Genomic DNA, 144179 nt, shown 5'->3' on the forward strand with positions numbered 1-144179 from the left:
TAATACTAGCTTAATATACCCATTCTTCGCTTGGGGGCTGTATTTGGAAGTCAACACCTGTGGAAGTATCACAATTCATTTCAGCGACCGCGAAAACTGTGGATTTGACACTAGTATCAATCAATATGGGCTATTTATACATGTCTCGGTATTCCTCACTATCTGACACCCGGCCCGCATACAGTGGTAGCTGAATTTGCAAGTCATCGCTGATGGAAGTGTCACAATTGATCTCAGCGACCGTGAAAACTATGGATTTGACTCTAATGTCGATCAATTTGGATTACTTTTACTACATGTCTAGCTAAACGCCCCCCTGAGACCCCCCTGGCTACAATTTTGACAAAAACGCTTTGCCTTAGACTGGAACCTGGACCAAGGTATCCGTGACCAAAATTTGGTAACTCTCGGTCAACTTGTCTGGTCCCCAGGTCGGTCCCAGTAAACGTCCCCTCCGAGACCCCTCTGGTTCGAAATTTAAAAATAAACGCTTCGTCTTGATCTGGGGCCTGGACCAAGGTACCCGTGACCAAATTTTGGGAACTCTCGGTCCACTCGTCTGGTCCCCAGGTCACACACAAACAGACAGACAAAGACACAAAAAAAAAACTCTTTATTTTATTTATATTACATAAGATATACTATGTAAAAAAATCTCGTATCACAATATGTGATGTACAACAAATGTTTCATTATATATTACCCGTAGCTCTTGATATGCTGCAACATATTAAAGCGTCAAAATAGTTGGGCAAGCGAATAGTCCAGAAGTTACGTAACCCTATTGCGTTCATGGGAACAAAAACAATAATTATAACTATGCTAAATTACTATAGACTGCTATCAACTGCTCATTCAGAAAATTTATGAAGTTCACTTTATCGCAATAGTTTTATACAAACTAGATTTAAACTACGGATAATAGTTTTATACAAACTAGATAATCAATTATTATTATTATCATTATATTTGCAGTACAACCAAATACAACAACATGAACTATTAGTTCTAATTAACTGAATTGAGCTGAAAATTAAATCTTGATCTTTAAAGATTAACTATTAATTTTATGCGTTCTGTACCTTTCTGAAGGAATAAAAGCTGGAATTGGTTTCAAGGCTGTTTCTGAGTGAATACTTTCTTCAAAATAATATTAAAAATTATAGAAAATTTTCGAGACATTCGAGTCGAGTCGAGATTTTTAAGAGCCGTCTCGACTCGACTCGTGTCTCGACTCGAAAATTCGAGTCGAGAAATACGTTTGTCTCGACTCGTCTCGAATTTTACAAAGTGTGTCTCGACTCGAATCTCGACTCGAATTCGAGTCGAGTCGAGTCGAGATTCGAGACATGTCTCGACTCGAGCGCATCCCTATCGACACTGGCGAACTTCAAATGCACGAAGCATCCTGGATCCCTGAAAAAGAGGTCAATGTTAGTTCTTTAGATCCTGTTCCACCTTCATCTTCCTTGTCAGTATTTCCTCATTGCCATCATCTGACCGAAAAGGATAGGTGTGATCTCCTTGGGAAAACGACAGTATGCAGTTTTGAAGAATTAGGATGTTAATTAAGCAATCTTATGGGGTTAAAATATGATTACCATCCTACTATTTTCTAATACGTACCTGTATTTGATTTATTGGCGAAAAACACTACAAATATATTCAGAATAAAAGCATTTTGTAATAAAAGTTCTCCCATTAAAAATAATGTTTTATTATAATAGCTCCCAAAATAAGCAAGATTGGTGAAAAACAAAAATACAAAGGTGTTATGTAACGAACGGGGGAGGGGTTCAGCCTTGCGTTACGAAGTGTGACAAGGGGAAGGGAGGGGGTAAAAATTGGTCAAAAATAGCGTTATGTAATATGTGGACGGTCCCTTAAGACTAAACATTGTGTGTATTGATAGGTAGCCAAGCAGGCCCGTAGCCAGCCCAAAAATATGAGGGGGCGGTAGAAGTTAGGGGGGTGATCCAACCATATGATAATTCATCACTATATTATAGTAGTTCATTTGCAAGCCTACCGTGAACAATTTAGGGGGACAGTAAAACTTTAGAGGAGCCCGGCCCCCTAGTCCCCATGTGGGTACGGGCCTATAGCCAAGCAACTGATGAAACAAAAAAGCATCAATTGTCAGTTTTTTTAAATGACAAGTTACATTTTCTCAGCACTAATAATTGAATGCTTTCCTTATATGAAAATAAGTTTATTTTCATACTTTGTTATTTTCGGATAACAAAAAACTTTATTTCATTTAAGTATGTTGTTTCGCTTTGTAATAATCTATTACTAAAAGACAATTAGTCAAAAAATATTTTGAAAATATTTTTTGTCCCCAAAACTAGTTAAATCCATTAAAGTATAGGACTAGTAAAAGGTCCACAATCAACTGCTAATGGTAATACGTTTTAACATAGTTCAATTTCAAAACAAATAATGGGGTTAAATCTGACCCCACGATAGTACTTATGCAGTATAAAAATAACGATATTAGTGAAGAGTTAATATGAATTATGTTAATAGGAAATTAAATTAAAAATAGTTTACTCTACATAATCTAATTTAAGAAAAATAATGATAATAATAAAATAAAATAATACAATAATAAATAGATGGTAATAAAAAAGTTTTATTTTTTTACGGTAATCCTGGATTCTCTCGTGTTGAACAACATGGCTTTCCTCAATGCTGCCTCCAGAAGGGCGATAAATACGTATTAGAAAGCACTCCAGCTCACATTTTTGGTTAGCGAACCACATATAGAAAAATGTCTCAAATTTATTTTTCAGACCTGCGCCCCTCCCCATCAAAAATTCCTGGATCTGTCCCCGATATCGGTTGTTGACAATTAACTGATAATAGTCATAGCGTATCTTTTGAAATGTTTTCAAACGCTCTTTGCATAAGAAACAATTCTCCGTATTCTTTCTTTCTTTTTTCTTTTCTTTTCATTTTTTTCGTCCTTGCGCTCTTTTACTGTGCTGGAAAGGGACCCCAACTATGAGCAGTGTTTCGCCAGGGCGCTTTAAATTAATAAGTTAAAGCGCCTTGGTTTGGCACACGCTATGTAGAACAGCGAGCAGCTCTGAAGTTGAATGTTTTCAAGACCAAGGCCACCGTCGCATTTTGATAAGTACACTGTCGCGTGACACCCTTAGGCAGTAAGTATGCCACAGCAATTGCACTGTGTGTTTCCGTATTATACTGAGATATTTCGTTGGCAAGGAAAATATTTTTGGTAGGAACCAAAGACGACTGTATATAAAAACATTAAAAAGGTATACTCGGCCTGCAAGACTTACATGCCGGGCTTTACTTTGATGAATAAGGACAACCACAGTACATGTTGTGGCACGAAAGTTGTAGTCTACGTATCTGCTATGCGACGTTGCCAAGTGACGCCTAATATTTGGTGCGATCAGGAAAAGGAAAAAAATGAAATGAAATCTTTGAGTTTTACGTCCGACGGTTATGCCGGTTAGGCTAAAGGAGACGGTGATAATGAGAAATGAGTGAAAATGGTGCAATGAAGAAAGTAGGAGGAAACGGGAGAACCCCGAGAAAACCCGCGAGCACGGTGTTTGTCCACCACAAAGTCCACACGGCGCAAGCCGGGATCGAACCAGGGATCCCAAGCACCGGAGGTGAACGCTCTACTACTGAGCCACTGCGCCCCCAATCAGGAAAAGGAATCACAGACCAGTGTTGGGCAAAATCAATTGAAATCAATTGCAATTGATCAATCAATTTAAAGTAATTGCTCTGAAAATTAATTGCAATTGATTTCAATTGCTAATGATTTCAATTTGGAATTGACAATTAATTTCAATTGCAATTGAATTCAATCATAAAATTTGCAATTAAATTTTCGTCAATTGTTAATTGTTAATTGGTCACAAGGCAATTGAAACTTTTTAATTGTTAATTGTCAATTGCAAAGGGTGCAATTGAAACATTTAATTGTTAATTGCAATTGACAATTGAAACTTATTTTGTTAATTGTAATTGTTAATTGCAATTGAACTCAGCAATGAAAACTGAAGATAAGAAGATGTGTGTTTATTGTGTTGTTCACTTGTTCCTGTTTTACATATTTCAAATAAGGTACTTATAAGAAATGCTGGATAACTACCACCCCTTCGCCCCCTAGGAAGAAAGCCGTGAAACTAAGAATTTTTAAAAATATATTATGTTTATGGTTCTATCCCCCTCGAAAGAACTTTATATGCCCGTCATGCATACAATAGGAATGGGCACGAGCGAGCTCGAGCGAGTTTTCTTTAAAACTCGACTTGAATCGAAGCAGACATCTTTGAGCTCGACTCGAGAACTCGGCTCGAAACATTTCCCCCAACTCGACTCGAATTCGGATCGAGTTTCCAGTCGAGTCGAGCCAATTCGAGCTAAATCCTTTGTGTAGTTCCAAGTACTACTATCTTCAAGTATCCTACATAGACAATATAACTATCAATGATACTACTAGTACTACTATAACTCATTATTATTATAACACCGTGTACCTGTACAAACATGGAATATAGGCGGCTTTTATCTCAATACTAAAAATTAGTTGACTGTCGATCTCGGTCGTCAAGAAATCTTCAGGAGGCAAGGACATCGGTCACGAGGTTCTAGGTTTGAGTTCAGGATGAGCAAGTATTCGGACTCGAGCCGAAAATTGTTAAAAGTTATAGGACTCCAGTCAAAAATGTTCAAAATTGCTCGACCCAGGTTTAGAGTTGTCAACGACTCAAGCGGCTTGCTCACAGCTCATTCACTTATCGAGCCGAACCGAGAAGTGAGCCGAGCCAACAGATCATCCAACCGAGCCAGCTCGAGCCGATGGCTCACACAAGCCGAAGGCTCACACAAGCCGAACCGAGCTGATTGCTTACCCCAACCGAGCCGGTTCGAACCATCAGCTAATTTAAGCTGACTCGAACCCAGCCTATGGACTCGTTTCAACCGAGCCGAGTCGATGACTCGTTTCTACCGAGCCGGTTCAAGCCATTGGCTCAATTGAGCCCAGTCGATGGGTCATCCCAACCAAGCCAGCTCAAGCTGTACGCTCAGTTGAACCGAGCCGAGCCGGTTGACATCACTATCCCGGTTGGGCTTCTACTTTGGCTAAAAAATTGGACCGTGAAGTTCTCAGCCTTGATGGTAAGAACTACAAAAAAATTAAATGAAATTTTTAGTTTTACGTCCCACGGTTATGCCGGTTAGGCTAAAGAAGACGGTGATGATGGGAAATGAATGAAATAATGTAATGAAGAAAGTGGTAGGAAACGGGAGAACCCCGAGAAAACCCGCGAGTACGGTGTTTGTTCACCACAAAGTCCACACGGCGCGAGCTGGGATTGAACCAGGGACCTCAAGCACCGGAGGTGAACGCTGAGCCACCGCGCCCCCTGGTAAGAACTACAATATATACTTAGGTCTATATTGGTGCTCACCGCGTCATTAACTTGTTCCGCGACCAGCGAATTTCGAGGTACTTTGTTTTGCATCTTTTGTGCGAGTTTTGTGTCGCTTTATGCGCTTATTCCCACATTTTGTGCATCACCGGAAGTGGGTCAAAATGGGCCTACAAATATGGCGGAACAAGTTATTGCTGTTCTGCCACCAATGAATTTCGAGTTCGTTTCCTTCACATCGTTTTGTGCCGTTTTGTGCGTCTACTTCCACGTTTTGTGCGTCATGGGAAGTGGGTTAAAATGAGTCCCCGTATTTTTACGTTTTGTGCGTCACCGGAAGTGGGTCAAAATGGGCTTCCAAGATGGGACATAAATGATCAAGAGTTCCGCAACTATCGAAATTCGAAGTCGTTAATTTTACATCGCGTAACCTTTTGTGCGTCTATTTCGACGTTTTGTACGTCACTGGAAGACGGTCAAAATTTGCCTCAAAGGTGGGACGAAAATGACCCACTGCTCCGCCACTACCGAATTTCGAGGTTTTTCCTTTCGCATCGACTACTGAATTTTCGTGCCGTTTCGTTCCCCTATTTCCATGTTTTGTGCGTCACCGGAAGTGGGTCAAAATGGGCTTCCAAGATGGGACGAAAATGATCAAGAGTTTCGCCACTATCGAATTTCGAGGTCGCTAATTTCACATCGCGTACCCTTTTGTGCGCCTATTTCGACGTTTTGTGCGTCACTGGAAGACGGTCAAAATGGGCCTCGAAGGTGGGATAAAAATGACCCACTGCTCCGCTACTACCGAATTTCGTGGTCCTTCCTTTCACATCGACTAGTGAATGTTTCGTGCCCTTTTGTGCCCTTATTTCCACGTTTTGCGCGTCACCAGAAGTGTGTCAAAATGGGCGTCCAAAGTGTGACAAAAATGACCCACTGTTCCGACACTATCAAATTTCTAGATCGTTACTTTCGCATCGTTTAGTGCCTTTTTTGAAAGCTTTCTGCGCCTATTTCTCGTCTTGTGCATCACCCGAGGTGAGTTAAACGGGCCTTTAAAGTGGGAGTTAAATGGCTCATTGTTCCGCCACTATCGAATTTCGGGGTGGGTTCTTTCGCATCTTTTAGTGCCTTTTTTGTACGTTTTTCGCGTCGCCGGAAGTAGGTCAAAATGGACCTACGAATGTAAAGAAATAAGTTAATGTTGTTTCGCTACAAACAAATTTGGAGAACGTTTCCTTCACATCGTTTAATGTGTATTTTGTACCGTTCTGTTCGCCTACTTCCACGTTTTGAGCATCACCAGAAATGCGTCAAAATGGTCCATCAAGGTGTGAGGAAATAGAGCCATTGTTCCGCCACTATCCAATTTGGAGGTCGTTTCTTTCGCATCGTATAGTGCCTGCTTTGTACCGTTTTGTGCTCCTGTTTCCACTTTAGTGTGACAAAGAAAATGGGTCAAAATGGTCTACAAGTATAGCGGAATAACTTAATGCTGTTCCGTCACCATCGAATGTCGAGGTCGTTTCCTTCACATTTTTATGCATGATTTGTGTCGCTTTGTGCATCAGTGCAAGTGGGTCAAAATGGACCTTGAAAGTGGAATGAATATGTCTTTTTCTGCCATATTTGTAGGTCGTCTTTGACCCACTTTCGTTGGCGCACAAAACGTGAAAATATGCGCAGAAACGGTAAATACATGCACTAAACAATGCGCAAAAAGCGACTTCGAAATTCGATCTTGGTGAGAGAGTGGGTCATTTTTCTTCCCACATTGAATGCCCATTTTGACCCACTACCATTGATTTACAAAACGTGGACATAGGCTTACAAAACGGTAGAAAACACGCACAAGACGATGTGAAGGAAATGACCTCGAAATCGTTTCTGACGGAACAGCATTAACTTGTTCCGCCATATTTGTAGGATAACATTGAGCCATTTCCGGTGACGCAGAAAACGAGGAAATAGGCGCACAAAGCGACACAAAAATTGAAATTTAGCTTAATTACATGGAAATTTTAAGTTTATAAGCTTAATTATATGGAAAATGTTATACATTTTTCCTTTACGTTTGTCTACTTTACGTTGATTTGGGACTTCCAAATTTTATTCTTTTTTCCACTGAAAAGTATCTATAATTCAACAAGGAAATAATTATGTATTACAATTATAATAATTATCTATATAATTGAATTCATTGTAATTTGGTTCATAAAAACACTTTACCATTTCGTACTAGCTGTTATGCCCGTTCTTCGCACGGATCAGATAAAATATCAATGTAAACAAACTGAACAACGGGAGAACAATTAAGAAACATTTCTAAAATTGGACATATTTTGTGTATCCAACAACGTACATGTGTTTTCATTGGGAAGACCGATGGGGGCTGAATTTGAACGTAAACACTATCGGTGGTGTCACTATACATCTGAGCAACCCCGATGAATATGGATTCGACACAAATATTGGTCATTTACTGCTACTTTTACATGTCCCGGTGAACGCCCCCTCAGACCCCCTTGGTTCGAGTTGTGAAAAAAACCTCTTGCCCCCAACCAATACCGCGAAAACTATGAATGTGACACTAACATCTGCCATTTTCTACTACTTTTTACATATCCCGGTAAAAGCCCCTATGATCATCTGGTTCCAATTTTGAAAAAACAACTCTGGTCCGCAGCCGATGGGGGCTGTATTTGGAAGTCAACGCCTGTGGAAGTATCACCATTATTTTCAGCAACAGCGAAAACTATGGATTTGGCACTAATATCGGTAATTTTCCATTATTTTTACATGTCTCGCAATCCCCACCCCCGGTGACTCCCGGCCCGCATACAATGGTGGCTAAATTTGAAAAAAAATCGCTAATGAAAGTATCACCATTGATCTCAGCGACCGCGAAAACTACGGATTTGACATCGGTCATTGTGGATTATTTTTACTTGTCTCGTGATCCCCTTTATAATGCTTCCGTTCCTTAGCTGATGGGGGCTAAATGTAAAAGTAAACGCGGTTGTAAGTTTCACCATTGAGCCCAGCGACCCCCGAAAACTATGGATTTGACATTAATATCGGTCATTTTCAATTATTTTTACATGTCTCAGAATTCCCCCCTCTGGTGACCCAAGGCCCGCATACAACGGTGGATGAATTTGACTCATTGTTAATGGTAGTTTCACCATTGACATCAGCAACCGCGAAAACTATGGAATTGACACTAATATCGGTCATTTTGGATTACTTTTACGTTTCGGTATCCCCCTCCCCCCGTTGACTCACGGCCCGCAGCTGAATAGGGAGAATTTGGAAGTTAATGCGATCGGAGTTTCACCATTGATCTCAGCGACCGCGAAAACTATGAAATCGACACTGATATCGGTCATTTTCTAGTACTTTTACATGTCCCGATAGACGCCCCCCTGAGACCCCCTGGTTCGAATTTGTCAAAAACGCTTTGCCTTGGTGTGGGACCTGGACCAAGGTGTCTTTGATCAAAATTTGGTAACTCTCGGCCGTCAACTTGTCTGGTCCTCAGGCCGGTCCCGGTAAACGTCCCCCTGAGATCCCCTAGTTCGAAATTAGAATAAAATCTCTTCGTCTTGATCTGGGGCCCTAGACCAAGCTACCCGTCACCAAATTTCGAAAAGTTTCGGTCCACTCGTCTGGTCCCTTTTGACGCGGATACTTTTTCACTCGGACCTATTTTACGTGGGGCACTTTCGACTCGAACCCTATTGACGCGAGGCCATTTTGACTCCGGCCCTTTTGACCAGGGCTTCTTTGACGTGGGCTTTCTTGTCACCGTGTACGGGTTCTTTTGACCAGGAACCATTTTAATTTGGACCGTTTTGACTCAGGTCCTTTGGTCGCCGAGCCCTTTTAACACGAGCCCTTTAGACGCGGGGCCGTTTTTGACTCGGGCAGTTTTGTCGTGGGGCACTTTTGACTCGGGCATTTCGGTCCTCGCCCTTTTGTCCGTGCTCTTCTGACATAGAATATTCAGCAGCTGAAATGCGTGGGGGCATGGGGAAGGTATGAGTAAATAGATGATCAACGATACAGAGCGCAGTAAAATTGACTCGAACCCTTTTGTCGCCGGTCCCTTTTTACTCAGGCATTTCTGTCTTCGCCCTTTTGTCCGTGCGCTTCAGACAGAGCTATATATATATATATATATATATATATATATATATATATATATATATATATATATATATATATATTCACCAGCTAAAATGTGGGGGGCAGGGATGAGTAAATAGATGATGAACGATCAGGCGCGGAATTGTATTTACCGGGCCCTTTTGACGCGGGGCTCTTTTGACTCGACTCCTCTTAACGATGGGCCTTTTAACTTGGGTCTTTTTACGCAGGGCCGTTTTGGTGCGGAGTTTTCTTTGACCTGTTTTTTTTTGACATAAGACCCTTTCGACTCGACCACTTTTGTCGTGGGGCCTTTTTGACCGGGTCCGTCTTGACTCGGGCCTTTCCATTCTCGCCCTTTTGTCGGGCCATTCTGATATTTAACCACATAACACAGAAGCTGAAATGTGTGGGACAGGTGGCGGGTATGAGTAAATCGATTATTCAGGGCGCAGCAAAATTACTTACGCCACTGGTCATATCTCTTTCTTTCTCCTGATTTCCACTCTTGATTTCAGGATTTTTAGCCGTGGAATTGTATTTACCGGACCCTTTTGACGCGGGACCATTTTGACCAGTGCCCTTTCAAGGCGGGGTCCTTTTTGACCTAGGCTTTTTGACATAGGGCCCTTTTGACTCGTCCTCTTTACTGGTGAGGACCATTTGACCTGTGCTTTTTTGAGGCGGGGTCCTCTTTGACTCGGGTTTTTGACATATGTCCCTTTTGACTCGGGCTCTCTTCCCGCGACGATCTTTTGACCCGGTCACTTTTGACGAGGGAAACCTTTTGACGAGTTTCGACTCGGCACTTTTGTTGCGGGCCACTTTTGACATGGAATCATATATATATATATATATATATATATATATATATATATATATATATATATATATACAGGGTTTTCATAAAGTCTGGACGGATTTAATTTGCTTATAATTTTCATAAAAATGCTCATAATGAAATCAAATAAAGTACAAACGGTAGCGGAAGGATTAAATTTTTAGTTGGCAACACTGTTAGATAAGCGGCAACTCTGAACACGTTGAGAAAGGGAGAGGGAGTGCAAGGGTCAGTTTCTTATGTTCTGTGGTTCGCAATGTGTTCTGTGGTACGCAGAGCTAAAATAACCAATTCTGGTGTATCGAAAGTTCACCAAAGAGTTCTAAAAGCCGGCACCGACTGAGAGTGCAATCCGAAAGTGGCATGCTAAGTTCTTGGAGACAGGAAGCGTCTTGGACCGTCCTCGAACTGGGAGGCCGCCAACATTCCAGCGCCGCCTACGCGAATGTGTGGACATAAATGGCGCCCAGTTGGAGGTGTGGCGGTGAATGAACTGAGCTGGTGCAGACTACAGGTAAAAATTTAATCCTTCCGCTACCGTATGCACTTTATTTGATTTCAATATGAGCATATTTATGTAAATTATAAGCGAATTAAATCCGTACATACTTTATGAAAACCCTGTATGTATATATATATACTATTCTATATATATATATATATATATATATATATATATATATATATATATATATTATATATAAATATAACGCAGCAGCTGAAATGCGTGGGACAGGGGCGGGTATGAGTAAATCGATGATCCAGGACGCAGTAAAATTACTGACGCCACTTTTCATATCTCCTTTCTTCTCTCTACATTATATCTGGAGAAGAATGTTCTGACTAATAGGCTACAGTGGCGATTTTAAAAAGTAAGAGGATATACGCTATCAATGATAAATCTTATGACTTTTAATATATATAGGGCAATAAATCGAAAAACTCTATATCGGTCTTTTACCTCCCCCCCTTCCCGTTGGAAAAAACCCTGCAGGCGTTAGTGATTATCATGTTGCTTAATTACTTTATTATATTGTGCTATACATAGAATACATACTGTTTTGTTTTATTTAATAATAAGAATCTTATTTACATTTATTGCGGCCCTTGCTTGACGACAGCGAAACATATTCACGTTCAACTTAATCAGTTTCCATTCTCAAATGAGAACAGTGAGGCGAATCAAGTAATTCACTAACTCATTTAGGACTTAGAAAATTGTCCTGGGAAAATGTCACAGTAAATTCCTGAAGAGTGAAAAGCGCTAGTAGCAGTTGTTAGCAGTTATTAACTTCACATATAGGACAATAAATTGAAAAACTGAAAATACGAATCTTTTCAGAGATGACAGTTCGCTGATGCTTCAAATCTATGCCTTTACTCTCTATACTCCGTTATTTCCCTAGTCAAAATAAAAACTTCAAAATTAATCACAATTTCTTATGCAACCATCCCTTCCTCGGAGTACTGCGCTGTCACATACCTGTCACGGCGATGTAAAGGCACTTTTGGCGACGAGGAAACAACTGTTTATATGACATCCAGTTGCTAATCGCGAAGTGGAAAATGTACCGTTGTTAGTTCAAATTACCAAACAAAAGGTTTATGGTGCGTTAAACTATACCAAGAATTGTAAAAGTCCACATAAAGATGGTATCATATATTTATTTGATAAAAATATTAGAATATTGTAGGAGATATTTTCACTGTTGTACTTAATGTCATATTTAAATCTGAAAATGTAAGCAAAATGGCAATATAATTATTTTAGTTCTCGGAAAGGGACCACAATTTATATTTGTAATTTTCATCCTGTTATGCTGTTAAGTACTGATGTATAACTATTTTCAAGGTATATGAAATGCGTGTAGAAAATGTTCAATAGAAAATTTTAGGTTATAACCACACAGGCCTATAAAAAGAATGTAACATTGATTATACTATATTTTCTACGTAATTTAATGTCATGATTTATTATACTATTTGTGTTAATGAAAAAAATTATAAAACATGTTAGTTTCCAATAGTGTTTTAAGTTAATGTCCATTTCCAGCACTATAAGAGCGGACTTTAAAATACAATGCAGAACAGTAATCGAATTTTAATTAAACACCTTCCTTCCTCGACGATCAGTACTATACATTGGAATTATAACAAGAACAACGTAAATATTTGTTTGTTCATTTTCACAAAAATTCAGATTTTGCTATTTCAAGATGAGTAATAAGAAACAAATGAACCATTGTATTTCTTAAGAAATAATTGCTGAATTATTTTATTTTATTATTTAGAAGTTAGTAGCTGGTTAATTAGAGTTTAGCCTCTTTTTAAGTACTAGGCCTATTTTAAATTTTTACTCACACTCAATCCAAATCACATAAGCTTTTACCGAGAATTGAACCCTAATGCCTCGCGCTTGAGTGAATAATAATAGAATAGTGAACATACTTAACACTAGAAGGACCGGATGGGTCAAAATGACCCATCACCATATTTTAATATTCCACTGTAAACGTACTTGAAATATTAAGTGAATAATATTTTATGAATTTGTTAAGGCCAATAGCATTAACAAATTCATAAAATATTATTCACTTAGTATTTTAAGTACGTTTACAGTGGAATATTAAAATATGGTGATGGGTCATTTTGACCCATCCGGTCCTTCTAGTGTTTAATATCTTGTTATCAGTTACGGCATTTTACACTTATAGTGTATATAATATTGTTTCCTAATCGAATTTGAAAAGAAAATAATTGACAAAGGGTTATTCAAAGAAATGTTTCTGGTGTTCGGGTAGGTTAGGGTCAATAAAATTGACCTACTCCAGAATTTGAACACGCGATCACATTATTGAAAAAGTATTCACAGAAACTGCTAGGCTATTCCGCACGCTACTTAAAATAACTCTATGTAAAATTGTTCTCTGTTCCATACTAGGTTTCTAGGTTCCATCAGATACTAGTGAATTGGCGCCAATAGAAGGTCTTTTGCAACAGAGATATCAGAGGAATATACCTTAGTCTTAGAAACCATTTACCAATTCCTAGTTTTGACAATTTTCAAAATTTAAGGGTGAGCAATGTACTTTTTTTTTTTTTTTTGCACACCTTCCAAAATTTTAAAGCGGTGTATCATAGTATTTTAAAAAATGAAATGAAATCTTTAAGTTTTACGTCCCACGGTTATGCCGGTTAGGTTAAAGGAAACGGTGATGATGAGAGATTAATGAAATGGTAGAATGAAGAAAATGGGAGGAAACGGAAGAACCCCGAGAAAACCCATGAGCACGGTGTTTATCCACCACAAGGTCCACACGGCACGAGCTGGGATCGAATCAGGGACCCTAAGCACCGGAGGTGAACGCTCGACCACTGAGCCACCGCGCCCCCTATCATAGTATTCATGTCATATTCAAGAGAAGGAACCGATGCACTTATTAAATATGATCATATGTTGGAATAAAGTATCATCTTTGTGTACCGTGGGGCACTATATTCACAATTTCGCCTGTTTCTAAACAAATTTCCGTCAGAACTTAAATTCATCCTCAAAATATAGCGTTGTTTACGTATATTCTTGGCACTTCTTTTTATTATTAGAAAGACATGAATTGGATCAATCAAATTTACAGAGGCATTTGTGTTTTTATCCTAGAGAACATTTATCAATTTTTGTTTTTTGACAATTCACAAATTTAAGGAGTGGTCCTATGTAGCACTCCGAAAATTTAGGAGGGGTGTATCAATGTATATCCATGTCCTACGAAAGAGAATGAACGCCTGTACTCAACTATATAACCAAATAACGTAATAAAATCTCATCAAAGAGGATGTTTTACAAGGGAACAAGATTGATCATCTAAACTTACCATGTTTCTATATTAACATCAATTTTCTACTTTTGAAAATTTCCAAAATTTAAGAAATGATCCTATGACTCTTCCTAAATTTGAAAGGGTGAGCTGTCGCACCTATTGCCAAAATTTAGATGTAGTGACCCTATGCACCCCATGAATTAGGGACTGTAGGCCCTGTGCCACAGACTCAGGGACACAAAAGTGATACCAAGTGGGAAGATTACTCCTCCAAATGCTCCATCGTTTTCGAAAAATCAAAGGCTTTTATCATTTTACTTTATATTGAAATGCATAATATAAGGGGGAGGGGAAAGTTTGAAATTCTCGAAAAGAATAACACCATAAACGTATTCTTCTCATGTGGAGAACGGGCTTCTCAGCTACTTTAATAATAATAATAATAATAATAATAATAATAATAATAATAATAATAATAATAATAATAATAATAATAATAATAATAATAATGTAATAGTAATAGCAGTGGTAATCATTGACTATTTCAGATATTTTGAATCGCACTTATGATCTAACATTAGCCTACATAATTTCAACTTTAAAAAAAGTATATGCATATTTTTTTAAAAGTGAAAATAAGAAGTATCAACATCAGTCAATATTGTAATATTACTTGTTGCACTTGGATAGACCGAAATGTGTCTCCATTTTAACAATTTTTTACATTTTCCATCAAATATGTATGTGAACATGTTTATTATTGCCGGGGAAAAGTCATTAAATTATTAGTCAATGGGTTTTCTGTGATATATTTACAACACATAAGAAAGGAAAAGAGTAATTAGTGTGGAACTTAGTAATTGACAAACTGCAATAGAGAAAATTATGTATTTAATTGCATAATTGAAAAAATATTTATGGTCAATACCCATTCATCTCGACTTGTTTACCGTGTCTCGTACTACGGTGCAATTCGTGTATAGTTGATTTCCCTGAGACAATAGCTAAAATAACTTAAATAGAGAGAAAAATAAATCGTGACATCTTCCGAAGCAGAGAATGTGGTTTAAATTTTAGAAATAAGTATCTGGAGCCTACCGCAACATTGTTGCCATCTGGAAAGAAAATTTCGTTTATCCATCCAAGTACACTGAGAAAAATCCGTTCTCAGGACAGCGGTATATTGTTCAAATATACGGAATCCTTTTGCTTACTACAGAAATCAGTATGGAGCATACGTTATCCATATGCTACATGCGCAGTACCCTTAGATGTTACATCATGCCGTTGCAGGATGTCTCACATCTAACAATTTTCCGTATATCACATGCATATACTTATGTTACATTCCTCAACTATATGTTATATACGTTCATTTGTGTGAGATCCTGACCGCCTATATTGTTTCATACGGAAAGTACGTATAGATGGAACATTTATAGACAAAGTATTATAAGACATGCATTTTCAGTTATACGTCTGCTCTACGTTAAGTCCAAAAACCAGAGGAATTACGCATGCAACCTACCTTTTTAAGTATGCCACCTCAATTTTTTTCTCAGTGTATTATATTATTGATTACATCGTAAATAATAACCTTCTATGCATACTAACATATGTATGAATAAAATTGTTTGGTTTTCTTCCATTTTCTAAGAAGGAAATCTTACGAAAATGTAAACTAGAATGTTGAACCTAATGGATCAAGAGACCTATTCGAGCGAAAAATAACTCCCAGAATATTATTTCCTAGTGTTGCTTTGTTGCTTTGCGAGGTTGATTCGTGAAAGGAGTTAGAAGTTAGACGCTAGATTTTTCATACGATAAAAGTATATAAAAGTAAAGTGATGTCGATGAAACAGTAACCATGTGCAATTTTTAGACTTGATATTGTAATCTTGTGAAAATTACAAGGAATAAAGAATAAGGAATTCGGGAATCGGACTCCTATTTAATTGTAATTACTTGCAGAACCTATGCACATATAACTATTGACTAATTCTGTGTTGTAGAATCTTCAGAACTACCTTTCGATACTCCCAATCAATTTATGGCATATCAAATATATTGCTTTGAAATATAAATATTTACTATGTTTTTCAACGAGCTAGAGTTTCAGTGTCCGCACAATCTTAGGAGGACAATATTGTATTAAATCAGAAAATTTAATTATATTAAAAATTACTTTATATATTTACTTTCTAAGTTATATTTGTAACTATTGCTTTCATAACACCTAAGGATCCGGTTTAACAGAATTTGATAGGCTTGATGGTGCTTCGGTTAAAGGAAAATTCAGTTAATTAAGAATAAAGTTTTTTTCTGGTATACCTACAGCACTATCTATACAAATCTCAACTGGTTGGTGCCTCTTGACAGGCCTGTAGCCAGTCCAAAAATGTAGGGGGGCTGAATTTAGGGGAGGCGATCCAACCATATTATAGCTCATCACCATATAGTTCATTTGCAAGCCTACCGTGAAAATTTTAGGAGGAGTCAGCCAAAATTTAGGGGGACCTGGCCCTCCCTAGACCCCCCTGGATACGGGCCAGCCTTTACAGTACAGTACGATACCATGTGTTAAAATAGATAGAGATGGTGGAATGGTAAATACAGTTAATCCATCGAAACAATAAACTTACTCTTTGATAACTGCTAAACCAAAACAAATAGTGTACTTATTGTTGGCGTTTTTAAATAAAAGTTGGACAATAGCAAAGATTTTTTTTAGCAATTCGGTTAACCCCGTGTTCGTAGTTTGAGGGAAATTTCCAGGGAAATTTCATAGATAAATTAAAAAGGGAAAAGGGATTTTTTTTCGATAAAATGTGAAAATTCAGGGAAATTCGCGCTCCGATTGACTGACCAATATAAATGGATATTTTTTCTTTGTTCTTCACAAATAAACCAATAAAATAGCAATAGTTCGTGTATGTATGTGTGACCGTTTGAAGTACCATAATTTGCACGCATTATTGGATGAGCTTATTTGTGTGCATATTTTTTCTTGTTATAAAAGTGAAGGAAAATAAAAGCAAAAGCCAAATTAATAAACAAATGTGTTGGCAGTTCCTTTAATATACAGTAGCTAAATTATTCTTATCACATAACTTCTGTCATAGGAATTGGACATTTAATAAATTAGGGAAAATTCGATACGGAAAGGGAAATTTTGTGTCAGTCGAGGGAAATTTTCTTAAGAAACCTACGAACACTGGTTAACCCGGAAATTCGGTTAATTGGGATTCTGTCAAACGAGACTGTATTGTATACTTACGAGTCATGTTTAAAGTATCTTAACTAATAATGTTTAAAATAGGTTTGTTTTACATTAAAATTGCATATTTTTCTAAAAGGACTGCTTTTAAATAAATTTTCAGACACTAAGTTGGTAACGTTGATGACTATAATTGCTAGTGAAGCATTATATGCGCTTCAGTTATTCGTTCATATCTTTACTGCAAGAAAGTGTTGTCTGTACATATATCTACACTAGATTTACTAAACTGTAAGTATTACACCTACCTTTTCCTATAATTTGTAGTAAATAGAATGTGAACATATGGTCCAAATTTTAGTTTAAAGTGTTATTATGCGTTTAAAATAAACGTCTTTTAAATAATTGTTATATTAGTTATAAAGATAGTAACCAAAAACTTTCTATTCTTGCTTGGGTGTTATTTAGAAAAATAACAGAAGTTAAGAAAATTAAAGAAATTTGAGTATTGAAAGTGTACCTTATACACCTAAATTGATTCGATTCAATATAGCCTGGACTTTTATTAAGTTAATTTCGACATTTATTAATCCGAGTTTTCTTATATTTAATGATGATTTAATGATTTAATAATGCTTTAATTGATTGTTTATTAACATATATAATTATGCAATTATATACATTATATAACCTACGGAAAAAATAGGTAATCAAATTTTGAGAGATTTGTAAGTGTAAGAAGTAAATGTAAGAAGAATCTCTAATAAACATAAGCCGAAAAGCACGTCCTTTAATATCGGAAATGTCGTTTTAAGCATTCATAAAAGTTGTAAGCTTTCGAAAGAGAACGAAAATAGTTTTAAGAATCAATCTAATCCTAATACTATAGAATTTTATTAAATCTATTTGAAAATATATTCATGAGAAAAGCACAAACTTGATCTAAACATTTACACAATCGTGCCATCCTGCGTCTGGATGTGATTTATCGAGAAAGTACTAATGGAAATAAGTTTTAAAACAAAATTTGGACACCTTATCATTGAGTTAAAGTTGAAAACACATAATCCAATTTTGTCAAGTCAGGTTACCTGTAACTGCAATGCATTAATCCAGATATTTCTGAAAGTTCTTCGAAATATATTTTTTTTAAGTTTTTAAATGTTTTTTAAGGTGTCAAGTATAATTATAATGTTTGAGTAACAAGATGATAATAATAGGTTATGACGTAGTGAGCTCATATATGGGACGTCAGGAAAATTTACAGCTCTAAATTGAAAAATCCACAAATTACATTACCTAATATTAGGACAAGTTTACAAGAGATTGGAGACATGAAACTGAGTAGTTTCCATGTTTATTAAGCTATTTCTAACACAATATTGGGAACTATTTTACAGTATATAAACCTGAAACAGAAATCATTATATGGAATGAGATGTTTGGTTTTAATTTTTCTCTCTCATTTCTTTTCCTTGTGTGATAGTTCATTGGTAGATCTCTGGTGCATAGGATCCCTGGTTTGTTCCCTGGCGAAGTAAGTTTGTGGTAGACAACATCGTGTCCATGGATTTTCTCAAGGTACTCCTTCTCCTCCAACATTATCATTTCACCAATTTTTCCATCATCGTTACTCGCCTTAATCATCCGTCTCCCTTAGCCTAAACGACATAATCGTGGGACATCAAGATTTCAGTTCATTTTACTTCGTGTGATACAGTATGCAGTCCAACATTACACTTTCGAAATTTTGTAGAACATTTTTTGAATGATAGACATATCGTTCATTTTTTTGAAAGGTCAACGTAGAGGATCTATGCAATCATATCTGATACCCACGTTTATATTTTCTGATAACCTTCCTATTACTTGCTTTGATCATTCATATTTTGAGACGAGGCTGGGGTAGCTGTTGTTCTAACTGCCAAATTATCATGTTTTAATCCAAATTTCTTCCCAAGTGACCCTTAGGGATGGGCCCGAGTCGAGCTAAACCTCGACTCGACTCGAATTCGACAGAAGTTTCGAGTCGAGCCAAAGGTAATTTTCTCGAGTCGAGTTCCGAGCCGAGTCACTGTTTTCAGGTCGAGTTTCGAGTCGAGTCGAGTTTGATAAATGGATCGCTCGTTCAGCTCGTTTTAACTCGTTTTGAAATCAAGGTCTGATTAGACTGGAATGCAAAAGCCATGAGAAATGTAAGCAGTAATGTGGAATACTTTTAGTGTTGCTTACCACAGATGTGCATCTTGTCTCGTACTTTCAGTGCATTTTGAGGGGTACTTTTAATGTATCTCGTTTCGTCTCCGATTTTTATAACGAGACAGCCTCAAATGTAGTGAGCACCAATATAAGTATGTACTGTAGTTCTTACCATTAAGGCTGAGATCCTGCACGGTCGAATTTTTTATCCCAAGGAGAAGCCCAACCCGGATTGTGATGTCAACCGGATCGACTCGGTTCAACTGAGCGAACAGCTCGAGCCGGCTCGGTTAGGATGAACTACCGGCTCGGCTCAATTGAGCACATGTCTTGAGCCTGCTCGGTTGGGACAAGCCACTGATTCGGCTCATGTGAGCCATTGGCTCGAGCCAGCTCCGTTGAAACGAGTCCATTGGCTCTGTCCGACTCACTTCAACTGAGCCGATGGCTCGAACCGGTTCGGTTGGGGTGAGCAATTAGCTCGGTTTGGTTCGGCTCGGGTGAGCCATCGGTTCGAGCCAGTTCGGTTGGGTAAGCTGTTGGCTCGGCTCACTTCTCGATTCGGCTCGATAGTAAATGAGCTGTGCGCCCGAGCCAAGCTAAACGCGGGCCGAGCAGTTTTGAACATATTTGGCCGGCGCCCTATAACTTATTAACAATTTTGGGCTCGAGCCCGAATACGTGCTCCTAGGAAACTCAAACCCAGAACCTCGTGACCGATGTCTTTGCCTCCTGAAGACTTCTCGACGACTGAGATCGACAGTCAATTAGTTTCTAGTATTCAAATACAAACCGCCTACTTTTTATGCTTATACACGGTGTTGTTATAATAATAATAATAATAATAATAATAATAATAATAATAATAATAATAATAATAATAATAATAATAATAATAATAATAATAATAATAATAATAAAAGTTTCAGTAGTAGTATCATGGATAATTATATTGTCTATGAAGGATACTTGAAGAGAGTACTTGGTACTGCACACAGGATTTAGCTCGAATTGGCTCGACTCGACTCAAAACTCGAACCGAATTCGAGTCGAGTTGGAGGAAATTTTTCGAGCCGAGTTTTCGAGTCAATCTCAAAGATGCCTGTTTCGAGTCGAGTCGAGTTTCAAAGAAAACTCGCTCGAACTCGCTCGCGTCCATGCCTAGTGACTCCGCGTGACGTAGTCGCTAACGTTCTCACCTTTGATGCGAGCGGTCCCGGGTTCGATTCTCGATGGGGATATTAATTTCTCTGATTGAAATTATCCAAAAATTCACCATCAGATTATACCTGTCAACCATGTAAAGAGGATGATACCAGGATGGAGATAATTCTTTTCTTTTTTTCTGGTGTGCTGGCTGTACGTAACAAGAATATGAAATCTTAGTCACAACACTGATGTCATTTCACTTTTGTTTCTTCAGCCAATATTGTAGGCATCTCTTTGCATATTTCTCATAGCAGCTTTGTATGAAGGCGGGAATTAAAAGAATATTATTCATTTTCCTTTATTTCACCCTTCCCTAGTTCTTGAAAAAAATTGACGGATTTATAAAAATCGAAGTAGATACTTATTATGTGGCAGTTTCCAAATAACGACTAGTTTCCTGCTATTCTCTGGAACAACAGAAGCATGAGTCCAAAATCCTTGTACTTTTTACTAATTGGCATACTTCGACCCTGACAGGACTCCATCCATAACACATATCCCACACGAGTTACTCCTGTCCACACCTTGAAGCCATTATAGGCTTGTCAGTTTGACACCCATGTCTACCGAAGTAAGTGACCATCGCTTCATCTACACCGTAGAGTTGTTATATCAGGGCGTTTGTCAGAAAATTAAAGTTCAAAATTATAAAGAGTAGTCGTACTTTTGCAAACTTATGGATATGATCATTATCTGTTACATGAATATATGTCAAATATGTCTTTGTTTATTGCATTTACCACTACTGTTATGCTATCTTAAGTTTGTTCCAAGAATATTCTTCGGCATGATAAGTTGCGCATAGCCACTCAGATATATAAGCATTTAGTTTCATCAGCGGAGAAGATTTGTGCACGATTCTATTGACTAACATGCCTGTTAGATTCAATTACAATAGTATCAATGATGCCATGAGAAAGAGAGAAAACTAGTTCTTCAGTAGATATATCGTCTGTAATATTGGGTGCAAAATGCCATGCATAAGTATAAAGAGAGCGCAGGTATTTGTCCACGAACATGCTTCAGTTCCCTTGTTCGATAGTTTATTATTCATATCCGTAGTAATGCAATTCATATTTAGCTTAAATTTATTTAACAACCGACGCTTGAATTTAGAAGAAGCTATACAGTATAACCATTACTACATAGAGCTGTCCTTTATACACGTGTTTTCCTAAACGTCCCACATAAGGGGTAATAAGATTGTAAGCACTATAGCATTTACAGATTTACGTGATAAGAATTACCGGTATATAAAGATTCCTATTTATTTGTACATCATTAGCATAATATTTTAATTACCTCAATATATAAAAGCATTCTTTTATATTGCCTTTTGTAGACACTGTAGCGGTAATCTTGACTGCAAGGACACCACTACTTACGGAAAGGTTCGATTGTTTTCCTTTAATGCGGAATAATTGGGCAAGTAATGTTTTCAAGAGATATATTATGATTTTCCTAAACAGTAACAATTTATTGTCTAAATTTATCAACATGAAAATAAATTTAACAACAACGAAATAGAGGTGCGTACACAAATATGAACATCCAAAGCAAATTTAAACTTTCCCATTTTTCACTGGTAGTACGGAAGTTTCCAACATTCTCGTTCCACTTTCAATTAATTAGATGCAGTTTTACATATTCTAAAGATTTTAATTTAGTGATCAAAGACATACCACTCACCGAGAATTGAAGTAGTTGGCCAAAGAAGAAAAAAATAGAATAAAATTCAGGTTGAGTTATATCTCCTTGTTCACTTTACATACATACATACATACATACACACACACACACACACACACACATATATATATATATATATATATATATATATATATATATATATATATATATATATATATATATATATATATATATATATATATATATATCCGTCCATCTTACGTATAGGAGCACTATAAACCCATACTATTACGAAAATTACATTTCACTTAATTTCAATTTAACGAATAGAATTTGTATGCAGTGGTGAAAATTTTCCGATTTATAAAAACATACTCCACTTATTCCTACATCGTTGTTTAGTCGAGGCGTGAGGTGGAAAATTTTCTTCTATATTTTCCCGGAAATTTTTCCGTTCTTAACAATATCAGTGATTAAGTAACAATTCGTCAGTATTCATAAAATTGATTGAGTTCATGTATAGAAATGTTAAAAAGTGAAAGATCGTTTAAAGAGTCTGAAAATTTTCATGACTCAGGCAATTTTCAGTACGATGTAGGAACTAGTGGAACAATTTTTCGTGAATCGAAAAATTGTCTGTCCTGTACAGTGATGAAAATTTTCCGGAAAATTTTCCGATTCATAAAAATATACTCCACCTATTCCTACATCGTTGTTTAGTCGAGATGTGAGGTGGAAAATTTTCTTATATATTTTTCCACAAAATTTTCCGTTCTTAACAAATATCAGTGATCAATTAACAATTCGTCAGTATTCATAAAATTTGATTGAATTCATATATAGAAATGTTAAAAAGTGAAAGATCGTTTAAAGAATCTGAAAATTTTCATGGCTTAGACAATTTTCAGTACTATGTAGGAACAAGTGGAACAATTTTTCATGAATCGAGTGAATAATTGGAGTATGTTTTTATGAATCGGAAAATATTCAAGACCTTTAATAAATTGAAATTTTAAATAATAGAATGGGATATTTGTACTCTACGAACTCGAGGTATGTTCTCTGCAGTTTACATACACACACAAACATACACACACACACACACACATAGAGAGAGAGAGAGAGAATAGTTGAATTGAGTTGATTTTGAGTTTAACGTCCCTTTCAACAGCGAGACTATATAAAACGGTACCAACTGATTAACGTGGAATCCGAACTACATGAGCTCCCGCTGGGAATCGAAGCCAGGTTTTCCATGACAAAGGCGCGTTTGCTAACCGCTTAGCAACGAAGGAGCTCGCAGAGCAAGAGACAGAGAGAGAGAAATACTGTAAAATTTTATTTCCCAACTTGAAATAGAAAATTTCCCGGTTCCCGTAAGCTAATTGGAAAATTATAATTTGTTGCTGACTAACTTTCCTCTACTGAAATTCAATTTTGTAGGTCTATGTGCAGTAGGTATATGACTTTTTTCAAATTGAAAAGCCTGGGGTGGCAAACAATGAACATTTGGCTGCAAACCTCAAAAATGTCTTTGATTTTGTTTAATTGTAAAAAAAGCTCCCGCACCTACATTGATGCTGTTTTAGTATTAAAAGAAAATTCGTCAACTTACACAGTCTGCATTTGGCACTGAATATTCCATACAGTACATTAGTAAAATGGTTTTAAATTTGTGAATTACTGTTAATGAACTTGCTGTTGAGATATTTGTCACTTTTGCAAGTGTTGTTATGCTATTGCATCACTTCCACAGCTCGCTCGGCCACCATATTTGAGCGAGGCACTTCCAGCATAGAACGTTCTTTTACCCAGTGAGCAGAAAAACACTTTAAAGCTTTAGGACACTTTAGGTCGGAGATAGCAGCATGCAATTCATTGTATGTGTCCTCTGTATAGTGCTGAATTGAAAATAATACCTTTGTCCATCTAGTTGCGATGAAGTCGCAAGTACGTTGTAGCTTATCTCTCCATTTTGGAAGGAGAAAAAAGGCAACGATGCATAGATTGCATAGATTTGACGTGAATTCCACCTAGCATTGTTAAGGGAAGGTAGCTTCTGCCAGTTCAACTGAGGCCAATTGTTCTCCTTCCGGTAGAAATTGTATCCTTCACAAAGTTCAAATAAAAACCGGAAATCATTTCTTCATCCTGGTTTTTCACGTGGTGGTACCTTTCCTGTGCCAGAATAGTTTCTTGTAAGTCCTCATACCGAGCCAAAACATCTTCAATGAATTGATAATTGAAGCTGGATGACCGTGACTTTGTTGGGAATACGGAATCCATCCAGTGTCGCAGAACCAGGTCTAGAATATGGTGCTGACATCCTATAAACTGAGGCTCATCGAAACCCATTTGTTTAAAATGTCTCTGGAGTCTAACAACACCACCACTTTTGTGCCCTATATTCAATGTTGTGATGTCAGAAATGATCATTTTAATACTCTTCCATGCATTATACTCATCCAACAAGGCTTGCAGTAAGATATAGATGTTCTCGGTGGATGTGTTTTCACAAACCAAAACTCCAAGGCGAAGACTTCTTTCACAATTCTGCACTTGATAATCTTATCTTCCTATTCTCGTCCCATCAAAATGCAAGCAGAATTCCTGTTCACCGAAAATTTTTTTAAGCCGGTTCTTCATTGTTTCAGCTTCCTTGATCACTCGACGCAAAATCCCCGATTGTGAAGGTGTGGGTACATTTATTTTTTTCTCAGCCAAATTCTGAAGGACTTTCGCTGCTTTTCTTGTAGACAGAGACAGTTTTGACACGAGTTTGGCTGCAGATTTTGTTGCTTTATACTTATGTTTTATAGGGGGAGGCTCTTCTGAAAATTCAGAGTCACTGCTGACCTTACCTTCTTCAGTATGACTGATACTCACATGTTGCACTTGGCTTGTACACGGACCAATTGAGATACTTCGCCTTTTTGAAGGATGGATCGTTGATATAGAGGCAACTTTCTCTGTAGTGTATCTGACTCGGCCACCTGATTCAAGTTGTTTTCTATACAATTCTTTGTCTTCACTGCAAAGCCAGTTTCCTTTTTCTTTTGTAATATTGAAGACACTAGTGAGAGATTTTTTAAATACCTCATTCCTCGTTTTTCTATATTTTACGAAGAACTTTATCAGCTTGGCAACTTTAGCTGAAGTTTGCTGCATAGTAAGCAAAGGAAAACTCAGCTTCTCCCAAAGTCTACACAGTTCTTAAGAGATTATCTTTTTTCTATCCGACTGCCCTTTCAGTTCATCGCACAACCCCAAATATCTATCAACTATGTCTCTATTTGTAGACATTTTACACATTTCACTCATGTCCGTTTTCATTTCTGGTATACTGGGACGGCGTTTTCTACATATCGCTAAGTTCTGTGTCCACTTTTTTCCAGCTGATTCAACTGCTGATTTTGATCTTTTGGTTTTGAATGACATTTTAAATCTAAAAATAGAAGAGATCGCAATTAGAAAGACAATTGAGGGAAGCACATTACAAATACGTATAAAAGCAAAGATTACTAAAGTTTTATCACCGGCAAATCAACCTACTAGGCTCGTAACACCAATAAAACTGATTTACAAAAGTGTTTAATGCGCATAGTATAAATTAAAATTTGGAAAATAATTTGTATCTATGTTGCTTACTTATAACTTACAACAAAACACAATGTGTTATTTACATAGGAATCTTTGAATTTCTGCGTGCCTGATGGGTTGATGTGCAGACAAAGATCTGTACATTTTGGTTGTAAACATACGATAAATGGATTACATTATCACAATTTATATTATACCAATGTCTATTAAACCTTTTCTAGATGCCAGACTTCTTTCCATTATCATGTTTTGCGAATCAAAAATTCTTATCATATATCGTTTTTTTCAGTTACCTCGCATATAACAATAGATTAGGTGCGGGACGTTTTTCCAACCCCGAACGAAAATAACAGCGGAGAAGTAACGTATAGGCAAAAGTTCATTAAATACAACATAAGGAAAATTAAAATTTTGTAAAAAGTTAAAAAGTCATATCCCTAATGTGCAGTTAAATATAGTGGAAAATTTTCCACCTAACATCACTATACATAATATCCAAAATTGTCAGGCCTATGAAAAGTGTTTTCCACTTGTTTCTACATCGTGATGAAAATTTTCCGATCTATGAAAATTCCTCTCACTTGTTTCTACAGAGCAATAAAACTTTCCGATTCACAAAAAAGTTGTTTTACTTCATGCTTCAAAATGATGAAAACTTAACGACTCATAAAAAGTTCTTCAATTTTTTCCTATAAGGCAGAAAATATTTCGATTCATGAAAAATTGTTTAACTTGTTCCTACATAGTACTGAAAATTGTCTGAGCCATGAAAATTTTCAGATTCTTTAAACGATCTTTCACTTTTTAACATTTCTATACATGAATTCAATCAATTTTATGATTGCTGAGGAATTGTTACTTGATTACTGATATTTTTTTTAGAACGGAAAATTTTCCGGAAAAATATAGCGGAAAATTTTCCGGAAAATTCTCCGAAATGGAAAATTTTCCGCGGAAAATTTTCCACCTCACATCACTATTTGTATGCTCCTACCTCTGCTTATCTCACGTTTCATTATAATGGAAACGTTACAGCTACGAGTGCATTACACAAAATAGGTGGGATTTCAATCACTTAAAACAAACGAATATCACAACGCTTACATTGACCTAGTAAGCCAATGTTTCCATCCTGAAGTATGTATAATTAATCAGCTGATCGGAAATGTCCAAAGTTTTTCGGCTTTTTTTTACACAAGAACTTGCAGAGAAATGTCTCAAAATGGTGTTAAAGTTCAATATTGATGTATCAAAGCTTTATGCTATACTTCCCTCCTTTTGCGTACCACACAAACAACACGACCGTGTCATACAATACTTGTGCTTAAAGAGTGACAACATACTAATACTTAATAACTGGTTTTGACTATTGAAGACTTTCAAAATTTTGTGTATCCCATATGTTGGACGTTAGGAATATCTTGTGACAGTTGCCTCATATTCATTTTGTATTTAATTTTACTATGCATGTGATTAAAACAACTTTAACGAATGTCATTTTAAATTCTGTGTTAAGAAAAAGGAAAGGGAACTGAAACAGTGTTCTTTATTTTCTTTCCCTATCCAAACGTAATATGCTTTTTCTTATTCAGTATACCTGTAGTTGCGGCAAGGAATTCAAACTACCCTTCTTTTGTCCCTTAAACAATGCTCTGCCGAAACTGTTAGCCACGCGACCACACACATATATAGAAGGCCGTTCATGAACCCGAGCAAAGAAACAGAAGAGCTTTTAACATCCTTCTGTGGAAAAGGAGAAAAATAGAGAAGTCTACTCAAATTGAATAGAATCGAAGTTCAAAATAATACCTGTGAATTTTTTAGGTTCACATTTCCGTCAAGATGTCTCCACATAAAAGTTGGATAAAATTTTTGCACAGGTTTGTAAGTTGGTCCAAAGGCACGAACCAGACGGGAAGTCTCCAGATGAATTTCCATAAAAATTTTAGATACAACTTGTGAAACTTAAAGAAATCACGTACTTTGGAAAAGCGATGCTCGAGCACCGTAAATGGGCGGACACAAATAAAAAATAGAATTGAAGACGCAAAATAATTTGACGAATGGGAGAAAGGAGGAAATCAAAAATGCAGTTAGAGACGTGTCCTAAAAGATCAGCGAGAGGAGAATTCAAAATTCCAAGTCAGTAGTAGTTAGTTGGAAATAGGCATCGGAAGTGCATCGCAAGCATTCAATCATACACCAAAGCAAACTCACACTACACACTAAAATATACAACGCGTTAAGTAACACACACCATGAATAGCTAATTTAGAAAACAGCCCAGTGTACCGTGTTCAGCGGCACAAAAGTATAGACATTTATACGCAAATTTTCCGGAACTAGACCTTTAAACTTCGAAAAACATTAAATTATTTACATACATTTTTGTGTGGGTGATACATTTTCACGCACAAAAATTCAATACAACAAGTGTCAACAGACTTGTTTAACTAAAATTAATAAGGAGTAAAGAAAACAAACTTAAAAGTTGCTTGCACATCTCCAGAACGCACTTAGACTAGCCTTAAGAATACACGATTAGCTTGCATTACAATGAACACTTATTAAAATAGTCCGTGCAACACTACACTCACGATAGAAAGAGTGATGTTGCAGTGTAATAATTGAAAGTACTAGTGCAGAAAAGTGCGTTGTTGAAGAGATGGATCCACGGAAGCCCTGTTTCAATGGACAAGGACAGACCAGAGTGCGTCGCCGCTTGCAAATTAGGAGAAAGGCACAGGAAAAGTCCAATGAGAGAACCCAGGATCCAAGACATTCGTCGCCCAGACACGAAACAACCCCATAAGCAATTGTCCGCCGCACATCGTCGGGCCGATCGCTACTATGGCGGTATATAAGCGGATTTCGAGCGGGAACGAGGCGGGACATCGAGTCGGTTGAGTAACTGCAACCACTGGCGGACCGATGACGGTTTTGTCAGGGTACCCACGAACGCGGTACTGCGACGGATGTAGCCACACACAAAGGATATAGGATCCTTTGTCTGTGGATGTAGCCTTCGGACCATACGCTGATCGTGGCGGTTGTCCCTGCTTGCGGTCGTGTGGCGGGGACGGATTGGCTTTGCATTACCCACAATTCTTCACTCTTCGCGTGGTGAACGTCATTTGTTCTGGTTTTCATATGAACAGAAGAGAACTTGGTAACGTCTGCTGACCTAGGATATGAGAGCAACAGGTGGCTGCACTGTACTCATGTAACTATTGTCAGACAGTTCGTTGGCTTACAAAACTATTTTCGTGACCGGTTACAGCAGAACATGTTACATTATTTGTTACTTGGCGAAATGTCAAATATACTGCCTAAAACTTTGTTCATTGCAAACAATCAACTCCAAAATTACAACTCTCAGTGACAATTACGAGATAGTAGTTCAAATATCCTTGGAAGGTATTGCCTTCTACAGCCCACCCATCTCCGGATGGGAATGGAATTCTTGAAAAAAAAAATGTGTTAAATCTTTGTATTTTAACCATGTATTGGTATAAAGGTTTCAGCCCTTAATGCCAATACGTTTCAAAAATTGAGAGTAGATGATTAAAGGCGGCATGAAGAGAAATTTTTGGGAGCAATCCGCCATGGTTTGCGATAGATCCGATTTCGTCTTGCATATGAGGGAAATACGTAGGGGATTTCAGCGGCTGGGTATCGGCTAAGGGCGGGGGAGCAGCCCCGCCGGTGGGACGAAGGCGTAATTAGTGTAATCGAGCAGGTGGCCCGGCGGTGGCGTCCGCCAGCGGCCCGCCATTCGCACGCCGATGGGCCTACGGCGGCCCGCTGGCGGAATGCTTATGGGGAAGGAGACACGAGGACCTCTGTGTATGTGTGGTCAGCGCAGTGGAAGGAACGAAAGGTAGGACCCATTTCTTGGTGTTGAGAGGTCGATTTTCGGCATTGAGTAGAGGTGCAAGACGTTCGCTATACAGAAATATGAAAGCCGGAAATAACTGATATTTCAAAAACTTAATTTCCTCGCATCGAAAATAGGTACTTTATTTTGAACTTTAGATGTCAAAGAGTAAATATTTTACCTTAAAGTCGGCTTGTATTGAACTATAGAGACACTTTAGCGATTTCATTTACATATTATGTGATATTGGTGACCGCATCGTTCTAATTAAAGACATATTAATTCCTGTAATTTTTCTTTTTGTCAGTGATGATTCAAACTTGTGGATAAAGAAAGATAAACCAAATGTATATTAAATAACATATAGACTTTTAGTAGCTCGAATTGTGAAATGTTTGATAAAAGAAGGCAATCTAACTATTAACATTAGAATGTTTAAATTTGCATGGAGTGACAGTGCGTCATCTACTATACTGACAGGCACTTTTTGGATGTAAAATAATTAAAAACAAAGGATATATTTTCTAGAAGTGTATTCAGTGTGTTGTTTAAATTGTACAAAACAGCTATATTTACAAAGTCATTCACATAGGTATTGGTGACCTAATGAATTTACTTCAAACCGATATGCTAATAAAAGCTTACTGAATAATCTGTAGTAATGTCCCAATAAAAGCATTTAACGCATAGAGCTTAAAAGCTAAGTAGTGATTAGAAAACGCAAGTAATCTCACAAGCAATCATTTTTGTGTTAGTGGTACGGAATCCGTTGATAAGACGGAACAAATATTATATTCTGTCTCGAAGAATATGTTTCAACCAGTGTTGGGCAAAATCAATTGAAATCAATTGCAATTGATCAATCAATTGAAAGTAATTGCTCTGAAAATCAATTGCAATTGATTTCAATTGCAATTGATTTCAATTTGTAATTGACAATTAATTTCAATTGCAATTGAATTCAATCATAAAACTTGCAATTAAATTTTCGTCAATTGTTAATTGTTAATTGGTCACCAGGCAATTGAAAATTTTAATTGTTAATTGTCAATTGCAAAGGGTGCAATTGAAACATTCAATTGTTAATTGCAATTGACAATTGAAACTTGTAATTGTTAATTGTAATTGTTAATTGCAATTGAAATCAGCAACTAAAACTGAAGATAAGAAGATGTGTGTATATTGTATTGTCCACTTGTTACTGTTTTACATATTTCAAATAAGGTACTTATAAGAAATGCTGGATACCTACCATCCCTTTCCCCCCTGGGAAGAAAGCCGTGAAACTAAGTATTTTTTAAATATATTATGTTTATGGTTCTATCCCCCTCGAAAGAACTCTATGTGTCCGTCATGCATACAATAGGAATGAGCACGAGCGAGTTCGAGCGAGTTTTCTTTAAAACTCGACTCGACTCAAAGCAGACATCTTTGAGTTCGACTCGGGATCTCGGCTCGAAAAATTTCCCCCAACTCGACTCGAATTCGGATCGAGTTTCCAGTCGAGTCGAGCCAATTCGAGCTAAATCCTTTGTGTAGTTCCAAGTACTACTATCTTCAAGTATCCTACATAGACAATATAATTATCAATGATACTACTACTACTACTACTATTATTATTATAACACTGTGTACCTGTATAAACATGGAATATAGGCGGTTTGTATCGGAATACTAAAAATTAGTTAACTGTCGATCTCGGTAGTCAAGAAATCTTCAGGAGGCAAGGACATCGGTCACGAGGTTCTTGGTTTGAGTTCAGGAGGAGCAAGTATTCGGGTTCGAGCCAAAAATTGTTAGAAGTTATGGGACTCCAGCCAAACATGTTTAAAACTGCTCGACCCGGGTTTAGGGTTGTCAACGACTCAAGCGGCTCGCTCACAGCTCATTCACTTATCGAGCCGAACCGAGAAGTGAGCCGAGCCAACAGCTCATCCAACCGAGCCAGCTCGAGTCGAAGGCTCACCGAGCCGAACCGAACCGAGCTGATTGCTTACCCTAACCGAGCCGGTTCGAGCCATTGGCTCAGTTAAGCTAACTCGAACCCAGCCTATGGACTCGTTTCAACGGAGCTGGTTCGAGTCATTGGCTCCAATCGAGCCGAGTCGATAACTCGTCTTTACCGAGCCGGTTCAAGCCATTGGCTCAATTGAGCCCAGTCGATGGGTAATCCCAACCAAGCCAGCTCAAGCTGTACGCTCAGTTGAACCGAGCCGGGCCGGTTGACATCACTATTCCGGTTGGGCTTCTACTTTCGCTAAAAAATTGGACCGTGCAGTTCTCATCCTTGATGGTAAGAACTACAAAAAATGATATGAAATCTTTAGTTTTACGTCCCACGATTATGCCGCTTAGGCTAAAGGAGACGGTGATGATTGGAAATGAATGAAATGAAGAAAGTGGAAGGAAACGGGAGAACCCCAAGAAAATCCACGAGCACGGTGTTTGTCCACCACAAAGTCCAAACTGCGCGAGCTGGGATCGAACCAGGGACCTCAAGCACCGGAGGTGAACGTTCTACCACTGACCCACCGCGCCCCATGGTGAGAACTACAGTATATACTTATATTGGTGCTCACGGCGTCATTAACTTGTTCCACCACCAACGAATTTCGAGGTACTTTGTTTTGCATCTTTTGTGCGTGTTTTGTGTCGCTTTGTACGCCTATTCCCACATTTTGTGCATCACCGGAAGTGGGTCAAAATGGGCCTACAAATATGGCGGAAAAATTATTGCTCTTCCGCCACCAATGAATTTCGAGGTCGTTTCCTTCACATCGTTTTGTGCCGTTTTGTGCGCCTACTTCCGTTTTGTGCGTCACAGGAGTGGGTCAAAATGGGCTTCCAAGATGGGACGAAAATGACCAAGAGTTCCGCTACTATCGAATTTCGAGGTCGTTAATTTCACACCGCGTACCCTTTTGTGCACCTATTTCGACGTTTTGTGCGTCACTGGAAGACGGTCAAAATGGGCTTCCAAGATGGGACGAAAATGATCCACTGTTCCGCCACTATCGAATTTCGAGGTCGTTAATTTCACATCGCGTACCCTTTTGTGCGCGTATTTCGGCGTTTTGTGCGTCACTGGAAGACGGTCAAAGTGGGCCTCGAATGTGGGACGAAAATGACCCACTGCTCCTCCAGTACCAAATTTCGTGGACCTTCATTTCGCATCGACTAGTGAATGTTTCGTGCCGTTTCGTGCCCTTATTTCCACGTTTTGCGCGTCACCAGAAGTGTGTCAAAATGGGCTTCCAAAGTGTGACGAAAATGACCCACTTCTCCGTCACTACCGAATTTCGTGGTCCTTCCTTTCGCATCGACTAGTGAATGTTTCGTGCCGTTTCGTCCCCTTATTTCCATGTTTTGCGCGTCACCAGAAGTGTGTCAAAATGGGCCTCCAAAGTGTGACCAAAATGACTCACTCCTCCGCCACTACCGAATTTCGAGGTCCTTCCTTTCGCATTGACTAGTGCCTGTTTTGTTAAGTTTTCTGCCCCTATTTCCACGTTGTGTTCGTCACCAGAAGTGTGAAAGATGAGCCTCCAAGGTGTGACGAAAATGACCCACTGTTCCGACACTATCGAATTTCTAGATCGTTACTTTCGCATCGTTTAGTGCCCTTTTTTTTAAAAAAAAAAAAAAAAAAAAAGTTTTCTGCGCCTATTTCTCGTCTTGTGCATCGCCCGAGGTGAGTTAAACGGGGCTTTAAAGTGGGAGTTAAATGGCTCACTGTTCCGCCACTATCGAATTTCGGGGTTGGTTCTTTCGCATCGTTTAGTGTGTATTTTGTACCGTTCTGTTCACATACTTCCACGTTTTGAGCATCACCAAAAATGCGTCAAAATGGTCCATCAATGTGTGAGGAAATAGAGCCATTGTTCTGCCACTATCTAATTTGGAGGTCGTTTCTTTCGCATCGTATAGTGCCTGCTTTGTACTGTTTTGTGCTCCTATTTTCACTTTAGTGCGACAACGAAAATGGGTCAAAATGGCCTACAAGTATATGGGAATAACTTAATGCTGTTCCGTCACCATCGAATGTAGGGTCGTTTTCTTCACATTTTTTATGCATGACTTGTGTCGCTTTGTGCATCAGTGGGAGAGGGTCAAAATGGACCTTGAAAGTGAAATGGATATGTCTTTTTCTAACTTTACCATTTACTTCTAACAAACACTTTACCATTTCGTACTAGCTGTTATGCCCGTTCTTCGCATGGATCAGATAAAATATCAATGTAAACGAACTGAACAACGGGAGAACAATTAAGAAACATTTCTAAAATTAGATATATTTTGTGTGAATATATATCCAACAACGTACATGTGTTTTCATTGGGAAGGCCGATGGGGGCTGAATTTGAACGTATACACTATCGGGGGTGTCACTATACGTCTGAGCAACCCCAATAAATATGGATTCGACACAAATTCTACTACTTTTACATGTCCCGGTGAACCACCCCTCAGACCCCCTTAGTTCGTATTGTGAAAAAATCTCCTCTGGCCCCCACCAACCCCCAACCAATACCGCGAAAACTATGAATGTGACACTAACATCTGCCATTTTCTACTACTTTTTACATATGCCGGTAAAAGTCCCTATAATCCTCTGGTTCCAATTTTGAAAAAAACAATGCCTCTGGCCCACAGCCGATGGGGGCTGTATTTGGAAGTCAACGCCTGTGGAAGTATCACCATTCATCTCAGCGACAGCGAAAACTATGGATTTGACACTAATATCAGTCACTTTCCATTATTTTTACATGTCTCGCAATTCCCCACCCCCGGTGACTCCCGGCCCGCATACAATGGTGGCTAAATTTGAAAATCATCGCTAATGAAAGTATCACCATTGATCTCAGCCACCGCGAAAACTACGGATTTGACATCGGTGTTTGTGGATTATTTTTACATGTCTGGTGATTCCCTTTATAATGCCCCTCTTTCTTAGCTGATGGGGGCTAAATATGAAAGTAAACGCGGTCTTGAGTTTCACCATTGAGCTCAGCTATTCCGAAAACTATGGATTTGACATTAATATCGGTCATTTTCGATTATTTTTACATGTCTCGGAATTCCCCCCTCTGGTGACCCAAAGCCCGCATACAACGGTGGCTGAATTTGAAAGTCATCGCTAATGGTAGTGTCGCCATTGATATCAGCAACCGCGAAAACTATGGATTTGACACTAATATCGGTCATTTTGGATTACTTTTACGTTTCGGTATCCACCCCCCCCCCCCCGTTGACCCACGGCCCGCAGCCGAACACGGTGACTTTGGAAGTTAATGCGATCGGAGTTTCACCATGGATCTCAGCGACCGCGGAAACTATGAAATCGGCACTGATATCGTTCTACTTTTACATGTCCCAGTAAACGCCCCCCTGAGACCCCCTGGTTCGAATTTTGTTGAAAACGGTTTGCCTTGGTGTGGGACCTGGACCAAGGTATCTTTGACCAAAATTTGGTAATTCTCGGTCGGCTTTTCTGGTCCCCAGGCCGGTCCCGGTAAACGTCCCCTGGAGACCCCCTAGTAAGGAATTTAAAAAAAAAACTCTTCGTCTTGGTCTGGGGCCTAGACCAAGCTACTCGTGACCAAATTTTGAGAAGTTTCGGTCCACTCGCCTCGTCCACAGGCCGCACAAAGATAGACAGACAGACACACGAACAAACTCTATTTATATTAGAAAGGTCAGATCCGCCGTTATTGTATTAGTGCGGTGCTTTAGCGATTGATCGTAGAAATTCAAACTCCGATGAGTGATAATTTTATAGGCTTGTTTTATTACAAGTTTAAATTCTTTAGTCAGTAGAGAAGAGGGCGTGAATCATGGGTCAGAGTTGATGACAATGGGTTTTGGTGGGTCTGTGGGTCGCAGTGGGTAAGAGTGGTTTATGGCGGGTGGTGGGTCAGACTGGGTTACGGTGGGTCGTGGGTCACGACGGGTGGTGAGTCAATTGGTCGTGGCTAAAGTTTTCATTGCCCCACGCCCTCTCTGAACTACAGTGTTGAAAATTAATCAGTGAAAATCAATTGCAATTGATCAATCAATTGAAAGTAATTGCTGTGGAAATCAATTGCAATTGAATCAATTGCCAATTAATTTCAATTGCAATTGAATTACAGAATTCAATTGCAATTACTTTCCACTGCAATTACTTTCAATCAATTGATCAATTGCAATTGATTCTCCTTTTTCAATGGCCAACTGCAATTAACAATTAACCATTACTTATTTCAATTGTTAATTGCAATTAACAATTAAATTTACAGATTAATTGTTAATTGTTAATTCAATTGAAATTTGCCCAACACTGGTTTCAACTAGTGACCAGAAAGTAGACTAGGCAAAGCCGCGTTCAATGTATCATTCTGAATACAATAGAAAGATCAGAAGTCTATGCGCATAAATCACACTAATGACGACAACCTGCGACTATATACATATACTACTGTTGCAACATAAGGAAAACCATGGAAAAATAGGCACATTTGTCTAAGAGATGTCTTTGCATTGAATATGAATATTTAAGTATTAATTGTCCTCTATGTATGCATGCCTATATTATATATATGTGTGTGTGTCTTGGTATATTTCCTTATTCACCAATATGTGTGTATATACATTAGACATGGTTAAATAACAATAGTACTCTCATTGATAAATGTACGTATGATGTATTCTTGTTGTTAATGTTAATATTAAATTTCATATATGGTGTAATTATCTCCTAATCTCAGTTATGATTATAATCGATTAGAAGCCAGATATATGCTTACTTAGTTTCATTAGGTCAGTCCTTTTTTCTTTCAAAATTTCTCACTGAATCTCCAAATCAAAGTCATGACTTATGTCAACTCAATCCACGTATTCTAGATTCTTCCACTTATCTTCTAAATTTCACTCAACCTAAGTCGTATGTATTTAAATTCAGATTCCATAAAACTATGTATTCTTAAATTCATAATTTTTGGGAGATGTCACTAATCACAAAGTATCAGCTGATCAACGTTAACCATATGTTTATCATCCAATATCAAGCCAATAAGTATTGTCAAATGTAAATGTAAGATTATAAATTAACCATTTATGTAATATACAGAATTATGAAAGCTCATTATATAAGGATAAACAATCGTAAAATGTCACCTAGAACTGGTTATGAAAAACAATTCTATTACTTTGTTTATGTATATCAGATTACTTAAAACGACTCATTCAAGCAAATAGGTCAAGAAAGAAAACAAAAATGTAATTTACTTAATTTAATTTTAATGCTAAGACCATATGCCTTATTCTTCATCTTTGTCATCATAAATTACAGATTCATTGTTAATTTTTGCTATGCTTGATTTTTTAAAAACTTTTTTTCTCCTTTTACACATTAAAGGTTTTAGAATACTGTTAACCCAAATTCGTGAACTTTTTCTTTCATGAACAAGTTGTATCCCTGACCTCAAGAATAACATTTGTTTTTCAAGGATTTGTTAGGCTAAAATAATGAGGCAATACAGGAAATTTTCCAATTCAATCTACCATGGACTGTTCAATCTAAATTGGACTGATTTTCAAAACTTTCAATCGAAATTTTAAATTCAAGATATTTCTTTACTTATCGTATTATTATTATTATTATTATTATTATTATTATTATTATTATTATTATTATTATTATTATTATTATTATTATTATTATTATTATTATTATTATTATTATGATTATCCAATCTTTATGGAAAATGAAAATCAGTTTAGTTTGTCCACATAAACCGGAAATTAGAGCAAAATTCTTTTTCAGCATTGCAGCATGTGAATATATGGATACGCTACAGGAATAGAATCAATTTTCGCTTGATCTCACGTTTTAGTGGGATCTTATTTGCCTAAAGCCCTGGAATACCGTGGAGAGATAGGATTTTCAATACCGTGAAATCAGTCTTCATTTTTTAAAAGCATTTTATTTTATATTCAGAGGTTCGTAGGTTCGAAACCCAAATAGGTCACGGTACCTTTCGAAGGCCGATACTTCTATGCCAAACCTATTTTTTTAAAATGTCATATTCAGATCGGAAACAATGGTGTATCGGGTCATACATCATTTTAGTTTGAAGAGCGGAGACTTCAACGGTGGTGCACCTAATATAAATTGTGGCAGCCGGAACACGAACCTAACATCCCACTCTTTTTTTTTAACCTTTACAAGATTTGAAGCTCCGAACAGACCCCCATACTCTCTCCCTCATTTTTAAACTTTTACAAAATTCGGCGACCCGAACAGAAACTAAACTTCGTAATTTTAAACTGTTACAATCTGGGTTAAATTTGATCAAGTTTTATTTTAAATCTATTGATTTTATACTAAATGGAATTACAATATATGTAGTGAAACATTGTGTAGAATGAAAAATTTAGGAGAAAACGAAAAAACCCAGAAAATTGATGCTGTCATTAGCTCAATGGACCTTTGATGCAGAAGCTGGTGGGAGTGGACGTTGTTTGAATCTCAAGTTAACCAGTAGATTCATGTCTCGTATAATTTCAACACTGAAAAGAGTTTTAGACTTCAAAACAAACATGCAAGATCAGATTGTCTGGATTCGAACCAGGAACTCTTCTTTTCTTTACTACAGTCAAACAATCACCCATTCTGTCAGTGAGCCCCTGTTAAAGAATTGCAGACAAGAATGGAGAAGAAAATGGTAGTATCGCACTACAAATGAGAAATGGATTAATCCAAATCTACCTCGCGTATTTGCAAACTGAAGTACTGTATACTCTACTGTTGAGCCATCTTGTTTTAAGCTACCTATAGGCCTGGTGATTGTCTCACATTTGTGTCTCTCATGTTTCATGTCTCACACGGTAGCGTTTAGATTCTTAGCATCCAAAATGGGGAAAATTTAAATAAATATAAAAATAAATGTGGTGCAGTAACATTGTATCTTCAGTCTTCAATTACGAAACCATAAATGATTTTGATGTCTTAAATATGGTTGTAGAAGTACATTACCCCCTCAAAAAAAAGTGAATTCATATTTTCAGATATTGTCATATAGTCTATAGTAACGTAACATTCCTAAAGCACACTCCTTTTAAAGAAAAAACTAAAATTGTTGCAAAACCTCAATTATTTTTATTTTTTATTTTTTTTTAGAATCGTCAAACGATTTTTCAGCGTTACTTATCACTAGAGCAACCCAAAAGCATAAAAAGCATAAAAGCATAATAGCAATTTACACATATGGTTGGTACCTTGAACGTGGTTGTGGTTGTCTAAGGGTCCAGAAGAAACTAGTTTTAAAAGCATAATAAAGCATAATTTTAGATAATAAAGCATAAAGCATAATTTAAAATATATAGCATAATTCTTGGAAATTCTATTTAACTGCAAGTTTAACATATATTAATATATTTTTTTAAATATTTACAACGCAAAATCATTAAGAACATAACAATGCAACAATGAAAAGCTTATTTTTATTTCTGTGAATTTTTCGGTATAATCCTTTGATGTGGAGATAAGAAAAAAGAAAAGAAGAAAACTTTCCGCCAACAATGAATAATACACAAGAACTCCACATTATATTGTTATGTATACTTCTGGAACTTGAGCACTTTCTGTACTTTTTGTGCACCTTTGTGTATACTTTCCCTTTCTGTATATATGCACCTCTAAGGTGCACACAAGTGATAAAAAAAAACTGATTCGAGCAAAGCATATCTCTTTACAGTGCATTAAGTAGAAAGTTCATTAAATATGAAAGAAATTGCTCCATAAAATATGAATAAGTAGATCCAGATATTTAGATTATTTAATGTATAGTAAATATCCTACATTATACACGTTTAATGTAAAACAATGATTGAAATTAACAATAAAGCATAATAAAGCATAATTTGAAAAAAAAAGCCTAATTAAACCAGAAATAAAGCATAATGTGGGTTGCTCTACTTATCACGTTAGTGCTCAATACGATTGAAGTACTTAATCTAATTAATTTTAACTAAAACAAAATTGGCTTTGAGTGATATTTTATGGGTTTCATAATTTTGATGAGTTCTGAACACTTTAATCTTTCGACCAACTGCATAAAAGAATTAGTTTTATGCTTATCTTAAATTTCAGTAATTCTCCTCACTTGTTTAATGTAAATATAATATTAGATTCCAAACTTGTTATGTATAAATATCATAAGTTTTATAGAGCGGCCGTGTCCGTTTGTCGACAGAGACAGAGAGAGAGAGAGAAAGAAAGAGATGCCGACAAATTGATCATTTGTTATGATATTTTGAAAAGGTGTCGCAATACCATTCCATATCAACAGCTGCTTTTTGCTCTATACTTCATGTGGTATTGCATGTATATCAAATAAACCTATATCTTCAGGATTTCCAGTTCCGAATATCTTGAGAGTTAAAATATGAAAGTATAAAGTCTACATTTGCAAAAACAGAAAGATGTTGCAAATAATAATAATAATAATAATAATAATAATAATAATAATAATAATAATAATAATAATAATAATAATAATAATAATAATAATAATAATAATATTGTAATAAAACTAGATTTCTTTCTGTTAGAAATCGAGATCAATACAAGTGAAAATCAACTTATGAACTACAAATAGCTCGATATTTATGGGTTTGGTAAGACCGAAGTGTTAAGCTGATGTTTGTCACTTTCAAAGGACAAGAACTCTAGAACCATACTACCTCATTAGCCAAAATGGTTTCCGGCTGTAGTTCAGGATTGCCACCTGTCCCAATTTTTGGAGAAAATTTCCGCATCCCGACCCGGCTCTGCCCAAACTTTAAAATGACCCAACTTTCATATTTATTGATGAAGTTGGTAACAATTATTATTATTATTACACAGCAAAAATGGTTGTGTTAATTCAACTCAATTTTAACACAGGGCAGTGGTTCCAGCGTTACTATTACTATGCGATGTTAGTTCAACATAGATCCCGTGGTGTTGGCGTTTAACACATTAGGTGTGTTACGTCTTTGACACACAACCGGTGTTGAGCGGTGTTAAATTCTATCTGTGTTAGTATTTTCAGAGTTGATTCGCCACCATGTCAGGGTCGGTAGTGTGGAGAAAAGTGTTGACTGTTACGTGTGGCGGTGTTGCATCAACACGAAGAAAGTGACACAGTGCGTAGTGTGTTAATTATTTTGTGTTAATATTACACCATGTCAAGTATGAATATAACACAGTCCCTGTGTTACTTCAACATCATTTTCTTATCATTTCAACACACAATTTGTTTCATAATTCAAGGTCAAAGCCATATAAGCAACACTGTTTTGGTGTTAGTTCAACACTCCCTGTGTTAAAATTCAAGGTCGGACCACCAGATTAACACCGTTTGTGGTGTTAGTTCGACTCCACTTGTGTGTTACTACGACACTTATTTCGGTGTTGAAATAACTCCGTGTGTGGTTTTCATGTAACCATTTTTCTGTGTTGGAAAACCATGTGGTGTGCATGCTTACGCTTACCGAAGATTTTAATTTTAAAATAAGAATAGTAAACTACAGAACACTTCATATAGAATATATTCATAAAAATTTTTGTCGTCCCCCCCAACATTTATTGTGAAGTATTTCTGGCTGGTGCGAAACACAACCTTCACCAGCATCTTGTTCAAGAATGATAGGAAAATCGTACCTATATCCTTATAATATGTTTGCCTCTTGATCGTGATTCTACTTGTTTTCCGCCATTTTTGAAGCACAGTCTTAACTGGTGAGCTCTAGTGCAGTGTAGAAGTGACACAGTAATACGTGTTGTTTCTCGCTGTTAACATATTTCTTCAGAAACATTATGTAAAACAATTGAAAACACATCGCGCGGTTTGCTTGTTAAAATTTTGCGTATACCTGGATTTGTTTAAGTGTTTCTTTCTACTGTGTTTGTCTGTAGCTTCAATCAATAAGCCTTTACAATTAGATGCGAACATAGTTGGCAATCACTTGGCAGAGAACAACATCGAAGATTCTACACTTGTGATAATTTAACACACAGGCTGTGTGTCATTTCAACTACCGGCATTTGACACGCGATTCCAAATGGAGAGTGAGTTGTTCTAACCACCGGTTTGTGTTATATTTTAACACCATCGTGTTAACACATGGGTATGTCGTTGAAATAATACAACGATTTTTTACAGTGTATGTATGTAATTCACTGTTCAATTTTATTTATTAAATACATATTACATTACGAGCAATAAGTTTAGAAAGTTCATATTTCTTGCATGGTTAATTTGTTTTCCGTTAGGAACACACTACATGGAAGCAAAATCATGTCTTACAGCTCTGTTTTGTTTAACGACACTAATGTCTGCTGGGATCCTAGAAAAAGAAAACGACACACAGTTAGAGAAGATTGATAAATTTTTAACATTTCCGGAGGGCACTGCACTTACCGTAAGTAGATCTTTTAATTGAATTTAAACCTATACTAATCTTATTTATATAGGTGTTCGAGAAAACAAACTTGTGTACATTGAAATACTAAATACAATCGTTAGACTTCCGAATTTTATTTCTAGAAAATGAATTTTAGGTTTCAGTTTATTTTAATTACAAAAGTAAATTAATTCCATTAAATATATACTTCCGCTCGTATAGTTCGTTAATATCAGTAGTTTATCAGTTACGTACAATACGATCGAAGATAAAAAGTTTCCATAGAATCATGTTCCCGCGATTTACTAGGAAACGAACAATTTGGACAGTTATGTTCTGGCTTAATAACGACTACCAGTGAAACAAGAGACACTTTTGCCTCCATAGAAGCACACCAACATTAGTGTTTTCCACGAGATGAGAATTACATTTTCAAATTTGAGACAAGACTAGAAACATGACAGTTCTCGTCTCGTTTTCAAGACGAGACGAGACGAGAAATACCAAAAAAGTCTAATCTCGATTCTCGAAAAAAATTATGTTCGTATTTTAAATCATTAATTGCTCTGTAGACTAGATATAACACGAAAATGTTACTTTGTATTTCGAAGGTCATCGAATATAGAAGAAACAGAAGAAAAAACGAAGTAATTGTTATAATCTTTGCTTATTGCTTACGTACATATAATTTCTTTCTCCTCTCTGGTAAAATTGAATGTACTACTTAATAGGCAAATTACTGCCTGATGTAAATAGTAATTTCTTCAGTTTTGCAATACGACTGTAGTCTTACGTGTGCTACATTGTATCTCTACCATGAGTGCAGTATATGAGTTTTTGATTTTACTCCTTTTCATGGGGATACTTTCCTTCTTTTTCTTTATACCTGTCTAACGAATGTTTCTTCCATTCGAACAGGGAGTAATCTACACCCCCCTAACACCCCTCCAAATTTCTTTACACACACCCCTGGATGGAAGAGGAATACTCCCCCAAATCCAATTGTATCAATCAGTATCATATAGGTTATTTATTACATCAAGTTAAAAAAGGTTTAGCGTTTAGGAAAGAATGCAATATTCTTATTTGTTTTATTTCACTTCAAAATACGAAGCGACCTCGTTATTATGTACGGCTTCGAGAACCACATGACCTTATTGTTTCGGGCAGTGTTTCGATCAAAACAAATGGCAAAACAGATCCGCTCTTACCTACCCTCCTGGGCTCCGCTGTCGTTTCCGAGAAAAGAGATTGATGGACAGATGCAGATGACTGAAATTGGCAACGTCTTGAGCGGTCATTCACCTACCTCCTCCTCAATAAGGAAAAATGTGACAATATAGTAATTAGCCTATACCAGATTCAGTTGGTAAGTGCTACTCTGCAACAGGCTAGCAACCAGAGGGGGCTAGGGAAGGCCTGGCTCTCACTAAATTTTTCATCTCTCCTCCAGACCTCAATACAAAATGCACAATTTAGATATTTGTAAGAGAATTTTTAATGACTTGGCCCCTCCTAACATATTCATGCCCTCCCCAAAGCTCTGTGGCTGGTTTCGAGCCCGCTCTGCAAATGGTGTATCAACGGACGGACGTTAGAAGGGTGTAATCAAAACGTTTTTAGAAATGAAGAGATCGGTCGAATTAAGAATTATATATGTTTTAGACTGAGTCTAGTGTTATTCAGGAATGCATTTGGCGCCAGCTTAATTTTTTGTAAAGTATATTTTTATTCACGTAAATTCATTGAGCGGAACAGGGTTCATAGCGAGTCACTTTTTTTAAACTAAAATTTACTTTTTTTCAAGTTGGTCACTAAAAGTTACTTTTTCCAAATTTGTCACTAAAAGTTACTTTTATGAGAGGTAAAGTGACTTTTTCGTGTGATTTATGTTTTACATTGACAGTTTTCTAAGAAAAATATAAAAACAAATGGAAAAAGGCAGAAACTCGTTACTCATTACTCTTCTGAAAGCTTCAGTACTTGCTGCCATATGTGAAACAGTCAGCTTTATTCTCACTTCAGCTTTTATTCTTTCTAAAGCACAGTGGACGGTTGGTGGATGCTTAAGCTCTCAAGGTGGAGTTGAGAACTCTTGTGTCTATTCTTTCATCTATCATAATAATCTTCTAGTTTTCTCTCGTAATAGTTAACGCCCAAGTAGGGGTGGGGTGGGGATTCTGCGCCACTTCATCATTTCCAATAACAATCTAGCACACCATCAATAATAATAGCGCACCCCTAATAACAATAGCGCATCCCCCTACCTCCAAATAACTTCTAAACTACCCCTAATAATTTCTACCGCACTCCCTACTTCCCAAATAACTTCTATCACATCTCAAATAACTTCTATCTTACTCATAATAACTTCTAATGCATTCTATCACTAAATCTAGTTACAAAAATCATTAAATCTGGTTATAAAAAATCACTAAATCTAGTTACAAAAATCACTAAATCTAGTTACAAAATCACTAAATCTAGTTACAAAATCTGGTTATAACCGGTTTTGACTTTAAAAAATCACTAAATTTGGTTACAAAATCTGGTTATAACCGGTTTAGACTTCAAAAATCACTAAATCTGGTTACAAAAAATCACTAAATCTAGTTACAAAAACAAAAAAATTACTAAATCTAACAACATTTAACAAGAATGAACAATTGCGTTTTAAACTCTGATACATACTCTTTTAAATGCCGTTTGAATTATCAAAATCGGATAAAAAATAACGAATTTAGCATTTTGCCGCCTGTATTTATACAACCCAACACAACACACACACACACATTTACAATTCAGTTTCCTTCTCTCTTTCTTCTGAGTATGTAATAATAACAACACCAAAACTGTCCGTCCTGGCTGTCTGTCCAGGCTGTCTGTCCTAGGTGTCACAGCTTCTTGTCAGTCCCGCTTTTTTCGATTCACGGTCATCACTTTGAAGAAAATTCTTGATACAAAATCTGTCCGCAACTCTCTAGCTTTTATTACTCTGAAACATATTACATGCCACACCATCTATTGAGTAGGTGAGTAACTTATTGATCATAGTCACCTAGATGGTAAATATAGCTAAAACATTAATGTTCAAAAAAGAAAAAATCAGTGTATCCAACTCCATATATTTTTTCGGAACGTTCCAGGATTTTAATTTTTCAAGATATCGCTTTAAAACATATCGGGATGAATTCACCCCACTACTAATAAATATGATAATTGTTAAAAGTGAGTTGGCAACACTTAAAGTGCCACCCCCAAATAACGTTATTAATTAATTCCTCGGCTCCTAATTAACCGATTTCAAAAATTCAAACGGCAAATGAATACTAATAACATAACCAATTTTTTAAAATGCATAGATGGTTGCATAACCCAAAGGATACTTTTCCCTTTTTCAATATCTCCACAAAATTTCAACAAATCGAAAAAATAAAAATACTACCATAATTAAAATAAAATTTTAACACTTTTTTAAAGAATAACATTTTCCCGAAAATTTAAAAATAAACCCGTAAAAAATTCCCGAAATTTTGAGTTTGCTGTAACTTCATCAAATATTAACCGATTTTCAAAATTCAAACGGTAAATGGTTTCTATTTTCTTATAATTTTTTTCTAACACGTTACTGGTTGCCTATGTCTAAGGATAAAATTACAAAAACAACTTTTATGACAAAAATATAAATTTTACCTAAAACTAAACTATACATAATTACTCACTAACACCTATCAACTACACCACACATAAAAGTTAACTAAATTTTACCTAAAACTAAACTATACATAAAAGTTAATTAAATATGACCTAAAACTAAACTAAACTATACATGAAAGTTAATTAAATATGACCTAAAACTAAACTAAACTATACATAAAAGTTAATTAAATATGACCTAAAACTAAACTACACCTCACATAAAAGTTAATTAAATATGACCTAAAACTAAACTATACATAAAGGTTAATTAAATATGACCTAAAACTAAACTATACATAAAGGTTAATTAAATATGACTTTAAACTACACATAAATACATTTTAACTATATCTTATAATGCCCCCAAGCTAATGTACTTACACCACTCTAATATATATCTTTTATCATCATTCGAATCTAAAGCTAATTTATTTACAACTATGGTATACACATCATGTTTACAACTTCGAATTAGATTTATATTTTTATGTTTTCACATCATTGAATAGGGTTTGCTTATAATCATCAAATTGTAACTCTTTTGCTACTACACATTTTGTTATTCCTTTTGCTTTTTTCTCCTCTTTATTTTCAACTTTAAAGGCATACATTTTCGACCTTAACCCAATAAATTCTGTCATTATTTTACCATTGTTTTCATCCTTCATCTTTCCTAATACTTTTTTGTTTACTAATGGTATTCCATATTGATTATCCTTTCCATAATCACTTGTATCAAATAAATCAATCATTTCATTTAAGTCTTTGTAGAAGTCATCTGTCCCAATTTCATATATAAAACTATCAGTATCCGTATAACATAAGTTTATATCAATATCATATTTAGGTTTCATAATGTTGTAATGGAAGTCATACATTAATAGTTTTGATAAATCTAACACACTCATACCAACATATATAGGTTTGTTGAAGATCAATTTTTCTTTTTTCATATGTATCGCACACAAATCTTCAGTAAATATTGTTCTATAATCAAAGTTCGGTTTCGCTATTAACTTTTCCACCCTCATTGGATCACATTCTAAAGTAATTGATGGCCTCTTTCTAATGTTTTCCATTGTTTTACCAAATACACTATTATTCATTAACTTGTAAAAATCTTTCTCGAAATTATTCTTAGCTTGCGTTCTCATATTTGTATTTAGATCAATATATTCCTTTAACCAGTTTGATTGCTTGAACTCTAATACTCGGTGAATTTTCTTTAATATCATTCCAAGTGACATATATAATTTTAAATTTCTATAGTGAATAACATATCTTTCTTTATTGTAAAGCGTTGTTAATAATTTTGATTGTTTCGATCCTGGTGGGCACATATTTTCTGGAGCTAATGGTAGATCTGTATGTTTATCATGTAAGTATTCTGGATATTCTAAATCAACTTCTAATATGTAGCCAGTTTCTGAATCATCTGGAATATTCATTATGTTTATGTAAGGTTGAACCCATTTAAAGTCTTTGTAAGGCATGTATTGACTCATTGCCCATCCATATAAATTATTTGCATCTAGATAAGTTAAATACTTTGAAAGTTCATCTTTATTATAACTTTTCATATACTTATTATTTGCTTTTACATACCTCTTACTACATTGTGAAATTCCACCTCTTATACCTTTTTCAATCATTAATATTTTGTCATAGTCAGTTAACATTTCTAGTTCGATTTTAGTCACCTTTAACATTGAATCCCACGATAAACCAGGAGCAGTGAAATACCAAGCAGGATCTAAACCATATGCCTTTAAACACACATCTCTAAAATTTTCAAATACATCGGCTAATATTAATACATCTGTCCTGTTATAAAGTTCTGTATATTCACCTAGATTTTTAATATTGAATGACTTCCAAACATTTTTCGCATGCTCATAATCTTCATCACTGATGTGGGTGTTAATAAGTTTATTAAAGAACATTTCTTTTGAAGGTAGTTTTGTTTCTTCTAATCTTTCAATTGAGTCAATATAATCATATGGGTACACACCTTTTTTAATTACTAAATCTAATAAATCATTAGTGAAATACTTTGACGTTTCTCTATATTGTTCTTTTGTAAGGTTATTTGCTAGTTCTGCTAAACCCCTTGACATAAACCTAAATGAATCTAGAAATCGTAAATTAATTCCATTCTTTTTATCAACCTTCACATATTTTGAGTATGTTATATATTTTTCCTCATTATTTGCAATTAGTTTTATTTCATTCTTATCATAAGCAAGTTCTTTAACAAACAGGTGAGTATCATAACCACTTAAATTGTGAATAAATACTGGAATAAAATTAGGATTTCGATAGCTTAAGTTACAATAACTGTGAGCTGCACCTCTAAACTTTCCAGTTAAATGATCATGATATCTTACTTTTGCTTTATTTATATTTATATTTTTCAAACATTTACCTAATTCATGTTTCCATTCTTCTAATTTTTCAACCATGCTATCATTATTTTTAGCGAATTTTATTTTCTTATTTAACATATTTATTTGTTTTTCAATTGCTGGTGGTAAATCATTCAAGTTTCTCTCACATATATGACAACTATTGGAATTATTATATCTATTTTCCTCATCTTTAGTTAGGTCAATCATTTCAACTGTTTTGTTATATATTTTCTTTATTTCTATTGCTTCTTGTTTTAAATTCTCCACAAACACCTTTGCAGCATCTAAACAAATATAACTAACAGGCCTTTTATACACACCATTTGAGTATTTGATGTAATAACAGAAACTCATTGGTAAATGCTTTTGATACTTCACAGTTTTAGAACAATTATGGTCTACATCCATTTTACATAACAAGCATTCAAAATCGGCATATATCGCAAATGGTACCCTCAATGATTTATTATAATTTTGAAATTGTATTTGATTGTTATATGGTTTTGGAAGTTCTATTCTAACAGATTCATGCTCCTTACAATATAGTTCATGTTCTTGTAATTGTATCTCATTTGTAAAATGTCTTGTTAAACACCTATCACAAAAGTATAATTTTTCCTTATGCTTTGTTACTTGACTTCTTATTAATCTTGATAAATCCTTTATCCAACAAAAGTGATCATTATTTTCATCTTTTACATATAATAAATTGATGTGTTATCCTGCTTATTTTTTATGATTTGAAGTGGATATATATTATATTCATCATCATAGGTATACACGTTAATGGATATGTTACTTCTTTTTTCAAACTTTACTATATCTTTTAATTGTACAGGAAATTCAATACCCTTACAATATTTCTCTTGTAATTCATCCACAATTTCTGTATAGTTTGAAGGCCGTTGAGAATGTGATTGATGATCTATAGGTTTTAAATAACATGCAATAGAATATAAGAAACATTTATTATCTTTATTTTGAACATTAATCACTGCTTTTTTATCTTTAATTGGTTTAGGAAGGTCAATATAGGAAGAAGCTCGTAATGGTACATATTTATTTAATCTGATTTCTAAATATTTAATTTGATGTAATGACCAACCTGAACCTCTTCCTTGAAATTCCTCCATCTCTCTACATAGTTTTTGTTTAGCATTGGTTATATATTCATCTAAGTCAGTTGATTGTAATATTCTTTCATTCATAGTTTTAAAATTGCGTTCTTGTACTTCTTTATCTTTAATATAATCACAAATGAATACAAGGTTGACTTTTAATGGATGGTGCTTTAATTCTTCCTTGATTTTATTAATAACTACTTTCCCACTTATATTTAAAAACTTCACCGGATCCTTATATCCTCCTATGTTTTCAATTGTGATAGTTTGTAATCGTTTCTGTATTGCTGTTTCCTTTGTTTGTACTTTAATTGGTATTCGTTGTGGTTTGGATTCTTCAAAAACATCTTGTTTAAATGGAAATATGTTTCTAATTTGTGATCTGTTTTGTTCATCTTCATATTTTATAATACGGTCAATAAGTTCAGCCTTTCTTAATTTAGAATAACCTTTTATCCCCTTCCTTTTACAATGGTTTTTTAGTTCATCAACTTTCATTGTGTATATAACTTTCAATTCATCTGGTTCATTTTGGTATTGTTCGATTTTTTGATTAATTCACTCTTATTTAAATAACTATAGCCGCGGATTTTCTTGACTTTACATATTTGTTTTAGTTTTGTAATTGACATCTCCTTCATCTCCTCACCAGTAAAATTAACATTATTCATACTCATTTTATATGGAAAAACACTGTATCGTAATTTTATATTCACTAAATTTTTTAATTCATTTTCATAATATTTTTATACCAACATTAGCATACTTATTTTTCTAATACAGCTGTTAATGTCGACATAAAAAAAATGATACAGTGTTTTTCCATATAATAACACACCTTATATGAAAAAACACTGTATCATTTTTTATATTCACCAGATTTTTTAATTCATTTTCATAATATTTTTCATGCTTAAACAAATTAAATTACATTACAACATTTATAATATTATATTATTTTTATTTATTTAATTATTATGTAAATTATTAAACCCTAACCATTTAATAAACTCTAATTATTTAATTATTATGCAAATTATTTATTTAATTATTTATTTAATTATTATGCAAATTATTAAACCCTAACCATTTAATAAACACTTTATTACCTTTTATGAAAATATTTATAAAAGTTAAACACATTAAATTACATTACAACATTTATAATATTATATTATTTTTATTTATTTAATTATTATGCAAATTATTAAACCCGAACCATTTAATAAACTAATTATTTAATTATTATGCAAATTATTTATTTAATTATTATGCAAATTATTTATTTAATTATTATGCAAATTATTTATTTAATTATTAATGCAAATTATTAAACCCTAACCATTTAATAAACCCTAATTATTTAATTATTATGTAAATTATTAAACCCTAACCATTTAATAAACCCTAATTATTTAACAAACACTTTATTACCTTGTATGAAAATATTCATAAAAGTTAAACACATTAAATTTACACTACAACATTTTCTTTATCTATCCAACTATTATGTGAATTATCAAACCCTAACCATTTAACAAACACTTTATTACCTTTCTTTCTCAATATTTTTTCAACCAAATACTCATCCTTATATTTAGTTTTCAATAATTCTGGTTCATAAAATCTTCCTCTAACTTCTTCATTGTTTAAATCTCTAATTTTATATGTTGGTGGATTAGATGGTATAACCTCATTAATAACAAACACTTCTGCTGACCAATTTGGTGTATAACCTTTTTCAAACAAACCTTTAATTTTACTTATACGAACATAATCACCAATCTTATACTTTAACTTAACAGACTTATATTCTTTCTTATACACTTTTTTCAATATCGCATGCTCATTTTTCTTATTCACTTCTACAGGTTTCACACCAATTGTTCTATGTACTTTATTATTATATTCATCAACCAAACCTTGCAATATTTTTAACCACTTATAATTACCTTGAACAGTAAATTTTTTCCACATATTTTGTTTAAGTGTTTTGTTAAATCTTTCAACAACAGAAGCTTTTTTACCACTATATGTTGAGTAATGATTGATATTGTTTTTTCCCATCAAATCTTCAAATTCTTTATTATAAAACTCTTTACCTTGATCAGTTTGTAAATTATTAGGTTTTCTAATTTTTAACACTGATTCAAATGCTTCTGTAACATTCTTACCACTCTTATCTTTAACAGGAACAGTAAACGCATATTTTGAAAACACATCTATAATTGTTAGTAAATACTTATAACCTTTATTTAATTTTGAAACACCTTGTAACACACCACTATCCATTTCCACAAGATCAGCTTGCCATAAATCATCTATACCTTTAACAATAACACTTAACCTAGCATAATTCTTTCTAGATGGTTTATGAATTTCTTCTATAATATCTTCTCTAATACCTTCACCTTCATATAGTCAATCACGCTTTTTAATGAATTGAGATTTATTAGTACCACATACAACACATATACCTTTCTTAACATATCTTCCATTCTTTGTTTGTTCTATTCTAATGGTACCTTTCATTGCACCTGTTGATTTCATACACTTAACACAATACATCATTATTTATTATATGGAAAATTATTAAGGTTCTCTTTCTATATACATAATAACTTCCAATAATTTTCCTTCTTCCATAGCTGAATTTTTTTGTGCTTGAAACATAATTTTATCACCCTTTTTAATGTTTAATGGCAAATTTACCACTAAAGTATTGTTCAAAAATATATCTAAAAAGTATCTATCCAAAACTTAATTCCATATGCATTATTTTTCCATTGTAGAGAAACTCATAATCATTAGATAAATTAAATATTCTGAAGATTGGATTTGGAACATTTCTAGTTCTCAATCGACATAATAAATTTATAGTTTCTTTTTGCATAATTAGATTAAAAGTTTCCTTTTTCATCATTTGGAAATCTTGTTTTGTTGTAAGTGTATTTAATTGGGATGATATTTCTGACTTATATTGATTAAATTCTGAAACAGGAACTTTTGCTTTAAATAGAATAGTAACATTATTATTGGTCTTTTTAAATTCTTCCATATATTCACCTTTTAAAACCTCAATATCATCTTTCTTTATATGTGTGTCTTGTAATGATTTTAATACATCTTCAAATTTGTTTCTATCACTTTCTAATTGGTTGTTAATATCGCTTTTCACTAACTCGAGCTGGTTTAACGTAATAGCATCTTGTTGATCAATACCATTAGTTATATTAACTAATCTTTTTTGTGTAAAATCAATCCACGATCTATAATTTGTTGTGAAAATTTTATTTAGTTCAGATTTAAAATTTGTACGACTCATTAAATTTTGATGTGTCTCTCTTTTATATTTTTCAAATTCTTCATTCTTAACAACATTATCTAAATTCCTTAACTGCTCTTCACTAATATCACTTACCTTACTTTTAATATTACCAAAAATATCCATATTTATTATATAATAATTTGAGTTATTTAACAGCAAGTAAAACAGTTATACGAGCTCCACCAAAATCAATCAAATCACCATTCTCATCTTTAATTGAAACTTTGAAATTATTAAATTTATTTTGATGTATTGGGAAAAATATCTTTTCATTAGGTTCATATATAATTGGTTCTCTAAACTCTGCATTTGTTCTAAATGTTGCAATTAAGTCTGTTTCGTTGTGTGTTGTATCATTGTGTTTTAAAATCATACCTTCTGCTAAATCACAGTGAATATTTATAGTATCAAACGGATGAAACATTGGCACCTTATCTCCAACATGTTCTATCTTTTCAGTCAAGTTCTTTTCACTAAAACCTAATACAGTATTAATAGTATCTAAGGTTATATTACATTGCTGGCTAAATATTTTAACTCTATTTTTCCTTCTATCCTCAGTAAATTGAATATTTTTAAAAGGATCGTTGGTATATGGAAGGTTTGATTTAATATATTCTTCTAATTCTTGTAAACTATATTGACCAGGCTGAATTATGAGTTGTTTTGTAAATTTTGAGTTACTATTACAAAATGTTAATTTGTTGTTCTTTTCTGTAATGTTTGGAGTTAAGTATGTTGTGTAAAATCCTGCAACAGCTACTTCTAAATCGTTTTCAAATGGGTAATGCAATGACATGTTTAATACAGATGAATAACCATTTAAATTAAATACCTTCATTTATTATATAATAAATAACTAATATGGATAATTGGGATATTAAAGTAAGGTTAACAGAAGAAACGGCGAAGAGTAAGAGGAATGGAGAGTTGTTACCTGATGATATAAGATGTTTAATAGTTGGGCCTAGTGGTTGTGGTAAAACGACGTTAATGATTGATAATTTTTTGTTAGCACCTAAATGGTTAAAATATGCAAATGTTTATATATATTCTAAAAGTTTAAATCAACCTAAATATCAACACTTAATACAACTTTTTCGAGATATAGAACGTAATATTAAAGATACAGTAGCAATAATAAAAGGAAACAATGAAGAGATTATTCCATTAGATGAATGTGAGGACTATTCTGTGGTAGTATTTGATGATTTCATATTAGAAGAACAAAATCACGTTAGAGAATATTTTACTCGAGGGCGTCATAAGGGTTTGAACTGTTTCTATCTTGGACAAACATATTCTAAAGTGCCAAAACAATTAATTAGAGACAACTTAAACTTTCTTTGTATATTTAGACAGGACAATGTAAATTTAAAACATATATATGATGAATTTGTTGCATCTGATATGTCGTTTGAAAAATTACAATTATTATGTAGCAAGTGTTGGAGTGAAGAACATGGTTTCTTAACAATAGATATGACTAGGAAGGTGAATAATGGTAAATATAGAAATAAAATTAAAGAATTTCTAAAAGTGTAAACTAAACATATATGAATGCAGGTGAACGTATATATTATGTTATGTTATGTTATGTTATGTTATGTTATGTTATATTATGTTATGTTATGTTATGTTATGTTATGTTATGTTATGTTATGTTATGTTTTTATTTTTTTCTTTATATAATAAATGGATGTTAATAAAGCTCAGAAGTATATTAAGTTAAAAGAAGAACTTATTAAAAGATTTAAGGAAATTAAACAAAGTAATCGAAGTAAGTATGAAAAATTTAAAGAACAAGATCAGCCTGTTATTGATGCAATTAAAGATTTAGGGCAAGATATATCAAAAGTAGCAGAAGAAAATAAAAATCTAATTCAAGAGTTAGTTCCAGTTGTACATAAAAGTGCTAGAGTGGATTCAAGCTTATTAGAAACACCGCCTATGTATGATAGTTCTATAAATGAAAGTGATACGCCTATAACAGAAGAAATAAAACACATGAAAAAACAAATTAAATATAAAGTAGAAGGAATGGAATCTTTAGCAACAACTCATTTTGGTAATATTGCCTCAAGATATTATGCAACTAGAGATTATAAGTTTTGGAATACAATCATATGATGAAGATGGGAAAATTATACATATGATAGGAAATGCGGAAGTTAAAATTCATGGTGATGATTTAGTTATTAATAATCGACATTATACAGGAACAGAAGGTTTATGGGAATTATTGACAAAACATAATCCAACAAATTATAATGATGATGATCTAGAAAAATATAAACAAATAGTAATTGATTCTAGTGTTGCATTTCATAATAATGATCCAAGTACAAGAAAACAAAAATCTAGTAAAGGTAAAAAATATAAAGAAATTATCAAACCTATTTGGGATGAATATATAAAACCAACAACACCTTCAAAAAAGACACCAAAATCTGGAGAAGGAATAATGGTATATAACGAATTATCAAAAGAATACATATGGATGGATGATGTGAGAAAACTGATTGACCGCTTGATTGTTATTGATGGGGAAGAAAAATCTGGAAATGATAACTTTTATAATGAGAAAGTAGGTATTATGGATATGATTAATTCTAAACTTGCACAATTTATACCTAATGATCCAAAAGGTATAGGTTATTTGATTAAGATATTGAATACGCTGCCACCAAAATTTTGGAATAGTGAAAAGTATGGAAAAGGATTAGTAAATGATTTTATTAATAAACTTCCATTTGAGTTGCATATTCCAGGATTTAGATTTTGCGGGCCTGGGACTAAGTTAGAAGAAAGATTAGAAAGAGGTGATGAAGGTATTAACAAATTAGATGAGGCTTGTAAAGAACATGATATATACTATAGGGATAATAAAGGTACAGAATCAAGACATATTGCAGATAAGGAATTAGAAAATAAAGCTTGGGAAAGAGTTTTTGCTAAAGATGCTAATTTAATAACTGAAAAACTACCTGCTCTTGGAACTGCTTTAATGATGAATACAAAAGTAAGATTTGGTTTAGGTTTATAAGTAATGAAAGTAAGATTAGGTTTATAAGTATTTTTTAGATTTAGGTTTATATATGTACTTTTTATGGAATTTTTTCATAAAAAGCTTTTAATTTATATAATAAATATGCAGTTAAAAGGTTTTACATTTACGATTCCTAATCAGGAACTTAAACAATTAAATATAGATCACATTTTAACTAACAAAGAACTCAAACAAAAGGAGGCAAAACTAAGTAAAGCACAATGTATGTCTCTATGTCTTTCTATACCACAACTTAAGAAAATAAACAAAGAAATGAAGGCAAATGATAATAAAGTTCATTATGGTGGTTTTATATTTACTATTCCAACGATTTTAGCTTTAATAGGTGCTCTAGGTTCTGTTGCTGGAGGAGCAGCTGCTATTGCTAAGACTGTAGATGATGCAAAAAAGAATAAAATGGAATTAGAAGAACAAAAGCGACATAACTTAGCAATGGAAGAAAAACAAGGTGGTAAGCTTTTAAAAAACGTAAACTCCAAAACAGTAAAGAAAAAGAAGAAATTAAACCTTTAAGTAATTTAGATCTAATACAACTTGTTAAAAAACTTAAGATAAGAAACTTTAGAGGTGTATTTATGAGTGATGAATTGCCTAAACAACCAAGGAAGAATGAGTGTGGTATTGTTAATTTTGATACGTCTAAAAATATAGGAACGCATTGGATTTGTTATTGGAAAAAAGGAAATAGAAAGTATGTGTTTGATTCATTTGGAGGTAATCCACCAAAAACACTCGTAAAATATCTTGGTCATAATATAAAGTACAATAGCAGCCGTATACAACATTTTAACGAGGTAATTTGTGGACATTTATGCATTACAGTGTTAAAAATGTTTACAGATGGGTATAGCTTTTCAGAAATTATTAGTCAGGTGAATAGGAATAAGGATATTTGGAGAAGTTATATTTAAGTTTTTATGGGTTTATTTTATGGGCTTAATTCATAAAACGATTATAAATATTTTTTATAATAAATATGGATAAAATAGAATCATATGAATTACAATCCTTTAAACCTAATCAAAAAACAATTGAGAATTTAAATAAGCCAAACAGGTCTATTGAATTTGATATTGACGTGGGTGATGGCTTCATACATCCTTATTATGCTGATATTTATAAAACTTTTGAAATTAGAGATAGAGATGGTGATGGAGAATATACTACTGGTCAAAATATTAGACTTATTAATAATTTCTTCCCACATTTCTTTTCTCAAATTCAAGTTAGTAAGCATGGACAGATATTAGATATTATAGATTATCCTGGTTTAACTTTAACAGCTGTAAACACATGTACGATTTCAAAACCAGAGGCAAATCACTATGATGAATGTGGATGGGAAGGAATTACGTGGGCAAGAACAGATGAAGAAATAGTGTTTTTGCTAAGACTTTTGCCAGGATTTTGTTCAGATTTTAAAGATATTATGTGGAAAGGAGGTTTGAAATATACATTTAAAAGAAGTGGTTCTGATGATAATGCATTTGCTATTTGGAAAACAAAAAAGCAGGATGGAACATATGAGAATGATCAACCACATCCAGGTAAAATTAAGATTACAAATATGGAGTTAAGAATGCCTATTGTTAATTATGAACCTAACTATGCCACCTTGTTAAGATCTAATATGTTAAAAGAAGGTAAGATTCCTATTTCATTTAACACGTATCAATGTTTACAGAAATCAGTTAGTGGGAAGTATTTAGAATTCGATTTAACCACACAATTTAACTCAAGTGAATTTGATACGCCTAATTTTGTGATTGCCTTTTTCCAAACTGATAGAAATGATAATCAAGAAAGAGATTCAAGCTATTTTGATCATTGTAAAGTTCAGAATATACATTTTCGTAATTCTAGAAATGAATCTTTCCCATTAGAATCTTTAAACTTAGATTTTGCAAAACATAAGTATTTCAAAGTTTATGAAATGTATACGGTATATAAGCGAGCTACAATTGGAAATACTGAGATGTTTTATTATCCTAAGGAATTTTTAGAAAATAGGCCGATGTTCGTAATTAACACAAGCAAGCATAAATCAGTAACTGTAAGTGATAGAACTAATTTGAAACTGACTGTTAATTTTGAAAGCGATGTATCAGATAAAACAATTTGCTATGTTGTTATGATTGGTAAGAAAAATTTAGAGTATGATGTTGAGAAAGAAAAAATAATTGAGAAGATATAAATCAATTATATAATATGTTTATTAGATTTGTTTAGTTTGTAAGTGTTTTTATGATATTATCATAAAAACTTATTTAATAAAATGACTATTCCAGATAACATTCCACGTGAGAATTTAATTGTGTTAATTGAAGATACTATATTAAATCTTGAGAAGTTATTAATGAAAAACAAAAGAAAGTTTAAGAGAATAAAATGTTTATATTACTCTTATTACGTTATCAATTCTATTATCAGCTTCTACAGGGTTCATCAATGTATTTATTCCTGTTACAGTGTATTCAATTATTACAACTGCATTTGCTTCGGCTTCTGCTGTTATCACTGGTCTATCAACACGGTTTAATATAGCTTCAAAGAAAGAATATTATAAAAATATGGTGAATCGAATTGGGATGTTTAAAGATGAGCTTAATGTAATTAAGCTCATGAATGGCGAATTAACAGATGAAAATGTAAGAGATATTGTTAACAGAATCAATGACATACTTAACGAAATTCGAGGCTATTAGAAACTGATTTTTAAAAAGTTTTAATATAATAAATACGATGGCGAGTCATATTGAACTTTTAAATAAACTTGGAAGTCTTGAGCAAAAACAGGTTATTGGATTAAGAGAATTAGAATTAAATACAGAATATAAGATTGTGAAAATGGAAAAGATTAAAACTAAGTTTGGAAAGAGCATTTTAGTTGAATGTGAAGAGTTTAAGGTATTTCTTCCACCTAGATTTACAAAACACTTAACAGATAAAATGATTGATGAGATCGTTAAAGATGGAATAAAAATCAAATACACTGGTTTAAAAGATAACTATCCAACTGTTGAGTTCTGTATGTGAATCCAAAAAATAATAAAAATGATCAAAAATATGTTGTCAGAAGTAAAAAATGGAGTGAATAGAATGGATCCTCAAAAGAAATTTATACTTACTAATAACTTCAATGTAATTGTGAAAAATGTGCAAACCGAAGTTCAAGTTGTTTTTGATATTAACGGCTGTCTATTCAGTTTGAATTATGATCAGTGGACAGAGTTTAAGAAGTCATTGTTTCCTATAGAGAACGAGGTTAGCAGACGATTCCATTATCAGTATCCGAACTTGTAACTATTAATATACTAATTTGTAAGTATTATGTAATTATGTAGAATTTAGTTAACTTTTATGGTAAAATCATAAAAGTGTTTTGTAATTTTATTTTACTAAATTTAGTGATTTTTACAACTAGATTTAGTGATTTTTTTGTTTTTGTAACTAGATTTAGTGATAGAATGCATTAGAAGTTATTATGAGTAAGATAGAAGTTATTTGAGATGTGATAGAAGTTATTTGGGAAGTAGGGAGTGCGGTAGAAATTATTAGGGGTAGTTTAGAAGTTATTTGGAGGTAGGGGGATGCGCTATTGTTATTAGGGGTGCGCTATTATTATTGATGGTGTGCTAGATTGTTATTGGAAATGATGAAGTGGCGCAGAATCCCCACCCCACCCCTACTCGCCCATTCAAAGTTGTGTATGTTTGTGTAGTTCATCATGTTCGTCTTGTGTTATGCTTCTTGTATGTTCTTCTTAAGAGTAGGTGATGAATTTGAATATTTCACGTTTTTGAGAACTCTTAATGCTAACTTAAATATAATGTCGGGATGAAAAAATTCGGAAATAAGCCAGAACTGGTTCCACCTACTCAGAAGCTTTTTAGATCTGCTAAGTCTGCTTACCGTAACTACAAAGCATACTTTGAAAACCTAAGAAAGGATGAAGCTCAAAAAGAAGTAAAGAAGAAACAAAACAACAAACAAAGAGAGAGGTGATGGAGAAATTGACAAAGAAAAAAAGGGTCATGATGAGATTTTGGTTACTTTTTCGTGTGCTTTTGGCCATTTTTTGGTCACTTTTCAACTATTTACAAGAGGCCAGACCACTATGAGCCCTGGGATTATTAAAATTAGGGTATATTAAAGAAGACAAAACAGAAAGATACAAAATATTTGTAAATTGGAAAACTGGATTACTGGAAAACAACTAAATCAATGAATAATTTTCTTATGAAAGATATTCAGAGCGAATAACGTAGCCAGGAAGGGGCAGGAACGGAGATTAAGAGATCAAATAATATTACAACAATTAACGTTAACAACAGGGTTAGAATAAACGAAATTGGAACTATGTACAGTATTAATTACTAAACGAATGTGATTTGAACATAGGACGAGGAAATTTTTTCTCAATTAATATTTTGGGGAAAAAAATCACCCACTACAACTTGCTGGGGGTGAATAAATTGAAATAATAGCAGAATTTTGCAAAATAATTACAATAATTCGTATGTAATCAATTCACATGTAATTACTCGGTAAAATAGTGTAGATTAATTCCTAATACAGTGAAACCTCTCTTAACGGGCATCTGTCAATAATGGACATTTTCATAAGAGAACAAACTTTCTTATTCTTCCATGCCATAAATATGTGTGGTGTGGCGTTATGAGAGAGAACCCTTCCTTTTAGGGACACCTTTCATTTACGGACATATAATCGGTTCCACCTATGTCCGTTTTGAGAGGTTTCACTGTATTACTTAATTTAATAATAATAATAAATGCCCAAATGTGTGAACTTACTTTATTGAACCTACCACTGCGAAGAGCTGATATTATTATTATTATTATTATTATTATTATTATTATTATTAGTAGTAGTAGTAGTAGTAGTAGTAGTAGTAGTAGTAGTAGTAGTAGTAGTAGTAGTAGTAATAGTAGTAGTAGTAGTAGTAGTAGTAGTAGTAGTAGTAGTAGTATTGCAATAGTTGCGTAACAAAATATACTGTTTTCTTGATTGAGTTTGTTTAAAAATTATATCACTATTCTGAGAGCACCCCCCCTTTTATTTTGAACACCCCCCAAGTAAAAAATTCTGGCATACTTACTGCATTCGAATCACCTCTTTCTCGAGCTTTCACCTCAGATCTTATCTCGTCTTGCTTCAGCCAGTAAGATTAACACGTTCCCATTTCAGAGGAACACCATGTTAAACACATCAACTAACTAACTAACTAACTCTTGAGTAAACCGTATAACTTATGTATTTCCTCGTTATGAAGTTTTCACCATTCCCCATTCCCGTTCCTTTTGGGTCCGTATATTCGTCTCAGGATCTTGTTCTCAAATACTTTCAGTTTATATTCTTCTCTCAGAGTAAGCGACCATGTTTCGCAACCATACAGAACAACAGGCATGATTATCGTTTTGTATATTATAAGCTTCAAATTCCTCGACAGAATTCGCGACGACAAGAGATTTTGAACCGAATAGTAACACGAATTCCCTGCTTTTAGTCGACATTTAATTTCATCGTGAATATGATTTTCCTCTGTTAATATTGATCCTAGATATTTGAAACTATCCACTTTATCGAAAGTATTATTTAATATTTTAACGCATCCATAATTTGCTGTATTACGGTCCCGACACACTTCCATGTATTTAGTTTCCTCTGCATTTACTTCTAAACACATGTCCCTGCAAGCGTTTAATAAGATATCTCCATTTCTTTCTATTGTTCTCGTATCATCCCCTATAACTTTACATCATCAGCATATGCCATAACCTGGTGAATACCGTTCAACTCTACGCCCTGGTTGCTATCTTTGATTTTCCTTATAACGTATTCCAGAACAAAGTTAAATAATAATGGCGACAACGCATCTCCTTGTTTCAGGCCATTTTCGACGTGAAAGCTCGTAGACAAAAATTTTCCCACTCGGACTTACTTTGGGATTCATTTAAACATATCTTAATTAATCTAATTAGCTTTCTCGGTATTCCAAGTTCTGTAAGAACGTTGTATAATGTTTCTCACCTAACCGAGCTGTACGCCTTTCTAAAATCAGTAAATACTTGATGTACCGGGGTATTGTATTCCGGTATTCACAAAACACATCAACACAAGATCATAATATGAAACTTCCTTGTAAAATATAAAATAAAGTTAATACTTAATTTTTAAAGCTTTCGTAGGTTCCCTTTAACGGAGTACGGCTGTCCTTGTAGATATTTTTATATATAAACCGTGGAGTGGAGATTTCGATGTTTGTTCTCACTAATGCCAAAAGCAGACAAAGGTGAAGTAAAATGTTTGCACAAAACGTATAAATACGAATAATTTAAAGACAGTTGTGGCTTTTTTTACTTGGACAAATGGAAATTCTAATGGGTAGGCTAGGTAGAAATGTATTGTTCTGAATGAAGAATGACACGTTGACACCAAGTGTAGACATCCTACAGCCGTGATAATGGCGTGACAAAAAAAGACTAGTTTCCAGTATTATGTCGTAGTATAACACCACTGCCGCTACTAGTCTGGTCAACGCATATGGCTAGTGACCAACTATCCTATAGTTAGACAGTCAAAAACAAACAAGAAATTTGCAAATAATTCAGGAAATGTAACCATGCCTGGCCATGACTTCCTGAATGACTTGCAACTGTTTATATGTAGGATAATTGGTGGCCAGCCACATTTGACACAATCTGGTACCGTCAGTGTTGCCATATTATGTCATAATGTCGGAGAATACTTGTATTTTACGTCACGTTATAAAGTGTGATGTCTACACTTGGTGTCAATGTGTCATTCTTGTTTCAGAACGATACATTTCTACTTTCTAACACTCCCATTTGTCTACAGAAAAAAGCCACAACTGCCTTTAATGATATTCATGGTGTTAAGAGTTGTGTAAAGTTCAGTTTTATTGGTGAGGGGCGTAGTGGTTTAGAGCTGCATCTATGTGGGAGCGATAACTAACCCAATCGGTCTTGTCGAAGTGAGGAGTGGTGTGAGCGGGAAGGATTGCCGATTTTCAGGAGAATGCTGAAGAAATATGCAGAGTTTGATAGGAATACGATCGCATCCGAATCGGTCTAAGACTGTGATCGTATAACTGGAGAGAGACTGGCTGATCGTTATCACCACGTTAGATGTTGATGTTACTGGCGGGACGTCTAGGTTTCGGAAGAGTATGAATAAAACCAGCAGCATGACTGGTGATATAAGTACGAAAATCCGGCTGTTGTTGAGCCAAGTGACCATAAAAGTTGATATCAGCCATAAAATAAAGAACGAGCGGAAGTTGAAAGAGATATAGTGGAGAAAAGGGCGTCATTAACTTGTTCCGCCATCAACGAATTTCAACGTTGATTCCTTTACATCGTTTTGCACGTGTTTTGTGCTCTTTTGTGCGCCTATTTTTACGTTTTGTGCGTGAATGAAATTGGGTTAAAATGGGCCTACAGATATGGCGGAACAAATTAATGCTGTTCCGCCATCAACGAATATCAAGGTCGTCTCCTTCACATAATCTTGTGTGTGTTTTGTGCGCCTATTTCCACGTTTTGTGCGTCACCGGAAGCGGGTCAAATGAGCCTCCAAAGTGGGACGAAAATGACCCACTGTTCCGCCAACAACGAATTTCGAGGCAATTTCCTTCACATCGCTTTGTGCGTTTTGTGCGCCTATTTCCTCGTTTTGTGGCTCACCGGAAGCGGGTCAAAATAGGCCTCCAAGGTGGGACGCAAATGACTCACTGTTCTGCCACTTTCGAATTTTGAGGTCGTTTCTTTCGCATCGTTTAGTGCCTGTTTTGTACCGTTCAGTGCGCCTATTTCCACGTTTTGTGCGTCACCGCAATTGGGTCAAAATGGGTCTAAAATATCTCGGAACAAGTTAATGCTGTTTCGCTAGCATCGAATTTCGAGGTCGTTTCCTTCACATGGTTTTGTGTGTGTTTTGTACCGTTTTGTGCACCTATTTCCACTTTTTTGTGTCATCGGAAGTTGGTCAAAGTGGGCTTCAAATGTGGGTTAGTGAAAATAACCTACTGCTTCGCCTTCACTCCAATATAAAAACTGTAACATTTCGGACATCATAAGTATATAGTATTACGTTAGTGTATATGTGTGTGGATGTTTTACCCACACGAAAGACAAAGGAATTTATGCACAAAATGAGTATCATCTCCTACTGGCGTATAATTTTACAATATTTTCAAAATCAACGGGTGGCAAAACAGCATTCATCTTTCGCCCATTATCGAAGTAAATTTTGACCCACTTCCTGTGAAGCAAAAATCGTGCAAATACACACACAAAACAGCACAGAACGCACACAAATCGATGCAAAAGGAATAATTTCTAAATTCGATGGTGGCGTACGAGCACTAAGTCGTTCCCTCATATTTGCAGACCCACTTCCGGTGACTTCCGTAGAAATAGGCGAACAAAACAGGCACTAAACGATGTGAAAGAAACGACCTCGAAATTCATTAGTGGCAGAACATAGGGTTATTTTCGACCCCCCTGGGAGGCCTATTTTGACCCGCTTCCAGTAACTCACAAAATGTGGAAATAGTCGCACAAAACGGCACAAAACATGCACTAAACGATGCGTAAGAAACAACCTCGAAATTCGATAGTGGCGGAACAATGGACCATTTTCGTCCCACCTTGGAGGCTCATTTTGACCCTTCTGGTGGCGCACAAAACGTGGAAATAAGTGCACAAAAAATGTGAAGGAAACGACCTCAAAATTTGTTGGTGGCGGAATAGCATTAACTTGTTCCGCCATATTTGTAGGATTATTTCGACCCACTTCCGATGACTCACGAAACGTGGAAATAAGCACACAAAACGGCACAAAATACGCACAAAATGATGTGAAGGAAACGATCTCGAAATTCGTTTGTGGTGGAGCAAGTTAATGACACCGGAAAAGTCATGTGGAATGAGATGGTCAAGGCGAACATAAAAAATAGCGACAGTGATAGAGAAATCTTTAAAATGGTAATGAGAATGAGAATTTCAGGAAGATTATGAATAGTAGAAAGATTCTGAAGAAAAGGAGCGTTAGAAGAAAAGTCGACGGTGACCCCGCCATTAGCAAGGCATGCTGGAAGTGCATTATCATGGTGAACTAACTGAAAGCTAAAGATGTGGGGGATGGAGTCTTAGAATCAGGTAAGTTTTGTTTAAAAGAAACGTACTAATGTCTTCTTTACGGAGAAGTTGTTCAAAGAGGTTGATGTTGAGATAGTGAACGAGTATTCAAAAATAGAGTTCAGTTCCATGATGAAATCAACAATGAAAATGGATTTATAACGTAGATACTCAGAATAGTCACACTGCTTTTTATAATATATCAGAGTGAAAGTACAGAGTTGAACCACAATATGTTGCCTGAAAATCGACGTTAAGGATTGCTTTGGCCGTTTGTTGAACCTGTTGTAAGATGTAATGTCGAAGGAAAAGATGGATATTCTGAAGAGTAACAGTAATAAATGACAAGAATTGGTTGATGGCGGAAGAACAGTGGTATCTTGAGTTCCGAGAGGACGTACAAAGACAACGAATTCCGACTTAAAAGATTTGGCGGTGGGTCTGGCTTTGAATTTGTAGCTATAAGTCGGATGTTTATTAGAACCACAGGTACTGTAGAGGGGGGATTTCTGAAGATTTGTGCAGGTTTTAGTAGCAAAAGGTCAGGAGCAGAAACCGCATATATTCGGACATTTAGAAGTATGATGCGTGTGTATGCTTGACAGTTCTCGCAAGTGTAGGCACCGTGCGACAGAAAATTTGCAGTTGTTGACGAGAAATTTGTAAGTACAAGAACCATATAAGTATATCCAGAGGCATTTTCGATGCGTATGGTCTTAAGGATAGAGTGTCCGTCTATGTTTTATTTTTCGGCAATTTCGTCATCAGTATAGGCAGGTGGGACACCACGAATGATAACAGAGAGTGCTAGTGAACTACATGGCTGCGGTGGTTATTTGGTACAAGATGCAACCAGTTTAAAAAGATTTACGTGTTGCCAAATATCTCATAGGAGTATGTATTGAGAACTGAAGCAGCCAGATTACAGTCAGAAGTTTTGATGGTTTTACTCTTACGAGTCGAGACTATTTGAATGACGTTAGAGCGAGGAAGGTACTTTATAAGACGAAGGTAAAGATGTTTGAGATCTTGATATTTTGGAACGTAATTAGTGAGTAATAAGGCGGAAATCGCTGGGATCTTTTGAATGTTGATTGGAGGCTAATTCTGTGAAAGAGATAGAGATGAAAAATCCGCATCCATGTTGAAGTGACCTGAAGTGGTCGATGAAGATGATTCACTAAGCCTATTATGGGTATTAGCTTGAGGTGGGTGTGACTGGGATCCTGTTTTGAATGATGAGGGAATCATGAGTGTTATGAACTAGAATCTGCGCTGTGTTCTGTTTATCCACCTTCTTGGGTACAACGGACGGCTCGGGAACAAAAATAGTGAATCCTGGAGAAGACATAGCCAGTTAATGGCTAACCTCAAAGTAATGCAACAAACATAGGCAGCAGGTAGTAGGTTGAAGACACCAATTCGGATAGTGGTCTAATGTGATGAAATGCTCCAGAATAAACGTGCAACAACGAGCTATCCTTGACTGGATCAACTTGTTGCTAATCGAATATCTGCGCAAGCCCCAGCATCGGGAAAGGATGTAATTCACTTATTTTTGCTAGCCCTGGGGTTTATCCGATGTTCGGAGGGGGAGCTTTGCTAACTTTCGCGGGGGACTTTGCCTGAAAATGTGAAAATTCTGCACGATATTTCATATACTTTACAATAGTAAGTAAGAATTCGGGGGGCCTTAAGGCCCGAAGCCCCCCTAAATACGCCACTGTTCCTTACATTTCAAAATACAAACAAATGCAGATACAGGTACCGTTGGAAAGGCTTTATAATGCCCTGCAACCATTGTTTGAAGATATATTTTGAAATATTTTATGATTACTGAGTTATTTGCATTTACACTTAAAACCAGGTGCTCAAAAACTAGTTTTCTTTTTTTGTATCTCGAAAGAAATTAACGATACAAAAGCACGCTTCATTGCGTACGTTTGGTAATTAATTATCTTCAATCTGAAACAAAAACGACGGTTTTACCACTATTCTGCGGAAAGTTATAACCATTCCCACAAAACACTACAAATTCTGGTGTCGGCCATTTTGATGACGTCATATTTCCGAAACCCGACCCGATATTCTTTGGGACTTCCTGTGAAACATTTACGAGCAAATGTGCTAAGCGTTCCCGGTAAATTTTGTTTTTTTATTCGGAATATTTAGGTTAACATGCAAATAAGCTGAATTTGATTGTATTTTAAATTGCGTTTTCCTCCCCCCTTCCACCCCCTGAAAAAAGGGGAAGCGTACATCAGAAAGTCGGGGACTTTTGATATGTCATTTAGAATGACCTAATGAACGTTTTTGTGAAGAAAAACCTTGGCTTCTAATTTTTCCGAAGAAAAATGCTAAAGTTCCTGGACTAGATGCTGAGTGCGGGAAAGTGAAATTGACGCCAAATTCACATTTTTCAAAAAAATTTCCCCGGCCCATTTACAATCCAAAAAATCGGGGAAAAATAATTTAGCATAATTTCATTGGTATTTATGTATGAAAAAATTTTGAAGCGAATCTGAGAAATTGAAGCACATTGCTTTAGGTGAGTTGACATGGAATGGAATGGCCCGAATTTGAAGATGAGATCGAGATGACAGACTTTCGGAAATACTTTTTCGAGGTCAAAAAGCATAAGACAGGGTGGAAGCACAGAATTATAATGAGTTGTAATAAGAGTTATTAGGTTGGAGATGATCAATACTGGAGTATAATGAACAGAAGTCGGAATAGTAAGATGGGATGCGACTACGTGCACGGAGATAACAATGAAGCCTATTGACGATGGTGTTCAGATGTTTTGTTAAAACTTGAAGTGACTTACATAGGGCGATATGAAGATACAGTAGTGGGTGCTTCATTCGGTTTGGGGAATATTAGAACTTTAGACAATTTCTATTCAGCAGGAAAAAAGGCTATTTAAAGGATTAAAGTTAAGATAGAGTCTAATAAAATGAGGAGTGAAGGCGGACTTTTCTTGATATGGAAATATGTTATTGAATCAAAACTTGTAGCAGAGTGTCGTTTAGTCTGGGCAACGGATGTGATATCGGCGACGATGATAAGAGAAGTGAGTTCATTAGGTCAGAATGTATGGTCGGCAGTGGGTTAGAAGTAGTGTTGTAAAAAAACGTTTTTTTTCTGTGAAGTTTTTTTTTCAATAAAAAACATCGTTCTTTTTCATGTTTTTTTCAAATGTCTGTTTTTTTTCTGGCAACTATTATTTATTGATTTACGTCGCAGATTATTGAAATAATCAACAGAACTTGAGTCGAAGCCCTCGTAACTTATAAATCTTTTGTTTCTTTGCACCTATATACTAGCAAAATTGTGTGATTATTTCTTTCGGCCCCAGGTCATTTTTGGCGTTTTCCTACATTTCCAGTTAGTGACTTATTGCTCAAAAACCATTCATTCGATTGATATGGTTAAGGCCTTGTTTTTTTACAAAATGGATGTGGCTATCTTTTGGTGTAAGTTGCATTGCAGTATTGCCAATGGGTGAGAAATTATTGAGGGAAATGTAGGGGTGAAAATTTACAAAAAATTCCCTAACCGAATTCAAAATTTTTTGTATCTAGCACCACTGCTGCTATATGGGTTCAAGTCGCCTAAAAAAACCTTTGGTGTGTTGACAAGGTACAGTGAAATCCTGAGGTCTCTTGCTTCCATCCAAAGAGAGAAAGAAAAAATGCTGTCATATACATGAAATTTTGACACTTTTTACGCCTCACAAGCAAAAATCAAATATGCCGGGGCTACAGCTTCTCTAATTATCCTATTGAAACTTTTTATGGTGCGTTCTGTAAGACAAAGAGGAAGCTTTCAGGTAATGGTACGTTTGTTTCAATGTAGCCAGTAAGAGGGTAATAATAGAGGGGAAAAGGGAAATTTTCCAAATTTTTCACCTAAAAGCGGGAATTAATTGTTTTGGCTGGAAACACTGCCATCAGACAGACGAAAACTATCTTAAAATAGCCCTTAGTACTCCAAGAATATATCCTATATGTATCATGGCGATATATAACAAAGTAAGCATGAAATTTTTTTAAAACTCTCATTCTACCTCACAAATTCACCATTTTCTTATCACTTACAGAACATGGTTTATTATAAACCTCAACTGTACTTTCCCTAATTATTCTAGTGAAACTTTTTATGGTGTGCTGTGTAGGCTAAGGATGAGGCTGTTAGACATTGGTACGTTTGTTCGAATGTAGCCAACAAGAAGGAAATAATAGAAATAAAAAAAGTTTTTTTTTTAAATTTGCCGTAAAATCTGGAATTAAAATTTTCTGTAGCTGGCAACACTACTATCAGACACACACAAACTATCTTAAAATAAGCTTTGGTAGCCCTCTTATATATTCTACGATATATATCGAGGGCTATCAAGTATTGTGACGATATCTAATAAAGTAAGCATGTCCATAAAAAATATCTCATTCTACCTTTAAAAAAAATCAGTTATCTTCCCAATTAGAGAACAAGGTCTACTATAATTCCCCTAATTATCCTATTGAAACTTTCTATAATGCGTTGTGTAGACTTCCAGATACTGGTACGTTTGGTCCGATATAGCCAACAAGAGGGAAATAATAAAGACAAAACAGATAATTTTTCCAACATTTCCCCCTAAAATCTGGAGTTAAAATTTTCTCTAGCTGGTAACAGTGCTACTAGACAGACGCAAACTATCTTAAGTTAAACATTGGTACACGACGATATTTAAGGAACAAAATTTCTAATTACCAAAAATATATTACTGTAAACAGAAAAGTAGGGAAAAACTAGAAAAATCAAGGGTTAGAACCTAAATACGAATTTTTCGTGCGTTCCCTAATTACCCCATTGTAACAGTCTGTACTTGCGTTTGTTAAGTAAGGACACATGTTCGATTGGCGTAAGTTGACTTGCACTCAGACGTATAGATACGGATTTATAAACTAAAATTTCTAATTTTTTCCCCAAATTTAGGAAAATTTTAATTTCCCTAATTGGCAACACTGGGCGCAGGCCCGTCCAATTGATGTCAACAATTAGGTATCCATCCGAGGTATCTACCTGGCAAGTATAAGGAGGTCTTTCTACAACGAGGGAAGCTACAGGGAAAAAAAGAAGTAAAGGAAATTAGAAATTAGAAAATTCTCGAATTTTTGACTGGGGTGAAATTTGAGAAGGAAATTCGACACCAGAAGAAAAAATAATATGATAAACTATAGTCCAACCATATTTTGCAAGGATAATATCCCGATATCTTAATTAGTGTCCACACAAGAGCGGATTAAACAAATGACACCCGTGTGTGCCACTTTGGCTACCTGGGCCACCGAGTATACATTTGATTACATTTTTTTGACTACTAACTCGTGTTGTTGTTGTAGTTATAGTCTCGACTAATAATAATATAGTAGTTTTAAACAATAAGTTTATAAGGAAAAGTTTCTCTCCTTTTTACATCTTAGTTCCAACACTGTTGGTGAGAAATGCAGGGTGTTTCAAAATGAATTTTGGGGTTTTAAGTCTTCGTAGTACTTATTACATTTTACGTACAATTATAAGCAATGCATCAAGTAAAAGAGCACCTCAAACAGTCTTTGCTACAAGTGTTCAATGTGAGATTCATTTGTCACACGGCACACATCTAGTCGATAGGCGAGAAAGACCCATAAACTTTCCGCCATATGGTACAAAACACATTCAATTTAGGGGAGTCTCGTTTCAAGTGTACCATCTCCTGAGGATTTGCTGACGGCCAGATACAAACATTATGAGTGTTCACATTAGCTCTTAGGTGAAATGTCGATTTATCACTGAAGACGACACGATCCAGAAAATCTTCATTGTTATGCAACAATATTTCACTTGCGAAATTGGCACGTAAACCGTAGTCTGTAGGCTTTAGACCTGTAGCAACTGCAAACGATAAGGACGTAGTTGCAAGCGCCTCCTTAATATTCTTCACACAGACCGCTGCACTGTACAGATTCAGTTTTTATTAAAACACAAAAAACTTTCTGCTCTCTATTCTACATCTTTGCTGCTTGCTCTTTCTAACGACAGACAGAAGAAACAATGCATGTACATGCGTGCGTACAAAACTGTTTCAGTTGCTCTTTCATTTGATATAATATTTATAATTGTAAGTTAATTGTAATAGATACTACAAAGTTTCAAAACCCAAATATTAATTTTGAAACACCCTGCATTACTTCAAATTGTGTCATCCTATATTCATGTCTTTTATATACATGTCAACAGGGCCGGTCCTAGTCAATTTGTCGCCCCATGCAATGACATAATTTGCCGCCTCCCCCTTCCTCCAGAAAGAACAAATCTTAAAAATCATTATTTTAAGTATGCTACTCCAGCATGAACAACAAAGGTGAGGGTAAGTGCAGTTGCACTCAGAAAGGCTTAAATACTTGCTAAAAATGCAATCCCGTTATTTCTTTTTTAAAAAATATTAATCTATTACGTTAGTGAAAGATAAAGCAAACACACCTGCAGAGGAAAATGGTAATCCTTTTTATAGAATTCACTATCGAGCTTCAATCTCAATGTATCAGTTTGCAATTCCAGTGCAACTAGCTCTTTTATCTTTATTTCTTGATTTCCCTTCAATATCTGTTAACATTTTTTTTAAAAAAAAAAACTTGTTTCTATCTTCAATGATAAGGAACTTGTTTCTGACAAAAACAAGACTAGTTGTCATATCAAAACTGTGATAACTTACTAAATGAAACAGATATTCACTACTACTCGAGAATAAAATTCTTGCACTTGGCAACAATCAAGCAATTTGTGCTCGGATTTATTCGACCATTTGCTTTAGCATTGTCAATGTGGCCTTAAACTAATGCAACCTAAACATAATTTATGAATGTAGTATTCAAATAGAAGGTCAGCTTAGTAAATGTAACTACCATCATCATGAAGTCTGTTTCCAGCAAGAAATATTTAATTTAAATAATATGACAGATTTTACCGGATCATCCAAACTTTCCGCTCCACGCAAATGCACGTGTTGCATATATGGTAGAGCCGACATATATATATCTAGTCGACAAATTATTTATATATGGCATTTAGAAAAATACTAATAGGCAAATTAGTATTAGTTTTTACCTTTAGACAAGTTATTGGAATTTTATACTGTTCGTGACATTATTTTCGTACTTATTTTCGTTTTAAAGGCCTGCTTACACGAAAAAACAAAATTTCATTTCTACTTTTATTTCTTAGTTGATATTGATGAAAACTGCTGAAACCCGAATTGTTAATAGGTATGGCATTCATGTAAATTCTAAAATATTTGTAGCGTATCAGTATCTAGCGTTTAATTTATATTGCATTTTACGGTGATTATACCTACATAAAAATATTTAATACTTAAATAGATGTAAGATGCATTAGAAATGACTATTTGAAAAAAAACGAAATTTAGAAAAAAACGAGAGGCAATGTTTTTTTTCTAAAAAAACGTACATTTCTGAAAAAATACGAACGTTTTTTTTTTCTATTTACAACACTAGTTGGAAGAGAGGAGTCGCTATGTTGACTGCATCTATTGGATTAGAAATAATATGATCACGGGTTGAGAAGCGAAAATGTCTTAGAGGCAGTCGGGAAATGCATTGTCGGGATCAGAAGAAGCTTGAGCGTTACTGATGATGTGTGAATGAGAGGTTTTACTGAATTTACCATAAAATGCATTGAAACATTTCCAGTAACGTAATGGGTGTGCCGTGTTTACGAGGGAGTTACAAGATTTAATCCGTTTGCATTTTTGCTTCAATATACTTTCTGATGGAACACTGGAGCTGATGGGAAACATGTGCAGCTTCGGGATTTCGTGGCCTCATGTAGTCACGATATACTTGATGGGAACTGATCTGAACTAGGTTCTATGTTCTGCTATGTTCTGAATTTAATTTCGGTTGGTATGGAGTGCAACTAGAAGTGTAAATGTACAATTTAAATGCATGGGTCACCTCGGAAGTGAGTGTATGACGTGGGCATAAAGCCTGTCCTAGGCACACACGTTAGTTATACAATGTAGCTAGGGGCCCGTGTTGTTACTGGAGAGTCAATATATTTTGACATAAATGTCTATTACATGTGTTTTGTAATTCTAATATATTTGAAAACGAACTAGATATCAATCAATTGTATGTCTTGAAATGAAAAAATGAAAAATATCACAATCGATAGATTTCACTGAACTGAACAAAAATGAAGGAGTGTAAATCCTCATGCGTGGGTTTTGGAGTAAATCGATAAAAGCAAGTTTCTTTTTTGTAAACCTGAGAACATGTGCTTTAAGTTAAGCTGAATCTGATCGTGAGGTATGCACTAATCAAGTTTTTCATTATGAGTGAAGCGAAACGATAATATAGAGTATGTGTATGAGTAATATAATATGTATATACAAAATTGAAGAGTAAGGGGGAAAAACAAGGAATGTTCATGTGTGTGCTTTAACGGGTGTTTGGCGCTATCTGTTGATGACGCTTGGTACTATTTGACTGTATATGCCATGCATGCGTAGATGAAGAAATGTCCAAGGAAAGGGGCAAAAAATTTGACTACCCCTATTCATTTTGTACGATATTTTCAATATTAAAACGTCGTTTTCTCGAAAATACAATTAGTGACATTCCTTCTTTTTTTTCCCTTACCCTTCAATTGTGATATACTCCTAAATTTTAGTTTTTGTTAAACTATAACATTGTCTAAAGATAAGACAATCAATCCATACATCACATTGACATGCACAAAACAGTATGCTTACAAGTGAATTATCATGTGTAATTTTCGATAAATTGTGAAAAACTATTTTTATGGCATGAAATATGTCATTTGTTGTTAATCTCTTGCTGTAGATAGTTCTTATTCTGCTGGAAATGTTTCTTATTATTAATTTATGTACTGTGTAAGAAAATGTGAACCATTAAGTAGCAGATTGGATAAATTATTGTTGTTTGATATATTCCAACAGTGACCTACATATTACTTGTAAAGAGATTTGTTTCAAATTAACGTTATATAAATTTGAACTATGAAATATAAAAAGACGAGTAAAACATCTTGTTTTCTCCATTTCTAGATAGAGGTAGGATTAGAACTCCCACTTAAAATGCGAGCTAAGCTCAATTTGAAAGTAGGTCTTGAAGTAAAACTGGAGTTGCCTGAAATGGAGGAAGATCATGAAGAACATGAGACTATGATGGGAGAAATAATGGAACATATTGACACTGAAGAACATGAAGAAAGTGAAAGAAGACTAAATCAAGATCGAATTGCTATATTCCATCAGCTTGAAGATACACTAGACAGGTAACTCTGTAGTACACTTTTAACATGACCTCTTAACCTTTCCCGTATCTTACCTTTGAACATATACAAGCATTTTCTAATCAGATATATTTTTATGTGTTTATTTAGAAAAAATAAACTAGATTTGAATGAGACTAATGGTTTAACTCAAGCAAGATTGATAAGTGCTTTCATTAGGTAAATCAAAGTGAATTATTATTGTAAGAAGTGTTGAAATTCCCATTGTTCTATTATGAAGATTTTGTAAAAATGAATATGTATATATATCGAAATGTAGAATTCTCATTTCCTTTCCACACAATAATCACTACCAAAAATTAGCATAATTAATGGAATATTATAATAATCCAGAAATATCTCGGTGAGCTATGGAACTCAGTGATTTCGAAGGTCATTTCATAAGTAATTCACACGATGACAATACTGCGGAGTGGATGATGAAATCGTGGTAAACATTTCGTCAGTTAAAGCTGAAAACTAGAGGCGGCAGGGCATGTGCTTGTCCACTCTCTAGAGAACACAGTGGGGCTGTGACAAATGTTGGAAACGGAGGCGGCAAGTGTCTTGGGTAACGTGTCTATTGAAGATCAGATGTCGTACATAAAGATTGAAACTTTACGTGGCAAAAACTCGACAAAAAATCACAGTGTCTTACGTGAAGTTTTTGGTGAGACAAGAGTGGAGCGTAGTACAGTTTCGCATTGGGCTATTCGTTTCCGTAATGGTCGTGTGAGCATAAAGGTTGATGCAAGACCAGGAAGGCCAAAATCATGAACCCATGAAAAATGTGCAAATTGTGGTAGATGCATTTGAATAAGATTGCCGTGTAACATGTGAGGAACAGGAGTGTCATTTCAGATTTTGCTTGGGGGGGGGGAGCAAGACCCCTTGATTTAAGTAAAATTTCTCGTTTTTCACTGATTTATCATTATTCTTTTGATAAAGTCTATATAAATCTCAAACTCAGGGGGGGCAATTGCCCCTCCCTGCCCTCCCTAAATGACGCCTTTGGTGAGGAACTTTCTGACACCACAGCATTTCATCTGCGTCAATATAAGGAATTCTGATATTTGATTTATGGAAGAGAAAAATTTATGTCTGATGGTTCCCCTCTTCTTGAATGCTGAACAGAAGCAGACACATCTGACAATTCAACGATGCTGAAACAAAGATTCAACGTCGAAGGTGAGGACTTTCTGCATCACATTATTGCTATTGATGAAACTTAGATAAGAGACTTTAAGCCGGAGTTGAAATCACAATCCAACGAGTGGAGAGCTTTATCTTCTCCAAGACCAAAAAACTGTCGCTAATATAAGTCAAATCTTAAGAAAATTGTGATTTTTGCTTCCAACCCGAAGGAATTATCATAATGGACGGAGTTTCATGTGGAAGAAGTGTCACAGCAGGGTATTATTGTGAATTTCTACTGAAACTGCGCAGAAAAATGCACAAAACCTGACCACAGTTGCTCAGGGCGAGTCCACTGATTCTCCACGATTATGTCGCCAATGTTGTGCGACAGAACTTCGCAAATACGGTTCGAAAATACTACCTCATGCTCTCTTCAGTCCGGACATGAATCCACCAGACTACGGCCTGTTCCCAAAGTTGAAACAACATATGCGTGGACGTCAGTTTCCATGTTTGGAAGAGCTTTCTCCAGCCGTTACCCGAACCATTCGACAGATTCACAAAGATGGAATACAGAAGCTACCCGGACGTTGAGATTCCGTCATTACTAAGCAGGAAGATTATGTTGAAGGACTGTAAAGAGATGCTCTCCAAACAATAAACGTGCAAATCACAAAAATTGGTGTGATTTGTTTATGAAATGATCCTCGATTCAATGCGGCATTCACAAAAGCTCTTCATTCATATTTGTCCGCAGCCAGCTAAATCTAATTTCCACTTAGTATTCCTATTTCTGTGACATCCATCTTAATATTATCCTCTCATCTGCATATAGGTCTCACTAATGGTCTTGTTTCCTATTGGGTTTCTAGTTAAAACTATGAAAGCGTTCCTATTTTCTTCCATCTGGCTACACGATCTGCCCAACTGAGACTAATACGCGTAGACTTAATTACCTTAACAAAGTTAAGTAAACGGTATAAATTATGCAGTTCCTTGTTACGAAATTTCCGGCATTCCCCATTCCCATCTCTCGTGGGTACAAATATTCGTCTGAAGATTTTATTTTCAAACTTTCAGTCTGCAGTCTGCCCTCAAAGTAAATGACTATGTTTTGCAACCATACAGCACAACAGGCATAACTATCGTTTAATATATACTTAAGATTCAAATTCTTCCCCAGAATTCGTCAAGACAAAAGAGTTTGGACTGAATAATAATATAAATTCCCGCCTTTTAGTCGGGTTACATGCATAGGGCTGAAACGGTGTAGGACCGAAACAGCATAGGACCAAAACGTCGTAAAACCGAAACGGCATACGATTGAATCGTTGTAGGGTCGATACTATCTCCGGAATATATCTATGTCCCTCACTTTGAATTTGCGAATATTTAAAAAAAATGTAAAGATAGATGATTCTAATGGTTGATTAAAGCTTTTCGATACCGACAAAATAATAATGACACTTTTACAGTGTTGTAAATTTCTGTGTATGCTAAGTTGAAGCATAAAGTACATGTAACTGAAATTTTAAAACGGTCGGTATTGAATTTGCATCTGGAAATTTTGAATTTTTGGGAAAAGAATGAGCTATATTTTATCCTTACATGTTAACAGAAAAGTATTCTTTATAAAGTAAATATGATATAAAAATACCTTTATACATTCCAAGAGATCAGGGACGTCTCTGATGGGGGGGGGGCAGAAGGGACGCGTCCCACAAATATTTTATGAAAGAGATTAAATGGATCAATGCTTGAAAATATTTAGGTCTATACATAAGAAATAATGACAGGCTGAACAAATGGAAGTTATATCTGTTGTTAAGTAAAAGGTTGGTGTGATTAAAATGATTAGTTGACTTGAGCCAGATTTAAGGAAAGCAGTTTAAAAAATATACTTCTTGGTTAGTCAAAGTAGAATCGGCTGCAGCCACACACTTTTCTCATTGCGTAAGAGTAACGATTGGAAGGCAAACTGGAGAAGGGCAAAGAATGCATAGAAAGTTGATCTGCGAATTAAGAAGGAAAATCTACAAAGACAGGGAAATATACAATACAAGGAAAGATGACAAGAATAATTAAAAAGGATAGCGAAATTTGAATAACGCACATGAATATAAATTAATGTAAATAGAAGAATAGCAAGGGAGAACTACTATGACAATATAGAAACTAAAGATGGAAATGAACATCTAATGAAAGAATTGCAGCCTAAGGAAGATGGTAAAAAATACATTGAGAAACCGGATTATAGCAAGAATAAACGGTATACTTTAAGTATTAAAACAAAAAATAAATAAATAAATAAATAAACTAGGATGGGAAAGGAATTGGAATACTGAGGGAGAAGTTCACAAACATATAGCGAAATAAAGAACGAAAATGTAGGCAATATACGTTTTCAATTTACTAAAAGTAAAGAAGAAGGAGGAAAACGAAATATTCGAAATTTGTAATAAAATTAGGAGCGTCATCATAAGACTTCTTTTAGAGTTGATTTTGTTTGCCAAAAAATCGATATATATATATATAGGGGTTCGACAAAAAAAATCTAAAACGTTTGCAAAAGTGTGAAAATCATACCTACTATGGTGTGGGACCTCCTTTTGCGTACAAAACAGCTTGGATCCGCCCTGGAATGGACATATACAGTTCCTGAATCGTGGTGTATGGAATTTTGTGCCATTGTTCCTCCAAAACATGCTCCAGTTCCTTAAGGGATGTTGGTGGAGGGCAATGAGACCGAACACGCCTTTCTAACTCAGACCACAATGGCTCAATAATGTTCAGAACTGGTGATTGTGGGACCCAGGGGAGGTGTGATAGCTACTGTTCATGCTCCTCAAACCATGATTTCACCGTCTTTGCAGCGTGACAGGGTGCCAAATCATCTTGGTAGATGCCATCACGATCAGGGAACAATATTTGGGCCATGGGTAGAACCTGGTCCTCCAAAATGACCTTAGCATTCATCATTCCATGCAGGATTATGATGGGACCAGCGGAAAATCTCGATATCACTGCCCATACTGTAACAGAACCACCCCCATGCTTTACAGTTGGGAGCAGACAGTCTGTATCATAGACCTGCGATGGTGTTCTCCATACGTAAACACGACCGGTTGTTGGAAACAAGGTGAAGGTCGATTCATCGGACCACATTACGTGTTTCCACTGCTTATGAGTCCATGCCTTGTGGTCCTTGCACCACTGGATACGCCTCTTCGCATTTACGGCTGTGACCAGGGCTTTGGCGATAGCGGCCCTGCCATGAATTTTCATTTTATGAAGTTCTCGCGCACTGTTTTCGATGAAACCGAGTTCTGGAGGCCGGAATTGAGTACAGACATAATTTTCATTGAAGTGGTTTTCTTCTCTGCTAAAATCACTCCGGTCCCTATCTGACAGGATTGTCTTTGGACCACTGTTGTGCTTTGCAGACGTCGTTTGCTCATGAATTGTGTATGCCCTCGTGACATTGGGCACAGTGCCTGTCGATATCCCCACAATGTTCTCCACTCTTGCCACTGAAGCTCCAACCAGACGGGCACAAACAATCATGCCTCTTTTCAAGTCTGTCAGGTTGCCCATTTTACCGCACCACTTTCACACCATGACACACACAGGTGAATGGACTACTGCTGACGGAAGAGGAAGTCCACATGTCACATTAAAAACAAAAAACGATCGGCAACCGCAACACGCGTTGTACAGTGTAGGGCCAAACTTACGTGTCCTATATGAAGTGCTTTTAGATTTTTGTCTACCCCTGTATATATATATATATATATATATATATATATATATATATATATATATATATATATATATATATATATATATATATAAGAAACTGTAGAACTACTACGCTGCTGCAAATGCGAATGGAAATAGTGAGTAGGAATTCACGAGTTTGTTTCAAAGTTGTACAGAGGAAAACAGTGATTGTAGATATTATTGTTCTGAACATAGCACCTAAGGAACATCCAGAACATGTAATACAGACTGTTCAAAAACGTACAGCGCTCGCCTTAATAGTCTGTATAACTTTTCCCTGCAGCCACACAAGCAACAGTTCAGAAGCGTAGCTGATCGTACAAATGCTGCATGTCTGTCTAGGAGATGGTTATTGCTGGGCCCGACTGCCGATCAGGGAGAGTACCACCATGTCTCACTGCTCGATAACACTTATGTACGGAGATCTAACAGGTCCGGAAGGGAGGAGTGTTCCGAGTAGAGGGTAATGGGCTCACCGCACTTACGCTGATGAAAATAATTGTCCAAATAACCTCTGAGGATAGTATTGACACCACCATTAAGGTACGACATACTAGTGATATTCCCATACGTTGTAATGAACTTGTTTTTAGAAACATATCGCAAACATAGTTATAATTTTGTAATTTTATTTTCTCCCTACCTAGTTCAAATACCCTAACAGCGCAATTACATAGCAGGAATATGCCTATCATGTTCCCTCAGGTACATGGGAGTGTGTCCAGTATGTGCCTCGTACCTATGAGAGAGAAATCACATGGATGGCAAGTGATAGTCACAGTCTATGTCCTCCCCTAGGCACATGCCTGACGTGTACCTGGGGAACGTGCCTAGTATGTTCTAGGTATGTTCCGCATGCCGTAAGCGTCAATGTACCACAAAATTACTCCTCCAAAATATGTTAAATCGCCTATGTGCGTAATGAGTTTACATTAAGGTGAGTCTAAAGAACACTTTAAACAAGTAAAAAATGTTCCCCAGGGTGGGCGCTAACCACCAACCTTTGGATTACTAGCTGCGTGCTCTTCCAACTTGGCCATGGAGGCGATGAAGAGAGCGTTGCTTGTAGAGGGATAAATTGTTGAGGTCTTTTGAATTTGGCTAATCAGAGTGCTCCTTTAACCGCGTATATTCGTCGATAACCGTTTGGGATTAGATAAAATCTGCTCGCCATATAATTATATAACAAAATGGCGAGTGCCTATTTACTTTATTTTATGGTTCTTCCATATTCACTTTCAAATGATCGGTGACAGTTGCCATCTAATAAAGTGGATGCATTTGTTGCTTCAAGTACACAATCGTTTAAAAAAGAAGCAACAAATGCATAAATGTGGAAGATGAATTTAGAACACCTAAATAGTACATTCCTAGCACATCTTGTGCTGTTAGGGTATCTGAAACAGTATGTACCTAAAGGACATACCTAGAACATGACAGATATATATATCCCAAGTAACGACATAAAAACAAATGACTGTTAGAGTGCGAAACTGAGTCCGGTATATAAATGCTATATTTGTGGTACATAGTTGCAAATACCAATTAGGTGTAACAAGTACCTAAAACTGTAGGTAGCTGAAGTACATACTTAGCACATGAATATCATATGTGCCAAGTGTCATGTACCTAAAAAGTATCTGGGACACCTAAATGGCACATGCCTAGCACATCTTGTGTTGTTAGGGTAAGTATTCTAATTCCTGTAGATTCTTGATTATTTTAATTCAATTCCTTCCAATATATGTTCTAAGATGTTATATTTTGCTATCCCATTATCTGTAAACGAGACAAAATATAGTTACAAAGGAATCCGACTAAGGCGTTGATCATCCAGGCGTTGTCAAATACACTGGCAAACAAGAATTTCTACAGTAGAGAAGATGGTCTTGGAGATACAACACTCATATATTTATTCCTAGTCACATTCTTCTCTTCTTCCTTTTGGCTTTTCCTGTCCTTCTGTATATCTGTTTCGAACATAAAAACGTGTTCCAATGTTGTACAAGGTCGACCTCTTGAAAATTACTTTTAATTTCTTTCTTCCTTTTTTTAAGGTACGGCATGGATGGTCATTCTTGTGTTCTACGAACAATTTGTGAAACTACTCAAAAGCCATTTAGAAAACGAGGAATGTTTGGAGAAATACTGAATATCATATTCACGTAAGTTTCATGTTAAAATTATAGAGTGTAACAATTAATTTTTTCAGATTATGTTCATAGGAAATCTCTTAAGGAAATATTCTAGTGGAGAAACATTTAAGAAACGGATTTGACACAAAGTTATTACATAGAAAGAACATAATGGTTGGTCATAGTGATTTCAAGAAGGCGCCCGTAACAAATCTCGAATGTCGTATAATGTTCAAAAATATACATTTAACATATTATATTTTACATAATATATTTTACATTTAAATAACACGTGTTGCTCTTTTTGGGCAGGTAGTCGGTCATACAGGTAATCAATATATGTCTGATATATTGTGTCCTACGCTCGATGAAGACCTTGCCGTGGTTGGATGATTGTCATTGCCGAAGCCGTATTGGCTGTTAGGCGTGGTCTTATCATGTTAGAAACGTGAACGATGCGGTTTAGTGAGAAGATCTAACAGAACAAAGTAGAAGGCTTTGTAGTGCCGAGTAGTGCACACTAAATTGCCCTGATGACACAGGGACCACTTTTATTAAGTTTGTCGCTTAATACCAGTCATTTGCCACTGCAATTTCTCCGGACATCCCCGAAGATGTTTTCAGGGATGAGCAAGTGTAAGGGGTAATTTGTAATTGTAAAAGACAAATGCTGGAGACCTTCTTCGTGACTATATGGTTGTGATTCTAGTTATAGCAATGATAATAATTATTCAGCTAAGATAGTCAATGGCGTACGGAAAGGGAAGTTCCTGGATTTTAACACCGTCCTTGGGTGCTTGAACCATCCAGTTTGATAAAATTCTGTGTACGCCATTGACGTCAACTATAGTTTACTTAGTCTATTCCAAAATCCAATTGTGATTTACGCTATTACAATAAAAATGTTATTTAGTTGAGGTAGTGTATCGTTAAACTTCAAGTATGTAACTTAATACATCGTGAGCACAACTTAAATCTGGAATTAATACCTAATTTACTGAATATTATACTAAATAGGCTTAAGATTATTTGCGAAAAGTTTCCTGTCGCGGTCATACGAAAGCAAAATAATAGAGATGAGTTATTGGCATTTCCCATGACTTACTATAGTTTAATGTATCATACATAAACCATGGTGATTGTTAGAACATTGAGATTCGTAATTACGAGTAGATCTTCATATATAAAAAAGTAATAATCCTGACTGATTGATCAGCGCCTAGGTCAAACTGTTTAAGGTAGAAACTTCAAATTCAAACAGTACGTAGGGTTTGTGATACAATGTATTACTAAGGAAGGAATTTTTAAATGAAATTCGATGTGGAAGGGCGGGAATGGAGTTGCAATTATTACTAATAAAATATCCATATCTCGGAATGTCTTAAATTTAGATTTTAAATTTGATATTTTCTTTTCAACTTTTCAAAAATTATTTTTGAACTAGAACGGAAGAGAAAGGAGTGGCAAATTTAAATTGTTATACGTTGTTAAGATGTTCCTATCCCGAAATGCCTTAAGATTTAGACTTTCGACTTTTGATTTAAAATAAAATCTAGAAAGGTCAAAAAGAGGTGGAAATATGTCGCTAAAGTCCATTACATATTTAGAAATAGCAAACGGAAGTGATGTACTATGCATGCGCGCCAACTACGTGGGTGTTCCGGGGCTCCAGCACCCACACAGATAGTCTTGTGGGTGCGGCGCACCAACAAAATTTTTAGTTTGATAGAAACAAAATAAATATTTCTCATTTGCCATTAATAAAAAAATAATAAGGAATTAAAACACTGAGATGGAAGTTAACATTTCTAGCCTCTAAAACGTAATTGTTTCAAATGAGTTTGTGCAAAGGCAACGAAGCAACACATTTAAGTTATAGTCATTTTGTAGTTTGTCTTCATAATAAAATCCTTGCACTGTTCTTTCTGCAATGTCTAAAGCTATTTGCTTTTATGAAGATTTTTCATTTTAATTTGTATGAATGTGGTATTTTCTTTTAGTATCGTGTTGATAATATCATGGCCTCTTGCAATCATTGTGCATGATGTAAGTTGTTTAAAGTACACACTTCATATTACGATTACATATGTTGAGAATATTCATTACAATACCTTATTCTTAACCTTATCCGTTTCTCTTTTGTTTAAGTCAGTCGTGTTACCGACTGAGATAGAGCAGCCCAAACTTATCCTTATATTACCGCTATAATTTAATTTATATACAGCACAGTCCTTTATGGCTGTGTTCATAAAAGATTTTAACTAAAAGGAAATCAATCAAAAAGTATCGACTTTCCGCTCTAAACATAAAACGTCCCGCCATTGATGTGCACCCACATAAATTTTGGAAAGTCGGCGCCGTTGGTACCATGTTATATGCAGGCGACGTTGGTCCACTGGTAGAAGTAATACGATTCAAGATAGCAAAAGAAAAGGGAAAAGGTTCCTCCATATGAAGTACCACAAAAAATAATTGGTTACTTGAACATTCTATAATAAAATGATCTTGTGTCTGTGGATTGCCACATGATTACAGTGTCTTAAAATAATATTTTAAAATTTTTTATCGGTTTCTCAACTCCGATGGCAGCCATTTTTATTTGACAACACGCGTTGATTCTTGCGTTTGTAGGGGTAGGCATGGTGAACCCTAGATTGATGAAACGAAAACCATTTTATTCAATAAAGAATACCTATCGTATATGCAGGACATAGTTAATGAAATTCATATGTAAAATAGTCCAAATCCATCTAAATAGTTGACATCGAAATTGACAAATTTGCAATGTTCGAAGGCATATCACCTGAGGAAAGTATGTAATATCAGGCGTAATTGTTTAGGAAGGATATAGCGATCTAAATGTACTATATCAAAATCAAAAACAAATACTAGGAGTTCCTTTCTTTACAAGTTTCAATGAATGTTTCAAAAACGGATTTTAATTCAAAATTTGAACACTATTTTTATTGGGATAAAGTTTAAAATCTGAAAATTTGGCAGATAAACCCATTATCGTGTATTGCAAATAGCATGTTTGAGATTTAACTGCAAGTTAGGTTACAAAACATTAAAAATCGCACAAAAAGTATTGTTACCTCAAAATAGCAAGATAGAAGATGAAGTCAGAGTTGGAGTGGGTCCATAATTTAATTATTGTTTTTGTTGAGTTTAAAATGAATTTATTGTTGAAAGTAGATGTGTTAATGCCTATGTTTTAACTATAATAGTATTTTAATGCTATGACCAATGTAAATAGAATAATACTGTCTTGTTTATTTTTAAATGCCTACTAAGAGTATGCTAAACAAGTTTTAGTTTGACAATTGATTTCTTTCATAGGCGCCGACTTTGGGGGGGCAGGGCACTTTTGCCCCCCCCCCAATATTTAAAGGTGGGGTCCTCGCCCCCCCAATATAATCCAGAAGAATTACCAAAGAGGAGCAAGAATTTCTGTCGTAAATTACGTCCTGCCTTTAATTCAATATTAGGAATAGCTTTCTTATTCGTTAAAAAGCACCGTTTTCAAATCGGAGTTTAACCCTTTTAGGATTTCCACTTTTTGAGGTAAATTTTAGACTTTCACTCAAACAGCTACTGCTTCCTTACTATTTATCGTAGGATTGTGGTTCATACCTCGTTTTTCTCAGGATAGCTCATACTTTCCAACGGTACCACTCTCTTGTCCGTATTATATACCAGAAATAAGAAAATTGAAAAAACATGAGATTTTTCGAAAAAAAATCGAAATTTTTGTGCCCCTCTGGCCCGGGCCTGGGTTCACGTACGGATCTGAATATTTAAAAAAATCTTGTTATATACATAATACGTGCGCAAAATTTCGTTCTTGTATCTTGAAAACTGAGGTCGGGAGAAATTTTTGAAAGTCTGAAGGTGACCCATCTTTTCATATATGTATATAAATAGAGAAAGTTCGGGTATTATGGAATAGTCGGATAATATGGAATACCTCATTATCTTGCCTGTGATGTGTTGCTTCCAAGCGCAGAGGAAAGAAACTACTACCTCACGTCCCCATGATGCTCTACAGTCAGACTCCATGTGATTGTGACATTCGTTGTGTTGGTAGACGTGAAAATCTGATTTCTTATTCAGGAATACTTTTACAGGTAAGTGGTTTACAACCTGTATTTTCCTATTGAAGTGTAATAGAACAACAATTCTTTATTTACTATGACGTTGGATATACAGAGGTAGTTTTATAAGCGCCATTATCCTATACGCCTTCGAATGCGTTTAACAGCTCTTTCGTTTCCAAGGTGGCGTGGAGGGCAATATGGAATACCCACAAGAAAAGCATGGTATTCCGTATTCCGTATGGTATTCCGATTACAAAATTATCTATCGGTATTGGACAATTAAACATACATTTATGATGACAACAATGCTAAATGTATTTTTTATTACAGCAGATTTTCTCATGATACAAGGGGTGAGCTTGGTTCCAGCGTTCATCATGTTTAATGTGAGCACACAATGACTGTGCCAATCCTGAAGGAGAGTATTATATTTATGACTTTTGCAAGTAATCACAATCAGTTATGGCTTGGCATTCAGAATTTTCATATATTGTCACTGTATTCATTGTATGTTCAACAGAAAACTCATTTCTTTTCTGTATAGCATTTGTATTCCATGCTCGACTATTTCATATTACCCACCTTCAAAGTGGTGGTTTCTTTACAAATTATAAATTTTACCCACCCCTGTAACGAAACTTCTTTATCAAGATATGCATAAATAAAGCCAAATATGTAAGGCATATACTTGTTTTCCTTTTTGTTTCAATGTGCAATTATTAACTGAGTTACAAGCGAAACAAAAATGGTATTCCATAATACCCTAGGTATAAAATATTTTAAAAATGTACTGCGCCATTCCTATTTAGCCTAGAGCCATGGTTCAAACGTCATTTTCTTCAGTATAATAAGCCCTTTCCAACGGTATCACTCACATGTCCGTATCATACACCTAAACGAGATAATTAGGGAAAAACTCGGAAGTATTTTTGCAAATCCAACCAAAACGTTTTGCCCCTCTGGCCTAGGCCTGGGTTGACGTAGGGATCTGATTTTTTTCTAAAAATACATTGTTATGTACATAATATGTGTGCAAAATTCCAATCTTGTATCTTAAAAACAAAGGACAGGAAAATTGTTGAAAGTCTGATTTTATGCTCTCTCTTTACACACACACATACGTATATATCTTATATATAAAAGAGAACGTACAAATCCTTTGTTCCCTCATCACGCTAATACGGCTGAACCAATTTCTTTCATTTTTGGGGGGTTATTAGGATTTGGACCCTAGATGGTTTTTATCATATCACTTTAATTTTCAATTACCAGTGTCTTGAGATAATTGACCATTCAGGTGTCCATAACGTACAAATCCTTTGTTAGTTCATCATAGGTAAAAATAAACGTATTTATATGCAACCCGCATGACCGTGTCACTCGGCGGGTTAACATAAATGACAGGCGATATAATGTTAACATTTACTGCAATTCATATCACTTGAAAGCGAAAAAGTAAAAATTATCTAAGTAACAAAGTTTATTGCGTTCCGGGGTGACCGCAGCGAAGCGGGGTGAACGCTGCTAGTTTATTATAAAAATTTACTGCGTCATTACTATTTAACCCTACTGAGTCATGGCTTAAACGTTATTTTCTTTAGTATAACGAGCCCTTTCCAACGGTGGCAAACACATTTACGTATCATATTCCCGAACCGGAAAAATCGGGAAAACTGAATTTTTTTCTGGAAAAATCAGCCCCTCGGAATATTCGCGCCTCTCGTGCCCGGACTCGGTTTCACGTAGAGATCTCAGGAAAATGTGAGAAATATCCAAAGGTACATACAATTCCAATCTGATATCGTGAAAACTACAGGCGTGAAAAATTTTTGAAATTTGCCTTAAGAAAAAGTAAAAAGTCACGCCCTTCCGCCCCCACTTGGCGCAGCCAAGTTGACTATCCGGTTCCAAAATGCATCTGGGGTGTTCTTTGGTCCATCCTTGATTTGGCTAATAAAAGAACGGCTTAAGTACCTGTTCTAGAACCTAAATAAGAGGTCAAAGACAATAGTGCGCCATGGTAACAAAAGTTACCAAAAATCCTAAAAGGGTTAATAGAGCACTGAAGCTTCAACCAACACTATGGTAACAGTGATATGAGAAGTGAAGATCAATGTGGTGCAGTGAAGTTCCCAGAATTTGAACTTGAATTTGTTTTAATGAGTTTACACAAATTTGACTTAGGTCATGAATTTAGCAGCGGAGCGGATGCAGCAGACCAAGATCTGGAGGGAAGGGGGCCTTTATCCAGCAGTTGATAGAAAACGGCTGAATATGATTATATATTTATTCATTGTTTTGGCCCCCCCAATATTTTCTTCAAGTCGGCGCCTATGATTTCTTTCATATATCTACAGTGGCGCAACCAGTAGGATAGCCATTTTCTAGTGTTTGTCTATTAATAGCTGTTAGCTAAGAAGTATACTGCATTTAAAAAAAACGTTATGTTTCAAAGATTCAAACAAGATTTCTGAAATATAACAAAAAGATAATCTATGCAAGAAGAAACTTTTATTTTGACTGATTCTTCTGAAAATATAATTGTTGTACAAGATGAGGCCCAGGGTCATAACGGGGCAATCGACAAATCTCCATTTACCCATTTGTATATTATTTGAAAGAAGATAGTCAAGTAGAAAGCCAATGTTTTGTGCCATTAGTATTAATAATAGTTTGGAAAACAAATAGCTACAGTCCATTACTTTCAGGAGCATCTAGTAAACCGTATAAAAAATAATGAACTTATATCGCCAGTGCCGGATTTATGTATAAGCTAAACAAGTTGTAGCTTAGGAGCTTCACTCATTTGGGGGCCCAAAAAATTTATAAGAAAAAATTAGATCAGTGATTCCAACCTAAAACAATATGAAATCCCATGTCCAGAGGCAAAAAAAATCCCATTTTACGTGTGAATTTTCCACGTTATACTAATTAAAAGTATGCTGTAACATTAAAAATTAAATGTCTTTGTGGTAGTCACTTTTTACAATATCTAAATGTAAGCCGTAAATTTCGATCTTCTCGAAAAATCCCATATATGTTGCTTATTATCCATTTCCGAGAAAATAAGTTCAAAAACTCCCACGATATGGGATTTTCCCACAGGTTGGCATCACTGAATTAGGTATATATTTCCAGAAATAAGATTTTTAAAAATCTATCTATTAAAATGCTACATTAGCAATTAAGAGCGACTGAGCTCCAACCTATAACTTTGGCTTTCAAACCTTTGATTTACGGTTATTTGTGATTTCACGTTTATAACAAAGACAAATATTTTTTAAAAGGTGTGCTTTAAATGAATTACTTAAAAAGATCTTTTTCACCAAGTTTATCCTTTTAAATTATTGTTCAAAGCCTCTTCAATTTAATAAGCCTTCGAAATAAATGCAAATGAATTGTGCTGTCATCTCTGGAGCTTTTTAAACTATACGTTTGTGGATGTTTATATTTTTGTGGCAAATCCTTTCGACAGTGAGATCTCGGAAACTACAGGCTCTAGAAAGATGACGTTTTCACTGATCGATTGGAAATTTTGCGTAGATTGTCCAATTCTAACTCAATATTAAAAAAAAAACATGGCCATTATTTATTTATTACATTTTTACGGGTACACTGGAAGTGTTGAAATTTAAAAAAAAATAAAGCATTATATCCTACCTATTATACATTCCAACACCATATAATTGTATATAGGGGCTGAATAACTCTCAGGTGTTTGTTTCATGGTCAAATTATAATGAAAAACGAAGGATAACCATTTCTCCAGTCTAACAAGTAAGGGACCATATGGTTGTCGCGCAAATCAGATGCAGACATACGCCATCTGATTGAGCATGAAAAGATATGGAGAACACAGAAATTTAAGGTGTTAAGGGCCATAGGGATCGGAGCGAGGAAAAAGGAAACATTGAATGTCGGCAAAATTGGAGAAAATCAGGAATGACGGGAAAAGTTAATTTCGTGCAAACAGGGAAAGAAAGTCAACCAAAAGAAAGAAACTAAACATAACAAGGGCATTAAGGACGAAAAAAGATCATAATCAGGGTTACCATCCGGACCGCAGTGTTATATAGCACAGTATAGCAATTCATGCACAAGGAAAAATATTAGTAACACAAAAGACAATTGAAAAGACTCTGTACACGTGCGTAAAAAGGTTTAACGTAGTCGTGAGTGAATATTACACCCGCGTGAATACAAATGGAGGAAAATAGAGAACAGTACACACCATTTGTAGTTTAATTGCAGTCGATGTGAAGATCACGAATGAATGCGTGGTCAACACATAAACATTTCTCGCAGTGAGCACAGTGGATGAAAGCAAGCTGGTCACACGCGTCTCTATAGCATTCCTCTGTGAGTCCTTTTTCAAAGCAATATGCGGAAGGTGTTTCAAATTGTCCAGGATATTCATTGAGCAGCCACATTTGAAAAACGTAAAGCGTATCATCTTTTGGAATCGCCTAGAGGAAAACTGGTAATGAACAAATGACTGAAGGCGGAGAAAGTTCTCACGTTGCCACACACTAATACTGGAGAACACTAACGTATCTGTAATGAACTTCACCATGTTTTTAAATGGACGAAAGAAGAACACATCAGCCGGTTGTATAAGGCCTGTACATTTCGGAGGAATCAGCTTTTTGTAGAACTGAACACCGTCAGGAACTGTCATGTTGTAAAGAGTGTCATCCTTGTTTGGAGTCCAGGAGTCAACCAAAAGCAAAACACGATCCTTACCCTGAAGATCGGGCCACAAACTTCTTCCAGGAAGATTTGCAAATCCCGTTTGGCCATATTCGCTGATCTGCTTGCATATGCTTTCACATTGGGGAATTCAGCGACCATGCGCGCTGGAAAGTTACCACTGGGTTCCGAAACAACAACATACATGTGTTGAAGTAATGTACCGTCCATCCCAATCACCGGCATAATCATATAGGAATGCGTTGTTGTGGTAACTGAATCTACGGCACCAAAGATTGGGTTGCTTCCTTTAATGGCAAGGGTTCTGCCTGAATGCAACTCTTTAGCAAATCTCGACTGATCTGTATTAAGGACCTGCTCTGGAGTCAACTCGTGCTCTACAATGAAAGACTTGATCTCGTTAACAAAGTCTGTGGCGGATGCTTGAACTGCAGCAGTATCAACGGCAACTCGTGTACTAACTTTATGTGTAATCTTGCGCGAAACCAATTTGTTTTTTCGTTTGAAGCGCGTGACCCATGATCTGGACGCTGTGAATGATAATGTGTTGTATGGATCAATTTCTTTCTTAATATTCATGGCCCAGATACGTATTGTGCGGTCGTGAATAATTGCATTGCATTGTCTAATTGCGATGAAATGCTCGAGTACAGCATTATTTAAGCGTTTCTGTAAGGAGTGCCGGCGTTTGTAAGGTGTTGTGAGTATCTTTTCAAATTTTTGTAAGACGGTTTTATTTTTTATTTTGCGTTTTTGTGCCATAACGCTAGTGAATTTTAGACGCGGTGACATATCGATCGCTAACCCAGGAGGACACAGCTGGGGGGGGGGGCTCCGGCCCTGTTGCTACTTGGTCCAGATCTTGTGTGCATTTGCCAAGTAGTTGTCCGGGAATTTTGTGAACTGTTTCTTTGGTGGAGATGGAGCATAATATGACGACCCACTGCTTTCGTGATGGGTTGGTGGACTTCGTTCTGGTTGCAACATTGTTTCTTCTGCTAACGCTGTATCATCACCGAAATCACTTTCAGTATTAAACTCACCTACAACACTTTCTTCGTTCCACAACTGTGTTTTAATCTGCTCTGTAACGATAAGTTCCTTCCGCGTTGGTGTTTCTTGTGAAATGCCGAACACATCTGCTAACAACTTCACAACTACAGATTGTCGCATTTTGCACACATATGACGCGCCTAGTAAATCTCACTCGTGCCTGCTGGATAATAAACAGAATTGCTTCAATATATGCCGAAAATGTCTCACAATCTTTGTGCTCTACCTACGTTCAAATCACTCGCTTCTATTCCAATAGCAGATCAATATTGATCTAGTGTTGTATTTTTCTAATATATCATTAATAAAACAACACGCAACAAGTGTACAAATCAGTTTCCAAAGTATCCCCACACTCGGTCCAATGCCACTTCCTGACTGCCCTTTGTGGTGGGACACACAGAACATAATCTTCGCTCAACACTTGTACTTCTACAATAACAAGCACTAGTTGTGTATCGCGCCTTTGAGTCCCACACTCTCTGCTCACTTCCTACAAATGCGCCCCCTATCTACGTAGTTGCCTGTGGCCCATAGCATAACAAATTACTTCGTACCTCTTTTATTTTGTAGTTCCACGCCATCTGGTTTTGTCTTCTTTTATAAGATCACTGCTTGGACAATCTCGAAGGAAAACCATGAGTACACATGTGAAAAACATGTGCACATTGTATTTTATAAACAAAAAAACGTTCGGTTAGCTCTTATAGCGATTGCCATGGAAACAACAGAAATAACAAATGTCCCCGTGTTTTGGAGGCATTCATACACTCGTCTCCCACCGAGTTTGGTGACATATATCCTACCTACGGCGAGGCGGCGTTTGCGGTTTTTTGTCTACGAAATCAGCGAATACGCAATATACACTGCATCGTCAATTACCCGGGTATTCTTCCAGTCTATTTATTTTTCTAGTCAAGGATACAATCAGGGGTTTATATCTTTAATTCCGAGGCCACATCGGCAGTTTCAGTGAGACTAGGACAGATGAGGCAAGCAGGTTTGGTCCGTGCTACCATATATCATCCCGACATTCGCCTTGTGCAACGACTGCTTATTAGGTACAATATGCAGGATGGCCGGCCGAATTTTTTTCTCTACTAATATCCACACTGGACGGATAGTGTCCCGGATGGATGAGTGGTTAAGCTCTTCCCGTTGTATTCAACGGGTCCCGGGTTCGATTCCCGGTGGGTACACAAAAAGTTCGGATCCCTCGTTAAACTGTAGCTCCCGTCCTTTATACGTCATTATCATCCCATGGAAGGCAATAGCAAACCACCATGGGTTCATCCAGCCCAGTGACCTTCAGGTCAAAACCTGCCTTCGGGCAGAACACCGATCATCATCATCATCATGGAACGATGCTCCCAAACACTTTCTTTTCTGTGTTATCATGTGTACCCCCTTCACTTTCATGTCTATATTTGTCCTCCCTCATGTACATTATTCACTCACGACAATCGTTAAACCTTTTTACGCACGTGTACAGAGTCTTTTCAATTGTCTTTTGTGTTACTAATATTTTTCCTTGTGCATGAATTGCTATACTGTGCTATACCTTCCATATCAATGTTATGCAGCGCTGGCAACACTGCGGTCCGGATGGCAACCCTGATTATGATCTTTCTTCGTCCTTGATGCCCTTGTTATGTTTAGTTTCTTTCTTTTGGTTGACTTTCTTTCCTTGTTTGCAAGAAATTAACTTTTCCCGTCATTCCTTACTTTCTTCAATTTTGCCGACATTCAATGCTTCCTCTTTCCTCGCTCCGCTCCCTATGGCCCTTAGCACCTTAAATTTCTGTTCTCCATATCTTTTCATGCTCAATCAGATGGCGTATGTCTGCATCTGAATTGCTATACAACCATATGGTCCCTTACGTGTAAGTTGAATCTTTATTGTTTGGAGTGTTTTGCCCAATTAACACCATATATCGCTGACATTATAATTGATTGTATGTGTGATGTATTAACTTATTTTAAAATATATAAAACGATAATCATGCCTGTTGTTCTGTATGGTTGCGAAATATGGTCTCTTACTCAGAACGAAGAACATAGATTGAAAGTATTTGAGAACAAGATCCAGAGATGAATATTCGGACCCAAGAGAAACGGAAATATTGAATGGCGGAATCTTCATAACGAGGAACTACATAATTTATACGGTTTATCCAACATTGTTAGGGTCATCAAATCTAGGTGGCTCAGGTGGGCAGATCATGTAGCCAGAATGGGAGAAAGAACGAACGCTTTCAAAATCTTAACTGGAAGACCAGCTGGAAAACGACCATTAGGAAGATGTAAGCGCAGATCGGAGGACAATACTAAGATGAATCTCGCAGAAATAGGAATACAAAGTAGAAACTGGATCCAATTGGCTAAGGATAGAAGTCAGTGGAGAGCTTTTGCGAACGCGGTATTGAACCTCCGGGTTCCATAGGCCATAGAGTTACTTAGTTCATGTATTTGCTTATTACATACTACATGCAAGAAGAAAGAAAACAGAGCTCATACATGAATTAAAAACTGCAACCGGAAGTAGGCTCAAATCTTGCAAACGGTACGAGATATTGAAAAAGTAATCGAAAAAAAATCTCCCCTTTACGGTATATATTTGCCGATACTTGTGTCTGCAAACTGACATGAACAGATGTAAGAAATAACAAGGAGATTCATGCTCATATATGAATGATGCGCTGTGAAATTTACCGCATGTTATTGCTATGAATCGATATTCCACTGGTGAAGAGAAGCCTGCTAATGGTTTACATAATTCTTATAACTACAGATTCCACTTGAAGGCTTTCCACCTGGTTTTCTGACAATATACATATCACAATTGAAAATACAAGATGATCATTCATTTCACTACTATTGGGACATATAGGTCCTACGTAAAAGTATCAGTGGGATACATATGTCTCTACTTTCCCACGTTGAAAAACGAAACGGCGGGACATATTTTTTTATATTTATAATTTTGATAACAACTTAAAATAACCATATATTAATGTTTCTCATTCCGAAAAAAATGGTAGTGAAAGGGTTAAATCTAACACACCACCTTTAGTGCTGTGTGAGTTGAATTTTTACCGAGAAATATATTAGATATGTATTCTCAAATTATCTAGCTCATGTATACACTGAACCATGTAAGTGTAGTGTTATGTCTCACATAGCCTCCTGCTGAAAGGGACCCTAAATCAAACCGAAACCTAAATTACTACATCTTTCCCGCAAATTTCCAGCTCTAGGCACCCGATTTCAAAATCTTCAGCAAATGCAACGTACAATTGTCTGCCGAGTTTTAAGGCTAGTGTTTTCATATCTACTATCCTTGCCAACGGCGCCGACTTTCCAAAATTTATGTGGGTGCATATCAATGGCGGAACGTGTTAGTCTATATTTTCGGGAGTGTCTCAATATTTGATTGATTTATTTTTAGTTAAAATATTTAATGAACACTGTCATAAAAGGCTATGGTGTGATAATATATATATATATATATATATATATATATATATATATATATATATATATATATATATATATATATATATATATATATATATATGCCAGTACTATAAAGATAAGATTTTGGCTCAGTCTGTAACACGGCTGACTTAAAAGCAAGAGAAGCAGTTTCAAACCCGGGTCCAAACTAAAAATCTTGTTTGTGTGCGTGCCGGAGCCCCGGAGCGCCCACGTAGTTTGCGCGTATAATCCTTGCTCTTAACCCCATTTCCAGTGCTGTTCAGGTGTCTGTTTTCTTGGGTCTCTACACTTCTCAGTTGATTATGAAACGAACCCTTTCTTGAAAGCATGGAATAACCCCATTTAACATTACGAGTTTCATATAAAGATAAATTTAAAAAATAAAGTCCTGCAGTTCGTATGTGCATTCGACGTGTAGAAGTATTTTGTAATATGTGTTATTGTCGTATCTTTATTGATAAGGTTTCCTCGATGCAAATATATCATCAAATGTATAAAATACACGACAAACTGTGCTGGGTGGTCTGTACAAGCTAGTTTTGTATCAAATCCGCAAAGGGCAGAGTGAAGCAGGAAGCATAAGCGAGAAGTTACAAAATTTAGGTGATCATATTTAAAGCAGTGGTTCCCAACCGTGTCTACCTAGTGTTTCCTTCTTAAACCCTTTATATTTCTCGCTAACATCCCTCCCGTTCATTGGCCATATGCGCTTTTTTGTCTGATCCATCTATGATTTCAGATTCAATATTGAAATCTCAAATCTTCAATAATAATAATAACAACGATAATACAATAATACTTCTAAACCAGACCTACTCTTGGATGCCAAAGAGGACGAAATGGCGTGTAACGTAAAGTTAATTTGAGAAACATTTTTCTACATGGTAAAAGTAACATGGCCAAGACGTTTTTAATTTTGCATCATCCAGTGAGTGGAATCCAAGTTCTGTATGTATGATAGATTGGAATCAGAAGAAAGTATTGCATTACAAAGTGCGCGATTTTTGCAAATTCGTATTTTCAATTTTGCAATTCGTATTTGCAATTGCAGTGTTCATTGTGAGCACCATCAGCTAATGTGTCATCTGATAAAAATGTCAAAATTGTAGACAGTAATAACTTTCATGTGTAGTGCGTTTTTTAAAAACTTTTATTTGGACGAAAACTTCTTTAAGGATAATATATTTGTACCGCGTAAAAAGTGAACATAAATCAAGAATTATAATGCAATGTATTTCAGAAGTAATAATATTAATGAATCTCCTCTCTTTGCTTTTAAATACGCACACACAAAAAACAGAGAAACGAAAGCAACAAGCATAGTAGCAGGTTGAACTTGAAACTTTGTGACGTCTTCGGAACGTTGTCAATAAGAGTGCTACTTCAGCCATGTATTAGATGAACCTCTTGGGATCGACGAAAATGCACGCTGGTCTGATGTAGTTTGGAAGACCTGTGTTCTCTTAATCGCTGATAAGCGTGTTCAGTGTTATGTTCGTCACACACAGAACCTTTAAAAAACGTGTTTGTTCGATCTGCAGAATAAGCTGTGCACATGCTGCAAGAAACGCATTTTGAGAAGGACAATATGACAGCCAAGCCCTGTTGGTACTATCTGTTCGTTTATAAGCAAACTCAGGATTAAAGAGTATGCTTTATTTTGGTTGATGGGCAAGGGCGCTGATTTCTCTGTAAATTTGGGGGATCCCATTCAGATGCAGAAAGCATATTTGAGGATTTTAAGACAAATTGCATTCAAATTATGCCAATTATTGTAAATTTACAAATACAATGAGGGGGACCCACATGAGCTTTGGGGGGCCCGGGCTCCATCGGCCCCTCACGATCTTGGCTCTTGTTGGTGGGGATGGAACTCAAAGACTTGAGGATATCATCCTCTTATGAAGAGTTCGTTGCTCTGTTCCCTGCTGCATCACTCTTTCCACGTTTTCACTGACTCCGGAACCGACATCACTAGAACTTGAGCTTTCCTGTTCATTTTCTTCTTTGACAGCAACAATCGTAGCTTATGTTGGAAGTGCACTAATTTCAAGACTCATGGAAGTGGAACCTTCTTGTTAATTTTCCACTCTTGAAAGGGACATTCGTAGTTGATGTGGTGGGAACACTAATTTCAGCATTCATGAAACTAGAGTTTTCCGTAGCGTAGTGTGGTATTCCGAAATGGGGATGCCAAAGTTAGTCTCTTGTGCGATACAATACTACTGCAATCAACAATACATAGCCATTCGGAGGGGAAATATCTATATATATAAAAGAGAACGTACAAATCCTTTGTTAGCTCATCACGCTAATACGGCTGAACCAATTTCTTTCATTTTTGGGGGGTTATTAAGATTTGGACCCTAGATGGTTTTTATCATATCACTTTAATTTTCAATTACCAGTGTCTTGAGATAATTGACCATTCAAGTGTCCATAACGTACAAATCCTTTGTTAGCTCATCATAGCTAAATCTAACCGTATTTATATGCAACCCACATGACCGTGTCACTCGGCGGGTTAACATAAATGACAGGCGATATAATGTTAACATTTACTCCAATCTTCTATGGTTTTTATCATATCACTTGAAAGCGAAAAAGTAAAAAATTATCTAAGTAACAAAGTTTATTGCGTTCCGGGGTGACCCCAGCGAAGCGGGGTGAACGCTGCTAGTAAGGTTATAAATTAAGAACTCTTACACTAAATAAAATTGAATTTTAAAGTCATTTTCTGGTTCCTCTAAAAAGGATTGTTGTTTTTCAGACATATTTTCTCCTCCTCCCCGATTGCTTCTGTGGCTGTGATCTTGCATATAAAACATGTTCAGATACTTTCCACTTAAAATTAATTTTCCTTCAAGTCATAAAACACAAGAGTTCAAAAGTATAATGAATGAATCAATATCCAGTTGCGTATGAAATGGGAGAATTTCGAGAAAAACTGTTGTCCCCGTTAGAGACGGTGGCCAGAGACTGAATCAAGTACCCCTCACACGAGTGGTAAACGCTCTGCCATTGAGCCACCATGTTCTCCGAAATACACTAATTAAGAATAAACATCATAAGATCTAAACAAGTCTTAAAAACGTAACTACAGACTGTGAAAATGTAATGTATGGTACGATCCTGAATACATTCTAGTAACGTGTTTCGAAAACAACCATGAAATTGTAAATTTCCCCAAAGGAACTTACCTTATATTTTTTTGTACATCGAATCCATTCTGTTCTTCTTTTCCGCGAAGACAACTATAACTCTTTCTAAAAACTGCTGATCAGATGACAACTCACTTTTCTTGATGGTAATTTCTTTTCAATAGGCAATGAACTAAGATTTGAGAGTCTACTATTGGTCATAGTATTCCTAGGTATGATTTCATTCTTTTCAACGTACTCATGCTTCTTTCTGAACTTGCTGTAGTTACAGGAAAAGTTAACACTAAACGTAGAAGTTTTGTTACCTAACGGTAAATTGAGTCCAGACCATTTCCTACTAAAAAATTCAAAAGATTATGGGGATCTAAGTGCTTGTTTTCGTCTGCATAAACATTGTGGAGTTCATTTTCAAGTTGTTCTTTATTAAAAATGGGTAGATCTTTATTAACTGGTCTACTTTATCTCCGGGAAATTTATTGCTATAGTCTGTAAATTGTTTCTGATGAACTAATTCCACGAACTGAGGTTGAGGAAAATCTTCGAATCTAAGTCTCATCTGGACAATCTGCGAATCTAAGATCTCGTATGTTAGCGCCCGTAAGTTGTTTCTTTGTGTGTTGCTATAGGTTAGGCTTGTGTTCAGCTGGGAACTTTTTTCAATCAATAAGAGTACTTTCTCTTAAGTTCTCCAACATTCTGATTACAACATTTATTTCATGTTGACATGTTGTAATGCTCGCAGTTGAGGATTGCAAGAGCCTGAAGAGGAGGTCAATATGAACAAAACATGCCTTAAAAACATGCAGTAAGTGGGTCATCCATGTGTCTCCTGATGCCTAATCCACAGTTCACAGTTTCACTATCCCACTCCGAATCTTCATTCTCAATAATTTTATCAAAAACTTCATACAGTTCGTTGAAATACCGTGTAATAATTGATACCACTCTGGAATGAAAAGTCCATCGCGTGTTACTGGCTTGTGGCAACTTAAATCCTTTTTCAGTGAGCAACGCTGTTCACTTTGAAGACTTAGAAAAAAAACTATGAAATGCTGTTAGGACACGAATAGACGAACATGTTTTATTGACTTAGCACCGTGCAGATGCACCAAATTTAACCTGTGAGCATAACAATGAATGAAAAGAGCATATGGACAAAATTGTCTTACTAGTTTTTGCTCGCCACCTTCTTGACCTGCCATTACAGATGCACCATCGTAAGTCTGGCACATCACTTTTTTTTTCTACGCTCCACTCTTGCAGCACTTTATGTATTACTTCGGACAAACCAACAGCAGTTTTATTCCTTGACACGTCGAAAAAACCTATAAACCTCTCTTCTACTGTATCTTTTACGAAGTAACGAAATATTATGCTCAGTTGGCTTTTGCATGAAACGTCTAAAGTTTCATCTGTTTGAACCGATATAAAACAGCAATCTTGAGTTTCAAGTTTTATATTTTCTTTCAGCACAGTAGTTATTATTTCGATCAAATTATTTTGAACATCCGGAAACGTTCCTTTAAACACAGAGGAAGATTGCAAGTGTTCTCGCATGGAAGACTCGCTTTGAGCCAAGAGATCTAAGAGTTCTAAATAATTGGCACTATTGCTAGAACCTTCGAATTCCTTGTGACCACGGAAAGCTAGTTTCTGTTTACTTAAGAAGACTATTGCTTGAATAAGTCTCTTTAATATGTTCCTATTTGTACTAACTAGTTCATTATACTTTATTGCTTGGAGACGGACTGCTTCTGAAATCACATGTTCAATGCGTGCTCTCCCTAACAAGTGAAAAGATTCACTATGCAGCACATGTTGTTTCGATGACTCGTGTTTTATAGCTTTCTTTATGAAATTATTCAAATCAGAAACACCGTTTGAACACCACTCACAAGGAAAGGCCACGCAGTGGCTCCGCTGAGATCCGAACAAGACAATTGTGTTTGCATTTGATATGTTATAACTAGATGAATCCGAAAGTTATACGTGCCACCGGGCGGAATATCGTGAGTTACAACATATTTTGTAATGTAAGAACTACAAAAAAATTACCTGGCAGAATAGTTTAAACCAAATCATTTGTTCGAAAACGGTTGGGTAAGTGGAGAACTTGGACAATACGTATCCCATCATTTCCAAGAACACACTTTTTCGGATAAAAAAGTTTGCCCCAGGGTTCTCGCAGGGTCCCAGACGGGGTCCAACTCAAAATTTTCAAATGGCAAGGGGGTTAAGTAGCACATCGTTTGAAAGCTGTTGTAAAATGAAAGAAAATGCAGCAAGTCTCGACTCTCTATGACAACCCTGTGCAAAATGGCGGAGGGTCAAAATGTAAACAAAAACTTAATTGAAAAGTCCATGGTCACCCCTATAAGACGGAAATGGTGAGACAAATGTGAAAATAAGAAAGGGAGTGTGGCATTATTTTCAAAGTATAACAATTTAAGTTAAAACGTCTTTTCCCAGGATCCCCACAGGGTCCCAGTGGGGTCCAACTAAAATTTCAAATGGCAAGAGGGGTAAAGTATCTAATCGTTTGCAAGATCTTGTTAAATGAAAGTAGATGGAGCAAGTCTCGACTTTCTACGACAATCCTGTCCAAAATTGTGGTGGGTCAAAAGGTAAACAAAAGCTTAATTGAAAAACTATGGCCACCTTGAATCCAAGATGACCGCTTAAAACCTATGTCATTCATAACAGTACAAATCTGAATATCTATTTTGCTCTATTATGTATTTAGAAACAATAGGAAGAGTAAAGAACAATTGAATTTCGATTCACTTCAACTATTATTTCATTCGGTAACAAGACATACGTTTTATTCTTAATGCATGTTCGTCACGGTTCTCTCGACATCATTTACTTGAATATAACGAATATGCGAGGATCACACAACTCTGACTTCCTACTCATACTGCTAAACAAAAGTGGAATACTTTCGGGTATTTTTTTCTAATTTTGTCATACGTAGTTCATGCATAAAGGACTTGCTGGATCAGTAGGTTGGGGGCTCTATTGCAGCGTATTCGTGATGGTTACATTTGTATGGCATTCGTTGGTTTGATCGCAATACTTCAAGCAATAACAAATATACAAAAAAAAAAAAGATTAATTTGCAAGGTTGGCGAGTCATTTTAGTACATCGAACTGCGTCAAACTTTGTTGGTTTGGTCACAGTATTCCAAGAAATAACATATTTATATACGAACTTATTTTTTACGCTGACAGCCATATTGGATTACAGATTATACTCTTTGATATTTTGTGGATACCTACTATTAACCATAAACCCAAATACCACATTTCGCTTCTCCACCACCAGTGGTGTGAGCTGGACATGTGTTCGATACATAGTGCGGCATTTTGAACTCAAGATGTCGTGTTTTTGAACATTTCGCATATTTTCGTCACCTACTAACCAACATTAATGCCAAATTTGGTTTTCCTAGCTTCAGCAGTTTGGTATACTTATCCTTTCGATATAGGTTTTAAGCAACCATCTTGGATTCAAGGTGGCCATAGATTTTCAATTAAGCTTTTCTTTACATTTTGACCCGCCGCAATTTAGGACAGGGTTGTCGTAGAAAGTCGAGGTGTCCTCCATCTTCTTTCACTTAACAAGAGCTTTCAAACGATGTGCTACCTCTCTTGCCGTTTGAAACTTTTTAGTTGGACCCCACCTGGGACCATGTGGGGACCCTGGGACAAGGCGTTTTCACTTAAATCGTTGTACTTTGAAAATAACGCCACATTTTCTTTCCTGTTTTCACATTTGTCTCACCGTTTCCAATTTATAGGGGTGACCATGGACTTTTCAAATAAGTTTTTGTTTACACTTTGACCCGTCGCCATTTTGCACAGGGTTGTCGTAGAGAGTCGAGACTTGCTGCATTTTCTTTCATTTTACAACAACTTTCAAACGATGTGCTACTTAACCCCCTTGCCATTTGAAAATTTTGAGTTGGACCCCGTCTGGGATCCTGCGAGAACCCTGAGGCAAACTTTTTTATCCGAAAAACTGTGTTCTTGGAAATGATGGAATACGTATTGTCCGAGTTTTCCACTTGCCCAACCGTTTCCGAAGAAATGACTCGGTTCAAACTATCCTGCCAGGTAATTTTTTTGTAGTTCTTACATTACAAAATATGTTGTAACTCACGATATTCCGCCCGGTGGCACGTATAACTTTGGGATTCATCTAATTTTAACATACCAAATGCAAACACAATTGTCTCGTTCGGATCTGGAGCCACTGCGTGACCCTTTGCCCCAAACATAACGCAGTCGAAACAGAACATTTTATTTCTTACAGAGCATCCAGAAAGCCAAGAAAACGTATCATACCGCGAAGACTGAATGATTGCTAGCTGTCGTTTTTATGGAAAGCTTTGGGGTAGGTCGTCTCCCTTTCAGAGAGCAGCGCTGCTCGTAGGTCAACTGAGATATGGGAATTAACAAAAAGTCAATTAAATTTGTGTCTGGTACTGTTATCGCAGTCATCATTTGCTAAAAGTTAGTAATTTACTAGACCTTGCTGCTGCGTAACACTTTCCACAACTTTGTCTATTACTTATAAATGTAATGTATTCTTCACACTACACTAAAACAATAAAACAACTATTCACTTTACAAATAGAAGTTAGAACGCAAAAGAAATTCTATACCACCATTTTTTTTTTTTTTGACCAGATGACCACCCACGATCAGTGTTGCTAACCAAAAGCATAAATCTAGTACAAAACGCGATGGCGTAGCCAGGGAGGGGTGGACCGAACCAAGCCCCTTTTATGGCAGTGATATAATAAATTATTTTCCTTGCATGCTCTAGATTCCATTTATGATCCCGCTATTCCGACGTTTTTCATTACTTTATCATAAAAAGTACTGTAACACCATTCATGAAATAATTTTCAGAAGCTTTATATTTAGCCCGGCATAATTTGCACCCATCCCAAACGATTATAGAATACAAATAGTAAATTAATAACAAGCACTATATGGCTGAGTCTGTTCATTAAGGCCCGCGACCAGCCACTAAAGTTTGGGAGAGAGGCATAAATATGAGGGGGCCCCAATCGTCACAATTCTAGATTTCTTTGTATCAATAACTATTCACAATAATTGGTTTTTTTGGGGGGACAAGCCTCCCTAATTGCGGACCTAGTGGAGTAGCCTATACAGAAGCAAATGGAAATGGAATGGATTACGTTAGAAGCCAATAAGCAATTGTCTCAGCTCCTTCTTGTGCCACTGGCGTTGTAACGAGAAAACTTGGCTCCGATGTTCCATGAACATTGTTTTCAGTACAGTTTCTTTATTTCTCTCTCGTGGGCAGTTCTTCCCCACATACCATACTTCAATCTCGTTCCTTAAAATTACATATTTTCTGTATATCGCCCCTAGAAATTTATCATCTTGGGGTCCGAACCTCAGACGCCCGTTCGTGAATATGGGCCTGAGTGTATATATTATTTGAAGATGCAAACAGAAAGCACTTAAAACAACTCTGGGGACCCGTTTCTGTGTGTCTATTTCGTTGTCAGATAGGCTATCCAGATACTGAAGGGTCTAAGCAATCTTTGCGAGTATTCTTCTTGGCCTACCAGATCGGTGACCGTGATTCTACAGAATGCTTTATATTTATGTTTGTGTGTGTGAGACCCCTCAAAGAGTTTCTGGCTTCGCCTCTGGGACATACTATGTATTTATGATGAAGATTAATAATTTGCCTTTAATTACGCGTACAATTACGATGCATTTAATTACGATTTTTACATAAGTGAAACATGCTTCAAAAAGAAGTTGAACTAACCATTTCTGTTCTGTTCTATTTCCTTGCCGTTAGTGCTCGTACGTTCTGTACAAAAACTATAGTTTAGTTCAAAATAGATAGAGTTGGTAATACTTGCATATGCCAGCTTATATCTAAGCCAAATGAGGGGTTGCAAGGGATGTGGTGCAGTAAAAAAAGCAAAGAGTTGGTAATACTTGAAAATATGCCAGCTTATATCTAAGCCAAATGAGGGGTTGCAAGGAATGTGGTGCAGTAAAAGGAGCAAGTAGTTGGGCATGCGCATTCCACAGAAAGCAGCCGAAAACTCCGATGCTTGCAGTAGGCCTGGATGCCCAAGGAACTTGCCATATGACAAGAAAAAAGACAGAATATGTACTGTATGTGTATGTGAGTGACGTGCATGTAGGTTCCGCTTGTCAAAGCATTAGGCGAGAGATTGTATCCAGAAGATTGCAGTGAAAATAATTGTGATTACAAGCAAATAATTTGTGTATATAATAAAATACGTACTCTTTCTTATTAACAGGGGATGCCGGGCGTACCGGCATTCCCTTATGCTATGCCGCTGGAGTTTTCCTGTTCATTTTCCACTCTGACAGTAGCATTCGTAACAGATGAGGTAGGATCGCTAACTTCAACACTGTATTCAGTCTGTTCACAGTAGTGCTCTCAACGGGTCGGGTCGGGTCGGGTTGAAGACCGACCCGACCCGACCCGACCCGTCAACCCGACCCTAGCTGACCCGATTGACCCAACCCGACCCGAGCTGACCCGACTGGACAAACCGACCCGAGTTGACCCGACCAGACAACCCGACCCGAGTTGACCCGACCCGACCCGTCTGAGAGCACTACGGTCACGACATTGGGTGAAGACCAAAATGCACTCCCATTGGGAATTAAACCCGGACCACGTGTATCGAAGTCTTACACGTTAACCACTAGTTAGATCAAGCGGGGGATTCGTATATGCATCTTAGGGAATATTTGGCACTTTTGAGGTTTGGTTATTTCTTTTTATAGCTGATACCAATGTCCGACGTGTGAGAAATTTATTTTTTCCCTTGCTTTAGTTCTATGTGACGAAATTTTTCTTCAAGGTCAGTGTTCTCACCTGTTCGGAAGGATAGGTGCTGATTGCCACGGGTGCTGACTGCCACGACTGTTGCTGATTGCAAATATGAAGGTGCTGACTGCCACGACGGCGTGCTGACTGCCACGAGCCTGGGAGAAACTGTATTTCGAAAGAGAGGAATTAATCCCTCATACTAAATTTATGATTATTAATTAATTAAGTAGGGATTAATTTAGTAATCCTCACAGCAAATCTATGTGGCATCCTATAACTTACAATGTTGCTCACTAAGTGGAACGACATACACTTGGATGTTTATAAAGGGATTGTATTTTCTGTTATATGTACAATTTGCACATTTCATTGTTTATATTAATTGTTTTATTGTATTATTTAATGGATATGATGGTCTGAAGCCAGCTGACAAGGGAAGTTTGGAGAAGCACTCGCCTGCAGAGAAATAAGCATGTCATTTGAAGGACCAATTTATGCTGATTACAACAGGCAATAAAACTCCTGTACGTTGAGAACTGTTCGAGATATTCAGCTTGGAAATTTATATGAGAAAATGAGTGGATGCACGTTTCAATGCGTTAAGTATTCTCACCCATGGCGAAGCCTGATGGTTTGAACTTGCTATTGCTTGATCACTGCGGTCCATTCACAGACAAATTGTCCATTACAAGTTGCATGACGGGTGGCAAAGACCTAATGGTTGAGAAGATACCAAAGAATTGCACACGATTTGTGCAACCATTTGATGTGTTTTGATTCCGATCAATCAAAGATTATGGCAGGAGATTTGTACATAGTATGAATCTTCTTCATCTGGACATTATAACGTACCAACGAAACAATCAAATAAAGTTCGTGTCCATACGAATCACTTCCGATCACCGCGATACACTGGATTGTTTCAGTTTGCGTTCTGCAAAGCAGGTTACGAACAAATTATAGGCCTATAACTTTTGGATAACTTGTCGAATTTGCTTTTTGCTTTGGTTCTGCGAACTGTTCTGTTGACGGATGCAAAACAATTGCACATATAAAATGTTCATGGTGCAAGGGAGTCTTGCCTGCGTCATTTCTTCATAAAACAGAAGAACAACAGTGATAAATTTTCATCTCTAACCTATGATTATTGTGAACAATATAATGACTAATTGTATCTAACAAACCCGCTAGTTATTGCGAAACACTTTTTTTCTGTTACTTCTGATAGCTTTCAATTCGTATGTCAATATTCGTTACTAGTTATGTTGTACTTAACGCGTATAAAAGCGTATATCCTCATTTTCTCATATAAACTTCCAAGTTGAATATCTCGAACCGTTCTCAACCGTACAGGAATTTTATTAGTTTGTTATAATCAGCATGAATTGGGACTTCAAATGGCATGCTTAGTTTCTCTGCAGGCGAGTGCCTTGTGAGGTACAGCCAGCAGTGCTTTTTTGATGGAACTTTCAAGAGCTGCTCGAAACAATTTGCACAGCTGTACACAATTCATGCTGACATAGGGAGTTCAAGTGAGAATACATAAATCGTACCAATTTTGTACGCACCGCTCCCTGACAAAACTGAAAGTACACTCATGTCCAAAATTATTGTCGCATATCTATAACTGTCTTCTTGTAAGAATATAATTTGATAATTTTGCAGAGTACTTTTAATACTTATATTATGTGTAGAAATATAATCAGGAAATTTATTATTTGTGATAAATTTCATAGGAAAAGAATTAAAAATACGAAAATCATAATGAGTAAAATAAAATGTAACTAAATGGACAAGAAAATTTTATTTTCGTTTTATTGTTCTTATTTACTGCTCTTTAGACATGAAATTTACCACATACTTGTCTTTGCCGATTATACACATACTAACATTATAAGAAATACCAATTCGTTATCAAATTATATTACTAGAACAACATATTCATAATCATGTGACAATAATGTTGGACATGAGTGTACATACAGAGACCTGTTTACCTTTCTTAGGTGTTGGTCTGAACAACACGATCCTAAGGATCATCTAGTTTCTTTCATGCTTCTTGGCGTCCGGTAATGTTACGTCTAGCAACTTTTTGTCAGGCTCGTGGCAGTCAGCATCTTGATATTGGCAATCAGCGCCAGTCGTGGCAATCAGCACCAATAATTGGCTGTGGCAGTCAGCACCCGTGGCAGTCAGCACCCCACCGCTCGGAAGGCAGGGGGTCTTCTCGGAAGGCAGTAGCAAGAGTATGTTAGCGGAGACAAAAGGAAATCGTTTAATTACAATGATAAGGGTTGAGGAAACGGGAGAACACCTGTGATTTTTTCCAACCCTTCAACTTTCATTCCAAAATGGGTTCTTATGATTCCGGGACCCGCACCACTTTGATTTTTCTTTCTCGGTAATTAAAACGTACAGGGTGAGCCAAAAGTCCTTGGACACCTGCATAAGTTTGAAAATCAACGGGAAAAGTAAAAAGTGATGATGGGAACAGAGGTTTGATGAGGGGTCGCAACTTTTGGAGTGTATGTCATTTATGGCCGTCATCTTGAAATCCGCGAAATTTTGGATTCAAGTCAATTTTTTAAATGGGAAGGGAGGTATATGACACATCAAATAACACTAACTTGAGCTCAGGAATTTAGTGGTGTAATTTTTTTTTTTCTATCTTGTACAGTTTAGACGTTATTAATGTTCAAAGGTGGCAAATTACCTTGATACTGACCCAGTTCTCTCTTTGTTCTAGGTGATCTAAAATGGGTCTGACACGTGAACAGAAGATCGAAATCATCCTTATATCAGGGGAATGCAGCTACCGAACAATAGCAGTTGACTACAACAGACGCCACCCAGACAGAGAACCGGTATCGCACAGCGCGGTGGCTCACGTGATTACCAAATTCCGGGAGACGGGCTCTGTTCAAGATAGGGCACGTAGTGGGCGACCAAAGACTGCCACCAATGAGGAAACTGCAACGGCGGTTGTTGCGTAGTTTGTGAAAAGTCCTAAACGAAGTACCCGTCGTGTGTCCCTAGCATGTGCAATAAGCCAATCCTCCGTTGCCCGGATATTGTACGCCAATCAGTGTCATCCTTACAAGCTGCACATGCAACATAAACTGAACGAGGATGACCCTGATCGCCGGTTGGAGTTCTGCATGTGGGCTACTGAACAACACGAACTGGATCCTGCGTTTGCCAAGAGCATACTGTTCAGAGACGAGGCGTATTTCACTTTGAACGGGGAGGTTAATCGGCATAATTGTCGATACTGGTGTGACGCAAATCCGAACTGGGTTGACCCGAGTCGAGAACATAGTCCAGCGAAGGTGATGGTGTGGTGTGGCATATGAGACACCCGCACCATTGGGCCATTTTCCATTTATAACACCTTAACTGCACCACAGTATCTAATGCTGCTGCTGGACCTTGTGTTCCCTGCCACACTGAACGCTGACGGTATTTTCCCATCTTATTTCTTTTTAGCACGATGGAGTCCCTCCACACTATGGACTTGGTGTCCGTGAATGGTTGGATGAACAACTGCCAGGGAAGTGGATTGGTCGCCGTGGTCCCGTGGAGTGGCCGCCAAGATCCCCTGACTTAACGACCCTTGATTTTGATCTATGGAGACATCTTAAGCAGATAGTGTATGCTGAGACAATCCGTAATTTGAGACACCTGGAGGAACGCATCCAACAAGCCTGTGACCAAATTTCAGGAGACATTCTCCTCCGTGTGCAGTCAGAGTGGTTGTGGCGACTACAGTTGTGCATTGCACGGGATGAACAACACGTAGAACATGTGTTGTAGCATTCAGTATCAAGGTAATTTCCCACCTTTGAACATTAAAAACTCCTAAACTGTACAAGATAGAAAAAAACAAATTACACCACTAAATTCCTTAGCTCAAGCTAGTGTTATTTGATGTGTCACACACCCGCACTTTCCATTTAAAAAAAATGACTTGAATCCAAAATTTCGGATTTCAAGATGGCGTCCATGAATGACATACACTCCAAAAGTTGCGGCCCCTCATCAAACCTCTGTTCCATCATCACTTTTTACTTTTCCCGTCGATTTTCAAACTTATGCAGGTGTCCAAGGACTTTTGACTCACCCTGTATTTTACAGTATATATAGTTGCAAGTAAGAAGATACATAATATAAATTTTGTCATTTAAAATTTGAAAATACAGTATGATGATTAATTATAAAGTACTAATTTTATTTCATCACTTTCAGCCCAACAAATGAAATTCAAGCAATTCGCACCCTGGGTCTTGGTCATCTGCTTCTAATAACTTTGCCTTCTTTTCACGACACCGCATCGATTTTCACGATTTAAAGCTCGGTCCATCTAATCAGGAATTTTCTTTTATATGTTGCATCTTAGGGGCAATTCGTTGAGAAGCACACAGGACGCCGCCCGGTAGCCCGGTGGCCCTATCAGACCCTGAACACAGACCTCCACAAAAAGCGATAAAAATTTCTTGGTTACCTTTATGCATAAACATAATACATTTTTCTCCTTTTTCTGTTATCTGCAATTAGCCACGAACATTAAACAACAAGCACGAACATATTTTCACATAACAAACTAAATAAATAAATCAACAAACTTTTAGCAACCAGTTTCTATATCTTCTCTTAAGATTCAACATTGCCATGAACTAGATGCTTTTATTACAATTGTCATCCCATATTCTTCAAGTTTACTTTCCAACAGAATACTTAAATTTTTCTTTCCTATATGTTTATGTAGCATATTCTTGTCTTCAATAATTTCTAATGCGTAGAATTGTAAAATTGTAAAACATTCTACTGAGACATCTCTATACAGGCTCGGACTAACCAGGGCAGGAGGGCAGGGATTCCTGCCTGGGCCCTCGCTAAATATATATTGTAGTTTGTTCCGTTCCCAGAGTTCAGTAGCTCCAAGCATTGAATGCAGTCTTGGGGTACTATTATTGGAATGAAACTAACAGTATTATAAAGTCCTTTGTTTGTGGCCTAGTAAGAATATATTTCAACAATGTGAAGAGTTGGGCTCCAGCATCATGTCCAAATGTGTATTGAGACGCTGTGAATGCCGAAATGATTCTGACTTTTATGAAGTTCTTCTGGGGCCCTCTGTTAGTCGATTGACAAGTTATGGCTACACCATAAAGAAACAGAACGGGTCCCCACCCTGGGGTCCCATTACTTCGCGTAAACGAAGCTGACAGCTTTATGAAGAAAAAACACTCCCATGGCAATGGTTTTACAATACTCTGTTAAACTTGCACCATTACCACCACCAACACCACCACTACTACTACTGCTATTACTACTACTACTACTACTACTACTACTAATAATAATAATAATAATAATAATAATAATAATAATAATAATAATAATAATAATAATAATAAGATGGGGCCCTCCAAGTGAGGCTCCTGCCGGGACCTTATACTCCCCAGTCCTTGACTGTCTCTATACGCCATACTGCAATGTTCGTATGGTTCTCTCTCCCGGAAACTTGTTCTCAAACATTTTGTCGCTGTTCTTAATCGAATATGTTCTCAGGTATGCTTTCACAATCACCACTCTTTTAACAAATAATGCACTTTTTGCAATGTAGCGCAGACACTTCGACTCGACGGACGAGAATTGCTATAGTAATCTGTTACTTATAATTTATTGTTCTCTAGCTCATCACAGTATCAGTGCTAGACATCGAAACGTTTAAACAGAGAACTTTCAGTGTCTGATGGAGGTTTAAAAAATCAAATTATTTTTTAGTTTAACATACGACGACAGGACGACTATGTCCTTTAGCTAAGGGAGACGCATAACTAATGAAAGTGAATGATTGAAATTTTTATTGTGTGTACTCTCCCACCGCGAAGTGAATCCAGGATAACGTGCACCACAGATACACGGGCTAGCCGCTAGACCAGTGGAAAGGAGATTGGAGAGAAATTATAGCATTATTCTTCACTTTCGGAAGGTAAACTACAAAATATTTTATCTCTATTTTCTGAGACAGTGACTTCAAACAAGAGATATAGATAATAAAATCCTCACAGCATCCCAGATCAGTAAAAGAACTAACTTTTACTTAGTCATTATATATATATATATATATATATATATATATATATATATATATATATATATATATATATATATATATATATATATATATATATATAGGGGTAGACAAAAAATCTAAAACGATTGCAAAAGTGTGAAAATCATACCTACTATGGTGTGGGGCCTCCTTTTGCGTACAAAACAGCTTGGATCTGACGTGGAATAGACGTATACAGCTCCTGAATCGTGGTGTGTGGAATTTTGTATCATTGTTCCTCCAAAATATGCTCCAATTCCTTAAGGTATGCTGGTGAAGGGTAATGAGACCGAACACGCCTTTCTAACTCAGACCACAATGGCGCAATGATGTTCAGATCTGGTGATTGTAGGGACCCAAGGGAGGTGTGATAGCTCCTGGTCATGCTCCTCAAACCACGATTTCACCGTTTTTGCAGCGTGACAGGATGCCAAATCATCATGGTAGATGCCATCACCATCAGGGAACAATATTTGGGCCATGGGTAGAACCTGGTCCCCCAAAATGGCCTCATATGCCTTAGCATTCATCATTACATGCAGGGCTATGATGAGACTTACAGAAAACCACGATATCACTGCCCATACTGTAACAGAACCACTCCCATGCTTTACAGTTGGGAGCAGACAGTCTGTATCATAGGCCTGCGACGGTGTTCTCCATATGTAAACACGACCAGTTGTTGGAAACAAGGCGAAGGTCGATTCATCGGGCCACATTACGTTTTTCACTGCTCATGAGTCCACGCCTTGTGGTTCTTGCACCACTGGATACGCCTCTTCGCATTTATTGTTGTGACCAGGGGTTTGGTGATAGCGACCCTGTCATTAATTTTCATTTTATGAAGTTCCCGTCGCACTGATTTCGATGAAACCGGGTTCTGTAGGCCGGAATTGAGTTTAGACGTAATTTTCATTGCAGTGGTCTTCTTTTTAGCTGCTATAATCCGTTTTAATGCCCTCCGGTCCGTATCTGACAGGATTATCTTTCGCCTACTGTTGTGCTTTGCAGACGTCGTTTGCCCATGAATTGTGTATGCCCTCATGACATTGGACACAGTGCCTTTCGATACCCCTACAATGTTTGTCACTGTTGCCACTGAAGCTCCAACCAGACGGGCTCCAACGATCATGCCTCTTTGGAAGTCTGTCAGGTCGCCCAATTTACCGCACCATTTTCACACCACGACACTCACAGGTGAACTGGTTACTGCTAACGGAAGAGGAAGGTCCACATGGCACATTGAAAACAAAAAACGATCGACAACCACAACACGTGTTGTACAGTGGAGGGCCAAACTTATGTGTCCTGTATGAAGTGTTTTTAGATTTTTTGTCTACCCCTGTATATATATTCTTCTCTTATATTGTGTAACCACATCTAAGACACACACACATTTTCTTACCGTAAGTTGGGAAACTGGCTATATACAGTTGTTCGAAACATTTGAAATAAAGCCGACTTCTTTATTTATTGCCAATAAGACTTCGCATCTAAATAACTGAGAAACGGTAGGAAAAAGGTTTTCTGTTAGACTAGGAAAGAGATCAGAGAAAAATTAAAGCACAGCTGACAAAGGCAAACAACAATTAGGTATGGATTTGGTAAACTCAGGAGAAGGATTTTGTTCCTTCAACACTGAAGCTGCATACTCCTTGAGTCGTAGATTTAATTTAAGGTGGGTCACCACCCGGAAGTCAGTACATATTTTAGCTCATTCCCTTAACTACTGCGAAATGAAACGTTACATATAATAAATATTGTATTATAAGATAGAGTAATGTCTCAGCTACAGCACAAGATACTGATTCATTTGGTTGTTTCTCCTGATATCGAAAAATGTAACAAATAAAAGAAAATATTTGATTCGTTTTGCAATGAGCACACAAGATGGCACTTGCTGTTAGATCTTACTAGAAGTACTCCGTTTTATGAAATATTTATTTGTGTGCGTAAGGTATTTTAAAGTAATAATCTTGTCACGAAATAGATATATTATTTGACCTTTTTCGTGTTATGTTTCATATTTTATTTAAATATAATCTACATTTAAGGAAATAGATTTTGAGACGAAACTTGCACAAAACACCATAATGTGTTGTTGCCAAATTTGTACGTTTACCGTAATAGTCACAATAAGAAAATTCCTGGATTCTAGCTTTGCAGTTCGAGAAACGGAATTGCGGTAAGTGTCGAAAACTTATTTCTCCAGTAAGTATCCAAGCAGAATTCCATAATTACTCCGTTTATTATCTGGCATCAGTAAACACTCGACACTATTTGGCAACGCCGCACTATTCAAGCAGCATTTATCATAGCACCGAGAACACCTAGTGATCCACCTTAATATAGTGTCGTACATTGATAAAACTAATATACAATTGTTTCTCTTTCAGCATGCATTGGTTGAAGAAAGAAACAGATTCATTAACAAATGAAGAAGAAGATTACATGACAGCCAAGTGGTTAGGTACAAATTATAAAGACTGTCGAAACGCTTACCCACGATGTCGACGTTCACTTCTTGATATCACTTAAACACGGATAACTTTTGCAGAAGTTTATGAAGCGCATGTACTGCGCAACGGCATAATAGCAAATGTTAGAATTTACATATTATTTTTTATTATTATAAATTACAATCGTATATCAATAGTATGAAGACTCTGTACTCTTTCAGGAAAAAGAAGATATAAAAATAATGTATCAGGAATACATTGGAGAATAGGAAGCTATTTTTCTTAAATAAATCAAGTCAAAAACTGTAATTTCTCTAATTCCTTCAAAATTTGTTCCTTATCAAATAGAGCATCCAGGATATAGGGCGTTCAGTGTACAAAGGATTCAAGTTTTATTTATTTATTTATTTTTTTACCATTTTGGACATACTTCATATTTAAGTTATTTCAGAGCTCAAAAGATTCGTATTCAGATATTGTAAATATCTCTTGTAATAGTAAGACTATCCATGGCTTTGAATTGATTATTATAACAAAAGAAACACTGACCAAAGCTTAAAACACACTGTATTTTAAATTACAATATGTAACGGTTTCGGATATCTAACATATCCTTTTTCAGACACTATCGTTACATATATCTGAAACCGTTACATATTATAATTTAAAATACAGTGTGTTTTAATCTTTGGCCAGTGTTTCTTTTGTTAAAATCTCTTGTAATGTAAATACCATGGTTCATTTTTCCATTATTTGAATGGAGTTTACAAACTTCGTCTCTTTTTCTCACAACTTTGGTAATTGGTCTTGAATCCCTTGTATTCTGAATGCCCCATATGGCATACATACAGAATTTTTAACTTAATTTTAAATACCTTGCTCAGCACAAAGAAGATATTAACCCATTAGTGCATAGAAACATTTTTAAAACATATTGCTGTAATAAGTCAATATATGTTTCATGGAGTCTAAATACACTACAAAATGATGTTTTTATTAAAATGACTTCACCCGTGACACAATGATGGGCTGCCCACAAATGTGGGCAATGAGCACAAATGAGTAGGTGTTTACTGCCAACAAATGTGCGTGGGCAAAAATACGAGTATGTGCGGATGTTTACCTGCTAATGAAATATTGGTAATGAGCAGTCGATTGTGTTATATCAAATATATTTACGTAAGAATCAGATACATAAAAAAGTCGAAAGGAGAACGCGTAATGCCAGTTATATTTATTGAATATAATGTCAAATCACTCTTCCCCGATAAACATCACCTTCACGAAAACACTTGTGTCGGGTGGGGAGGATTCCATGCTACAGTGAAATTTAGAGCTATGTCGGTGGTAGTTCACTACCAGAAGGGCCACCCGTGCCGAATTGGTCTAAATAGAGTAGCCAGACGAAGAGTGTACTGGGAGAAGGCAGCAATTCTCCAGTAGCCAAGTTGATAGAAATCATAGTGATTGGTACGGCAACTTGAACATTAGTCTCAGGCGTGATCAGAGTGACTTTAACGGCTGGGATACTGCGGGGTGGAAGGCAACGGAAAACCACCACTCTTATTTTTCCTTAGTTTGCTGGCAGCAAAAAGAGAACATATGTACACCTTGTCTCAAAAAGGTTGAGCGCATTCTTTATTGGTGTTTTGAGGTAATAATTTTCTAAGTCCAGCTTCGGGTATCTTCGGGAAAAAGTAAGCCAGGTTCGAACCTCCAAGCCAGCCTTTGCAATCGGGAACAAGTTTGCAGATGTGTTTTTCTTCTTTTAAATATAATAAGACTTGTTACCAAGTGTTTAAAAAAGCAACATTGATTGAAATACTTAATGATACAATATTTCGAAACCTTTTATTAATGTCAGCAAATGCTTGTTTGTCATTTAGCTCTCCATACGTAATGGAACATTTAAATACGTTAAAGAATCTTTCCATATGTAAAAGAATGCTCAAAGTTAAGACATAGAACATAATTATCGCCTGAGTACTAAAATAAAAGTCAAAGTAGAACAGAAACAGCGTTTGTAATGGATATGAATATCATAATTATCTTGAGATCCGTTATACATCGCTAGAAGCATAGTTCTAGAAGACCTTGTGTTAGCTCATTGGTAAGCTGTCGGATTTCAAATCATAAGGTTGTGAGTTCGAATCCCGTCTAGGTTAATCCTTTTTTTTAATTATATTTTCCGCAATGCATGAAAAATTATATAAAATAATTACATTAGAATACATAAGTTGTGTATATATAACATAATCATTGCGGAACATAGTAATTATTATGTTTAAAATATAACATCTGAGATAATTTTCACAGTAGGTCGGTATTATGATGTAAATACAAGTTAGGAAAATCGTTTAATAGCAATAAATAAATCATGTAGTGTATTTATTTGCAGCTATTTGTCATACAGATGTAACTTCTCAATATTCTCATTACAGCATGTCATTTACATTCGTGAAATACAGTATATTCCTACGGATATAGAAAGTGTATAAACAGAGTATCCAAAGTCGTATCCTGCTTCAAGACACATAACTTTTCCCGATCCCCTTAACGTCACGGGAAGAAACACAAATTCTCTTTAGAACGGAATGTCGTTACTTAGAGTCTCATTCGAATACGTTGAATATGCTTTTGTATATTCATCTCTCTCTCTCTCTCGCTTTGTTTATGTGTGTGTGTGTGTGTTGCGGAATATCCCAAGTTGAATACAACATTTGCCAAGTATATGAGGATCATTGTCATCGAATACCAGAAATTGAAAGTCGTGTTTCTTCAGGTTGGGTTTGCGTGTTCATGTTAGCTCACTGGTAGAGTACGGACTTGCCAATGAAGAGGTCTTGAGTTCAAAGCCTACAGCTAATTATCATTCTTTTGTTAGTAGGATTGCACAGAAATCGGATACAAGGAGTGGTTTACTTCCAGAAATATTTTCAGAAGCGTTTAGGTAGCCCTGAAAAGGGCTGTTTTCGGGAGTTAAGGCGGGGACATTAATATTTTGTCCAAGACCCTTCTGAATTTATTACACGCTCCACTCTTCTGGGCATGGAATCTATTACATGGGTGACAAATCTATCTCCTTCCTCTACCTCCAGCCATGCTTCGGAAACAAGATGCCACAGGTCATCCTGAGTTCTTGGTGGATCTTCCTCAGGCCAACTTTCCCTTAGAGTACGCTTCACTTATGCCCACATATTTTCCATGAGATTGAGGTCTGCTCTACGAGCGGCCAGTCGATTAAATCAATCTCGGGGTGCCCTGCGAACCATTCCTGAATCACACGGGAAGTGTGTATTGGCGACTGGTATTGCTGGAACTGAATTACACCATCAGGCTGAAATACTCGTACAGATAGCACCATGATATTACTGATAATGTCTAAGTACTGAGCATTGTCCAGATGTCCTTCAATTCTATGAAGCTGTCCTGCTCCGCGACTGGAAATCCAACCCGAACATAAAATAGATACATGGCCACTGCGATTGCAAGCAGCCACATATCCATGGTCATATCGGGTGCCTCTCGGACGATACACAAAACGGCGTCCCTCTTTTGATGTTGTGAATATGGATTCATCTGAGAAAACTACGTTTTCTCAATTGAGACCCACATTCGCCTGTGCAAACGCGAGACGGTACATTTTGTGGTCGTCTGAGAGTTTTTCCTTCACGGCAGCAACATGGCCACGTAACCCAGCATGACGAAGCCTTCGCAGAGCTGTATGCTTACTACCAGGAAAGAGAGAAGCTTCCCTTAGCTGTCTAGACGTCCTTAGTGGGTCTAACTGGGCTTCGTTTACTAATCTCGCATCTTGGGCTTCGGTTGACACATGCGGACGACCAGGAGATCGTAAATTACCAGTTTGACCTGTAGCACCATATTTCCGAATCCATCGCCTTCCTGTAGAGGCCGGGACACCTACTCGCCTGCTAGCTGCAGTTGCAGAATAACCTTCCAACTCCCCCATCTTTATTTCTGACTTCATGATCATATTTATTCCTGAAATGACAGCTCCGAGACCGACCAAAAATCTGCCCCCCTCCCCCAGCAGACGATTCCCAACTCCGCTTATGCTGCGAAGTAATTTTCTTTCAAAATATGTAAACAAAAACTTTGCATTCATTTATACGATATATACGCCATTGAGTCTGGCAACGACTGCAGTAATTTAGTTGAGTTAAAATTTTGGTGCGTGAAGTATTGAGTTCTATCCATGCATTCTTGCTCTGTGTATTTTAAGTTACGTTATCGTATCTCAACTTCGTTTTTTTAAACTCCTGAATTAGTAATTATGAGGATCCAGCATAATTTGACCGAATCTAGCATAAGTTCGATCAGGTTTTGGAATAATTCCGAGCTGTGAGTCTTGCAACGCTGGTGGGGAACGACTTGGTCAACGACTCGCGAAAGAAATCTGAAAATGGTGCGCCGTAATAATAATATTAAAACAGTTTTTATAAAGGAATATTAATACATACGAAAAGCTGTTTAAAGAATGAATTGTTATACTGACTATACACGTATAAAAACATATACCATATACCAAACAGAATGAGCGATATGATGATAGCTGTTTTGAGACAAACACTTTCGAAGTCCAACTTCGGGTATCTTCGGAAAACAGTAAACTAAAGCTGCTGGTTCGAACCTCCAAAGCCAACCTTAGTAATCGGGAAACGATGTACAGATATGTTTTTCCTTCTGTTAAATATAATAAGACATGTTGAAATGGCATTAAGTGTAGAAAAAAGTAACATTGAAATACTTAATGATACAATATTTCGAGACTATGTATTCACACTCTCGTTTCGTCATTGAGATTTCCATACGGAAAAGAGCATTTACGTATAAGCTCAGTTATATTTCAGAAGCAGCTTCCGAAAAGCGGTCATGTTAGCTCAATGGTACACCACCGAGCGTTTAAATCGTGAGTTCGATACCCGTTCAGGTGAAATTCTTTTATGATATTCTACTTTCATCAATGCATGAAAATTATGTAAAACAGTTACATTACAATTCATCAATTGTATATATCAGTTGAATATATATATTCATATCATCAGTTGTATATATCAGTTGAATATATATATTCATATTTTACGACATAAGTAATCCTTATCTTTAAAATATAACATCTGAGGCATTGACAGAACGTCGGTGTGTTATGTGTGAATATTGAATACAAATTTAAAAAATCGTGTAATAGCAATAAATAAGTTATGTAATGTATTTATTTGCAGCTACTTTCATCGCAGATAACTTCTCAATATTCGCATTACAGCATTTAGGTAGAGCATATCGAAAATCGGATCGTAGTCCAAGACAAAAAACTAGCTAGCCCCAAACTGTCACGTAAGAAATTCACGAATCGCAAAAGTAAAGTGAAGAGATTGAGAGCGGTGATTCCTTAATCGCTCTCTCTCGACTCTCTCTTACCTGCATTTATACACATAAAAGTGTATGTATGTATGTTCCAACATAACTCATGTATGCCTAGTTTCTCAACCTGGGAGTCGCGGCCCCTAGGGGATCACGAAGATAGGCGGAAGAGATAAATATAGTTAGAATCTAATACCAGAAATTATTTTTAAATATTATTTTTAATTTTGTTCTGATAGCCATACTTTTATTTTTTATACACACTGTACAGAACAATAAAAATAAGTCTACTGAACATTTTCAAAGGGTATAGAATTCGTGTTACTATTCGGTTCAAAGTCTCTTGTCGTCGCGAATTCTGTCGAGAAATTTGAAGCTTAAAATATACAAAACGATAATCATGCCTGTTGTTCTGTATGGTTGCGAAACATGGTCGCTTACTCTGAGGGAAGAACATAGACTGAAAGTATTTGAGAACAAGAACCTGAGACGAATATTCGGACCCAAGAGGAACGGGAATGGGGAATGGCGGAAACTTCATAACGAGGAACTACATAATTTATACGGTTTACCCAACTTTGTTAGGGTCGTCAAGTCTAGAAGGCTTAGGTGGGCAGGTCATGTAGCTAGAATGGAAGTAGAAACGCTTTCAAAGTCTTGACTGGAAGATCAATCGGAAAACGACCATTAGGAAGACCTAGGCGCAGATGGGAGGACAATATTAAGATGGATCTCGTTGAGATAAGAATACAAAGTAGAAACTGGATCCAATTGGCTAAGGATAGAAGTCAGTGTAGAGCTTTTGTGAACGCGGCATTGAACCTCCGGGTTCCATAGGCCATAGAGTTAGTTAGTTAGTAGAGTTGTTTAAAAATGAATTTAAATCAAAGAGGTATGATATAAAACTAATGAGAACTGTATATAGAAATACTAGAAAAATACACATGCAACAAAACCTGCACATTGAAATACAATCTTATATATAAAAGAGAACGCACAAATCCTTTGTTCCCTCATCACGCTAATACGGCTGCACCAATTTCTTTCATTTTTGGGGGGTTATTAGGGTTTGGACCCTAGATGGTTTTTATCATATCACTTTAATTTTTAATTACCAGTGTCTTGAGATAATTGACCATTCAAGTGTCCATAACGTACAAATCCTTTGTTAGTTCATCATAGGTAAAAATAAACGTATTTATATGCAACCCGCATGACCGTGTCACTCGGCGGGTTAACATAAATGACAGGCGATATAATGTGAACATTAGTGCAATCTACTATGGTTTTTATCATATCACTTGAAAGCGAAAAAGTAAAAATTATCTAAGTAACAAAGTTTATTGCGTTCCGGGGTGACCGCAGCGAAGCGGGGCGGGTTAACATAAATGACAGGCGATATAATGTTAACATTTACTGCAATCTTCTATGGTTTTTATCATATCACTTGAAAGCGAAAAAGTAAAAATTATCTAAGTAACAAAGTTTATTGCGTTCCGGGGTGACCGCAGCGAAGCGGGGTGAACGCTGCTAGTTAAAATTAAAACCTGATGAGATACCTAAGCATGGTGTAATTTCACTAGTGCAGCAATGCCCGGTTCAATCTTCATGACGAACATTATCAAGCCATTTTCAACTGATAAGCGATTTCTTATATTTTGTTTTAATGTTTACGATAAAAAAAATACACTTTCGCACAAGTACGATATAGCAAATGGAATTATTAATTTTAAAGCAGCAATCACCAGACCAGGATATTCTTCTCTCCTCATCAGGCAGAACTTGTCCAAGTCTTCGTTACAGAAAACCAGTTGCAAAGACTTGTCGCATGATCATTCTATTATTTGGTCAAGAAGTTGTGGGCTTAGATCGGATACGTTAATGGCCTCTTCAATGAAGGAGTTTAACATCCATCTTGAACCAGCACCTTCGTCGTTGGGAATATAGATATTACAGTTACTGTATCCACTGTCAGTGCCGGGCGCCGAAAAAATTGGCCACACATTTCGGAGGAAGTGAGTTACTCATGTTAGGAAAGTGCATGTGCACATGTGTAAAATAGAAGGAAAAACATAATAAAATGTGCTCAAAATTAAGGAAAGATAGGGTTTATTTTGAAAATGTTATTGAGCTTCGTGCCAACCATGGTGGCGCTTCGTAGCTAGTCTGTCGACGTCACTCATATATACGGTGACATCGTACTATACTCTCGCCCCGGGCGCTGATTTTCCATGGCACTGTTCACTATAAACAAAAAAATGGATTCTACTATTATAGAAATAGGTATGTTAAAATCCCACACAAGCTTATTATAAAACAAATTATAAAAGGGTCGCTGGCAAGAGCGTGTGATAAAAGGGGATCGTGATAGGAATTAGATTGAGAACCACTGGCCTAGAGTAATTTTAACCACATTTCTTATAGTTTCAAAAAGAGTGCTGTCGGGTTACCTATGGTGAATGGGAGGGGGATACATATAAAAGATTGCTAGAAAATGATCTATATTAGATTCATAGTTTCGGGGTCGCTTAGATAAATAGTGAGACTTTCAATTTCGCTTAACTCCGATTAAGCTCTCATTAGTAGGGATGGGCACGAACGACTTTTCTTTGAAACTCGACTCGACTCGAAACAGACATCTTTGAGATCTACTCTTGGACTCGGCGCGAAAAATATCTTCCAACTCGACTCGGATTAGAGTCAAGTCGAACCAAAACGAGCCAAATCCTGTGTGTAGTCCTACCTAGACAATACATAGACAATAATTATTCTATCATCAATTATACTACTATTACTACAAATAATAATAATAATAATAATAATAATAATAATAATAATAATAATAATAATAATAATAATAATAATAATATTTATTATTATTATTATTATTATTACACCGTGTACAAACATGAACAATAGATGGTTAGTAAAGGAATACTAAAAGCTAGTTGACTGCCGACGTCGGTAGTCATGAACTCTACAAGGCAAAGACATCGTTCATTACTCTAAGCTGTAAACGTCGGTGGACTACAGATGGTCAACTATTGACCTCTCGCCAGAAATTGGTGGCTCCGCAGCGACGATCCGTGGTGGCCCTAGTTCCATTTTGAAAACTTTACTACCAGCAGCAGAGACGCGATGAAACGCCAACGAACCACAAAATTACTCTCCCAAAATATGTCAAAATGCCTATATGTGAGATTTGTTTATATTTAGGTGAATCAAAAAAACACAAAACAAATACCCCGGGGTGGACGCGAACTATCAATATTACGATTACTAGGCACGTGTTCTTCTGACTTCCCCACGGAAACGATCATAAAAAGCTTGGTTGTTGAAGGATAAATCATTGACGTCTTAATTTAGCCAATCAGACAAACCCCTACATCTCGAGTTCTAGAAGGTGATACCGTGAACCGTTTCAGATTTATTGCTTCCTGGTGGAGTACTATCCATGCGCAAAATTTGAGCATAATAGCCGACATGCATCTTCGGTGCCTCTTATCTTTAGTACAATTTTAACCAGAGATGGTGTGGGTCAATGAAAATTTGATCCACGACCCACCATGACCCACTATCACCCACCACCCAAATGCCACATTTGCCCACTCTGACCCATCAACCATCGTGATCCACTCTGACCCACCACCAACTATGAACCACTCTGAACCATTGCGACCAACTCCGACCCACCAAAACCCATCGACATCAACTCTGACGGATGACCCACGTCCTCCTCTCCATTGACTAAAGAGGTTACACTTGTAATAAAACAAGACTGTGAAATTATCACTTATTGGAGTTTGAATTTCTACCGTTAATGGCTCAAGCACCTCTCTGCTACAATACTAGTGGGTCTGACCTTTACGATATATAATGGCAAAGTGTTTCTCATCTTCCGAATTAAAATGAATTTAAATTTATCATATATAATTATTTCTTTGTTGCCTTACAGACATATTTCAGTAGAAAATAGGGTGAAATTTGAAAGTTTCGAATCAAGGAAAAGTAGACCAACGTAAAAAAAAAAAAAAGAGAGAGAGAGAGAGAGAAACTAATTTTCTATATAATTAAGCCTGCCATACTAATTGAAAATGCCCATGTAATTAAGTTTAGAATACAAATGTTATGGCCATTTTTCTCTAACTTTATGGCTTGATTGCCTTATGCTCGGAACGCTCCATATATTAAACACCAGCTTCAACAATTATAAATAGAAAGCAATGGGTATAAAATTCACAAAGAACTTTAGTTTGCATTACTCAATTTGTTTCTCAACTAATATCAATCGTTTTGGATTATTTTTACAAATCAACCCACTACCAATTTCCAATATATAGAAAATGCACCCCCGTCCCCCCGCTCATAAAAGACAATTTTAAAAAATGCCAGGACATATTCTCTTTATTTTTAATAAAGAGTTATATGCTGAATTTCAGCTCAGTTGAACGGCTTTTGAGATACTAAATTTTTCGCAAAAATTCGGACTTCTACTCCCCCTAAGGATATATATTATAATGAAAGTGACACGCGTATGATAACTTCCCAGTTGGGATTGGAGCCTGATTATATACCAAACATCAATTCATTTGACTTTGCAATTTGACCGTGATGATTACGCAGACATAGTTACTTTCAATTTTTTATGATACATATCCTTATTTCATATGTCACAGATGATTCAAAAATATTTTTTCAAGCAGTTAGCTCCTCTAGAATCTCACAGGCTGCATCCCATAATCCAACTCCTACTATCCTATGACAATCCCAAAGTGACTGAACTTTTTTTTATTAGGAACAAATGACAAAAGAAAAATGGAGATCTTGAAAGTAAAATGTAGAAAAGCTCGGTGCCCCCAATAACTACATATTTTTCCGCCCCTTCATCCCGAACTTAAAAATAAAACTTAATTCGAATATGGTTAATTAGTGAATTTATTACAGTTAAATTCCACTCACTACATGCTACAGCTACAACTATGTAACAAAAAATAACTGTGAAACATGTTCTGAATTACTATTAGATTTCTTACGCTATTATTAAACATATTAGAATAGTAAAAGAGGATTGTTCGTGAAATAGTATATTTGCTCTTGATTTTTAACTTTTTCATACGAAAAAAATTAAAAATATTATTCAAGTTTTAAACTTTGCAATCTGCAAATATGTTGCCCTCTAGGCAATGGGACTAATGTGAAATGTGGGCTAATGTGCACTAATGGGAAATGCTGCACTGTTAGCGGCGCTGAAAACTTACGATTCGATTCTAATATCGAATGATTTCGATATCTTTATGTCGCTACTTAACCATCCTGGGAGCTTAATTGGACTTGAATTGAAAGGAGAACTATTCACCTAAGCGACCACGAGACTATGGATTCGATACTAATATCGACCCGTTTCTAGCATTTTTGATATGTATCCCGACAGTACTCTTTTTCCAGACTGTAAGAAATATAGTTAAAATTGCTCTAGACATATCAGAATTATGTTGAAATACACACATAAATCCACTTTTATATTCTGTATAAATAGAGAGTGAGCGAGCAAGAGAGAGCGACTCAAGGCATCACCATTTCCACATTGCAAAAGCATATATCAGGAATTGAATTGAAAATCTATGTAAAGACTTTCTGCTGTGGCATGCTTCATAAGGACAATTCCAGTCTGCTCACGTGACCTTTGGGGTTCATGAATTTTTTTGCGAGCGTTCCGACTTTGGATTCTCTGTTTATACCTTCTGTTTATGCATCGAATAACTTTTCAAGAACATAAATGACATTCTGTATTATGAATGTTGAGAATTACCCTCTATATGACAAATAGTTGCAAATAAATACACTACATGATTTATTTATTGCTAATGAACGAGTTTCTTAACTTGTATTTACATCTTCATATATAATACCGACCTACTGTGAAAATTATCTCAGATGTTATATTTTAAACATAATAATTACTATGTCCTGCAATGATTATGTTATATATACACAACTTATGTATTCTAATGTAATTATTTTATATAATTTTTCATGCATTGCGGAAAATATAATTTTAAAAAAAGGATTAACCTAGACGGGATTCGAACTCATAACCTTATGATTTGAAATCCGACAGCTTACCAATGAGCTAACACAAGGACTTCTAGAACTATGCTTCTAGCGATGTATAAAGGATCTCAAGATAATTATGACATTCATATCCATTACAAGCGCCGTTTCTGTTCTCCTTTGACTTTTATTTTAGTACTCAGGCGATAATTATGTTCTATGTCTTAACTTTGAGCATTCTTTTACATATGGAAAGATTCTCTAACGTATTTAAATGTTCCATTACGTATGGAGAGCTAAATGACAAACAAGCATTTGCTGACATTAATAAAAGGTTTCGAAATATTGTATCATTAAGTATTTCAATCAATGTTGCTTTTTTAAACACTTGGTAACAAGTCTTATTATATTTAAAAGAAGAAAAACACATCTGCAAACTTGTTCCCGATTGCAAAGGCTGGCTTGGAGGTTCGAACCTGGCTTACTTTTTCCCGAAGATACCCGAAGATACCCGAAGCTGGACTTAGAAAATTATTGCCTCAAAACACCAGTAAAGAATGCGCTCAACCTTTTTGAGACAAGGTGTACAATGGTCTTTCGCAGGTCAAAATATAGTTCCGGAGGTAAAATATCCCCCACTTGGATCTCCGGGAGGGGAATGGCTTGGGAAGGACTATTAGACGAGAAATAATGGGAAAGACAGACAGGGAAGAGCAACAGGTTTAAGATAGGAACATGGAACGTACGTACTATGTTACAGGGAGGAAAATTAGAAAATCTTAAAGAAGAAATGAAACAAAATAATATAGGTTTAATAGGCGTTTGTGAAGTTAGATGGGAAGGTAATGGGGTGTTGAACAGCGAAGGATATAGAATGTTTTACTCAGGTAATGAAAAGGGCGATCATAATGGCGTAGGAATAATTCTTGGAAAGCGATTAAAGGAGAAGGTAGTGAAAGTAGAATTTATTGATGATAGAGTTATGATGTTAAGACTTAAAAGGAAAACGAAGGATCTAGTGGTGATACAGACATATGCACCGACGACTGTGCATGCAACTGAAGAAGTAGAGGAAAATTATGAGAAAAATAAAGAAATTATAGATAGGGAGAAGAGGGGTGCATGCGTAATTCTAATGGGATATTTCAATGCAGTTTTGGGAGAAAAACAGGAAGGTAGTATCGTAGACAAATATGGTTTAGGCGAAAGAAATGAAAGGGGAGAGGGACTGGTGAATTTCTGTAGACAGAATTCACTAGTAATTAGGAACACTTGGTTCAATCAGCACAAGAGAAGATGATATACGTGGAAATCACCAATAGACGGCGTAAGATATCAGACAGACTATGTTATGATTCAGGACAGGTATCGGAATAGCTTAAAGAACGCGAAGACACTTCCCGGGGGTGATATTTCCTGTAATCATAATTTTGTGCTGGCCGAAGTAGATATTCAAGTGAAAAGTGTGGGCAGAAGAAAAGTAGTCAACAAAGTATTGAATACTGAAAAGTTGAAAAACGAGGAAATAAGAAAGCTTTTCGTTTAAAAATTCGAAGAAAAATGATCAAACGAGGAAAGGATAGGCGCAGGTAGTAACGCACGGTGGAACATATTAAACGTTGCTTACAGCAGGCTGCAGAAGAAGCAGTAGGTTACCATGAACACTAAACGGTTAAGAAACCATGGGTTATAGAGCAGATGTTGCAGAAAATGAGGGAGAGGAAGACGTGGAAACAGGTTGATAAAGAAGGCAAAAAGATGTACAAAAAGTTAAATAATGAATTGCGAAGAGAAACAGACAGAGCGAGGGAAGAGATTTACAAAAGAAAATGCGAGGACATAAAAGAATTAGAAAGAGTTGGGAAATACGAGAAAATGCACAAGAAGGTGAAATCTATGGAATTTCGAGGGAAACCAGGGGGTATTACGATGACAGTAGAAAATAAGAATGAGAAGGTAGTCTGCGAGAGCAATGAGGTCATAGGAAGATGGAAAGAATGTGTTCAAGACTTATATGAAAGTAGGGATAGACCGTGTAGCCTAAATGTTGAAGTAGAAAATGAAGTAGGCGAGGATAAAAAAGGATTTATATTCTTCGGAGTGAGTTTGAAAAGGTTATATCCGAGATTAGGAATGGAAAGGCAAGCGGAATAGAAAACATGCCAATCGAATTCATTAAAAATATAAGAGACAAAGGAAAGAAATAATTGTTCCGACTATGCAATAAAATATATGAAACAGGAGAGTCGCCAAAAGACTTTCTGAAGACGATCATGATACCGATGGCTAAGAAATCGAACCCAAAGATATGTGAGGATTATAGAACTATTAGTCTCATATCTCATGCAGCTAAAATTCTGCTCCGAATACTGAACAGAAGGTTATATGGAAGAACAAGTGTAGAAGTTGAGGAGGAGCAGTTCGGGTTCAGAAGAGGCAAGAGCACAAGAGATGCAATTGTATTATTAACGGCGATCGGTGAAAAATTTATAGAAAAAGGAAAAGAGGTGTGCGTTGTATTCATTGATCTAGAAAAGGCTTTTGACCGCGTGAATTGGGAATTGTTGTTGGGAGTTCTAACAAAGATAGGATTGGAATGGAAAGATAGAAGACTCATAAGAAACTTAAACGTGAACCAACAAGTACGTGTTAGGATAGGGGAAAAACTGACGGAAGAGAGTGTAATTGGAAGGGGAGTTCGACAAGGATGCTGCCTCTCGCCAACACTACTTAATGCCTATATAGAAGAGATAGTGAAAAAAGCCTATATAATGATGATGACATTTTGGTAGGAGGTAGAACAATTACATGCATAAGATTTGCAGACGATATGGTACTTGTTGCATTATCTGAAAATAAAATCAATAAAACGTTAGAAAAAATGAGAAGGGCTTTGAAGAATATGGGATGAAAATAAGTGTTAGAAAGACAAAAACCATGGCGATTGGAACGAAGGTTCTGTGTCAAATATAAAATTGGAGGGGAGAAAATAGAACAAGTGAATAGTTTTCGATATCTGGGTAGTATTCTTAGTAATGACATGAAGTCCGAACGTGAAATAAAAGCAAGGATAGGAATGGCGAAAGAAGCCTTTAGGAGGAAGAAAAGTCTGCTTTATGGGACCTTGAATAAAGAGTTGAGAAAAAGACTCATAAAATGCTTCGTGTGGAGTGTTGTACTGTATGGGGCGAAAACGTGGACATTACGTAAAAGTGATGAAAAACGACTGGAAGCCTTCAAAATGTGGGTGTGGAAAAGAATGAAAAGAATTAGTTGGGTCGAGCGGAAAACGAATGAGAGAGTGTTAGAAATGGTGGGGGAGAAAAGAACACTTTTAGATATTATTAGGAAGAGGAAGAGAAACTGGTTGAGGCATTGCCTAAAAAGAGATTGTATCATGAGGGACGTCCTAGGGGGTATGGTGGCGGGAAAGAGAGGAAGGAGGCGAAGGAGACTACAATTAATGGATGATATAAAAACAGAAAGATCATATGTGAAGACGAAGAGGTTAGCGGAAGACCGTGGAGCATGGAAACTCCTCTGCTCCAGCAAGTGACCTGCCAATAACGGCAGAATACGTATTATGATGATGATGAATGTCAAATCAATATTATGAAATAGAAACATTAAGGCAAATAACTTTTATATATATATATATATATATATATATAAAGGGGAGATAATGATATATAGTATAATAGTGAAAAAAAAGTACAACTGCCAAGTTCTACTTTCTACTTTTCCATGTGGAAATGTTCGAAACACTTGATCAGATCATCAACAATTAAAGTTTATACTTAAATGACAACTAGAAAACTAAATGCACGCCGATGTGAACTCCCAGTTCGTGCAGGTCCTGCACTGGATCTTGTGTATCACATCCTTCACAAAATAGCAAAGAAAAAAATCTAGTGGGGTGATGTCCGGAGACTTGGGGGCCAAGCAATGAGTTGTTTTCAACCAATCCAGATACCAGGAAATATGTCATTCAAAGCCGTCCCAATGATTGCGGCCCAGTGAGGAGGGGCACCTCCTGCTACAGCAAGGTGTCAGGTTGCAGATGTACGTCCTATGAAAATGCAAACTGTTCCAACATGTCCAGGTAAACAGTCGCGGTGATTGACGCCTCTGCAACGAAAAATGGTCACACATGCGATCATGAAGCAGACCACACCACACGTTTACTTTTGGACAATTTCACAGTTTACGTGGGGTTTCTCTGAGCTTCATGTCCTAATATTGTGTCGGTTTACTATCCTGAACACATGAAAGAACGCTTTGTCTGAGAACATCGTCTTTGTCAGAAAGTCTGAGTCCTCGTCGATGCGGCTCAGAATCTCAATTGAAATGCTTTGCGCTTTGGCCTGTCATCAGGTTGAAGCGCATGGAGCAGCTGCAGCTTGTTCGGCTCCGGAGAAATGCCCGTTGGACCCGTTCTACATTTCCAATTTTCTTGAACCTCATGTACCACTGCGGGATGGTCGGACGTGAAGGGACGTGCGTCTGTACTGCGTCCGGAATTTCCGATGGACTAGGTGGCAGACCTGGTCTTTAATCTCTTTATCCATCATTCCACATACGGTGCCATCTCCTGGCGTGTGGCCATTTTTGTCAATGCCTCACCTGCAAAGATTAAAACAAAAGTAACTAGAGTAGAAAGATTTGTTGGAAATGTTGATATAGAACAAAACTTTAAGTGTGTGTCAACATTATGCCGCAAACCGCACCTTTCTATCGATCCCCATTACTGACTTATACGGGATCAAAATTGGACAGATCATTTTGGAACATCCTGTACTATTTAATTAATAATATTTATTCTCGTATTTTACTAATTATAATAGTGAATGTATTTACTTTTAACAGAAGCCATACAACACATGAATTTTGGCTCCGAAGTTTCAATAATTAATGAATATCTCGAAGTAATTTTCACCTAGCCATTTGTGCCCATTGCCAACAAATGTGGGCAATAAAAAAACGAGCGCTACAAAATTACTATTAATACAAAATATTTTCTGTTTATGTAAAAACAAATTCTATTACAATTTAAAAATCTATTACAATTTAATCTATTACTCATTCTATTACAATTTAAAAATAATGTGAAACAAGTTCAATAGAATTTTAAAGTGACAATATATTAACTTATCTTTTGCAACTATCCATTCATTATTCATTACTCTTTGATTTCGACTTGTTCTAATAAGCAAACAAATGAAACTCACACCACGAAAGCAACATAATACGATGAATGTGACCAGGTACTTGCTGTGTAGTGTAAATATATTTCTTTCAATAACTTCGTATTTAATTTAAGAGATGAATAACAACCGTCAACAAATATGGGCAATGGGCTCTAATGGGTTAGGGAAGTAAAACTGCAAGACTTAACAAACATCAACTGATGTTGCGAATATTGCTGAACTTATTTCTTCAAATGGAATTTCTTCCTCGATTTACTCAGTTACGTAACGTAGTCACTAATATGCATGCTTATTAATAAATAGTATAACTTGAAACGTATAAAAATAGTAAGCAATGATGAAAGTTAACAAGCTTCATTTCTCGTATATATTCCATGCCAAAGACATGTTTGTTATTCTTATATCCAAGAAGAATCTCCAAAATATGCGTGAATCTCCGGAAGACTAGCACGAACCGAATTTACTGAATTCCCCATACTTGTTCCCTGCCTTAAACTTACCCTACATGATTTGGCATTTAACTGAAATCCACGATAATTCTAACTTTCAAGCTGGTAAAAAACATAGCAATTCATCTTATGTATTTCTTTGTAGAATTTAAAATTTCTCAAGTAGCAAGAAAACTTTCAGCAAGGTGGCGCGTGCTTGGTTTTTGGCTTCCTACGCTTGTACTTTCAGCGTGCGCTTTCATACAATCTGCCTTTTGTTGTACTTGCAAGAGGTTTTAGGCCCTTCTCTTGCGTCATAGCACCACTAGCTATTCATTGGCTATTGACTTGCCGAATGCGTAAAACACTTGCATCAAGCTCGAATGGATCACTGAATGCAAGGTTGTCCCTATATAACTTCGTTACTGGAATCCAGCTTGCGGCATGATTGCACGCTTTCCAATTAAGCTGTACGCAAGAATGGCAGACTTCAAATGCAAACATACAGGAAGCGGTTTGCAAGGTGTTTCTGTTACTTGGGTTATTTCTCGACATTTTGCTATTCTCTATTTATTGGTATTCTATAACTACCTAGGTATTTATTTGAATTCGGAGAAAATTAAACTCAAAATGTGCTCAAGAATATTCATTAGTTCCTTAAATGCTTAATGCTTGCATTAATAATAATAATAATAATAATAATAATAATAATAATAATAATAATAATAATAATAATAATAATAATAATAATAATAATAATAATAATAATAATAATAGTCAGTGGCGTATTTACGATTTCGTTTCGAGGGGGCTTTGCTAACTTTAGTCCTGGAAATGTGAAAATTCTGCAAGATATTTCATTTACTTTAATACATTTCAACTAATGTCGAATCATCTGTTTCAACTAGCAGTGGTGTTCCGTCTGTATACACTGATTTAAAGTAGATTGCAAATGTGTTTACAATATGACCCAGTAAAATGGGCCCAGCAAAATGGGAACTTACAAAAGTTTGCCCTAAAAATAATGACAGTAAAGAAATTCAAAATTATAGGCCGATTTGTATCCTAAACTCATTTGCAAAGATATTTGAAAGCATAATTTATAAGCGCATTGAAAATCGCATTAAACCAGTAATATCGGATTATCAACATGGATTCGTTCCTGGCAGATCCACCGTAACAAATCTCGCTGTCTTCACTGACCATCTAGTTGATACATTGGAGAGTAATAATCAAATAGATGTAGTTTATACAGATATTGCGAAAGCATTTGATAAGGTAAACCACACATTGTTAGTGAATAAACTTAAATTTCTCAACTCTGATCAGTTAATTGCTCTTATGAAGTCATATTTGATTGACAGAAAACAATATGCGGTTTATAAATCCTGTAGATCATTTGAATACATTCAATTTTCTGGAGTCCCACAAGGATCTAATTTAGGGCCGTTACTTTTTATAATATTCATTAATGACCTTACTAATTGTATTAAAACATCACATAAACTGCTCTATGCAGACGATCTAAAATTATATATGAGAATAACAACAGCACAGGACTGTGTCAGTTTGCAGGAGGATATAGACAGAGTAAATGAATGGTGCAAGAGCAACTTGTTAAACATAAATTCAGATAAATGCAAAACCGTGTCCTTCACTAAGAAACGGAATGTTGTTAAACTTCAATGTAAGATAGATAGTAGACAATTAAAGGGGGAACATACTGTCAAAGATTTGGGTGTAATATATGATAACAAACTATCGTTTGAGCATCATATAAATCAAATTGTAAATGACGCAAACAGAAATATTGGATTCATTTTCAGAATGGGAAGGGAATTTAATAAGTCGAATGTTTTACTGAAATTATATTTTTCATTAGTTAGATCAAGATTAGAATATGCGTCTATTTTATGGAACCCCCACACGAAGAAAGACTCTATTAGAATAGAAAGAGTTCAAAATAAATTTCTGCGGTTTCTGGTGTACAAGAGAACAGGCATCTTCCCCACATATGAAAATAGTACTTCTCTTAATGAAAATTTTAACACAATGTCTCTCAATCACAGAAGAATGTTAAATGACATGATATTCTTGTATAAAATATTAAATAACAAATTAAATAGTAAGGATTTGGTCTCTGCCTTTCATCTCAGGGTACTCGATGGAAACATACGTGTGGGCAATGGGAATTTCTTTTATTGTAAGAAATCTCAAACAAATGCAACAAAACAGTCTGCAACGTGGAGGATGGGTGCAGTCTACAACAAACTGAGTAAATATAAAAAAGTTCTGGATATACACAGTATGAGTCAGAATAGATTTCGCAAATATATTATAGATATTCTATGTAACTCTGATATGAACATTGTAATTGGGTAGAATAACCTGTTCTGTTCTTCTTCTTAAATAAATAAATAAATAGTAAATAAAATTTCGGGGGGCTTAAACCCGGAAGCCTCCCCTAAATACGACACTAATAATAATAATAATAATAATAATAATAATAATAATAATAATAATATTAATAATAATAATAATAATAATAATAACAGGGGCACCCCTTTGCGATTCAGAAGTGTTAGCTCAGAGTTTTGAGTTTTTCTTGAATACGGCTCATTTGCTGACAGTACACAGTTGCATTGGTGCTTTGACCTGCTGGTAGCAGTTTCCGATGCACAATACCGCGAGCAGTCCACGAAGTTCTGGCCCGGAGTCAAATCATGTGAGACCCATCGATCCAACTTGCAGTGCTTACCAAGTTGGTGGAGGTACTACCGAATGGTTTCTCCACTCACACATGTCTTCCGGTACGTGGTGCGTCTTCGAGTGTTTCGTCACCGTCCTTAAACTTGTTAAACCACTGCTGTACTATCCGCGTAGTCACGACACCCTCACCAAAGGCTTGGCATGTCTTCCGCTCCATTGCAGCGGTCTTTGATCCCAGTTTGAACTCGTACACGAACCCCAGCATACACGCACTTATGATTCTCTGTGGATGTCCCATGTTCACTTGGTTCGATCCCAGCTCGCGCCGGTGGACTTTGTGGTGGACAAACACCGTGCTCGTGGGTTTTCTCGGGGTTCTCCCGTTTCCTCCCACTTTCTTCATTCAACCATTTCATTCATTCCTCATCATCACCGTCTCCTTTAGCCTAACCGGCATAAACGTGGGACGTAAAACTAAATATTCCATTTTTTTTCATGTTCACTCTGTCCTTACGCAAGTTCACGGTATAACTGAACTCCCACAACCAGGTAGTATGTTGGATATACCCACACCAACAATAGATCTTCGCCTTATCTCCGTTCGCATTCGACTCACGGTGTGAGGGCCAATTGAACTCAGACCTCCATAAAAAGCGACAGAACTTTCTTTGTTGCCTTTACAGTAGAAGAAAAGTACTGGGACAGGTAAGTAATAAGGAGGACGTTAGTTGTGTTCTTCACGTTTCTGTTCACTTGCTTGCGTTTGAAAATATTGTGGAGTGGGTTGCCACATAAGGTCTATATTAGACCCTAATAGTAAGTATAACATATTTTAATATATTTTAACATACAGTATTTCAATAGCAAGTACAGTATATTTGTTGTTAATTGTTACTTTACTACCACAAAACAATAGAATGCTCTTAATATGTAAAGTTTCGGAAATTCAGTAGAGCTCAACGATTTCACTCAAATAACAGCGGGTGGTGACAATATTTTGTTTGGTCAGTGTATTGTGCTGTGTGTGGTTAATACGGAAAGGGTATAATGGTAAATAGGTAGAAAAAACCATATATTATACAAATTAAGAAGTATAAAATACTTAAATTTGCTAGAGCTTTCATATATAAGCAAGCTCAAATATGTGTTGTTTACCGACGAATCTAAATTAAATTGCATTAATATGATGGTAGAATAATATTGTTTCGACAAGTAAATACAGAGTTAAATATCAAGAACTTCCAGCCAACTGTAAAACACGGAGACGCAAGTGTAGTTGGTTTAGGTTATACATGTTCATCAGGTGTTGGAGAGTTACCTAGTGTGTGTTGACGAGATTATGACACAAGAAATGTATCTTAATGTTCTTAGGACAAATCTTCACCAAATTGCGGAAAATTGGGAATGAGGAGAACTTCTAATATTAGCTAGATATTGATTCCAAATTTTAAGTGTATGTTTTAAGAAAATGATTGTATTACAAGTGCCCAAAAGTGCGAGAAACCTACCCCCCAAAATCCCGTTGAGAATCTTTGAAACGAATTGCAACGTAAGGTCAACATATACGACTTACAGTGAAAGAAGGTTTGAAAAAAAGCATTACGCACAACATGGAACAGTATTTCCCCCTCAGTATACCAGGAAAATGCATGCCGAAACGCTTAAAGCAAGTTATAAATCGTCATGTGTTTCTTATCAAAATACTTAACTGTATTTTTACATAAATTTTAAACCACCTCTTTCCCTTTGAAACCCTCTCCTTCCCTCTTAGGATACAAACCAAAAAGTCCTACAGTATACGGTCTCTTCGATAAAATCACTTTAAAGTATGCCAAGCCAACGATGTAGATTTGTATACCTGCTACACACACAAACGAGCATTCATTCACAGTGAGCATTAAAATTACTGGGGACAATTTCCTGACTTTTATTTGAAGATAAATTTTTGGAGGCAAACCAGGGTTAAAGTGGGTCTGAAAAGGTAAGGGGACGTATGGTGTCACGCCATCCCCCGTGCCTATCTTTGCCCATTTTAATTTTAGTAAGTGGAGGGACGCTATAGATAACTTATTTTTGGAAGTGGAGTAACGACGTCCTCCCGCATTCCCCCTATATATATTTAAATCCCTCTACCAATATAGAGACCGTTATAAAACGTATCCTTTTTGCAACCGGTAGAACGGCTGGAGTATAGAAATTTGTTTTTGGATATATCGTCTCTAGACATTGAGGATGACACCGTAGTCAACTTTTTTTCTTCAAAATTGATGTATTTCTGCCTGTTCCCAAAGTGGCGTTCTTCTGGAGACAATTCACTCAAGTACCTCTTCGGAGTCCAGTATAGATGCTTTTTTGCGTACAGTTTCAGGCAATTTCTGCGCCCATTCAAGCAGAAGTACCAACGTTTGCTTGGGCGTCGAATTAGCCTTACAATGAAGCGGACATCCGGCAAAGCTGTGTATACAGTGGCTCACAAAATTGATCGTACACTTGGCGCTTTGAGACAAATGAATAGAAATAACCTCTTTTACATAGTTTATGTTGCAAGAAACTGAAATATATTATGTGAAGGGATCTTATAAACAAAATATATTTATTTCATTCCTTTACACAAAATCAGACCTTGAACGTAGAAACAAAACACTTTCATACACAAACTTAAGAGTCACAAAATTATTCGTACACCTTGTCCATTTACAAATTTGGAACGTTCAATAGCGAGTTGAGAATCCGTTTCTTCTTATTACCTCGGTTAGTCTGTTTGGCATTGATTGTACCAATTTCTTTGTAGCACTAGGTGTAATCTTGAGTCACTCTTCTTTCAGGAACGTCTTCAGTTCTGTCAGGTTATTCGGTTGGCGCTGCTGCACATTCTTCTGTTATTCCCACTATAGATTTTCTATGAGATTGAGATCTGGTGATTGAGGAGGGGTTGCAAAAGTATTTGGTGTGTTGTACAATAGCCATGAGCGCACAATATGAGCGGTATGCTTGGGGTCGTTGTCCTACTGAAATCTGTAGAACTGTCCAAGTCCTAAGTTTTCTACACTAGACTTCAAGTTCGTCTTCAATATGTTGAGATATGCAAATTTGTTCATTATTTCCTCAATAAAGTGTAGATTTTCTACGCCAGAAGCAGCCATGCAGCACCAAATCATGACTGATCCTCCTACATGTTTTACTTTTGGTCTAGTGTGTTCCTCCTTAAATTCTGTATTAGGTTTCGTCAAATAGTTTTGTGTCCATCGGATCCATATATGTTAAATTTGCTCTCATCACTAAATATTAAGCTATTCCAAAAGTCTTCGGAGCATTGCTTATGTTCCAGAGCAAATTGAAGTCTTTTGCGTTGATTCATCTTGTTAATATAGGGCTTCTTCCTATCAACTCGGCCAATGAATCCAGCTTTTCTTAAAGTTCTTCTCACTGTTTCTATGGAAAGGGGTCTTCCAATGGATGATACCACTTCTGTTGTCAGTTTAGGTACACTTTTAAGAGGTTTCTTTTTATTTTTAAAATGATTCTTCGTTCGTCTCTTTCACTCAGTATAGATTTTCTTCCTCAACCAACTTTATTTCTTATCCTGCCCTCTTACTTGAATCTGTTGACAACTGCCAGGATGGTTGAATGTGTTCTTCCCGTTACTTTTGCTATAGTTCTTAAATATTTGCCCTCCATGGCTAGTTTAATAATTAATTTACGTTTAGAATGTGTAGTTTCACTTTTTGGTGCCATTGTACTGCACTTTCTTCGTGTTGCACTCACCTCAAATATGTAGAAGGACGTGGATAACCTACTAGTACAGGGACTCACTCCTTCAGCTTTGTTTGTTTCCACCCCTTCCCCTTCAGCATGAGTTAAATGTAAAGTGTACGATCAATTTTGTGACTGTCTTTTGTACATGGATCTGGAGAATCCACCAATAACTATAGACACGGAGGACAAGAAGGTGCAATACTCATACAAATAGGTCTCATAAACATCAGTTCCACCTTAGTAACTGCAATCATGTAGACTTTGTGACAAGTAATTAATTTACGCGTTCATTTTTAGAAATTAGTAGGGTGTACGATCAATTTTGTGAGCCACTGTAGATGTTTTACGCACCTCTAGTTATGGTAGCAAATATGTATGTATTTATCTGATGGAGCGACGAGCTCTTTATTCTGTTCCTTCAGCTTTTTACTATATACAAGGAGTATCAGACCACCCGTCCCAGGCACTTTTCTCCCCTCGTAGTGCACGTAGACACTTCAAACAAAAAATGAACTACCAAATCGTATGTGAAGAATCAAATAGTGGTGCTTCCGTATCCAGTGGCGTAGCGGGAATACTTCCACGGGTGATCAACTTCGAAAAATTTATATGGAAATTTTTCTTCAGTTTCGATTTCTTTGGAAGTATTATAGAAAACAAGCAATTTTGCAGGAAGCACTTTTCGTTAAATTCTACTGTTTGGCATCTATGTGTGTTATTTGTTGTTGAATTGCTATCAGACCACCCGTCCCACTCATTTTTCTCAGTTCGTACTTCGTAGTGCAGGTAGAAACTTCAAACAAACAAACAAAAAAATGAATGACCAAATCGTATGTGAAGAATCAAACTGTGATTCTTTCATATTCAGTGGCGTAGCGAGAATACTTCCGCGGGGGATCAACTCCAAAGTTTCAAATGGAGAGTGGTACCAATTTCGATTTATTTTAAAGTATTATTGAAAAGGAAATAACTTTTACAGGAACATTTGTCGTTAAACTTTACGGTTTGGCATCTATGTATTATTTGCTGTTGGATTGCAACTAAGAATAACAGTTTTAGTTGGTAATGACTCCAAAAGAACATCAGATAGCACATGTTCTATTAAATAGTTGTTGAAAACGCTTTATAGCATTTAGTATCAAACGTTAGGGCATATCTCGTCTACTTATCAACAAACGAAAACAATATTACAGGACAGTACTAGTTTAAATTTCGGAATCTGAACCAATTTAAAACAGAAAACAGAGAAAAACACCTTTTGGTTTTAAACTACGTATGAAAGAAATTTAGGTGTAAAGTCCAACAACTCCGCTCCAAAAAAATCAAACTTACGAAATCACTGACACTCTCTTAGTCTTCTTAACTTGTGTAAACATTTTAATAAATCACTTTTCGGAACTCATTGCACAAACAATTGTTCAAGAATAATAAAAATAAACAAACTGAAGATAATAAATAAAATAAATAACATGAACTGCAAGTTCTCAACATTCTCACCAAAATATCGTACTCCCCCCCCAAAAAAAATAAAACACAATAAATGTTTAAAGGATCGTCCAGCACGTGCGATGCACATTCGAATGCGCACCGGGACATTGTAGATTTATCTTAACACTTCATTTCCTCTTAGTACATGGCAAACATTATAGATCTTGTTCATTATGTCTTCCCTTGTAGTAGGACGCTCTTGCTAAACCAGCTCCTTGACACGTACCCAAAAGAAAAATCGAGAGGAGTCAGGTCCGGAGAACGAGCTGACCAGGAAACGGCCTCCTCTTCCGATCCACCTGTTTGGAAATAAATAAGCAACAGTTTGTCCGGCAACTGTTGCAAAATGAGCAGAGTAACCGTCTTGTAATCACATTATTTCACGAGTTGCTAATGAGACCTCTTCCAAGCACTCACAAAGAATATCTGACAAATAATTAGCGTATCCTATTTCTGTTAAAGTACATTCGAAGAAATAAGGACCAATTTGGCCTCCCACTATACCACGTCAGACATTTAGACTCCAGATATGTTGATTGTCAACTTCACGTACCCAGTGAGCATTCTCGCTGGACTAGTAGTGAGCGTTGTGTACGTTGACCTACATTAATCTTGAAGGTCACCTCATCCGTACACAGAATGTTGTGGTGAAACATGGGTTCCTGTCGCTCAGCCATTGACTCCAGATGGTTATGGAAATCTTGTTCTCGGAGTTTTTGGTGCAGACGAACATGATAAGGATTTAGCGCGTTATTGTGCAGAGTCCTCCAAATCATTATGTGGCTCATAGCAGCATCCCTAGCTAATCGTCCTTTTGAGATTTGGGGAACCATAAAGACTGCATCAAGGATGTCGAGAGACCGTTTATCCTGAACATGTCACCTGATCTCCAGACGTTTGTTGTGGTGAGGATGGACGTGCCCAATCCTTTGCACACAAAGTGCCGATCAGATACTCGTGAACGTTTGCGGACAGATAGTCAGTGTCTGTGAATATCTGAGGGTTTAGTGAATATATTCTGGTGAAGGCAAATCGGTTGAGAGCTACGTCCATGTGACATACTTTTTGGTGTGCCTCTGAAACAAGATGCGCTACATCGTATTCGGATGTCTTTACTTCAGCATTCTTGCGCATCCACAGTGAACAAGCATCATTGTATGTGTCTTGAAATGGTTTCATAAAACACCTATCAGTGAGTTGAGTCTTGTGAGTGATATGTGGAGGAGTACTGAGCAGTGAATCCTGTGATCCCTCGCATATTTAATCACTTTCAGTTCTTTATGGCTGCCATATCCATCAACAATTAGCAGAACTGGGATGTGAGGGGAAGGATGACAGAATTTTACAAAGTGTTGCAACGAAGTTAAAAAAATATCAGTCGTTATCCAATCAGTACTTTGTGCTACAGCAATACTCTCAGGTGGAGCTAGGGATGCGCACGAGACAAGATTTGAGGCTGTCTCGTCTCGAAAATGTGCTGTAAAAGTGATGTCTCGACTCGAAAAATGTATATTTTTCTATTGGAAGAGCTGTGTCTCGACTCGAATTTTCTCAGGAAAATTCTGTCTCGACTCGACTCGTGCGCATCCCTAGGTGGAGCATCAACAAACAGTCCCTCACTCTTCTTCTGGCGCGGAAATACGACTATGAAGAGGGGTAGTTTTTTTTTTTTTTTTTTTTTATAGCCTCCGCTTTCCCCTGCCTTGGCCGATTACTTTCGGACTTATTTATGGCAGACGCAACTGCCTCTTGCCTTTATTTCTCTCTCTTATACTTTGTTGTTTCTTTATTATCTCTCTGTCTTTTCGGCTGTCAAACCTCAGCAGATTGAGGTGAGGCTCATTTCTTTTCAGCATGGCACCTAATATTTAAAACCATGCCCTTATATTTCTCTCTATCTTTTTTTTTTTTGTTTTTTTTTTTGTTTATTTTTTTTTATTAATTTCCTTTATTTATCCTTTTACATGCAGAAAATAACCTGAAAGAAGAAAGAAAATAATTGATTAGTACATAAGATAAATGAGTGGAAAGCAGCACATTCCCCACCCTGAAAAGTAAAATATTAAAAGAAAAAATAAACAAAACACAGTGTAAAAAACATATTCTCATTTGGTGTTAACTGTCTTGTAGTTTCTTCTTTCTTCCATGATTCTCTATGCTTTTATCACACTGTTTTTCATATGCGTTTATTACACTAACACGCACTACACTGACACACACACAATGTTGATAGAGGTTATAGAAATAAAACGAAATAAATAAATAAATAAAAAGAAGCGTAAGCTTGTACTATAGTTCTGGGTGTTTGCCAGAACTTTAAAATTGTTTCTATTAGAATTTGATTTTTTTTTTATTATTATTATTTGTATCTTTTCAAAGTGCCATTTGTTCAATTACCTTCTTCGTTGGGTTCGTTCATTCCATAGGTTTCTCACTACATGCTCTGTTATTTTTTGAAAATTATCGAATTTTGTTTTATCCTGCCGTAAGCTAGTCCAATCTTCATCACTAAGTTCATCTCTGAAATTCCTTATTTCTTCACTAGTTACGTAATTTTCACAATTCCATATTACGTGTTCAGGTGTTTGGATTTCTCCACATGAACACATTTCGTCATTTTCAATATTTAGTCTTTTCAAATGTGTTTTGAAGGGTCCATGTCCCGACAGTGCTTCCATAGTTTCCTTCTTTATTTCACCAATTTCTTTCCTTACTTTGATAGTTGGTATGTATTCTTTGAGCTTTTCTCCTTTTGTTGTGGTGTACCATTCCTCCTGCCATTTTCTTTCTATCAACATATTTAGTTCGTCTTCGTTATTCGGATTTGTACCTAGAATCTCTATTATTTTTATAGTTTCATTATTTGTTTTCCATCGTTTTATTGCTTCTCTCAGTATTTGGTAGTGGATTGGTTCTTCTAGTGCAAGCACTTGTAAGGATTCTATCGGTAGTGTTTTGATTATTCCTATTGTTCTAATTATAACTCCTCTCTGAACTCTGTTTATTTGTTCCCTTAATTTTTTATTTGCAAATATTCTGTGAGCCCAGATGCTGGCACAGTATTTTACTGTTGGCATTATTACAGCATTGTTGTACGTTTGTAGGGTCTTTTTGGGTATCTTATAGTCTTTTCTTGCAATTGTAAGTATTTTATGTGCTACTTTCTTTCCTTTGTCAGTTACGTTTTCGACATGTTTAGCATAGTTCAGTTTATCGTCAATCCATACTCCCAAATACTTGAATTCTTTCACTCGTTCAATTTTTTGGTTATTTATCTTTAATATTGGATCTCTTTGTATAGATTGGCCGAATATCGTGTATTTAGTTTTATTTCCTGATAGTTTCAGTTTATTTATTTCGCACCATTTCTGAAGCGTGTGTAAGACTTGGTTCCCTTTCCTCTCAGTTTCGTCTCTTGATCGTGCTGATACGACTATTGCGATATCATCTGCATAGCCGACTACTCCTTCCGTGTCTTCCGTAATTTCCAGTGTTTTTAGGCAGGGTTCGATAACGATGTCCCACATCGTTGGACCGCATATGGATCCCTGTGGACATCCCTTTGTTGTATATGTGGTAATGTTATTATTTGGTGCCTTGTAAGTGACCTGTCTTTCGTTGCAGTATTCTAACATTAATTGGTATAGTGATTTAGGTACTTTCATTTTTTTAAATTGTTTGAAGAGTGATGGCCACCACAAATTGTCAAAAGCTCCACTGATATCAACATAGATTACTACCTGGTACTTGTCTATTTTTCCATTTTCTATTAATTCTAAAAGCCTCCTTATAGCTGTCTCCGTACTTTTCTTCTTCCTAAAGCCATGCTGTAGCTTATCTCTTTCTATGTTTCGATATTTGCTAAGTCTGTTAGTGATTACCCTTTCGAATATTTTTCCTATTATATTTAAGAGACAGATAGGTCTATACGCCTTAGGGTCGTCATTTCTTTTATCTTCGCTCTTTTTTATTATTACTAAGTTTGAGTGTTTCCATATTTTAGGAATTCTTTTCGTCTTGAGGCATAAATTGTAGAGTCTTGATAGATATGGTGACCATGTATCTGCATTTTCCATGAAAATTTCTGATTTTATCATGTCTGGACCTGCTGCTTTCTTCTTTTTTAACATTTTTATGTAATTACTTATTTCTTGATTGGTTGTTTCTTCCATAATTTCGTCGTTTATTGGTAAAATTTTCATTTCTTCCCTCATTTGTTTGTGCACCTCGTCATCGTCTTCTTTTTCGTCCTTGGGTAAAAGTTTTTCCATTAAAAATTTTATGGTGCTTTCCCATCCTTTAGTAAAACTTCCGTCATCTTTTCTTAAGGTTGAGAGAGTTGTTGGCTTCTTTATTTTCTGACTAATTATTTTATATGGTTCACCCCAAATGTCTAGGTTAGTATTTTCTTTAAGGTAGTTCTTCCAACTATTTACTTTCATTTCTTTCATTTTGTTTTCATATATTTCTTTTTGCTCCCTGTATTTTCTTAGTCGTATTTGTTTCAATTCTATTTCCCACGTCTCTTGATATAATTTCCTAGCTCTTCTCGTTTTTAGTTTTAAGTCTTTTAGTTCATTATTCCAAAAGGAGTTGTTTTTATTTGATTTTCCATTTAATGTTCGTGTTTTAGTTGAACTTATAATTGCTTTAATTATTTCAGTTTCCAATGTTTCAGCTATTTCATCAACATCGCTATCGTCTTCAATTTGTGGCAATTTAATTGTCTCCCAAAATTTAGTCCAATTTATTCTTTTTGTGTTATATATTACAGTTTTATCGTTTTCATTTAGATTGTTAGAATTTGTTTTGCTGCTTATCTCGAATAGTATTGCGTTATGATCACTTAGGGTAGCCGCGTCTAGTACCCTCCAATTTGTTATTCTGTCGCTGAGTTGCAATGTTGTTAGTGTTATGTCTATGTTTGATTCACCCCCTTGTCTACTCCTGTACGTGGGCGGATGACCTTCCTCATTTATTACTACCAGATCATTTTCTGCTATCATTTCTTCTACTTTCTGTCCTCTGTCGTCTGTATATCTACTCTGCCAGATTGGAGATTTAGCATTCGCGTCGGCGCATATAAGTATGTCCTTGTGTTTGTAAGTGTCACAAAATTTTGTCATGGTATTTAAAAAAGGTTCTATATCTAGACAATACTGACAGTAACAGTTTAATATCATAATATCTCCATTTTGTGATTTAAGTTCTATACAATTTGTCCATGGGTCACTAAACTGTGTTAGATTTAGAATTTTGTAGTTTTTGTTTCTGTTTACTATCACTGCCATAGGTTTCTCTCCAATGTGGTTTGAGTTTGGCTTCCCTCCTCGTGTGTTTTGTTTTTCACCTGTGTTGTTTATAGGTTTCTCTCCTGCGTACACTATTTCTGTTTCTCCCATTACCGTTAGTTTTTTGTTTTTAGTATAGGGTTCTTGTATTAAAATTATGTCTATATCTTCCTTCTCAGCGAGTTCTTTTATCTCGTCCATTACTGTAATTGACCCACCTGCGTTTATCTGCATAATTTTTATTCTTTCCTTTTATTTTTATCCTTATAAAGAAAAAAAAAAAAGAGGGGTAGTA

At 36.2% G+C, this 144179-nt stretch overlaps 1 protein-coding gene across 1 annotated transcript; it reads left to right on the top strand.

The window, feature by feature from the left end:
* Positions 1 to 42314: 42314 nt before the first annotated feature.
* Positions 42315 to 113773, top strand: LOC145665759 (uncharacterized). Its single transcript, XM_081732888.1, has 4 exons — positions 42315 to 42430; positions 74333 to 74562; positions 81534 to 81641; positions 113510 to 113773. The coding sequence occupies exons 1-4, from the start codon at positions 42341 to 42343 to the stop codon at positions 113649 to 113651; spliced, it is 570 nt and encodes a 189-aa protein (XP_081589014.1). The 5' UTR covers positions 42315 to 42340; the 3' UTR covers positions 113652 to 113773.
* The last annotated feature ends 30406 nt before the right edge of the window (positions 113774 to 144179 follow it).

Source organism: Thermobia domestica, chromosome 12 (assembly GCF_964235325.1).
Source record: "Thermobia domestica chromosome 12, izTheDome1.hap1.1, whole genome shotgun sequence".
Taxonomy (NCBI): Eukaryota; Metazoa; Arthropoda; class Insecta; order Zygentoma; family Lepismatidae; genus Thermobia; species Thermobia domestica.

Coding starts and splice junctions, on each gene's coding strand:
- LOC145665759 (XM_081732888.1), top strand. CDS start 42,341: ATGTCTGCTGGGATCCTAGAAAAAGAAAACGACACACAGTTAGAGAAG. Junction 42,431..74,332: donor CGGAGGGCACTGCACTTACC/GTAAGTAGATCT, acceptor CTCCATTTCTAG/ATAGAGGTAGGATTAGAACT. Junction 74,563..81,533: donor CTTGAAGATACACTAGACAG/GTAACTCTGTAG, acceptor CCTTTTTTTAAG/GTACGGCATGGATGGTCATT.